Below are 144,179 nucleotides of genomic sequence, written 5' to 3'. Positions count from 1 at the left end.
GTCAGTATTATTGGGGTCAGTAGCTGTCACTATTATTGGGGTCAGCAGCTGTCACTGTTATTGGGGTCAGTAGCTGTCAGTATTATTGGGGTCAGTAGCTGTTACTAAAATTGGGGTCAGTAGCTGTCACTATTATTGGGGTCAGTAGCTGTCACTATTATTGGGGTCAGTATCTGTCACTATTATTGGGATCAGTAGCTGTTACTATTATTGGGGTCAGTAGCTGTCACTATTATTGGGGTCAGTAGCTGTCACTATTATTGGGGTCAGTAGCTGTCACTATTATTGGGGTCAGTAGCTGTCACTATTATTGGGGTCAGTAGCTGTCACTGTTATTGGGGTCAGTAGCTGTCACTATTATTGGGGTCAGTAGCTGTCACTATTATTGGGGTCAGTAGCTGTCACTATTATTGGGGTCAGTAGTTGTCACTATTATTGGGGTCAGTAGCTGTCACTATTATTGGGGTCAGTAGCTGTCACTATTATTGGGGTCAGTAGCTGTCACTATTATTGGGGTCAGTAGCTGTCACTTTTATTGGGGTCAGTAGCTGTCAATATTATTGGGGTCAGTAGCTGTCACTATTATTGGGGTCAGAAGCTGTCACTATTATTGGGGTCAGTAGCTGTCACTATTATTGGGGTCAGTAGCTGTCACTATTATTGGGGACAGTAGCTGTCACTGTTATTGGGGTCAGTAGCTGTCACTATTATTGGGGTCAGTAGCTGTCACTATTATTGGGGTCAGTAGCTGTCACTGTTATTGGGGTCAGTAGCTGTCAGTATTATTGGGGTCAGTAGCTGTCACTATTATTGGGGTCAGTAGCTGTCACTATTATTGGGGTCAGTAGCTGTCACTATTATTGGGGTCAGTAGCTGTCGCTATTATTGGGGTCAGTAGCTGTCACTATTATTGGGGGTAGCAGCTGTCACTATTATTGGGGTCAGAAGCTGTCACTATTATTGGGGTCAGTAGCTGTCACTATTATTGGGGTCAGTAGCTGTCACTATTATTGGGGACAGTAGCTGTCACAGTTATTGGGGTCAGTAGCTGTCACTATTATTGGGGTCAGTAGCTGTCACTATTATTTGGGTCAGTAGCTGTCACTGTTATTGGGGTCAGTAGCTGTCAGTATTATTGGGGTCAGTAGCTGTCACTATTATTGGGGTCAGTAGCTGTCACTATTATTGGGATCAGTAGCTGTTACTATTATTGGGGTCAGTAGCTGTCACTATTATTGGGGTCAGTAGCTGTCACTATTATTGGGGTCAGTAGCTGTCACTATTATTGGGGTCAGTAGCTGTCACTATTATTGGGGTCAGTAGCTGTCACTGTTATTGGGGTCAGTAGCTGTCACTATTATTGGGGTCAGTAGCTGTCACTATTATTGGGGTCAGTAGCTGTCACTATTATTGGGGTCAGTAGTTGTCACTATTATTGGGGTCAGTAGCTGTCACTATTATTGGGGTCAGTAGCTGTCACTATTATTGGGGTCAGTAGCTGTCACTATTATTGGGGTCAGTAGCTGTCACTTTTATTGGGGTCAGTAGCTGTCAATATTATTGGGGTCAGTAGCTGTCACTATTATTGGGGTCAGAAGCTGTCACTATTATTGGGGTCAGTAGCTGTCACTATTATTGGGGTCAGTAGCTGTCACTATTATTGGGGACAGTAGCTGTCACTGTTATTGGGGTCAGTAGCTGTCACTATTATTGGGGTCAGTAGCTGTCACTATTATTGGGGTCAGTAGCTGTCACTGTTATTGGGGTCAGTAGCTCTCAGTATTATTGGGGTCAGTAGCTGTCACTATTATTGGGGTCAGTAGCTGTCACTATTATTGGGGTCAGTAGCTGTCACTATTATTGGGGTCAGTAGCTGTCGCTATTATTGGGGTCAGTAGCTGTCACTATTATTAGGGGTAGCAGCTGTCACTATTATTGGGGTCAGAAGCTGTCACAATTATTGGGGTCAGTAGCTGTCACTATTATTGGGGTCAGTAGCTGTCACTGTTATTGGGGTCAGTAGCTGTCACTATTATTGGGGTCAGTAGCTGTCACTATTATTGGAGTCAGTAGCTGTCACTATTATTGGGGTCAGTAGCTGTCACTATTATTGGGGTCAGTAGCTGTCACTATTATTGGAGTCAGTAGCTGTCACCATTATTGGGGTCAGTAGCTGTCACTATTATTGGGGTCAGTAGCTGTCACTATTATTGGGGTCAGTAGCTGTCACTATTATTGGGGTCAGTAGCTGTCACTATTATTGGAGTCAGTAGCTGTCACTATTATTGGGGTCAGTAGCTGTCAATATTATTGGGGTCAGTAGCTGTCACTATTATTGGGGTCAGAAGATGTCACTATTATTGGGGTCAGTAGCTGTCACTATTATTGGGGTCAGTAGCTGTCACTATAATTGGGGTCAGTAGCTGTCACTATTATTGGGGTCAGTAGCTGTCACTATTATTGGGGTCAGTAGCTGTCACTGTTATTGGGGTCAGTAGCTGTCAGTATTATTGGGGTCAGTAGCTGTCACTATTATTGGGGTCAGCAGCTGTCACTGTTATTGGGGTCAGTAGCTGTCAGTATTATTGGGGTCAGTAGCTGTTACTAAAATTGGGGTCAGTAGCTGTCACTATTATTGGGGTCAGTAGCTGTCACTATTATTGGGGTCAGTATCTGTCACTATTATTGGGATCAGTAGCTGTTACTATTATTGGGGTCAGTAGCTGTCACTATTATTGGGGTCAGTAGCTGTCACTATTATTGGGGTCAGTAGCTGTCACTATTATTGGGGTCAGTAGCTGTCACTATTATTGGGGTCAGTAGCTGTCACTGTTATTGGGGTCAGTAGCTGTCACTATTATTGGGGTCAGTAGCTGTCACTATTATTGGGGTCAGTAGCTGTCACTATTATTGGGGTCAGTAGTTGTCACTATTATTGGGGTCAGTAGCTGTCACTATTATTGGGGTCAGTAGCTGTCACTATTATTGGGGTCAGTAGCTGTCACTATTATTGGGGTCAGTAGCTGTCACTTTTATTGGGGTCAGTAGCTGTCAATATTATTGGGGTCAGTAGCTGTCACTATTATTGGGGTCAGAAGCTGTCACTATTATTGGGGTCAGTAGCTGTCACTATTATTGGGGTCAGTAGCTGTCACTATTATTGGGGACAGTAGCTGTCACTGTTATTGGGGTCAGTAGCTGTCACTATTATTGGGGTCAGTAGCTGTCACTATTATTGGGGTCAGTAGCTGTCACTGTTATTGGGGTCAGTAGCTGTCAGTATTATTGGGGTCAGTAGCTGTCACTATTATTGGGGTCAGTAGCTGTCACTATTATTGGGGTCAGTAGCTGTCACTATTATTGGGGTCAGTAGCTGTCGCTATTATTGGGGTCAGTAGCTGTCACTATTATTGGGGGTAGCAGCTGTCACTATTATTGGGGTCAGAAGCTGTCACTATTATTGGGGTCAGTAGCTGTCACTATTATTGGGGTCAGTAGCTGTCACTATTATTGGGGACAGTAGCTGTCACAGTTATTGGGGTCAGTAGCTGTCACTATTATTGGGGTCAGTAGCTGTCACTATTATTTGGGTCAGTAGCTGTCACTGTTATTGGGGTCAGTAGCTGTCAGTATTATTGGGGTCAGTAGCTGTCACTATTATTGGGGTCAGTAGCTGTCACTATTATTGGGATCAGTAGCTGTTACTATTATTGGGGTCAGTAGCTGTCACTATTATTGGGGTCAGTAGCTGTCACTATTATTGGGGTCAGTAGCTGTCACTATTATTGGGGTCAGTAGCTGTCACTATTATTGGGGTCAGTAGCTGTCACTGTTATTGGGGTCAGTAGCTGTCACTATTATTGGGGTCAGTAGCTGTCACTATTATTGGGGTCAGTAGCTGTCACTATTATTGGGGTCAGTAGTTGTCACTATTATTGGGGTCAGTAGCTGTCACTATTATTGGGGTCAGTAGCTGTCACTATTATTGGGGTCAGTAGCTGTCACTATTATTGGGGTCAGTAGCTGTCACTTTTATTGGGGTCAGTAGCTGTCAATATTATTGGGGTCAGTAGCTGTCACTATTATTGGGGTCAGAAGCTGTCACTATTATTGGGGTCAGTAGCTGTCACTATTATTGGGGTCAGTAGCTGTCACTATTATTGGGGACAGTAGCTGTCACTGTTATTGGGGTCAGTAGCTGTCACTATTATTGGGGTCAGTAGCTGTCACTATTATTGGGGTCAGTAGCTGTCACTGTTATTGGGGTCAGTAGCTCTCAGTATTATTGGGGTCAGTAGCTGTCACTATTATTGGGGTCAGTAGCTGTCACTATTATTGGGGTCAGTAGCTGTCACTATTATTGGGGTCAGTAGCTGTCGCTATTATTGGGGTCAGTAGCTGTCACTATTATTAGGGGTAGCAGCTGTCACTATTATTGGGGTCAGAAGCTGTCACTATTATTGGGGTCAGTAGCTGTCACTATTATTGGGGTCAGTAGCTGTCACTGTTATTGGGGTCAGTAGCTGTCACTATTATTGGGGTCAGTAGCTGTCACTATTATTGGAGTCAGTAGCTGTCACTATTATTGGGGTCAGTAGCTGTCACTATTATTGGGGTCAGTAGCTGTCACTATTATTGGAGTCAGTAGCTGTCACCATTATTGGGGTCAGTAGCTGTCACTATTATTGGGGTCAGTAGCTGTCACTATTATTGGGGTCAGTAGCTGTCACTATTATTGGGGTCAGTAGTTGTCACTATTATTGGAGTCAGTAGCTGTCACTATTATTGGGGTCAGTAGCTGTCAATATTATTGGGGTCAGTAGCTGTCACTATTATTGGGGTCAGAAGCTGTCACTATTATTGGGGTCAGTAGCTGTCACTATTATTGGGGTCAGTAGCTGTCACTATTATTGGGGTCAGTAGCTGTCACTATTATAGGGGTCAGTAGCTGTCACTGTTATTGGGGTCAGTAGCTGTCAGTATTATTGGGGTCAGTAGCTGTCACTATTATTGGGGTCAGTAGCTGTCACTATTATTGGGGTCAGTAGCTGTCACTATTATTGGGGTCAGTAGCTGTCGCTATTATTGGGGTCAGTAGCTGTCACTATTATTGGGGGTTGCAGCTGTCACTATTATTGGGGTCAGTAGCTGTCACTATTATTGGGGTCAGTAGCTGTCACTATTATTGGGGTCAGTAGCTGTCACTGTTATTGGGGTCAGTAGCTGTCACTATTATTGGGGTCAGTAGCTGTCACTATTATTGGAGTCAGTAGCTGTCACTATTATTGGGGTCAGTAGCTGTCACTATTATTGGGGTCAGTAGCTGTCACTATTATTGGAGTCAGTAGCTGTCACCATTATTGGGGTCAGTAGCTGTCACTATTATTGGGGTCAGTAGCTGTCACTATTATTGGGGTCAGTAGCTGTCACTATTATTGGGGTCAGTAGTTGTCACTATTATTGGAGTCAGTAGCTGTCACTATTATTGGGGTCAGTAGCTGTCAATATTATTGGGGTCAGTAGCTGTCACTATTATTGGGGTCAGAAGCTGTCACTATTATTGGGGTCAGTAGCTGTCACTATTATTGGGGTCAGTAGCTGTCACTATAATTGGGGTCAGTAGCTGTCACTATTATTGGGGTCAGTAGCTGTCACTATTATAGGGGTCAGTAGCTGTCACTGTTATTGGGGTCAGTAGCTGTCAGTATTATTGGGGTCAGTAGCTGTCACTATTATTGGGGTCACTAGCTGTCACTGTTATTGGGGTCAGTAGCTGTCAGTATTATTGGGGTCAGTAGCTGTCACTAAAATTGGGGTCAGTAGCTGTCACTATTATTGGGGTCAGTAGCTGTCACTATTATTGGGGTCAGTATCTGTCACTATTATTGGGATCAGTAGCTTTTACTATTATTGGGGTCAGTAGCTGTCACTGTTATTGGGGTCAGTAGTTGTCACTGTTATTGGGGTCAGTAGCTGTCACTATTATTGGGGTCAGTAGCTGTCACTATTATTGGGGTCAGTAGCTGTCAGTATTATTGGGGTCAGTAGCTGTCACTATTATTGGGGTCAGTAGCTGTCACTGTTATTGGGGTCAGTAGCTGTCAGTATTATTGGGGTCAGTAGCTGTCACTAAAATTGGGGTCAGTAGCTGTCACTATTATTGGGGTCAGTAGCTGTCACTATTATTGGGGTCAGTAGCTGTCATTATTATTGGGATCAGTAGCTGTTACTATTATTGGGGTCAGTAGCTGTCACTATTATTGGGGTCAGTAGCTGTCACTATTATTGGGGTCAGTAGCTGTCACTATTATTGGGGTCAGTAGCTGTCACTATTATTGGGGTCAGTAGCTGTCACTGTTATTGGGGTCAGTAGCTGTCACTATTATTCGGATCAGTAGCTGTCACTATTATTGGGGTCAGTACCTGTCACTATTATTAGGGTCAATAGCTGTCACTATTATTGGGGTCAGTAGCTGTCACTATTATTGGGGTCAGTAGCTGTCACTATTATTGGAGTCAGTAGCTGTCACCATTATTGGGGTCAGTAGCTGTCACTATTATTGGGGTCAGTAGCTGTCACTATTATTGGGGTCAGTAGCTGTCACTATTATTGGGGTCAGTAGTTGTCACTATTATTGGAGTCAGTAGCTGTCACTATTATTGGGGTCAGTAGCTGTCAATATTATTGGGGTCAGTAGCTGTCACTATTATTGGGGTCAGAAGCTGTCACTATTATTGGGGTCAGTAGCTGTCACTATTATTGGGGTCAGTAGCTGTCACTATTATTGGGGTCAGTAGCTGTCACTATTATAGGGGTCAGTAGCTGTCACTGTTATTGGGGTCAGTAGCTGTCAGTATTATTGGGGTCAGTAGCTGTCACTATTATTGGGGTCAGTAGCTGTCACTATTATTGGGGTCAGTAGCTGTCACTATTATTGGGGTCAGTAGCTGTCGCTATTATTGGGGTCAGTAGCTGTCACTATTATTGGGGGTAGCAGCTGTCACTATTATTGGGGTCAGTAGCTGTCACTATTATTGGGGTCAGTAGCTGTCACTATTATTGGGGTCAGTAGCTGTCACTGTTATTGGGGTCAGTAGCTGTCACTATTATTGGGGTCAGTAGCTGTCACTATTATTGGAGTCAGTAGCTGTCACTATTATTGGGGTCAGTAGCTGTCACTATTATTGGGGTCAGTAGCTGTCACTATTATTGGAGTCAGTAGCTGTCACCATTATTGGGGTCAGTAGCTGTCACTATTATTGGGGTCAGTAGCTGTCACTATTATTGGGGTCAGTAGCTGTCACTATTATTGGGGTCAGTAGTTGTCACTATTATTGGAGTCAGTAGCTGTCACTATTATTGGGGTCAGTAGCTGTCAATATTATTGGGGTCAGTAGCTGTCACTATTATTGGGGTCAGAAGCTGTCACTATTATTGGGGTCAGTAGCTGTCACTATTATTGGGGTCAGTAGCTGTCACTATAATTGGGGTCAGTAGCTGTCACTATTATTGGGGTCAGTAGCTGTCACTATTATAGGGGTCAGTAGCTGTCACTGTTATTGGGGTCAGTAGCTGTCAGTATTATTGGGGTCAGTAGCTGTCACTATTATTGGGGTCACTAGCTGTCACTGTTATTGGGGTCAGTAGCTGTCAGTATTATTCGGGTCAGTAGCTGTCACTAAAATTGGGGTCAGTAGCTGTCACTATTATTGGGGTCAGTAGCTGTCACTATTATTGGGGTCAGTATCTGTCACTATTATTGGGATCAGTAGCTTTTACTATTATTGGGGTCAGTAGCTGTCACTGTTATTGGGGTCAGTAGTTGTCACTGTTATTGGGGTCAGTAGTTGTCACTATTATTGGGGTCAGTAGCTGTCACTATTATTGGGGTCAGTAGCTGTCAGTATTATTGGGGTCAGTAGCTGTCACTATTATTGGGGTCAGTAGCTGTCACTGTTATTGGGGTCAGTAGCTGTCAGTATTATTGGGGTCAGTAGCTGTCACTAAAATTGGGGTCAGTAGCTGTCACTATTATTGGGGTCAGTAGCTGTCACTATTATTGGGGTCAGTAGCTGTCATTATTATTGGGATCAGTAGCTGTTACTATTATTGGGGTCAGTAGCTGTCACTATTATTGGGGTCAGTAGCTGTCACTATTATTGGGGTCAGTAGCTGTCACTATTATTGGGGTCAGTAGCTGTCACTATTATTGGGGTCAGTAGCTGTCACTGTTATTGGGGTCAGTAGCTGTCACTATTATTGGGATCAGTAGCTGTCACTATTATTGGGGTCAGTACCTGTCACTATTATTAGGGTCAATAGCTGTCACTATTATTGGGGTCAGTAGCTGTCACTATTATTGGGGTCAGTAGCTGTCACTATTATTGGGGTCAGTAGCTGTCACTATTATTGGGGTCAATAGCTGTCACTATTATTGGGGTCAGTAGCTGTCACTTTTATTGGGGTCAGTAGCTGTCACTGTTATTGGGGTCAGTAGCTGTCACTATTATTGGGATCAGTAGCTGTCACTATTATTGGGGTCAGTACCTGTCACTATTATTAGGGTCAATAGCTGTCACTATTATTGGGGTCAGTAGCTGTCACTATTATTGGGGTCAGTAGCTGTCACTATTATTGGGGTCAGTAGCTGTCACTATTATTGGGGTCAATAGCTGTCACTATTATTGGGGTCAGTAGCTGTCACTATTATTGGGGTCAGTAGCTGTCACTGTTATTGGGGTCAGTAGCTGTCACTATTATTGGGATCAGTAGCTGTCACTATTATTGGGGTCAGTACCTGTCACTATTATTAGGGTCAATAGCTGTCACTATTATTGGGGTCAGTAGCTGTCACTATTATTGGGGTCAGTAGCTGTCACTATTATTGGGGTCAGTAGCTGTCACTATTATTGGGGTCAGTAGCTGTCACTATTATTGGGGTCAGTAGCTGTCACTATTATTGGGGTCAGTAGCTGTCACTATTATTGGGCTCAGTAGCTGTCACTGTTATTGGGGTCAGTAGCTGTCACTGTTATTGGGGTCAGTAGCTGTCACTATTATTGGGGTCAGTAGCTGTCACTATTATTGGGGTCAGTAGCTGTTACTATTATTGGGGTCAGTAGCTGTCATTATTATTGGGGTCAGTAGCTGTCACTATTATTGGGGTCAGTAGCTGTCACTATAATTGGGGTCAGTAGCTGTCACTGTTATTGGGGTCAGTAGCTGTCACTGTTATTGGGGTCAGTAGCTGTCACTATTATTGGGGTCAGTAGCTGTCACTATTATTGGGGACAGTAGCTGTTACTATTATTGGGGTCAGTAGCTGTCATTATTATTGGGGTCAGTAGCTGTCACTATTATTGGGGTCAGTAGCTGTCACTATTATTGGGGTCAGTAGCTGTCACTATTATTGGGGTCAGTAGCTGTCACTATTATTGGGGTCAGTAGCTGTCACTATTATTGGGGTCAGTAGCTGTCACTATTATTGGGGTCAGTAGCTGTCACTATTATTGGGGTCAGTAGCTGTCACTATTATTGGGGTCAGTAGCTGTCACTATAATGGTGGCAGTAGCTGTTACCTCTAGAGGATCTGGCTGTTACTGCATGGTGGGCTATGGTTGTCACTTATCAGACCCTCCAATCTACCTACCAACTCTCATCTTTTGAATTGGTTGCTATGGTTACTTCTGGGAAGATATGGAGTCGAAAAATTAGCAGGTATAAAGCATGGAAACATTGCCCATAGCAACCAATCAGATCACTTCTTTCATTTTCAAACCTGTCCTAGAAAAATAAAACCAGGAATCTGATTGGTTGCTATGGACAACACCTCCATGTCTTTTCTATACTATTTCTCTATAAAGCAGGGGGGGAGGGGCACTGTCACATTAACCCCTTCCCGCAAAATGACGTGTCTGGTACTTCGGTATTGCAAGTAACTTACTGCAGTCCTATGTACCAGGCAAGTCAGGACTTTAAACTGTCACTGTGTGAAGCGACACAGTGACGGAATCGGCAACTCAGCTCTAAAGCAGAGTTGCTGGGCAGGAGATGCCGGCATGGGACCAATCAGAATGGTCCAGTGCCGGCAAGTGCTGTGATTTGGCAGTCTGTATTGACTGGCCAATCACAACGCAGACGTATTATTTTACCAGCATCTCCTGCTCTGTGAGGGCTCAACTGTGTCCTGGAGCCTGACAGAGCCAGATGCTGTGTAGATAGAGATAAAAATGACCATAAAGCCGGCGATCAGTCCCCTCACCAGCTGATAAAACACTACAACCACCATCATCTGGTGATCAGTGTCACCAAACCTGTCCTTAGTCCTGTCTTCAGTCCTGTCCTCAGTCCTCTTATCACCTGTACCCAGCTGTATACCCCTAGATTGCCCACTGCCTGAGGTCCTGGTTAGGTAGCAACGACACTTCCCATTTAGAATTTGGTAGGTAGGTAGGGTTTCCACACTTTTAAATACAGCAGGGTCAATGGTGGACGCTTCGCTCCTATTGTTCAGTTGAAATATAAAAAAAACAACGCTCATCAGACCTGTCATCGCCTGTCATCAGACCTGTCATCGCCTCTCATCAGACACGTCATAGCTCATTGTAATATTAGTAAAAACCCCAAATAAACTAAATATTTTCCCTATAGCCAATACACTATGCCCTGTAGGCAGCTGTAATAGTAATGGAGGGAGTGACCCTCTCACCCGGGTTATAAAGCTGGGTGAGAGGATAAAATGCAGAGTAGATGTGTTACCTTAGCAAAAAAAAAATATTTTCATATGTTTTTTAATAAATGTATTTTCTGGGCTGCATTTTATGGAATGGTGGGTGGGTTAGCAGTGGGACCTGCCATTCCACCTCCCTCCAGTGCGGGATTTTCAGGCTGCCAACTTCACAACTAATAATTCTTACTATACCCCTAGATGAATATCATGAGAGGTGTCCGTCACATAGTCACAATTCTCACTATACCCCCAGGTAAATTTCTTGAGGGGTGTACCTTCAAAAATTGGGTTACTTCTGTGGGGTTTATAATATTTTGACACCTCAAATCGTCTGTAATCACGGCACAACATGATAAATACCACCATAGTGGGCCTGAAATATTGCATAGTGCTCCTTATTTCCTGAGCCGAACCATGTGCCTAAACACCAGTTTACATCCACATATGGGGTGTTGCCGTACTCGGTAGAAATTGTGTACAAACTTTTGCCGTGCTATTTCTCCTATTACACCTTAGGAACAAAAATGGAGAAATTTAGATTTTTCATTTTTCATGGACCAAACAACTGTGGGGACAAGTTTTCTAGGCCACTAGATTAATTCCTTTCCTTTATGGGTATAGATTCCAAAATGGCATCATTTTTGGGGGTTTCCACTGTATTGATACTTCAGGGGCCCTGCAAATGCAATATGGCGGCCTAAAAGCATCCCAACAAAATCTGTGCTCCAAAAATCCAAATGGCGCTCCTTCCCTTCTGAGCCCTGCTGTGGGTCCAAACAGCAGTTTATTACCACATATGGGATATTTCCGTAATCAGGAGAAATTGCTTTACAAATATTGTGGTGCTCTTTCTCATTTTCACAGACTAATTCATATAAATTTAGCAAAAAAACCTCTAGAAAAATTCCTTGAGGGGTGTAGTTTCCAGATTGGGGTAACTTTTGGGGTGGTTTCCACTGTTTTGCCACCACAAAAGCTCTGCAAACCTGACATGGTGCCTAAAATATATTCTTAAAAAAAAGGGGCCCAAAATCCACTGGGTGCTCCTTTGCTCCTGAGGCCTCTGCCATTAGCACACTAGGGCCAAATGCTTTACAAATTAATTTTGACCAAAAAAACAATAAATTGTAAATTTCACCTGTTATTCCTGTGAAACGCCTAAAGGGTTAAAACACGTTGTGAATGCTGTTTTGAATACTTTTAGGCGTGCAGTTTTGAAAATGAGGTGTTTTATGGGGGTTTCTAATATATGGACCCCTCATAGCCACTTCAGACTGAACTGGTCCCTGAAAAAATAGCCTTTTGAAATTTTCTTGAAAATGTGAGAAATTGCTGCTAAAGTTCTAAGCCGTGTAACGTCCTAGAAAAACGATGCCAACATAAAGTAGACATATGGGGGATGTGAACTAGTAACTATTTTGTGTGGTATTACTAACTATCTTACAAGCAAATACATTTACATTTTATAGAAAAATCATAATTTTGTAACATTTCTTGTTTTTCACAAATAAATATTGAATTTATCGACCAAACTTTTCCACTAATATAAAGTACAACATGTCCCAAGAAAACAATCTCAGAATCGCTGGGATAGGTAAAAGCATTCCCAAGTTATTACCACATAAAGGGACACATGTCAGATTTGAAAATATCGGTTTGGTTTTTAAGGCCAAAACAAGCTGGGGTTAAAGAGGCTCTGTCACCAGATTTTGCAACCCCTATCTGCTATTGCAGCAGATCGGCGCTACAATGTAGATTACAGTAACGTTTTTATTTTTTAAAAACGAGCATTTTTGGCCAAGTTATGACCATTTTTGTAGTTATGCAAATGAGGCTTGCAAAAGTCCAAGTGGGTGTGTTTAAAAGTAAAAGTCCAAGTGGGCGTGTATTATGTGCGTACATCGGGGCGTTTTTAATACTTTTACTAGCTGGGCTTTCTGACGAGAAGTATCATCCACTTCTCTTCAGAACGCCCAGCTTCTGCCAGATCACGCTGTGACGTCACTCACAGGTCCTGCATCGTGTCAGATGAGCGTGGACACCGGCACCAGAGGCTTCAGTTGATTCTGCAGCAGCATCGGCGTTAGCAGGTAAGTCGATGTAGCTACTTACCTGCAAACGCTGATGCTGCTGCAGAATCAACTGTAGCCTCTGGTGCCGGTGTCCTCGCTCGTCTGACACGATGCAGGACCTGTGAGTGACGACACAGCGTCATCTCTGGAGAACACGGCTGTGTCTCCACTGCCAGAAGCTGGGCGTTCTGAAGAGAAGTGGATGATACTTCTCGTCAGAAAGCCCAGCTAGTAAAAGTATTAAAAACGCCCCGATGTACGCACATAATACACGCCCAGTTGGACTTTTACTTTTAAACACACCCACTTGGACTTTTGCAAGCCTCATTTGCATAAATACAAAAATGGTCATAACTTGGCCAAAAATGCTCGTTTTTTTAAAATAAAAACGTTACTGTAATCTACATTGCAGCGCCGATCTGCTGCAATAGCAGATAGGGGCTGCAAAATCTGGTGACAGAGCCTCTTTAAAGCCGCTTACTTCTGTGTATTAGATCACATGTAAGGGCCTGAGGTAATTCATTTTATGGCTAACAATTACTGATGGATTGGTAGAGCGACATAAGGCTGGTGATCGATGATGAGATATTGCAGAGCAAGGGGCCCATATACTGTTCTTGCATGTGGCCCCCGGCTGTCTACAGCGAGTGCATGGAGTACATTGGGGCCGGTCACATGACGAAGAGTTGTGTCATCATAAAGGAAGACTGTGCGTCTAGACTTCCGGTCCCCACGGCAGAGCCGACAGCCTATGAGAACCAGTCGGAGGCCGGTCCTCATAAGCTTCCTGTCAGTGTGACTCTCATCGTCACACTGACAGTTTATAATACGTTACACTACCTAGGTAGTGTAATGTATTATAGCAGCGATCAGTGCCGCAGGTCTTCAAGTAAAACAAGTAAAAAATAAAGTAATAAAAATGTTTCATAAAAGTGTAAAAACAAGTTATAAAAGTTACAAAAACAAAAATGCTTTTTTTCCTATAATAAGTCTTTTATTATAGGAAAAAAATGAAAATGTTAAAAAAAGTACATATATTTGGTATGACCGCGTTCACAACGACCCAAACTATAATATTATTTTTCCCGCACGGTGAACAGTGCAAAAAATTTTTTTTAAAAACTATGTCAGAATCACAATTTTTTTGGTCATCAACCCTCCAAAAATATAGAATAAAAAGTGATCAAAAAGCCGCATGTCCCCTAAAATAGTACCAATAAAAACTGCAGCCCGTCCCGCAAAAAACAAGCCCTTACACAGCTTTTTTGACTGAAAAATAAAAAAGTTATGGCTCTCAGCATATGGTGACACAAAAAAGAAATAATTTTATCAAAAAGTGATTTTATTGCGCAAATGCCACAAAACATAAAAAAAACGATATACATCTGGTATCGCCGTAATCGTACCGACCCGCAGAATAAACTAAAATGTAATTTATAGCGCAAGGTGAAAAGTGTAAAAAAAAAAAGACAAAAAACATTGTCAGAATTTTTTTTTTTGTCACTTTGCTTGCCAAAAAAATCTAATAAAAAGTGATAAAAAAATCACAGGTACCCTAAAATGGTACCAATGAAAACTACAGATTGTCCCGCAACAAATAAGTCCTCGCACGGCTCCGGTGAAGAAAAAATAAAAAAAGTTCTGTCTCTCAGAATATAGCGACAGAAATTGTGCAGTGTCCAAAAGCTGACAAGATCGGGCGCCATTTATCAGTGCGACATTGGCCACATATCTGCGGATTATTATTTATTTACCAAATTATTATACCCTCTTATTATGTCCTGATGTACTCTGCCCAGCCTACATGTAGCCCCACATTATAAACTGAAATACCAGCAAAACCCCAAACAGAACAGTTACCAAGCATACTCTGCGCTGCAAAACAAAAGCCAAATGGCGCTCCCTCCCTTCTGAGCCCCACAGCGTGCCCAAACACCAGCTTACGTCCACATATATGATATTTTATATCCGGGAGAACCCGCTCAACATTGTATGAGGTATTTGTCTTCAGTGGCACAAACTGGGCACAACACATTGTGCATTAAAATGGCATATCAGTGGAAAATTTTAATTTTCACTTTGAACCATCCGCTGCGCATTAACGCCTTTGCGCACCACGACTTAATAGCATGTCGTCGTGCAGGGGGTTATATATGGAGCGGGCTCATGCGCTGCGCCCGCTCCATATTCTGCAGGTGTCCGCTGTGTATTACAGCTGACATCCGGGACTATGGACCGGAACAGAGATCGAGCTGTTACAGGAGCCTGTAAAAATGATATTGTACTGCAATACATTAGTACTGCAGTGTATTGTACCAGCGACCTAATGATCGCTCGTTCCAGTCCCCTAAAGGGACTTTTGGGAGGTTTCCACTGTTTTGGTACCTCAGGGGCTTTGCAAATGCGACATGACACCGGAAAACCGTTCCAGCTAAATTTGAGCTCCAAAAGCCAAATATTGTTCCTTCCCTTCTGAATCTTGCTGTGGGTCCAAACAGCAGTTTATTACCACATATGGCGTATTGCTGTAATCAGGACAAATTTATTTACAAATTTTGGGGAGATTTTTCTCCTTTATTCATTGTAAAAATTAAACATTTCTATGTTTTTTCATAAAAAAAATAGGTTTTCATTTTCACGGCCTAATTCCACTAAATTCAGCAAAAAAACTGTGGGGTCAAAATGCTAACTATACCCCTAGAAAAATTCCTTGAGGGGTGTAGTGTACAAAATGGGGTCACTTTTGGGGGGTTTCCACCGTTTTACTCCCTCCAGGGCGTTGCAAACGCGACATGGCACTGAAAACCAATCCAGCAAAATCTGCGCTTCAAAATCCAAATGGCGCTCCTTCCCTTCTGAGCTCTGCCGTGGGTCCAAACAGCAGTTTAGTACCACATATGGGGTATTGCTGTAATCGGGAGAAGTAGCTTTATAAGTTTTGGGGTGCTTTTTATTCTTTATTCCTTGCAAATATTATTTTTTTTCATATTTTGTTCAGAAAAAAGTAGATTTTTACTTTCACAGGCAAACTCCAATAAATATAGCAGAAGACCTGTGGGGTCAAGATGCTAACTATACCCCTAGATAAATTCCTTGAGGGGTGCAGTTTCCAAAACCGTGTCACTTTTGGGGGATTTCCACTGTTTTGGCACTACAAGACCTCTTCAAACCCAACATGGTGCCTAAAATATATTCTAAAAAAAGGAGGCCACAAAATCCACTATGTGCTCCTTTGCTTCTGAGGCCGGTGCTTCAGTCCATTATCACACTAGGGCCACATGTGGGATATTTCTAAAAACTGCAGAATCTGGGCAATAAATATTGTGTTGCGTTTCTCTAGTAAAACCTTCTGTATTACAAATAAAATGGTTTACCAATGAATTGCAGCAAAAAAAAAAAAAATTTGTCAATTTCCCCTCTACATTGCTTTAATTCTTGTGAAACGCCTAAAGAGTTAAGAAACTTTCTGAATGCTGTTTTGAATACTTTGAGGGGTGCAGTTTTTAATATGGGGTGATTTATGGGGTCTATCTAGTACATAAGGCCCTCAAAGCCGCTTTAGAACTGAACTGGTCCTTGTAAGAATCGCCTTTTGAAATTTTCTAGAAAATGTGAGAAATTGCTGATAAAGTTCTAAGCCTTGTAACGTAATAGAAAAATAAAATAATGTTCAAAAAACGATGCAAATATAAAGTAGACATATGGAATATGTGAAATTTTAACTATTTTGTGTGGTATTACTATCTCTTTTACAAGCAGATACATTTAAAATTAGAAAAATCATAATTTTTGCCAATTTTCTCAAAATTTTGGTGTTTTTCACAAATAAGCAATGAAATTATTGACCACATTTTTCCACTAATATAAAGTACAATATGTCACGAGAAAACAATCTCAGAATCGCTTGGATAGGCAAAAGCATTCCAGAGTTATTACCACATAAAGTGATACATGTCAGATTTGAAAAAATGGGGCTGGTCCTGAAGGCCAAAATGAGCTCGGTCTTGAAAGGGTTAAAGGGCCAATACATGAGGAATGAAGTAAATCATCATTTTTATAAAAACAATGCAAAAAGCTCACGATTGGCCCCCAATATAAAATAAAAAGAGGGGAAGCAGGATAAGAATGGATAATCTGCGTTGGTCCCGCACTTGACCTTGGGTGACGAAGAAAAGTGCAGAGTGTAAAGTCCTTATACCTACAATGTGGAGATATAGATAAAGCTGCATAAACCAGCCAAAGCCACTGGGGGCAGCAATGTATAAAGGTCAGCAGCGTGGAGTGGAAAGGTATAGATGGGATTGTACGTGATTCACTGGCTCTGGTTGTACGATACAGTTATGGGGGACGTCCAGTTTATATAACACAATCATTAAAAAACCCATTTAAGGCATTGTGATTTATTAGAGGGGAGTTCCTCATTCAGGACCCTCACCCATTAATACCCCGAGCCAGGGGCGTAGCTAAAGGCTCATGGGCCCTGGTGCAAAAATTCAGCTTGGGCCCCCCTACTCCTCCCCAACACCACCAGACCCCTGTGCACGCCAATGCCCAGCTAGCTTACCCGAAAGACCCTATGAATGCCCCCACACTATAATGCCCCCACAGTATAATGCCACCACACAGTATAGTGGCCCCCCATAGCTGCCCCCACACAGTATAATGCTCCCCATAGCAGCCCCCACACAGTATAATGCCCCTTATAGCTGACCACCACAGAATAATGTCCCCATAGTTGGACCCCTACAGTATAATGCGCCCATTGTTGCCCCTCGCACTATAATGCCCTCCAGAGCTGTGTCAACAGTATAATGCCCCTATAGCTGCCCCCACAGTATATTGCCACCCATAGCTGCCACATCAAGTATAATGCCCCCCTACAGTATAAAGCCCCCATAGCTGTCTCATTCAGTATAATGCACCCGCAGCAGCTGCCATATAACCCTCCCCCCTCCAATACCCAGTATAATGCCCCAATAAGTATGTACCTAATAGAAAACTTCTAACATAATTACTTACCTATCCCCGTTCCCACGATGGGTGGAGGATCCTTCTCCTCTGCACTGTGCTGTGAGTGACTTGGCGCAGACAGGCTTAGGGGCCGGGGTGCCGTTTGCGACCCCTATAGCTACACCACTGCCCTCATCTATAAAGAGCGTCTCTCTGGTGGAACCAGCACATCCGTGTATTACATAGAGGGTCAGTATTTTGTTCCCTGGTGGTCTTGGGTAAGGAAAAGGTAAATTGCTGTCTCCTTGGTGGTCTAATAGTTTACCATCCTCCACAGGCTCTAGTGGTGTGTCTGGCCGCTGACGGGAAGCTGAATGCAATATTCACATCGTGATCGAATTCCCTCCCCACACACCATCGATCATACAGATCATGGAATAACATTCGCAACCCCTCAAAAACCTTAAATAAAAGTCAAGCATACAAAATAGTTGGAAGTAAAAGGCTGTGGTGTTTATTATGGGTAACATAAAAATATTAATAAATCTTTATAATCAACTTGAATGAATTAATAAATAAATAATTAAATAAATAATGTCCAATAACGACATAGAGACAAACCACTAACAAACTCCGCGACGGGGATTCTGTCCTTGAACAAGGGAGGGCGGGCGGGAATTCTGTCCTTGAACAAGGGAGGGTGAGGGGGGGAATTCTGTCCTTGAACAAGGGAGGGTGAGCGGGAATTCTGTCCTTGAACAAGGTAGGGTGGGCGGGAATTCTGTCCTTGAACAAGGGAGGGTGGGCGGGAATTCTGTCCTTGAACAAGGGAGGGTGAGCGGGAATTCTGTCCTTGAACAAGGGAGAGTGAGCGGGAATTCTGTACTTGAACAAGGTAGTGTGGGCGGGAATTCTGTCCTTGAACAAGGGAGGGTGGGCGGGAATTCTGTCCTTGAACAAGGGAGGGTGAGCGGGAATTCTGTCCTTGAACAAGGGAGAGTGAGCGGGAATTCTGTACTTGAACAAGGTAGGGTGGGCGGGAATTCCGTCCTTGAACAAGGGAGGGTGAGCGGGAATTCTGTCCTTGAACAAGGGAGAGTGGGCGGGCTACTTCAAACAGCTTCTTCAGACAATCTGCTGATCGGACCAGACATCCTTTTATCCTCCAGCATTTCCCGCCGCTCAGCTCCTCAAACCAATCCCTGGACAGTTGCCAACATCTGCCTGGTCACAAGGTCAAACCTGAGGAAACTTCTAGAACAAGGTAAATACCGTAAAGCCACACCCCAAAGAAGGGGTGTGGGAAGACACCAAAAGACAAAATAGGGGGAAAAGCAGAATATAGGAAAAACAAGGGAACAGAATAATGGAAAAGAAAGAAGAAAAAAGGGTAAAAGGGGGTGCGAAGTGATCCCATGTGTCCCCCACGCTATTCGCTCTAAAGGGGGGGCCTCTCATTAGGTTTAATAATGGGCCGCCAGGCTCCCCTGAGTCCGGACTATCACGTGTACACATTTTGTAGCAAGATTTTTTTATTGATAAAATGTACGTCTTATAGTGTAAAAAATATATTAATATTTTTCATAATTCTGAATTTTGCTACAAAAACATTGAGACGTTCTTATTCCTCCAGGTTCATGAGGACAGATCTATGGAAGACTCAGTGTTATTATTATTATTATTATTATTATTGACAGTAATGAAGACAAAAACAGGTTTCAGGTGGTAGAAAATGACTTTACTAAACCGTTTTATAAGCCAACAAACAAGGACCATGAGGATAGTAATCAGTCCGCTGCTTCTCTCTCCTTGTGGTAAGATGATATTTGGGAGAAAGGTTGGAGGTGGTGGATGTCTCGGCACTTGGTTGTATAACCGGAGCTTCTGCAGTTTGAGATATTCCTGCTCGGCTGTGACGTGCCATTCCACCTCGCTGTAGAGTCCGCTGGTCATAAACAGATCTTGTAGATCTTTCTCCCTGATGTAAGTTGTTTTTTGGAGAAAGGTTGGAGCTGGTAGATTTCGTGGCATTTCCAGAGCCTTTGCAGTTTGAGATGTTCCTGCTCGGCTGTGACTTGCCATTCCACCTCGCTGTAGAGTCCGCTGGTATAAACGGTTCTTGTAACTCTTTCTCCCTGATGTAAGATGATATTTGGGAGAAAGGTTGGAGCTGGTGGATTGGTCGCCATCTCTGGAGTTAAGCAGTTTAGGATGTTCCCAGAGAAGTTCCTGCTCGGCTGTGACGTGCCATTCCACCTCATCTGTAGTGTCCACTGTTTATAAATGGTTCTTCTCGCTCTTGGAGATGGTGAAGCTTTTCCAGGTAATTGTTATAGATAAACTCTAAGAAAAGAAACACATATCCACATTATAAACCCCATGATTGTAGAGATGAATAATAATGTTATTACGAGGTCTGGTATACGAGGTGATAATGAGGTGACGTCTACTGACCTGCATATTCTTATAGTAGCTCAATAGATTCACCAGAATGAGGACCAACATCGACCACTCCATGATCTTTGATGTCATTTCACTGATCTGTGAAAAAATATCAAAATTAATATAGAAAAAATTGCGCAAAACAAGAACTTTCCGCCCCAGCCGAGGTTTTGCCGCATTAATATTTATTACATGGAGTCATGTGACTGACGGCGATGCCAAAATGGACCTGACCCATTGTCATATGACACCATATCCATTACATTGCGGACGTCACGATCACCATGGTGCTGAGAACGAGCCCAAAGATTATAGGTCCAATTGCTTTCCTATAGAACGGCTTCTAGGGGTGCAAATAAAATCTATACAATAATCCAGAATAATCTCATTAATACCGGATTAAAGGAATTTTACATCGACTGGTTTGTACCAGCAGCTCAGCATGTCAATAACTTGATATTATGTATGAGATATACTGTACATACCTTTACACACTGATCTCCAGCACACAGGTGGGTGTATACAGATACCTTATTTCCAATGACTGGTAATTTATTATATAGGAAAATAAAGTTTCTTATGTTTAGTAAGTGTCTTATAGGATTTACTACATATTTATGTGAGATAAATGTTAACATAATACATATATAGCAATGACAGTACCGCTGCTTTCTATTCAGCATCTTCCTGCAAGAAGCTGAACAATGTTACCAGATGACGCTGTGTTACACCAGCATGTCGCCATCTGACGGCAGAGATCAGAAAATGAAGGGAAATGATCACCTCAGGATCTGAAGTTTTCTACATGTGAACCTAAAGATAAGGACGGTTGGATTCCATTCAAATATTATTTAAGAAAGGATACATGAAACCACTAAGGTCACGGCCATTATGCAGGACGCCAGTCTGAAATGGCTGATGAAGTTTCGGCTTTTGGACAATTTGTAGAGGAGTATGGACTGCCAAAGGTTGTAAAGGCTGCCAAACCCGAATGCAATGCAAGCATTAATCCGGTGAGTTATTGGATAATAGTAGGTCTAGAAAACAAGCAGACAGAGGTTAGAGCAAATCTTATGGAACTAATCACTAATTTACCCTCAGAACTTCCCAATAAATCCTAAATAACGTGTTCTGATATAATAACCCCAGAGATATAATGGATCTATAGAGGGGGGTCTCCTGCTTCCCTATTAGAAAGAGCAGAAAGCCACTAACAAAAAATGGCTTCTGCTCTGGGGGGATTGAGGACACACATCTATTACATGGCCGTCCATTCATTCTAATAAGCCATGTAATACCACTTTAGTGTGTGGCCACCCGGTGATAACCGCTGATCATGATCACCAGGGGTTCAGCTGCCGGACCTACAGTAATTAGCTAATTGCCAGCGGGTCCCTATTTAGTGAAGATGGGACAACCCTATCAACGTAAAACATTTATTAACTTACCGAGAATGTAGCCATCATGGCTGTCCCGACGCATGATGACCATCCAATTGCCAGGAGGATCTTTTGAACCAAGGCCTGACGATCCCCAAAGGCTTCAGCATGGAGCATGATGTACTTATAGTGTAGAAACGTCAGGCCCAGAGCTGAAAAAGAGCAAATGTGCCGAATTAATCCTGTACCACGTGTAAAACAACCTAATAACATCTATGAAGCACGGACCAAACGCTAAACCAACAAGAAACCTTCAATAATGGACGGGAACATTTATCTACATCGTCTAATCCGGACAATTATTATCAGTTGAAATTAACAAAACTTTATTTTTATTTTTTAGAAAATTCTGATTACTACTGTAGACTGAGATGGGGCAGGGTGCGACTGATGCCAAGTCTGAGTCATGTCTGACAGTCTGGTTGCTAGGGATACACTACCTAACAACCACAGTCTTGTCCAGCAATGAGTCCCTAGCAACCAGCCTGCATCTCTCACTGACGTAGTAATCACATTTTTGTAAAAAATAAATGTAGGTTTGACCCCAGAGTAATATAATCAGATATAAGACTTTTTATAATAACCCGCCATCCCCCAGAAGTAAGAGCATATTATAATCACTTCCGTGATTGTTACTTACAGGCAATGGCCATTCCTATGAATCCTATTCTAAACAGGATATTTTCGGGAAAGAAATTTCCCGTTTCACTGTAAAAGAAAAAGAAAAACGTTCAATGTTAAATAATATAGAAAAATTGTCAGAATTGTTTCATCTTAATAATCAGCAGTCAGATAATAATCTATAGGACTGAGGAGATGCGTTTCTCTGTCCTCTTGCGGCTCCTCTGGGTAATGGAAGCCATTTTGTTAATTAGATATTTCCTCCTTATTTAAGTAATTACCTTATACATTCCCAAACTATAAAAGTCGTGTAATTCTCCATCTTACCTGATGTACATCAGTGGGGGGGCATGGCTGTTGATAACAGTCAGTGTGTAGCTACCAGAGAGCCAGGCCACACACCAAAAGGCCAAGAAGATGGTGAAGAATCCCAGTCCATTGATTTCCATAATAATGAAAAGTCGCCAATCAATTAGAAAATCGCGCTCTGTGTCAATTCACAGAAAGTAAGACCGCGCAGCTGTCACGTGAATATTTATAACCTCTCATTATCTCTCTGTGACATCATAGCTCCGTGATGTCATCATGATGTCACAGTAAGGTCAGTTCTGCTGCTGTCAAGGGGAATTCCCAACTTCTCAGCTCTCTGAGACATCATAGCTCCGTGATGTCATCATGATGTCACAGTAAGGTCAGTTCTGCTCTGGAGCTGCCATGGTTTAGTATCTGCTATGAACTTATATCTGCTATGGGCTTCGCAGACCCCAAAACACAAGTCATTGATGTAGTGACATTTTAGCGTCTTTTTTCACAGAGGTCAATGTAAGGTCATCTGTTATACTGTGCTAATAAAAAGTATTTACCCCCCTCCATTGATTTTTCCATGTTGTTTTGGGTGACGGCATTGTTTCACAGGGGATTACATTTGGTAAAACAAGACTGACAGGACCAATGATGGCATCACCCCCATATAACACAACCTCTAACATTTATATGAAATAACTGAGACCCAGACCAAGATGTGGGGTAAAGTGGGGGTCGGCCACAGCTTTTATTATTAACAATAAATTTGAGGACGTTGTCCGCTGGTTGGATAAACACATTGCAAGATAAACAGGTCACCCTGGGTGCCAGAACATTGCAGGCGCGATGGACATGCTCCAGTTGTTTCCGGGTGATTTCACGAGCGGTAGAGACAAGATCCTCCTAGAACCGCCGCTGTGACATCTGGAACAGAACAAAATGATCAAAACAGGATGAACATAAAAACTCTGAAACAATTATCAACAAAATGACATTTAAGGCTATGTTCACACGCAAACTCAAAAACGTATGAAAATACGGAGCGGTTTTCAGGCGAAAATAACTCCTGATTTTCAGACTTTTTTTAACAACTCGCGTTTTTCGCGGCGTTCTTTACGGACATTTTTGGAGCTGTTTTTCAATGGAGTCAATGAAAAACGTCTCCACAAACGCCCCAAGAAATGACCTGCACTTCTTTTGACGAGCCGACATTTTACGCGCCGTATTTTGACAGCGACGCGTAAAATAAAGGCTCGTGGGAACAGAACATCGTAATTCCCATTGAAAGCAATGGGCAGATGTTTGTAGGCGTATTAGGGGCGATTTTTCAGGCGGAATTCGAGGCTTAAAACTCCCGAATTACGTCTGAAACCACTGCGTGTGAACATACCCTAACTCCTTAACAAGATGCCACATACATGTACGTGACAGTCGTTAAGGGAAAGTATGGAGCGGGATCACGGGCTGAGCTCGCTCCATACTTAGCGGGTATTCGCTGTGTAATATAGCCAACACCTCACTGCAACGGACAGAATCAAAAATCACTTTGTCTTCCCGTTTAACCCCTTAGATGCCACAGTCAATCACGACCGCAGCATCTAAAGCATTAGAATGAGAGGGGCGACCCCCTCTGACGTGCCCTTGTGCCCCCACGATGCTCTAGCGGGATGCCGATGGTTATCATGGCAGCCCGGGGGCCTAATGAAGGGTCTGCCATCTTTGTTCTCCGGCAGGGCTTCATAGGTGGCTGTAAAAATCATGATATACTGCAATACTTTAGTATTGCAGTGGATCGTGTGAGCAATCCAATGATTGCTGGTTCAAGTCCACTAGGGGGACTTCTAAACTGAATTTTAAAAAGTTAAATAAAGTTTTTTGCAAATATCCCAAAAAATAATATTTAAATTTCTAAAAAATTCCCCCTCTTCCCATTTTTTCTCTAAAGTAATGTTGAACAACATATAAGTTAGAACAACTCATATCGCCGCGTTTGCAAAAGTCCGAACTATGAGGGTATGTTCACACGAGGTCATTAGGTCATTACGTCCGTAATTGACGGACGTATTTCGGCCGCAAGTACCGGACCGAACACAGTGCAATCATGTTTTCAGTACGAGACAGTTGTCCGGCAGCGAGGCAGGGACTCCTAGCGTCATACATAACTATAATGCTAGGAGACCGGCTCCCTGCACTGTGTTCGGTCCGGTACTTGCGGCCAAAATACGTCCGTCAATTACGGACCTAATGACCTCGTATGAACATACCCTTACAATCTAATGTTATCTAACCCACTCGCTGAACAGCTTAAAAAAAACAAAAAAAAATGTTTAAAACACCCAATTTGCTGTTTTTTGGTCACGTTAGTTTCCCCAAAAAATAGAATAAAAACTAGTCAAAAAGACGCACCCCAAAATGGTAACAACAAAAGCTCGCCTCGCAAAAAATAAGCCCTCACATCGCTCAATCAATGGAAACATAAAAAAGTTATGGCTCTCAGATTTTTGCGACGCAAAACTAATTTTTTTTAACAAATAGTTTTCCAAAGTGGTAAAACATGAAAAAATATAAAGTCGATATCACCGTAATCGTATTAATCCGTAGAATAAAGTGAACATGTAGTTATTACTGCACAATAGACGCCGTAAAAACGAAATCCCCCAGAAATGGCGCATTTGCTTTTTTTTTTTTTTTTGCTAATTTCACCCCACAAATAGTAATAAACTAAAATAAAAAAAACTACATTGGTCGTGTCATTAAGGAGTCAAATCAAGAGAGGGAGTGGGGGAGGGAAAGACGCCAAGCTGCAGGGTCCAAAGAGGACGAAGGGCATTACTATCTTATAGGGAGCTCTATAGCCCCCCTACCATGTGATCACTGGCCAATCCCTGTAGATCATGATGATGTGATGCCACCCCCCATTTATTTATGCTAAGGGCTTATTCAGACGAACGGGATATACGTCCGTGCAACGCGCGTGATTTTCACACACAGACCTTCCCCACCGTGCAGACATGTGCGTGATTTTTACGCTGCGAGAGTCCGTTGCGAAAAAGTCACTACATGTCCGTTCTTTGGGCGTTTTTCACGCATCACGCACCCATTGAAGTCAATGCCACACGGAAGCACTTCCGTGCGGACTGCATTTTTCACACAAGACTTGTTAAGTCTATGTAAATGAGTTGAGAAAACTTGGCCAAACAAGCACCAACCAGGAAGTGGATTTTCACTTGTTGGGTGTCACGGCACAGGGTGTGGACCCACTGGGCCGTACCGCGTAGCGGGAAAGCAGCTGGCCAACAAGGTACAAAACAATGTCTATAGTTCTGAACGGGTAGCTGAGGCAAAGTAGACAGTGGCAAGAACACGACTTGGCTTTCACAGCAGGTAACGATAGTACGGGATGCAGGGTATAGGCAGCAGGAACGGGTAACACTGGGAACTAGAAAACACTGGGAGACCTTTAGCAAGACAGACTAGGGTATACAATGCCCAGCTAGCTTGCCCGACAGACCCTATGAATGCCCCCACACTATAATGCCCCCACAGTTTAATGCCACCACACAGTATAGTGGCCCCCCATAGCTGCCCCCACACAGTATAATGCTCCCCATAGCAGCCCCCACACAGTATAATGCCCCTTATAGCTGACCACCACAGAATAATGTCCCCATAGTTGAACCCCTACAGTATAATGCGCCCATTGTTGCCCCTCACACTATAATGCCCCCCAGAGCTGCGCCAACAGTATAATGCCCCTATAGCTGCCCCCACAGTATATTGCCACCCATAGCTGCCACATAAAGTATAATGCCCCCCTACAGCATAAAGCCCCCATAGCTGTCTCATTCAGTATAATGCCCCCTCAGCAGCTGCCATATAACGCCCCCCCCTCCAATACCCAGTATAATGCCCCAATAAGTATGTACCTAATAGAAAACTTATAACATAATTACTTACCTATCCCCGTTCCCACGATGGGTGGAGGATCCTTCTCCTCTGCACTGTGCTGTGAGTGACTCGGCGCAGACAGGCTTAGGGGCCTGGTTGCATTTGCGACCCCTATAGCTACGCCACTGCCCTCATCTATAAAGAGCGTCTCTCTAGTGGAACCAGCACATCCGTGTATTACATAGAGGGTCAGTATTTGGTTCCCTGGTGGTCTTGGGTAAGGAAAATGTAATGACGGGGGTAGGGAAACGGACAAGTTAGCCCTAATCTACCCGCCACTCTGTCCCTGCCTACTTGCAACGACCCGCCCTAGGCGACGGGGTACAACTGGGCGGCGGTCCCTATGCTCAGTAAGTGCAAGAGACAAACAGACAAGGGAACACAAAGCAAAGGGAAATGGGGCAGTTGCCCACGGCAACACCTTGAGCAAAAAGAGTGGTGAACGAGCCGAGTCAAACCAGGAGTGCACGAGGTACCAAACGCAGAGCAGGAGAGTAGTCAGCAAGCCAGGGTCAGTATGGAGCAGGATCAAATAGTCAGAAGCTGTAGCTGGGCCAGGAAACCACACGAGAAGAATCACAAGCAAAGGAGGAACAGGAAAGGCAGGTATAAATAGACAGAGGGCGGGAGCTAGCTCCGTCTGGCCAGGCTGCGATAGGCTCTCCCACTCCTAAGCCTGCCATCCTGAGTGGTGGAAGCTGGAGTCAGTCTCAGAGACATAGACTCAGGTGCAGACTGATTACCTATGGGCGTATACACAGAAGTTGTGCCTGGCAGATCCTTTACAGTACCCCCCCTTTTATGAGGGGCCACCGGACCCTTTCTAAGTGGACCTGGTTTTTTGGGGAAACGAAGGTGGAACCTCCTGACCAATACCCCAGCGTGAACATCCCGGGCGGGTACCCAAGTCCTCTCCTCAGGCCCGTATCCTCTCCAATGGACCAGGTACTGGAGGGAGCCTTGGACTATCTTGCTGTCCACAATCTTGGCCACCTCGAATTCCACCCCCTCAGGGGTGAGAATGGGAACAGGAGGTTTCCTCGAGGGAGCCAAGGACGGGGAGCAGCGTTTAAGGAGGGAGGCATGAAACACGTCATGTATTCGAAAAGATGAGGGCAACTCCAGTCGGAAGGAGACAGGATTGAGGACTTCAATGACCTTATACGGCCCAATAAACCGGGGAGCAAACTTCTTGGACGGGACCTTAAGGCGCAAGTTCCTAGACGATAACCACACCAGATCCCCGACCATAAACAAGGGGTTCGCAGAACGTCTTCTATCAGCCTGAGTTTTTTGTACGCTCTGGGACGCCTCTAGGTTCTTCTGAACCTGGGCCCAGACTGTGCACAGTTCCCGATGAACGACCTCTACCTCGGGATTGTTGGAACTACCAGGTGAGACGGAGGAGAACCGTGGATTAAACCCAAAATTACAGAAAAAGGGGGAGACCCCTGACGAGTTACTGACCCGGTTATTAAGGGAAAATTCGGCGAGGGGAATGAATGAGACCCAATCATATTGACAGTCAGAGATAAAACACCTTAAATATTGTTCTAGAGATTGATTAGTCCTCTCAGTTTTACCATTAGTTTCAGGATGGAAGGCAGAGGAGAAGGACAGATCAATCTCCAACTTTTTACAGAAGGCTCTCCAAAACAATGAAACAAATTGTACCCCTCTGACCGAAACAATATTGACAGGGACCCCATGGAGACGCAGGATGTGTTTGACAAACAAGGTAGCTAACGTCTTGGCATTAGGTAGTTTCTTGAGGGGCACAAATTGGCACATCTTACTGAAGCGGTCTACTACCACCCACACCACCGACTTGCCTTGAGATGGAGGCAAATCGGTGATAAAATCCATGGAGATATGGGTCCAAGGTCTCTGGGGAATGGGCAAAGAACGTAGTAAGCCCGCTGGTCGAGACCTGGGAGTCTTGGACCTAGCACAAACCTCACAAGCGGCGAAGTAGGCCTTAACGTCTTTAGGCCACCAATAGTTTCTGGCAATGAGGTGTTTGGTACCCAGGACGCCTGGATGACCAGATAGTGCGGAGTCATGATTTTCCCTAAGTACCCTTAGCCGGTATTGCAGGGGAACAAACAGCTTGTCCTCAGGAAGGTTCCCGGGAGCTGAACCTTGATCAGCCGCAATTTCAGAGACTAAATCAGAATCAATAGAAGAAATGATTATACCAGGAGGCAAAATTCAAGCAGGATCTTCCTCCGAAGGAGGGCTGGCCACGAAGCTACGCGACAGTGCATCGGCCTTAATATTTTTAGACCCAGCCCTATAGGTAACCAAAAAGTTGAATCTGGTAAAAAATAGTGCCCATCGAGCTTGTCTCGGGTTTAGCCTCCGGGCAGATTCTAGGAAAACCAGATTCTTGTGGTCGGTAAGGACGTTACCTGGTGCCTAGCCCCCTCCAGGAAGTGGCGCCACTCTTCAAATGCCCATTTAATGGCTAAGAGTTTGCGGTTGCCAATATCATAGTTACTCTCAGTGTGCGAAAACTTCCTGGAGAAGTAGGCACAGGGACGGAGATGGGTGAGGGACCTGGTACAAGACAGCCCCCACTCCCACCTCGGATGCGTCAACTTCCACGATAAATGGCTCCATTTGGTTGGGCTGAACCAGCACCGTGGCCGAAATAAAGCACTTCTTAAGGACCTCAAAAGCCTGGACAGCCTCAGGGGGCCAGTGGAGGAGATCAGCACCTTTGCGAGTGAGGTCCGTAAGAGGCTTAGCGATGACCGAGAAGTTAGCAATAAATCTCCTGTAATAATTAGCGAACCCCAAGAAACACTGTAACGCCTTCAGGGAGGCAGGTTGGACCCATTCCGCCACAGCTTGGACCTTGGCGGGGTCCATGCAGAATTCATGAGGAGTGAGGATTTGACCCAAAAATGGTATCTCCTGTACCCCAAACAAACATATTTTGGTTTTCGCAAACAGTTTGTTTTCCCGAAGGACCTGGAGCACCTTCCTGACATGCTCAATGTGGGAGGACCAGTCCTTGGAAAACACCAGTATGTCATCAAGGTACACTACAAGAAATACCCCCAGGTAATCTCTTAAAATCTAACTTATGAAATTCTGGAAGACCGCAGGAGCATTACAAAACCCAAAGGGCATGACGAGGTATTCGAAATGACCTTCGGGCATGTTAAACGCAGTCTTCCACTCATCCCCCTCTTTGATGCGGATAAGGTTATACGCCCACCGTAGATCAAACTTAGAGAACCATTGGGCCCCCTGAACCTGATTAAAGAGACCAGGAATCAAAGGAAGGGGATACTGGTTCCTTACAGTGACCTTATTCAAGTTACGGTAGTCAATGCATGGCCTAAGACCACCATCCTTCTTCCCTACGTAGAAGAAGCCAGCACCTACCGGAGAAGTAGAGGGGCGAATGTAACCCTTGGCCAGGCATCCCTGGATATACTCTCTCATGGCTTCACGTTCGGGACAAGAAAGATTAAATATCCTACCCTTAGGGAGCTTAGCTCCTGGTACCAATTCGATAGCGCAATCGTATTCTCTATGAGGAGGTAACACTTCGCAGGCCTCCTTAGAGAAAACATTAGCAAAGTCCTGAACAAACTCAGGTAGCGTGTTCACCTCCTCAGGGGGAGAAATAGAATTAACAGAAAAACATGACGTCAAGCATTCATTACCCCATTTGGTAAGCTCCCCAGTATTCCAGTCAAACGTGGGATTATGCAACTGCAACCAGGGAAGGCCTAAAACCAAATCGGACGATAATCCCTGCATCAACAGTACAGAGCACTGCTCCAAATGCATGGAGCCAACAAGGAGTTCAAAAACAGGGGTATGCTGTGTAAAATAACCATTAGCAAGAGGAGTGGAGTCGATACCCACTACCGGGACAGGTTTAGGCAAATCAATTAAAGGCATAGCTAGAGATCTGGCAAATTCCACAGACATGATATTAGTAGAAGACCCTGAATCCACGAAGGCACTGCCGGTAGCAGACCTACCACCAAAAGAGACCTGAAAGGGAAGCAAGATTTTATTACGTTTCATATTTACGGGAAATACCTGTGCGCCCAAGTGACCTCCCCGATGATAACTTAGGCGCGGAAGTTTTCCGGCTGCTTATTCTTACGCCTAGGACAGTTGTTCACTTGATGCTTGTCATCTCCACAGTAGAAGCAGAGACCATTCTTCCTGCGGAACTCTCTATGTTGTCGGGGGGACACGGAGGCCCCGAGTTGCATAGGTACCTCCGAGTCTGCCGTGGAAGAGCGAAGCAACGGGACCTCAGGAGGCATCATGGGGGAGTCAGAGGGGAAAACACAAAAACGTTCAAGTTGTCGTTCCCTGAGACGTCGGTCAAGTCGTACCGCTAAAGCCATAACCTGGTCAAGGAAGTCAGAAGAGGGATAGCTAACTAGCAGGTCTTTCAGGGCGTTTGACAGACCCAACCTAAACTGGCACCTTAAGGCAGGGTCATTCCACCGAGAAGCTACGCACCACTTCCTAAAGTCAGAACAATACTCCTCAACAGGTCTCTTACCCTGACGTAAGTTCACCAGCTGACTCTCAGCAAAGGCAGTCCTGTCAGTCTCGTCATAAATGAGTCCGAGAGCAGAAAAGAAACGATCAACGGAGGAAAGTTCAGGGGCGTCAGGAGCCAAGGAGAAGGCCCACTCTTCGGGCCCTTCCTGGAGCCGGGACATAATAATACGCACCCGCTGGCTCTCAGAACCTGAGGAGTGAGGCTTTAAGCGAAAGTAGAGCCTACAACTCTCCCGAAAGGAGAGAAAAGTCCTCCGGCCTGAGAACCGGTCAGGCAACTTGAGGTGGGGTTCAAGAGGTGAGGTGAGGGGCACTACCATGGTAGCGTCAGGCTGGTTGACCCTCTGAGCCAGGGCCTGGACCTGTAGGGAGAGACCCTGCATTTGCTGGGCCAGGGTCTCAAGGGGGTCCATAGTAGTGTCAGGGACCAGGGTAGACTAGGTATATGGGCTTGTGATTATGTAATGACGGGGGTAGGGAAACGGAGAAGTGAGCCCTAATCTACCCGCCACTCTGTCCCTGCCTACTTGCAACGACCCGCCGTAGGCGACGGGGTACAACTGGGCGGCGGTCCCTACGCTCAGTAAGTGCAAGAGACAAACAGACAAGGGAACACAAAGCAAAGGGAAATGGGGCAGTTGCCCACGGCAGCACCGTGAGCAACAAGATTGGTGAACGAGCCGAGTCAAAGCAGGAGTGCACGAGGTACCAAACGCAGAGCAGGAGAGTAGTCAGAAAGCCAGGGTCAGTATGGAGCAGGATCAAATAGTCAGAAGCTGTAGCTGGGCCAGGAAACCACACGAGAAGAATCACAAGCAAAGGAGGAACAGGAAAGGCAGGTATAAATAGACAGAGGGCGGGAGATAGCTCCGTCTGGCCAGGCTGCGATAGGCTCTCCCACTCCTAAGCCTGCCATCCTGAGTGGTGGAAGCTGGAGTCAGTCTCAGAGACATAGACTCGGGTGCAGACTGATTACCTATGGGCGTATACACAGAAGTTGTGCCTGGCAGATCCTTTACAGAAAAGGTAAATTGCTGTCTCCTTGGTGGTCTAATAGTTTACCATCCTCCACAGGCTCTAGTGGTGTGTCTGGCCGCTGACGGGAAGCTGAATGCAATATTCACATCGTGATCGAATTCCCTCCCCACCCACCATCGATCATACAGATCATGGAATAACATTCGCAACCCCTCAAAAACCTTAAATAAAAGTCAAGCGTACAATATAGTTGGAAGTAAAAGGCTGTGGTGTTTATTATGGGTAACATAAAAATATTAATAAATCTTTATAATCAACTTGAATGAATTAATAAATAAATAATTAAATAAATAATGTCCAATAATGAAACGTCCAATAAACAAGCACTAGTCCACACAGCATTAGCTGCTAGACAACCCACTAACAAACTCCGTGACGGGGATTCTGTCCTTGAACAAGGGAGGGTGGGCGGGAATTCTGTCCTTGAACAAGGGAGGGTGGGCGGGAATTCTGTCCTTGAACAACGGAGGGTGGGCGGGAATTCTGTCCTTGAACAAGGGAGGGTGAGCGGGAATTCTGTCCTTGAACAAGGGAGGGTGGGCGGGAATTCTGTCCTTGAACAAGGCGGGGCGGGGCTGCTTCAAACAGCTTCTTCAGACAATCTGCTGATCGGACCAGACATCCTTTTATCCTACAGGATTTCCCGCCGCTCAGCTCCTCAAACCAATCCCTGGACTGTTGCCAACATCTGCCTGGTCACAAGGTCAAACCTGAGGAAACTTCTAGAACAAGGTAAATACCGTAAAGCCACACCCCAAAGAAGGGGTGTGAGAAGACACCAAAAGACAAAATAGGGGGAAAAGCAGAATATAGGAAAAACAAGGGAACAGAATAAGGGAAAAGAAAGAAGAAAAAAGGGTAAAAGGGGATGCGAAGTGATCCCATGTGTCCCCCACGCTATTCGCTCTAAAGGGGGGGCCTCTCATTAGGTTTAATAAGGGGCCGCCAGGCTCCCCTGAGTCCGGACTATCACGTGTACACATTTTGTAGCAAGATTTTTTTATTGATAAAATGTACGTCTTATAGTGTAAAAAATATATTTATATTTTTCATAAATCTGAATTTTGCTACAAAAACATTGAGACGTTCTTATTCCTCCAGGTTCATGAGGACAGATCTATGGAAGACTCAGGATTATTATTATTATTGACAGTAATGAAGACAAAACCAGGTTTCAGGTGGTAGAAAATGACTTTACTAAACCGTTTTATAAGCCAACAAACAAGGACCATGAGAATAGTAAACAGTCCGCTGCTTCTCTCCTTGTGGTAAGATGATATTTGGGAGAAAGGTTGGAGGTGGTGGATGTCTCGGCACTTGGTTGTATAACCGGAGCTTCTGCAGTTTGAGATGTTCCTGCTCGGCTGTGACGTGCCATTCCACCTCGCTGTAGAGTCCGCTGGTTATAAACGGATCTTGTAGATCTTTCTCCCTGATGTAAGTTGTTTTTTGGAGAAAGCTTGGAGCTGGTAGATTTCGTGGCATTTCTAGAGCCTTTGCAGTTTGAGATGTTCCTGCTCGGCTGTGACTTGCTATTCCACCTCGCTGTAGAGTCCGCTGGTTATAAACGGTTCTTGTAGCTCTTTCCCCCTGATGTAAGATGATATTTGGGAGAAAGGTTGGAGCTGGTGGAGTGGTCGCCATCTCTGGAGTTAAGCAGTTTAGGATGTTCCCAGAGAAGTTCCTGCTCGGCTGTGACGTGCCATTCCACCTCATCTGTAGTGTCCATTGTTTATAAATGGTTCTTCTCGCTCTTGGAGATGGTGAAGCTTTTCCAGGTAATTGTTATAGATAAACTCTAAGAAAAGAAACAAATATCCACATTATAAACCCCATGATTGTAGAGATGAATAATAATGTTATTACGAGGTCTGGTATACGAGGAGATAATGAGGTGACGTCTACTGACCTGCATATTCTGATAGTAGCTCAATACATTCACCAGAATGAGGACCAACATCGACCACTCTATGATCTTTGATGTCATTTCACTGATCTGTTAAAAAAATATCAAAATTAATATAGAAAAAATTGCGCAAAACAAGAACTTTCCACCCCAGCCGAGGTTTTGCCGCATTAATGTTTATTACATGGAGTCATGTGACTGACGGCGATGCCAAAATGGACCTGACCCATTGTCATATGACACCATATCCATTACATTGCGGACGTCACGATCACCATGGTGCTGAGAACGAGCACAAAGATTATAGGTCCAATTGTTTTCCTATAGAACGGCTTCTAGGGGTACAAATAAAATCTATACAATAATCCAGAATAATCTCATTAATACCGGATTAAAGGAATTTTACATCGACTGGTTTGTACCAGCAGCTCAGCATGTCAATAACTTGATATTATGTATGAGATATACTGTACATACCTTTACACACTGATCTCCAGCGCACAGGTGGGTGTATACGGATACCTTATTTCCAATGACTGGTAATTTATTATATAGGAAAATAAAGTTTCTTATGTTTAGTAAGTGTCTTATAGGATTTACTACACTTTTATGTAAGATAAATGTTAATATAATACATATATAGCAATGACAGTACCGCTGCTTTCTATTCAGCATCTTCCTGCAAGAAGCTGAACAATGTTACCAGATGACGCTGTGTTACACCAGCATGTCGCCATCTGACGGCAGAGATCAGAAAATAAAGGGAAATGATCACCTCAGGATCTGAAGTTTTCTACATGTGAACCTAAAGACAAGGACGGTTGGATTCCATTCAAATATTATTTAAGAAAGGATACATGAAACCACTAAGGTCACGGCCATTATGCAGGACGCCAGTCTGAAATGGCTGATGAAGTTTCGGCTTTCGGACAATTTGTAGAGGAGTATGGACTGCCAAAGGTTGTAAAGGCTGCCAAACCCGAATGCAATGCAAGCATTAATCCGGTGAGTTATTGGATAATAGTAGGTCTAGAAAACAAGCAGACAGAGGTTAGAGCAAATCTTATGGAACTAATCACTAATTTACCCTCAGAACTTCCCAATAAATCCTAAATAACGTGTTCTGATATAATAACCCCAGAGACATAATGGATATAGAGGGGGGTCTCCTGCTTCCCTATTAGACAGAGCAGAAAGCCACTAACAAAAAATGGCTTCTGCTCTTGGGGGATTGAGGACACACATCTATTACATGGCCGTCCATTCATTCTAATAAGCCATGTAATACCACTTTAGTGTGTGGCCACTCGGTGATAACCGCTGATCATGATCACCAGGGGTTCAGCTGCCGGACCTACAGTAATTAGCTAATTGCCAGCGGGTCCCTATTTAGTGAAGATGGGACAACCCTATCAACGTAAAACATTTATTAACTTACCGAGAATGTAGCCATCATGGCTGTCCCGACGCATGATGACCATCCAATTGCCAGGAGGATCTTTTGAACCAAGGCCTGACGATCCCCAAAGGCTTCAGCATGGAGCATGATGTACTTATAGTGTAGAAACGTCAGGCCCAGAGCTGAAAAAGAGCAAATGAGCCGAATTAATCCTGTACCACGTGTAAAACCACCTAATAACATCTATGAAACGCGGACCAAATGCTAAACCCAACAAGAAACCTTCAATAATGGACGGGAACATTTATCTGCATCGTCTAATCCGGACAATTATTATCAGTTGAAATTAACAAAACTTTATTTTTATTTTTTAGAAAATTCTGATTACTACTGTAGACTGAGATGGGGGCAGGGTGCGACTGATGCCAAGTCTGAGTCACGTCTGACAGTCTGGTTGCTAGGGATACACTACCTAACAACCACAGTCTTGTCCAGCAATGAGTCCCTAGCAACCAGCCTGCATCTCTCACTGACGTAGTAATCACATTTTTGTAAAAAATAAATGTAGGTTTGACCCCAGAGTAATATAATCAGATATAAGACTTTTTATAATAACCCGCCATCCCCCAGAAGTAAGAGCATATTATAATCACTTCCGTGATATTTACTTACAGGCAATGGCCATTCCTATGAATCCTATTCTAAACAGGATATTTTCGGGAAAGAAATTTCCCGTTTCACTGTAAAAGAAAAAGAAAAACGCTCAATGTTAAATAATATAGAAAAATTGTCAGAAATGTTTTATCTTAATAATCAGCAGTCAGATAATAATCTATAGGACTGAGGAGATGCGTTTCTCTGTCCTCTTGCGGCTCCTCTGGGTAATGGAAGCCATTTTGTTAATTAGATATTTCCTCCTTATTTAAGTAATTACCTTATACATTCCCAAACTATAAAAGTCGTGTAATTCTCCATCTTACCTGATGTACATCAGTGGGGGGGCATGGCTGTTGATAACAGTCAGTGTGTAGCTACCAGAGAGCCAGGCCACACACCAAAAGGCCAAGAAGATGGTGAAGAATCCCAGTCCATTGATTTCCATAATAATGAAAAGTCGCCAATCAATTAGAAAATCGCGCTCTGTGTCAATTCACAGAAAGTAAGACCGCGCAGCTGTCAGGGGAATATTTATAACCTCTCATTATCTCTCTGTGACATCATAGCTCTGTGATGTCATCATGATGTCACAGTAAGGTCAGTTCTGCTGCTATCAAGGGGAATTCCCAACTTCTCAGCTCTCTGTGACATCATAGCTCCGTGATGTCATCATGATGTCACAGTAAGGTCAGTTCTGCTCTGGAGCTGCCATGGTTTAGTATCTGCTATGAACTTATATCTGCTATGGGCTTCGCAGACCCCAGAACACAAGTCATTGATGTAGTGACATTTTAGCGTCTTTTTTCACAGAGGTAAATGTAAGGTCATCTGTTATACTGTGCTAATAAAAAGTATTTACCCCCCTCCATTGATTTTTCCATGTTGTTTTGGGTGATGGCATTGTATCACAGGGGATTAAATTAGGTAAAACAAGACTGACAGGACCAATGATGTCATCACGCCCACATAACACAACCTCTAACATTTATATGAAATAACTGAGACCCAGACCAAGATGTGGGGTAAAGTGGGGTCGGCCACAGCTTTTATTATTAACAATAAATTTGAGGACGTTGTCCGCTGGTTGGATAAACACATTGCAAGATAAACATGTCACCCTGGGTGCCAGAACATTGCAGGCGCGATGGACATGCTCCAGTTGTTTCCGGGTGATTTCACGCACAGTAGAGACAAGATCCTCCTAGAACCGCCGCTGTGACATCTGGAACAGAACAAAATGATCAAAACAGGATGAACATAAAAACTCTGAAACAATTATCAACAAAATGACATTTAAGGCTATGTTCACACGCAAACTCAAAAACGTCTGAAAATACGGAGCTGTTTTCAGGCGAAAATAACTCCTGATTTTCAGACTTTTTTTAACAACTCGCGTTTTTCGCGGCGTTCTTTACGGACATTTTTGGAGCTGTTTTTCAATGGAGTCAATGAAAAACGCCTCCACAAACGCCCCAAGAAATGACCTGCACTTCTTTTGACGAGCCGTCATTTTACGCGCCGTATTTTGACAAAGGCTCGTGGGAACAGAACATCGTAATTCCCATTGAAAGCAATGGGCAGATGTTTGTAGACGTATTATGGGTGTTTTTTAATGCGTAATTCGAGGCTTAAAACTCCCGAATTACGTCTGAAACCACTGCGTGTGAACATACCCTAACTCCTTAACAAGATTCCTCATACATGTACGTGGCAGTCGTTAAGGGAAAGTATGGAGCGGGATCACGGGCTGAGCTCGCTCCTTACTTAGCGGGTATTCGCTGTGTAATATGGCCAACACCTCACTGCAACGGACAGAATCAAAAATCACTTTGAGTCTTCCCGTTTAACCCCTTAGATGCCACAGTCAATCCCGACCGCAGCATCTAAAGCATTAGAATGAGAGGGGCGACCCCCACCGACGTGCCCTTGTGCCCCCACGATGCTATAGCGGGATGCCGATGGTTATCATGGCAGCCTGGGGCCCTAATGAAGGGTCTGCCATCTTTGTTCTCCGGCAGGGCTTCATAGGTGGCTGTAAAAATCATGATATACTGTAATACTTTAGTATTGCAGTGGATCGTGTGAGCAATCCAATAATCGCTGGTTCAAGTTGTCGTGGAAGTCCATCGCTCAAAATATATTAGACTGAAATTTATACGAGTCCCAACAGACTCTCAAGGCCAGACTCCATTAGTCAGTATCCTAATTAGGATATTTCACCGATATATATCGAGAGAGGAGAAGAAAACACACAGACTCGCTTATATGTTCAAAATGCTCCTCTGAAGGATTTATTACCAAACTCAAACTGTTAAACTGAAATTCAGAAGGGGTGTCGGCTTGAGGTAAACCAATCAGAGACAATGTAACAGTATTTGTTATTCAGTAAAAAGCATACAATAAAATACATCCCAGATACATCATTATAATTCTTCACACATTATGTTTACAAGTGTCTTATCTCTCTTTTGGACAGAATGTCCTCGTGGAGATGGGGGAGACCTTCCCTCACGCATACTTGCCATCCCCCCATCTCACGCCCTATCCAACTTCACATGGGAACCAAGGTCAAAGATAAAACATACGAAATCAACATTACTTGTATTAAAGGAACAATGACTTTCCTATTCACTACAAAAGAACCAAGATGAGAACTCCAGACAAGATGGGAACTCCAGACAAGATGGCTGCTGCACGAAACTAAATCATTTAAACATTATCATCACTTTCACATATTACATATCTTAGTAATTTGGCCTCCTGCTTGATAATTCACAATGTAATTTCATACAGAGAATATAAGCAAATAAATCATCCACTAGGGGGACTTCTAAACTGAATTTTAAGGCTATGTTCACACGGGGTATTTTGCCGAGTTTTTTGACGCGGAAACCGCGTCGCAAAACTCGGCAAAAACGGCCCGAGAACGCCTCCCATTGATTTCAATGGGAGGCGTCGGCGTGTTTTTCCCGCGAGCAGTAAAACTGCCTCGCGGGAAAAAGAAGCGACATGCCCTATCTTCGGGCGCTTCCGCCTCTGACCTCCCATTGACTTCAATGGGAGGCAGGAGAAAGCGTATTTCTCGCTGTTTTATGCCCGCGGCGCTCAATAGCCGCGGGCGAAAAACGGCGCGATAATCGCCGCGAAAATCGGCGTCCAGGGAGAGGAATATCTGCCTCAAAGTTCCAAACGGAATTTTGAGGCAGATATTCCTCCACCAAAATACTCCGTGTGAACATAGCCTAAAAAGTAAAATAAAGTTTTTTGCAAATATCCCAAAAAATAATATTTACATTTCTAAAAAATTCCCTCTTCCCATTTTTTCCCTAAAGTAATGTTAAACAACATATAAGTTAGTATAATTGCAGACACTGAAGCGCCTAGGGAGAGTGTCAGGGACTGCGAGGGGTTAAAGAAGGATGGAACGTTTAAATAATGCCCAGGACCAGTATTGGTGAACAAGGGGTAAGAGGGGAGTGGTTAAGGAGATATAAGGCTGGGGTTTGGGGCAGAACGCCCTCTTACCTCCAAGCTGCAGCAGGAGAAACATCCTCTGGTGGAGCTGGGAGATTCAGAGCCTTTTTTCCTGTCGTTTCGGCGGACAGTCTTGCACTGATGGTGGAGGATCTTTTGCGGCAGGTGGCACAGCGGGTGGCTTTGGAGGGGCCTGTCTGGCTGGAATCCCTGTTGGCGGATGGGAGAAGGAGTGGATCGGATTGGGGCATTGCTGCTTCTCACCCCCGGTCTCCTCCGGTCCCCTGCCAGCAGGGGTCGAGGCCGGGTGGGGATTGTTCTAGTGAGTGTAGGGTCAGGGGAACGTCTGGTCCGGTTTGCCCTTCTCCTGCCTCATCTAATTTTTCTCCTGTAGGTTCGGTGAGGGAGCGTTCCAGGCGAGGGAGGAAACGTCGTTCTGGAAGACATCGCCGCCACGGCCATCGCAGACGTCGCAGATCGGGTGGCGCGAAGAGGCATGGTCGGCGGTCTTCCTCGTCATCCAGCGAAGGATTCTCCTCCTCGTCAGCGTCATCAGCATCTGCCTCATCGGAGTCGCGGAAGAGGTCTTCGCGGAGATCATCACGGCCGCAGGGACACAGTCGACGCCGGGAGGTGCGGCACTTGTCGGAGGATCGTGAGCAGCTGTCCCAGGTTGTTCCTCCCGCCGGGTCGGTGGAGGAGGTTCAGGCCATGGTTCCAGTGCCGCGGCAAGTGGCTGAAGGACCCTCTGGAGTCGGTGGGACCTCTGGGAGCGGTGAGTCGGCCTGCGGTGACGCATGGCTTAATAAATCTAAGGCATCGGGTACGGATCTGATTTCTGTTTTAAAAGCCGTGGTGGCTGGTTTGAATGTGAACGAGGGAACGTCAGTTCCCTCTGTGCCACCAGGGGGGGCTAGGCTCCCCTCTGAGAGAGAAAATACTTTAGCTAGTCTAAAGTTTCGGGATTCTTTGTTTTGTGGGGTCGCTCCTCTCGGGACTCATTTGTCAGCGGAGATCAAGGACAAAATTATGAGGAATGAATTTGTGGATATTTGGTCCTTGGTCTCTGTGGAGCAGGTGACTGTCGATAAGGAGCGGGTATTTGAGAGAGGTTCAGATAAAAAAGTTAAGGTCGCGAAAACTTTTGGCAACTGGGTACAGTGTTATGCTACACTGGCTCATGTTATTTGCCAGCGCTACTCCGTAAAAGGGGCCGAGTTGTTTGTTTACTTTGACACAATTTTCAGCGCCCACAGGCTGCACGGAGGTGCAGCCTGGTGGCGTTACGATGAAGAATTTAGGCGTCGTTTGGCTGTGTCGCCGGATATTAGTTGGGCGACAAAGGCAACGGATGTTTGGTTGCAGCTCATCTTAGCGCAAGGGAGCAGACAACAACGCCCCTTTCCCAGTGCGGCCGAAGCGCCAGGCCCCGTCCCTGGAGCTGCGGCCGCTAGGCCCACGGGAGCCTGCTGGCTCTACAACGAGGGTCATTGTCGGTTCTTTGCCACGTGCAAATTCCGACATGAATGCTCCATCTGTGGGTGCGCTCATTCGGCGCTCAGGTGTTTCCGGAGAGGTAAGCAGCCGGCCAAGGCACCTCCTTCCGGCGCAGCGGAGAACGCCGGTGGACGTTCTCGAGATGGGCCCATGGTTTGAGCGGTACCACAGGAGACGGGAAGCAGAGGTGCTCACTAGTGGGTTTTCCTATGGTTTTGAGATCCCTTTTGAATATTCTGCAACATTGTCATTGGCTGACAATTTGAAGTCGATCAATGAGAATGTCGGTGTTGCGCGTCTAAAATTGGCAAAGGAAGTTGAGTTGGGGTGGATGGCAGATCCATTTCGCGAGCCGCCGTATCCAAACTTACGAGTTTCCCCCCTTGGCTTAGTTCCAAAGAAGGAGCAGGGGAAGTTTAGGTTGATTCATCACCTTTCCTTTCCCCGCGGTGGATCGGTTAACGACGGGATCTCCAGGGCGGATGCGGCGGTTTCGTATACTTCTTTCGATGTTGCAGTGAGGTTGGTGCAGGCGGCAGGACAGGGCGCGTTTTTAGCTAAGTCTGACATTGAAGCGGCATTTCGGTTGCTGCCGCTTCATCCGGACTGTTTTCACCTGCTGGGTTGCTGTTTGGACGGTGCATTTTATGTTGATATGTGCCTTCCCATGGGTTGTTCCATATCGTGCAGTTATTTTGAAATGTTTGCTTCATTTCTAGAATGGGTAGTTCGCTTGGAGTCTGGGTTTGCTTCGGTCATTTATTATTTGGATGATTTTCTTTTTGTGGGCCCTAGGGACTCTGGGTTGTGCAGCACGTTGCTGCGGGTGTTTCGACAGGTGATGTCTCGTTTTGGTGTACCTATTTCAGAAGAAAAAACTGAGGGCCCGGTAACTGTTTTGTCCTTTTTGGGTATTGAAATAGATACCGTACGGATGATTTTTTGCTTGCCTGATGACAAATTGGCAAGTTTGGTGTCCCAGGTTGACCAGGTCATGGGGTCTAAAAAAGTGACATTAAAGCAGTTACAGTCGTTGTTGGGATTGCTGGTGTTTGCCTGTCGGATAATTCCTATGGGTCGTGTTTTTTCTCGGCGTTTGTCATTAGCCACTAGGGGTATATTGAAATCGGATCATTTCATCCGGGTAACTTCTTGGATGAAAAAGGATTTATTTGTCTGGCATTCGTTTTTGAGTTCATTTAATGGGAGGTCGGTTTGTCAGGACGCTGAGTTGTCTAATATAGATTTGGAATTGTTCACGGATGCAGCTGGGAGTGATGGTTTTGGAGCAATTTTAGGCCGAAGTTGGTGTAGGTCCCCTTGGCCCTCGAATTGGAGGGAGTTAGGTTTTGTACGTAATTTGACGTTATTAGAGTTGTTTCCTATTATAGTTGCTATAGATTTGTGGGGTAGCGTGATGGTGAATAAGCGGATTGTATTCTGGAGAGACAACATGGCGGTTGTGCACGCGGTGAACGGTTTGTCGTCTAGTTCATTGCCGGTATTAGCTTTATTACGATGGTTGGTTTTGAAATGTTTGGAGCTGAATGTGTGGTTTCGGGCGAAACATGTTCCGGGAGTTCATAATGTGATGGCCGATGCTTTGTCTCGTTCACAGATGTCCTGGTTTCGGGAATTGCACGCGGCAGCTTTGGCAGAAGGGGAGTCCCCACCCCTTCACTTATGGGCCCTGGTCGAGGACAACTTATGAGACTGTTGAGAGGTTCTGTGGTGGCAGCGACTTGGAAGAGTCATTGCAGAGCGTGGGATCGGTGGTTGGAGATTGCGGGGGGTAATTTTCCATCACAGGATGGTTGTCACCTTGATATCACCCTTACGAGTTTGGTGCAATTACGTCAGGAGGGTTGCAGTGCGGTCACTGCAGGTAAACATTTAGCAGGGGTGGCCTTTATGTTAAAATTGTGGGGATGTAGAGATGTTACAAAAGAATTTGTCGTTAGGCAGTCTTTGAAAGGGTGGAGAAAAGAGGCGTTTTCCAGGGACACGTGGCGTCCGGTATCCTTTGCGCTCCTGGGTCGGCTTCTATCCGTTTTGTGTGCCGGGATAAATATGAGGTTTCGTTGTTTGGCGCAGCGTTTTCTTTGGCTTTCTTTGCCACATTGCGGGTTAGTGAGCTGGTTCCACCCAGCGTGAACACACGCGGTGGGCTTCTCGGATCTGATTTGGTGGTGTTGGGTGATTCCCTCCGGGTCTGCGTTCGGAGGTCAAAAACAGATACGGCAGGGAGGGGAGCTTGGTTGTCGATTGGGAAGATGGGAGGCCAGGATTGTCTAGTAAGGTTGGTTCAAGAATTTGTGTCTGTCCGGGCGGCCGGGGCTCAATTCTTGATACATCAAGATGGTTCAGCATTGTCGCGCTTTCAATTTGAGGTGGTTTTTAAGGCTGGGCTGAAATACCTGGGGCTGCCACCGGGCGAGTTTGGTACGCATTCGTTTAGGATTGGCGCTGCCACGGATTCAGTGGCTATCATGCGTTTGGGTAGATGGTGTTCGAATAGCTATAAGTCGTATGTGCGACCGGATTTGGTTTTAAAGTGTGATTAATTATGGTGGTCCCTCTGTTAGTTCTTCTTTTTTCCCCCCTTGTGTTGCCCCCCTCCCCTCCCTCTCTTCCCCCCTCCCCTCCTTCCTCGGTTCTTTCCGGGTATCGTGTTATGCTATTCCTGTCTGTATCCTTTCTCTCATTTGACCTGGAATTTAGCTCGACTTCTCTTTTTGTTAGGGTCGCGGCGCCCCCAGGTGTGGATCCTGGGGCACTCATATGTGTATTGGGCGGCGGTCCGAGCAGTACGGAGGCCGTTGAGTCCGAATTTGGGCCTCTCACAGGCCGACGTCCACTGGAGAGGTGTCCAGGGACTACGGTGGGTGCAGTTGCTGCCAGAAGTAGTGGCAGTTCCGAGGCACACTGACGGACCTGTTGTCCTGATCATTAACGCCGGGGGGAATGATATCGGCCAAGTTAAAATGGCCGAGTTGTTATCATTAATTCGGACAGATTTGGCGCGTTTACAGGATCTGTTCGCTCGCTGCGTGGTGGTATGGTCTGAGATAGTGGCGCGGACGGTGTGGCGGGGTGCCAGGAACTTGGCAGCGTTGGAGAGAGTGCGCAGGTTGCTTAATGTGCGGGTGTCGCGGTTCGTTCGCTTGATAGGTGGAGTTGGGCTGCGGCACCAATCCTTGGAAGGGGATAATGCAGATTTGCTGGCGCCGGATGGGGTACACCTCAATGATATTGGGCTCGATATCTTTCTGTTAGATTTGTTGGATGGTGCCGAGAGAGGACTGGCGTTGCTTGGTGGGGGTGGTCGAGGGACTGAGTAGGTTTCTCAGTTCCCCTCCTTGGCGGAAAGTACGGCAAAGAAGACAGAGTTAGCACCCTACATGCCTGATGGAGTACAGGGAGCATCGGCATTTCAGGAGAAGGAGAGAAAAGAAAATATATATATATGTCTTCATGCCGATGGTTGTAAATAATAATAAAGCTGTGGCCACTTCCACATTTCCATAAAGAAGGTGTTGGTGTTTTATTTAAAGAAGGATGGTATAAGGTCCTGGGCAGGTAAGGTGGACAATGGGTCCTTGCAGTCTTGCAGACACTGAAGCGTCTAGGGAGAGTGTCAGGGACTGCGAGGGGTTAAAGAAGGATGGAACGTTTAAATAATGCCCAGGACCAGGATTGGTGAACAAGGGGTAAGAGGGGCCTGGTTAAGGAGATATAAGGCTGGGGTTTGGGGCAGAACGCCCTCTTACCTTCAAGCTGCAGCGGGAGAAACACCCGCCCTCCCTCCCCTTGTGGTGTTGGTTTTGGTTTTAAAAAATTTTCTACGGTTATGTTCTGGTGTTTTTCTGGTTCTTTTGTAGATGTCACAGCTGGCGGAAAGTACGGCAAAGAAGACAGAGTTAGCACCCTACATGCCTGATGGAGTACAGGGAGCATCGGCATTTCAGGAGAAGGAGAGAAAGAAATATATATATGTCTTCATGTCGATGGTTGTAAATAATAATAAAGCTGTGGCCACTTCCACATTTCCATAAAGAAGGTGTTGGTGTTTTATTTAAAGAAGGATGGTATAAGGTCCTGGGCAAATTAGGTGGACAATGGGTCCTTGCAGTCCTGATATCGCCGCGTTTGCAAAAGTCCGAACTATGAGGGTATGTTCACACGAGGTCATTAGGTCATTACGTCCGTAATTGACGGACGTATTTCGGGCGCAAGTACCGGACCGAACACAGTGCGATCATATTTTCAGTGCGAGACAGTTGTCCGGCAGCGAGGCAGGAATTGTATTAATCCGTAGAATAAAGTGAACATGTAGTTATTACTGCACAATAGACGCCGTAAAAACGAAATCCCCCAGAAAATGGTGCATTTGCTGTTTTTTTTTTTGTTGCTAATTTCACCCCACAAATAGTAATAAACTAAAATAAAAAAAACTAAATTGGTCGTGTCATTAAGGAGTCAAATCAAGAGAGGGAGTGGGGGAGGGAAAGACGCCAAGCTGCAGGGTCCAAAGAGGACGAAGGGCATTACTATCTTATAGGGAGCTCTATAGCCCCCCTACCATGTGATCACTGGCCAATCCCTGTAGATCATGATGATGTGATGCCACCCCCCATTTATTTATGCTAAGGGATTATTCCGACGAGCGGGATATACGTCCGTGCAACGCGCGTGATTTTCACGCGCATCACACAGACCTATTGGGGCCGTGCAGACATGTGCGTGATTTTTACGCTGCGTGAGTCCGTTGCGAAAAAGTCACGAGATGTCCGTTCTTTGGGCGTTTTTCACGCATCACGCACCCATTGAAGTAAATGCCACACGGAAGCACTTCCGTGCGGACTGCATTTTTCACGCAAGACTTGTTAAGTCTATGTAAATGAGTTGAGAAAACTTGGCCAAACAAGCACCAACCAGGAAGTGGATTTTCACTTGTTGGGTGTCACGGCACAGGGTGTGGACCCACTGGGCCGTACCGCGTAGCGGGGTAGCAGCTGGCCAACAAGGTACAAAACAATGTCTATAGTTCTGAACGGGTACCTGAGGCAATGTAGACAGTGGCAGGAACACGACTTGGCTTTCACAGCAGGTGACGCCGCGGATGCAGCGGAAGACACGACTTTGCTTTCACAGCAGGTGATGCCGCGGATGCAGTGGAAGACACGACTTGGCTTTCACAGCAGGTGACGCCGCGGATGCAGCGGAAGACACGACTTGGCTTTCACAGCAGGTGACGCCGCGGATGCAGTGGAAGACACGACTTGGCTTTCACAGCAGGTAACGATTGTACGGGATGCAGGGCACAGGCAGCAGGAACGGGTAACACTGGGAACTAGAAAACACTGGGAGACCTTTAGCCAGACAGACTAGGGTATACAATGCCCAGCTAGCTTGCCCAACAGACCCTATGAATGCCCCCACACTATAATGCCCCCACAGTATAATGCCACCACACAGTATAGTGGCCCCCCATAACTGCCCCCACACAGTATAATGCTCCCCATAGCAGCCCCCACACCGTATAATGCCCCTTATAGCTGACCACCACAGAATAATGTTCCCATAGTTGGACCCCTACAGTATAATGCGCCCATTGTTGCCCCTCACACTATAATGCCCCCTAGAGCTGCGCCAACAGTATAATGCCCCTATAGCTGCCCCCACAGTATATTGCCACCCATAGCTGGCCACATAAAGTATAATGCCCCCCTACAGTATAATGCCCCCATCGCTGTCTCATTCAGTATAATGCCCCCTCAGCAGCTGCCATATAACCCCCCCTCCAATACCCAGTATAATGCCCCAATAAGTATGTACCCAATAGAAGACTTATAACATAATTACTTACCTATCCCCGTTCCCACGATGGGTGGAGGATCCTTCTCCTCTGCACTGTGCTGTGAGTGACTCGGCGCAGACAGGCTTAGGGGCCCGGTTGCAGTTGCGACCCCTATAGCTACGCCACAGCCCTCATCTATAAAGAGCGTCTCTCTGGTGGAACCAGCACATCCGTGTATTACATAGAGGGTCAGTATTTGGTTCCCTGGTGGTCTTGGGTAAGGAAAAGGTAAATTGCTGTCTCCTTGGTGGTCTAATAGTTTACCATCCTCCACAGGCTCTAGTGGTGTGTCTGGCCGCTGACGGGAAGCTAAATGCAATATTCACATCGTGATCGAATTCCCTCCCCGCCCACCATCGATCATACAGATCATGGAATAACATTCGCAACCCCTCAAAAACCTTAAAGAGGCTCTGTCACCAGATTTTGCAACCCCTATCTGCTATTGCAGCAGATAGGCGCTGCAATGTAGATTACAGTAACGTTTTTATTTTAAAAAAACGAGCATTTTTGGCCAAGTTATGACCATTTTTGTAGTTATGCAAATGAGGCTTGCAAAAGTCCAAGTGGGTGTGTTTAAAAGTACAAGTCCAAGTGGGCGTGTATTATGTGCGTACATCGGGGCGTTTTTAATACTTTCACTAGCTGGGCGCTCTGATGAGAAGTAACATCCTCTTCTCTTCAGAACGCCCAGCTTGTGACAGTGCAGATCTGTGACGTCACTCACAGGTCCTGCATCGTGACGGCCACATCGGCACCAGAGGCTACAGCTGATTCTGCAGCAGCATCAGCGTTTGCAGGTAAGTCGATCTTACCTGCAAACGCTGATGCTGCTGCAGAATCAGCTGTAGCCTCTGGTGCCGATGTGGCCGTCACGATGCAGGACCTGTGAGTGACGTCACAGGTCTGCACTGTCAGAAGCTGGGCGTTCTGAAGAGAAGAGGATGTTACTTCTCTTCACAGCGCCCAGCTAGTACAAGTATTAAAAACGCCCCGATGTACGCACATAATACACACCCACTTGGACTTGTACTTTTAAACACACCCACTTGGACTTTTGCAAGCCTCATTTGCATAACTACAAAAATGGTCATAACTTGGCCAAAAATGCTCGTTTTTTAAAAATAAAAACGTTACTGTAATCTACATTGCATCGCCGATCTGCTGCAATAGCAGATAGGGGTTGCAAAATCTGGTGACAGAGCCTCTTTAAATAAAAGTCAAGCATACAATATAGTTGGAAGTAAAAGGCTGTGGTGTTCATTATGGGTAACATAAAAATATTAATAAATCTTTATAATCAACTTGAATGAATTAATAAATAAATAATTAAATAAATAATGTCCAATAATGAAACGTCCAATAAACAAGCACTTGTCCACACAGCATTAGCTGCGAGACAACCCACTAACAAACTCCGCGACGGGGATTCTGTCCTTGAACAAGGGAAGGTGGGCGGGAATTCTGTCCTTGAACAACGGAGGGTGGGCGGGAATTCTGTCCTTGAACAAGGGAGGGTGGGCGGGAATTCTGTCCTTGAACAACGGAGGGTGAGCGGGAATTCTGTCCTTGAACAAGGGAGGGTGAGCGGGAATTCTGTCCTTGAACAAGGGAGGGTGGGCGGGAATTCTGTCCTTGAACAAGGGAGGGTGAGCGGGAATTCTGTCCTTGAACAAGGGAGGGTGGGCGGGAATTCTGTCCTTGAACAAGGGAGGTTGGGCGGGAATTCTGTCCTTGAACAAGGGAGGGTGGGCGGGAATTCTGTCCTTAAACAACGGAGGGTGGGCGGGAATTCTGTCCTTGAACAAGGGAGGGTGGGCGGGGCTGCTTCAAACAGCTTCTTCAGACAATCTGCTGATCGGACCAGACATCCTTTTATCCTCCAGGATTTCCCGCCGCTCAGCTCCTCAAACCAATCCCTGGACTGTTGCCAACATCTGCCTGGTCACAAGGTCAAACCTGAGGAAACTTCTAGAACAAGGTAAATACCGTAAAGCCACACCCCAAAGAAGGGGTGTGAGAAGACACCAAAAGACAAAATAGGGGGAAAAGCAGAATATAGGAAAAACAAGGGAACAGAATAAGGGAAAAGAAAGAAGAAAAAAGGGTAAAAGGGGGTGCGAAGTGATCCCATGTGTCCCCCACGCTATTCGCTCTAAAGGGGGGCCTCTCATTAGGTTTAATAAGGGGCCGCCAGGCTCCCCTGAGTCCGGACTATCACGTGTACACATTTTGTAGCAAGATTTTTTTATTGATAAAATGTACGTCTTATAGTGTAAAAAATATAATTATATTTTTCATAAATCTGAATTTTGCTACAAAAACATTGAGACGTTCTTATTCCTCCAGGTTCATGAGGACAGATCTATGGAAGACTCAGGATTATTATTATTATTATTATTGACAGTAATAAAGACAAAAACAGGTTTCAGGTGGTAGAAAATGACTTTACTAAACCGTTTTATAAGCCAACAAACAATGACCATGAGGATAGTAAACAGTCCGCTGCTTCTCTCTCCTTGTGGTAAGATGATATTTGGGAGAAAGGTTGGAGGTGGTGGATGTCTCGGCACTTGGTTGTATAACCGGAGCTTCTGCAGTTTGAGATATTCCTGCTCGGCTGTGACGTGCCATTTATCCTCGCTGTAGAATCCGCTGGTTATAAACGGATCTTGTAGATCTTTCTCCCTGATGTAAGTTGTTTTTTGGAGAAAGCTTGGAGCTGGTAGATTTCGTGGCATTTCTAGAGCCTTTGCAGTTTGAGATGTTCCTGCTCGGCTGTGACGTGCCATTCCACCTCGCTGTAGAGTCCGCTGGTCATAAACGGATCTTGTAGATCTTTCTCCCTGATGTAAGTTGTTTTTTGGAGAAAGGTTGGAGCTGGTAGATTTCGTGGCATTTCCAGAGCCTTTGCAGTTTGAGATGTTCCTGCTCGGCTGTGACTTGTTATTCCACCTCGCTGTAGAGTCCGCTGGTCATAAACGGTTCTTGTAGCTCTTTCTCCCTGATGTAAGATGATATTTGGGAGAAAGGTTGGAGCTGGTGGATTGGTCGCCATCTCTGGAGTTAAGCAGTTTAGGATGTTCCCAGAGAAGTTCCTGCTCGGCTGTGACGTGCCATTCCACCTCATCTGTATTGTCCATTGTTTATAAATGGTTCTTCTCGCTCTTGGAGATGGTGAAGCTTTTCCAGGTAATTGTTATAGATAAACTCTAAGAAAAGAAACACATATCCACATTATAAACCCCATGATTGTAGAGATGAATAATAATGTTATTACGAGGTCAGGTATACGAGGTGATAATGAGGTGACGTCTACTGACCTGCATATTCTGATAATAGCTCAATACATTCACCAGAATGAGGACCAACATCGACCACTCTATGATCTTTGATGTCATTTCACTGATCTGTTAAAAAAATATCAAAATTAATATAGAAAAAATTGCGCAAAACAAGAACTTTCCGCCCCAGCCGAGGTTTTGCCGCATTAATGTTTATTACATGGAGTCATGTGACTGACGGCGATGCCAAAATGGACCTGACCCATTGTCATATGACACCATATCCATTACATTGCGGACGTCACGATCACCATGGTGCTGAGAACGAGCACAAAGATTATAGGTCCAATTGTTTTCCTATAGAACGGCATCTAGGGGTACAAATAAAATCTATACAATAATCCAGAATAATCTCATTAATACCGGATTAAAGGAATTTTACATCGACTGGTTTGTACCAGCAGCTCAGCATGTCAATAACTTGATATTATGTATGAGATATACTGTACATACCTTTACACACTGATCTCCAGCGCACAGGTGGGTGTATACGGATACCTTATTTCCAATGACTGGTAATTTATTATATAGGAAAATAAAGTTTCTTATGTTTAGTAAGTGTCTTATAGGATTTACTACACTTTTATGTAAGATAAATGTTAATATAATACATATATAGCAATGACAGTACCGCTGCTTTCTATTCAGCATCTTCCTGCAAGAAGCTGAACAATGTTACCAGATGACGCTGTGTTACACCAGCATGTCGCCATCTGACGGCAGAGATCAGAAAATGAAGGGAAATGATCACCTCAGGATCTGAAGTTTTCTACATGTGAACCTAAAGACAAGGACGGTTGGATTCCATTCAAATATTATTTAAGAAAGGATACATGAAACCACTAAGGTCACGGCCATTATGCAGGACGCCAGTCTGAAATGGCTGATGAAGTTTCGGCTTTCGGACAATTTGTAGAGTAGTATGGACTGCCAAAGGTTGTAAAGGCTGCCAAACCCGAATGCAATGCAAGCATTAATCCGGTGAGTTATTGGATAATAGTAGGTCTAGAAAACAAGCAGACAGAGGTTAGAGCAAATCTTATGGAACTAATCACTAATTTACCCTCAGAACTTCCCAATAAATCCTAATTAACGTGTTCTGATATAATAACCCCAGAGACATAATGGATATAGAGGGGGGTCTCCTGCTTCCCTATTAGACAGAGCAGAAAGCCACTAACAAAAAATGGCTTCTGCTCTTGGGGGATTGAGGACACACATCTATTACATGGCCGTCCATTCATTCTAATAAGCCATGTAATACCACTTTAGTGTGTGGCCACTCGGTGATAACCGCTGATCATGATCACCAGGGCTTCAGCTGCCGGACCTACAGTAATTAGCTAATTGCCAGCGGGTCCCTATTTAGTGAAGATGGGACAACCCTATTAACGTAAAACATTTATTAACTAACCGAGAATGTAGCTATCATGGCTGTCCCGACGCATGATGACCATCCAATTGCCAGGAGGATCTTTTGAACCAAGGCCTGACGATCCCCAAAGGCTTCAGCATGGAGCATGATGTACTTATAGTGTAGAAACGTCAGGCCCAGAGCTGAAAAAGAGCAAATGAGCCGAATTAATCCTGTACCACGTGTAAAACAACCTAATAACATCTATGAAACGCGGACCAAACGCTAATGCCAAGTCTGAGTCATGTCTGACAGTCTGGTTGCTAGGGATACACTACCTAACAACCACAGTCTTGTACAGCAATGAGTCCCTAGCAACCGGCCTGCATCTCTCACTGACGTAGTAATCACATTTTTGTAAAAAATAAATGTAGGTTTGACCCCAGAGTAATATAATCAGATATAAGACTTTTTATAATAACCCGCCATCCCCCAGAAGTAAGAGCATATTATAATCACTTCCGTGATATTTACTTACAGGCAATGGCCATTCCTATGAATCCTATTCTAAACAGGATATTTTCGGGAAAGAAATTTCCCGTTTCACTGTAAAAGAAAAAGAAAAACGCTCAATGTTAAATAATATAGAAAAATTGTCAGAATTGTTTCATCTTAATAATCAGCAGTCAGATAATAATCTATAGGACTGAGGAGATGCGTTTCTCTGTCCTCTTGCGGCCCCTCTGGGTAATGGAAGCCATTTTGTTAATTAGATAATTTCCTCCTTATTTAAGTAATTACCTTATACATTCCCAAACTATAAAAGTCGTGTAATTCTCCATCTTACCTGATGTACATCAGTGGAGGGGCATGGCTGTTGATAACAGTCAGTGTGTAGCTACCAGAGAGCCAGGCCACACACCAAAAGGCCAAGAAGATGGTGAAGAATCCCAGTCCATTGATTTCCATAATAATGAAAAGTCGCCAATCAATTAGAAAATCGCGCTCTGTGTCAATTCACAGAAAGTAAGACCGCGCAGCTGTCAGGGGAATATTTATAACCTCTCATTATCTCTCTGTGACATCATAGCTCCGTGATGTCATCATGATGTCACAGTAAGGTCAGTTCTGCTCTGGAGCTGCCATGGTTTAGTATCAGCTATGAACTTATATCTGCTATGGGCTTCGCAGACCCCAGAACACAAGTCATTGATGTAGTTACATTTTAGCGTCTTTTTTCACAGAGGTCAATGTAAGGTCATCTGTTATACTGTGCTAATAAAAAGTATTTACCCCCTCCATTGATTTTTCCATGTTGTTTTGGGTGATGGCATTGTATCACAGGGGATTAAATTTGGTAAAACAAGACTGACAGGACCAATGATGGCATCACCCCCATATAACACAACCTCTAAAATTTATATGAAATAACTGAGACCCAGACCAAGATGTGGGGTAAAGTGGGGTCGGCCACAGCTTTTATTATTAATAATAAATTTGAGGACGTTGTCCGCTGGTTGGATAAACACATTGCAAGATAAACATGTCACCCTGGGTGCCAGAACATTGCAGGCGCGATGGGCATGCTCCAGTTGTTTCCGGGTGATTTCACGAACGGTAGAGACAAGATCCTCCAAGAACCGCCGCTGTGACATCTGGAACAGAACAAAATGATCAAAACAGGATGAACATAAAAACTCTGAAACAATTATCAACAAAATGACATTTAAGGCTATGTTCACACGCAAACTCAAAAACGTATGAAAATACGGAGCTGTTTTCAGGCGAAAATAACTCCTGATTTTCAGACTTTTTTTAACAACTCGCGTTTTTCGCGGCGTTCTTTACGGACGTTTTTGGAGCTGTTTTTCAATGGTGTCAATGAAAAACACCTTCACACGTCCCAAGAAATGACCTGCACTTCTTTTGACGAGCCGTCATTTTACGCGCCGTATTTTGACAGCGACGCGTAAAATAAAGGCTCGTGGGAACAGAACATCGTAATTCCCATTGAAAGCAATGGGCAGATGTTTGTAGACATATTATGGGTGTTTTTTAATGCGTAATTCGAGGCTTAAAACTCCCGAATTACGTCTGAAACCACTGCGTGTGAACATACCCTAACTCCTTAACAAGATTCCTCATACATGTACGTGGCAGTCGTTAAGGGAAAGTATGGAGCGGGATCACGGGCTGAGCTCGCTCCATACTTAGCGGGTATTCGCTGTGTAATATAGCCAACACCTCACTGCAACGGACAGAATCAAAAATCACTTTGAGTCTTCCCGTTTAACCCCTTAGATGCCACAGTCAATCACGACCGCAGCATCTAAAGCATTAGTATGAGAGGGGCGACCCCCACCGACGTGCCCTTGTGCCCCCACGATGCTATAGCGGGATGCCGATGGTTATCATGGCAGCCCGGGGGCGTAATGAAGGGTCTGCCATCTTTGTTCTCCGGCAGGGCTTCATAGGTGGCTGTAAAAATCATGATATACTGTAGTACGTTAGTATTGCAGTGGATCGTTTGAGCAATCCAATAATCGCTGGTTCAAGTCCACTAGGGGGACTTCTAAACTGAATTTTAAAAAGGAAAATAAAGTTTTTTACAAGTATCCCAAAAATAATATTTACATTTCTAAAAAATTCCCTCTTCCCATTTTTTCCCTAAAGTAATGTTAAACAACATATAAGTTAGCATAACTGATATCGCCGCGTTTGCAAAAGTCCGAACTATTACAATCTGATGTTATCTAACCCACTCGCTGAACACCGTAAAAAAAACAATAAAAATGTTTAAAACACCCAAATTGCTGTTTTTTGGTCACGTTAGTTTCCCCAAAAAATAGAATAAAACCTAGTCAAAAAGTCGCACCCCAAAATGGTAACAACAAAAGCTCGCCTCGCAAAAAATAAGCCCTCACATCGCTCAATCAACGGAAACATAAAAAAGTTATGGCTCTCAGAATTTGGTGACACAAAACAAATTTTTTTAACAAATAGTTTTACAAAGTGGTAAAACATGAAAAAAATATAAAGTCGATATCACCGTAATCGTATTAATCCGTAGAATAAAGTGAACATGTAGTTATTACTGCACAATAGACGCCGTAAAAACAAAATCCCCCAGAAAATGGCGCATTTGCTTTTTTTTTTTTTTTTGCTAATTTCACCCCACAAATAGTAATAAACGAAAATAAAAAAAAATAAATTGGTCGTGTCATTAAGGAGTCAAATCAAGAGAGGGAGTGGGGGAGGGAAAGACGCCAAGCTGCAGGGTCCAAAGAGGACGAAGGGCATTACTATCTTATAGGGAGCTCTATAGCCCCCCTACCATGTGATCACTGGCCAATCCCTGTAGATCAGGATGATGTGATGCCACCCCCCATTTATTTATTCTTAAAGTGACCCCGCCAGTCAAAGCTCCCAACCGTATGCCCCTGGGGAACTGAGAAGCTGTATACAGTGATCTGCATGTAATATAATTATTAACCCCTTGATGTTGCAACCAATTTTGTCGGTTAAGCTGCAAATAATTTTTTCCGCTTTTGTCTTCCTTCATTGTGACCATTTTGCAGTACATTTAAATTAGCATTTAAAGGAGCACTCCACTTTATTGTTTTATTGCACCCTCCATTTGTACATTGGTGTTTCACTGGAGTGCTGTGTGTAGAAATACTTACCGATCCCCGAATCCTGTCGTTTTCCGGGTCCATTCTGACCTGGTCTAGAATCACTGCTGTTCAGAATTCCTGGAAGTCAATGCATTCCTATGGAGCCTCGTTCTGGCCTCGTTGTGGCCTCGTTCTGGCTCCCATAGGAATGCATTGAGAGCCTGAGTTCCGGTTTATTCAAAAGCACAGTAACTTCAGACAAGTCTGGGGGAAGGTCACGTGAGCGGCGTTGGACCCGAAAAATACAAGATGCGGGGATCGGTAAGTATTTTGCTCACAGCACCCCACTGAAACACCAATGTACAAATGGAGGGTGCAATAAAAAAATAAAGTGGAGTGCTCCAATAATTTATCTTTATTTTTATTGTTTTTTGAAGTTTTTTAAGCCCTTCATCATTCACCATAAATAAGATGTTATTGTTCGCGTCAGAAAACTGTTATAGGAGTCAGTAGCTGTCACTGTTATAGGGGTCAGTAGCTGTCACTATTATTGGGGTCAGTAGCTGTCACTGTTATTGGGGTCAGTAGCTGTCACTATTATTGGGGTCAGTAGCTGTCACTATTATTGGGGTCAGTAGCTGTCACTATTATTGGGGTCAGTAGCTGTCACTATTATTGGGGGTTGCAGCTGTCACTATTATTGGGATCAGTAGCTGTCACTATTATTGGGGTCAGTAGCTGTCACTATTATTGGGGTCAGTAGCTGTCACTATTATTGGGGTCAGTAGCTGTCACTATTATTGGGGTCAGTAGCTGTCACTATTATTGGGGTCAGTAGCTGTCACTATTATTGGGGGTTGCAGCTGTCACTATTATCGGGGTCAGTAGCTGTCACTATTATTGGTGTCAGTAGCTGTCACTATTATTGGGGTCAGTAGCTGTCACTGTTATTGGGGTCAGTAGCTGTCACTGTTATTGGGGTCAGTAGCTGTTACTATTATTGGGGTCAGTAGCTGTCACTATTATTGGAGTCAGTAGCTGTCACTATTATTGGGGTCAGTAGTTGTCACTATTATTGGAGTCAGTAGCTGTCACTATTATTGGGGTCAGTAGCTGTCACTGTTATAGGGGTCAGTAGCTGTCACTGTTATTGGGGTCAGTAGCTGTCACTATTATTGGGATCAGTAGCTGTCACTATTATTGGGGTCAGTAGCTGTCACTATTATTGGGGTCAGTAGCTGTCACTATTATTGGGGTCAGTAGCTGTCACTATTATTGGGGTCAGTAGCTGTCACTATTATTGGGGTCAGTAGCTGTCACTATTATTGGGGTCAGTAGCTGTCACTATTATTGGGGTCAGTAGCTGTCACTATTATTGGGGTCAGTAGCTGTCACTATTATTGGGGTCAGTAGCTGTCACTATTATTGGGGTCAGTAGCTGTCACTATTATCGGGGTCAGTAGCTGTCACTATTATTGGGGTCAGTAGCTGTCACTATTATTGGGGTCAGTAGCTGTCACTATTATTGAGTCAGTAGCTGCCACTATTATTGGGGTCAGTAGCTGTCACTATTATTGGGATCAGTAGCTGTCACTATTATTGGGTTCAAAAGCTGTCACTATTATTGGGGTCAGTAGCTGTCACTATTATTGGGGTCAGTAGCTGTCACTGTTATTGGGGTCAGTAGCTGTCACTATTATTGGGGTCAGTAGCTGTCACTATTATTGGGGTCAGTAGCTGTCACTATTATTGGGGTCAGTAGCTGTCACTATTATTGGGGTCAGTAGCTGTCACTATTATTGGGGTCAGTAGCTGTCACTATTATTGGGGGTTGCAGCTGTCACTATTATCGGGGTCAGTAGCTGTCACTATTATTGGTGTCAGTAGCTGTCACTATTATTGGGGTCAGTAGCTGTCACTGTTATTGGGGTCAGTAGCTGTCACTGTTATTGGGGTCAGTAGCTGTTACTATTATTGGGGTCAGTAGCTGTCACTATTATTGGAGTCAGTAGCTGTCACTATTATTGGGGTCAGTAGTTGTCACTATTATTGGGGTCAGTAGCTGTCACTATTATTGGGGTCAGTAGCTGTCACTGTTATTGGGGTCAGTAGCAGTCACTGTTATTGGGGTCAGTAGCTGTCACTATTATTGGAGTCAGTAGCTGTCACTATTATTGGGGTCAGTAGTTGTCACTATTATTGGGGTCAGTAGCTGTCACTATAATGGTGGCAGTAGCTGTTACCTCTAGAGGATCTGGCTGTTACTGCATGGTGGGCTATGGTTGTCACTTATCAGACCCTCCAATCTACCTACCAACTCTCATCTTTTGAATTGGTTGCTATGGTTACTTCTGGGAAGATGTGGAGTCGAAAAATTAGCAGTTTTCCCCCCATTCTTTTCGGATTGGGGCAGCGACAGAGGCGGTGGCATGGGGATTGGGTGAGGAAGTGGTAAAGCGGATAGGTCGATGGGATTCCCGCCGTTTCCAGCTGTATGTGCGCCCTCAGTTTATATCAGGGGTCTCAAACTCGGCCGGGTAAGTGGGCCGCATATAGAAAAAATGGGAAGTTGACGGGCCGCATTACTTTCAAATTTGATACAATACTAAATTATTGTTAATCAATTAGTTATTTGAACTACTATAACACTATATTACTAGAATAATAATACTACATTACTATAATAATAGCGCTAGGTTTAAAATTTGAGATATTTCTCCACGTGCTTATTTCAACAATCCAACTTTCCAGTTTAAGTGTCGCTAAATGCAGTCCGGCGGCTCAGTTAGCACACATGTCAAGATTGGGCAGCCCCTTTTTAGATAGTGCCGCAGTGCCCTCTGTGGATGCTGCCACAGTGCCCTCTGTGGATGCTGCCGCAGTACCCTCTGTGGATAATGCAACACACAGTGCCCTCTGTAGATAAGGCCACAGTGCCCTCTGTAGATAAAGCCACAGTGCCCTCTGTAGATAAGGCCACAGTGCCCTCTGTAGATAAGGCCACAGTGCCCTCTGTAGATAAGGCCACAGTGCCCTCTGTAGATAAGGCCACAGTGCCCTCTGTAGATAAGGCCACTGTGCCCTCTGTAGATAAGGCCACAGTGCCCTCTGTAGATAATGCAACACACCCCTAGATAATGCCAGTGTCCTCTTCAGATACTGTCACACACCCACTTGTAGATAACGCCACAGTGCCCTCCCTAGAGGCTGCCACAGTGCCCTCTGTAGAGGCTGCCACAGTGTCCTCTGTAGAGGGTGCCCTATGTTGAGGCTGCCACAGTGCCCTCTGTAGAGGCTGCCACAGTGCCCTCTGTAGAGGCTGCCACAGTGCCCTCTGTAGAGGCTGCCCCAGTGCCCTCTGTAGAGGCTGCCACAGTGCCCTCTGTAGAGGCTGCCACAGTGCCCTCTGTAGAGGCTGCCCCAGTGCCCTGTGTAGAGGCTGCCACAGAGCCCTCTGTAGAGGCTGCCCCAGAGCCCTCTGTAGAGGCTGCCCCAGTGCCCTCTGTAGAGGCTGCCTGAGTTCCCTCTGTAGAGGCTGCCCCAGTGCCCTCTGTAGAGGCTGCCCCAGGGCCCTCTGTAGAGGCTGCCCCAGTGATGTCAGGGGCTTGCCCAGAGCTGTAGTCCCAGGCAAAGCGCTAGTAGGCTCTTCCTGGGACTCCAGCTGTGCTCCTGACATCACTGGGACTCCTGCTCTGGGGAAGCCCCTGACATCATTGTCGATGTATGGACAGCGATGTCAGAGGCTTCCCCAGAGTCCCGGAGCAGAGCCGATAATAGCGCTCTGCTCGGGACTCCGCTCTGGGGAAGACCCTGACACACTGTCCATATATGGGCAGCGATGTCAGGGAATTCCACAGAGTCCCGGAGCAGAGCCGACACCAGCGCTCTGCTCGGGACTCCGGCTCTGGGGAAGCCCCAGACATTGCTGTTCATATGTGGACAGCGATGTCAGGGAATTCCACAGAGTCCCGGAGCAGAGCTGACACCAGCGCTCTGCTCGGGACTCCGGCTCTGGGGAAGCCCCAGACATCGCTGTTCATATGTGGACAGCGATGTCAGGGAATTCCACAGAGTCCAGGAGCAGAGCCGACACCAGCGCTCTGCTCCGCTCTGGGCAAGACCCTGACACACTGTCCATATATGGGCAGCGATGTCAGGGAATTCCACAGAGTCCCGGAGCAGAGTCGACACCAGCGCTCTGCTCGGGACTCCGGCTCTGGGGAAGCCCCAGACATCGCTGTTCATATGTGGACAGCGATGTCAGGGAATTCCACAGAGTCCAGGAGCAGAGCCGACACCAGCGCTCTCCTCCGCTCTGGGCAAGACCCTGACACACTGTCCATATATGGGCAGCGATGTCAGGGAATTCCACAGAGTCCCGGAGCAGAGCCGACACCAGCGCACTTCTCGGGACTCCGGCTCTGGGGAAGCCCCAGACATTGCTGTTCATATGTGGACAGCGATGTCAGGGAATTCCACAGAGTCCCGGAGCAGAGCTGACACCAGCGCTCTGCTCGGGACTCCGGCTCTGGGGAAGCCCCAGACATCGCTGTTCATATGTGGACAGCGATGTCAGGGAATTCCACAGAGTCCAGGAGCAGAGCCGACACCAGCGCTCTGCTCGGGACTCAGGCTCTGGGGAAGCCCCAGACATCGCTGTTCATATGTGGACAGCGATGTCAGGGAATTCCACAGAGTCCAGGAGCAGAGCCGACACCAGCGCTCTGCTCCGCTCTGGGCAAGACCCTGACACACTGTCCATATATGGGCAGCGATGTCAGGGAATTCCACATAGTCCCGGAGCAGAGCCGACACCAGCGCTCTTCTCGGGACTCCGGCTCTGGGGAAGCCCCAGACATCGCTGTTCATATGTGGACAGCGATGTCAGGGAATTCCACAGAGTCCCGGAGCAGAGCCGACACCAGCGCTCTGCTCGGGACTCCGGCTCTGGGGAAGCCCCAGACATCGCTGTTCATATGTGGACAGTGATGTCAGGGAATTCCACAGAGTCCAGGAGCAGAGCCGACACCAGCGCTCTGCTCCGCTCTGGGCAAGACCCTGACACACTGTCCATATATGGGCAGCGATGTCAGGGAATACCACAGAGTCCCGGAGCAGAGCCGACACCAGCGCTCTGCTCGGGACTCCGGCTCTGGGGAAGCCCCAGACATCGCTGTTCATATGTGGACAGCGATGTCAGGGAATTCCACAGAGTCCCGGAGCAGAGCCGACACCAGCGCTCTGCTCGGGACTCTGGCTCTGGGGAAGCCCCAGACATCGCTGTTCATATGTGGACAGCGATGTCAGGGAATTCCACAGAGTCCCGGAGCAGAGCCGACACCAGCGCTCTGCTCGGGACTCCGGCTCTGGGGAAGCCCCAGACATCGCTGTTCATATGTGAACAGCGATGTCAGGGAATTCCAGAGTCTCGGAGCAGAGCCTATACTAGCGGCTCTGTGTCCCGCGGGCCGCAGATGACAGCCCCAGGGGCCGCATGCAGCCCGCGGGCCGCGTGCTTGAGACCCCTGGTTTATATGATAGTCCAGTCGTAATCCCTCCTTCTCTACACTCCCTCCTGCTCCCCTCGTCGCTTTTTCTCTCCTCCTCCATGTTTCGCTTGCATCCTTACTCGTTTTGTTAATCAGTGGTTTTATTTTTCAGGACCCGCGGGCCGATTGGTGTGGATCGTCGGGCATTCCTACGTTCATTGGGGGGCGGAGCGGGCGGATGTTCGTCCGGACGGGCGGCAGTTGGGTTTTCGGCGGGAGGATGTAGTCGTGCGGTGGCTTGGGAGTAGGGGGATGCTGTGGAGTCGGGTGTTGCCGGACGTGCATCGGTTTGCACTGATGGACAGGGCCCCGGATGTCTTGGTGTTACATGTCGGGGGTAACGATTTGGGTAGTCGTCCTTTTCGTGAGTTGATCAGGGATATAAAATACGATCTACTCAGGTTATGGTCCGTTTTCCCGCGTATTAAGGTGGTGTGGTCAGAGATTGTCCCGCGGAAGTTTTGGCGGCATGCATGATCGGTGCCGCGGTTAAATAAAGCCAGGGTAAAGGTTAATCGGGCAGTTTCGGGTTTCGTGGTGAGAAACGGGGGGGTCTTCGTGCGTCATATGACTTCGAGGATGGCCAGGGTAATTATTAGCTAGGTGATGGTGTGCACCTGACGGCCGTGGGGATTGACCTGTGGACTCTGCGCCTGCAGGAAGGTATCGAAAAGGCCCTCTTGTTGGGTGGGGGCTTGCATACTTAAAGGTGTCTAAGTATGTTCGTGTGGCGGATTGGGGGTCCTTGGAGTTGGTGGTAAATTACTGTGGGGGGGGGATTCATAGGGGGTATGGTCCCTCCCCAATTTATTATGGTTGGTAGTCTGGTCAATTTGGGCTCCTGCTGGGTGGTGTCCCGAGGAGTGGTCAATTTGGGCTCCCGCTGGGTGGAGTCCCGGGGAGTGGTTGCGGTTGAGGTCAGCCAACTGCAGGTATACCGGTGCCCCTGAGCTAGTAGGGTGATGGCTGGGAGTAAAATACTATGCAGGTGGGCTGTTTCGTGACAGACTTTTGTAGCTCCAAGGACTCCCCTTCCATTGTTATTATTATTTGTAAATTGTTGTTCTTGATGTTTGTTTGTAAATAAAATGGCTGCTGTGGCCAAATTTATCCAACCCAAGTGTCTGAGTCTTATTAGAGGGACAGGGGGTTTGGGAAAAGGTATGGCCATTAATGGGGAAGATGAGTAGATGAAGCCACTTCCCCCCGGTAGGAGTGTACGCACTCTACAGTCCCCTGATCAAGTACAGGCTGGACCCGGCAGAATGCCATAGGGGGAGGCCACCATGATCAGGGATGTAGGAAGGGAAGGAGTTAAGGAGTTAGGGGTGTGGTTAGGAGGGGGCGTATGTGAGTGGGGCGAGGTCAGGTTACTTAAGGGTAGGAGAGAGGAAGGACGCCGCCATCTTTAGTTAACAGCACAGGGAAGCTTGTCCCACCCTCCCTCCCAAAATGTTGTGTTCGTCTGTGTTGGTTATTTTGGTATTTCGCTTTGTTGCTCGTTGTTTTTGTTTTTCCGCAGGTACCAGAGGATGCTGTGGAACAGTTTTGCAATGTCGCAGCAGTTGTATGGCGGATTGGGGGTCCTTGGAGTTGGTGGTAAATTACTGTGGGGGGGGGGATTCATAGGGGGTATGGTCCCTCCCCAATTTATTATGGTTGGTAGTCTGGTCAATTTGGGCTCCTGCTGGGTGGTGTCCCGAGGAGTGGTCAATTTGGGATCCCGCTGGGTGGAGTCCCGGGGAGTGGTTGCGGTTGAGGTCAGCCAACTGCAGGTATAACGGTGCCCCTGAGCCAGTAGGGTGACGGCTGGGAGTAAAATACTATGCAGTTGGGCTGTTTCGTGACAGACTTTTGTAGCTCCAAGGACTCCCCTTCCATTGTTACTATTATTTGTAAATTGTTGTTCTTGATGTTTGTTTGTAAATAAAATGGCTGCTGTGGCCAAATTTATCCAACCCAAGTGTCTGAGTCTTATTAGAGGGACAGGGGGTTTGGGAAAAGGTATGGCCATTAATGGGGAAGGTGAGTAGGTGAAGCCACTTCCCCCCGGTAGGAGTGTACGCACTCTACAGTCCCCTGATCATGGTCCAGTGCCGGCAAGTGCTGTGATTTGGCAGTCTGTATTGACTGGCCAATCACAACGCAGAAGTATTATTTTACCAGCATCTCCTGCTCTGTGAGGGCTCAACTGTGTCCTGGAAACTGACAGAGCCAGATGCTGTGTAGATAGGAATGAAAATGAACATAAAGCCGGCAATCAGTCCCCTCACCAGCTGATAAAACACTACAACCACCATCATCTGGTGATCAGTGTCACCAAACCAGTCCTTAGTCCTGTCCTCAGTCCTGTCCTCAGTCCTCTTATCACCTGTACCCAGCTGTATACCCCTAGATTGCCCACTGCCTGAGGTCCTGGTTAGGTAGCAACGACACTTCTCATTTAGAATTTGGTAGGTAGGTAGGGTTTCCACACTTTCAAATACAGCAGGGTCAATGGTGGACGCTCCGCTCCTATGGTTCAGTTGAAATGTAAAAAAACCAACGCTCATCAGACCTGTCATCGCCTGTCATCAGACCTGTCATCGCCTGTCATCAGACCTGCAATCGCCTGTCATCAGATGTGTCATCGCCTATCATCACCTGTCATCAGACCTGTCATTGCCTGTCATCAGACCTGTCATAGCTAATTGTAATATTAGTAAAAACCCAAAATAAACTAAATATTTTCCCTATAGCCAATACACTATGCCCTGTAGGCAGCTGTAATAGTAATGGAGGGAGTGACCCTCTCACCCGGGTTATAAAGCTGGGTGAGAGGATAAAATGCAGAGTAGATGTGTAACTTTAGCAAAAAAAAATATTTTCATATGTTTTTTAATAAATGTATTTTCTGGGCTGCATTTTATGGAATGGTGGGTGGGTTAGCAGTGGGACCTGCCATTCCACCTCCCTCCAGTGCGGGATTTTCAGGCTGCCAACTTCACAACTAATAATTCTTACTATACCCCTAGATGAATACCATGAGATGTGTCCGTCACATAGTCACAATTCTCACTATACCCCTAGGTAAATTTCTTGAGGGGTGTAGCTTCAAAAATTGGGTTACTTCTGTGGGGTTTATAATATTTTGACACCTCAAATCGTCTGTAATCACGGCACAACATGATAAATACCACCATAGTGGGCCTGAAATATTGCATAGTGCTCCTTATTTCCTGAGCCGAACCGTGTGCCTAAACACCAGTTTACATCCACATATGGGGTGTTGCCGTACTTGGTAGAAATTGTGTACAAACTTTTGCCGTGCTATTTCTCCTATTACACCTTAGGAACAAAAATGGAGAAATTTAGATTTTTCATTTTTCATGGACCAAACAACTGTGGGGACAAGTTTTCTAGGCCACTAGATTAATTCCTTTCTTTTATGGGTATAGATTCCAAAATGGCATCATTTTTTGGGGTTTCCACTGTATTGATACTTCAGGGGCTCTGCAAATGCAATATGGCGGCCTTAAAGCATCCCAACAAAATCTGTGCTCCAAAAATCCAAATGGCGCTCCTTCCCTTCTGAGCCCTGCTGTGGGTCCAAACAGCAGTTTATTACCACATATGGGATATTTCCGTAATCAGGAGAAATTGCTTTACAAATGTTGTGGTGCTCTTTCTCCTTTATTCTTTCCAAAAATTAGAAAATTCAACGTTTTTCTTAGAAAAAAAGTAGATTTTCATTTTCACAGACTAATTCAAATAAATTTAGCTAAAAAACCTCTAGAAAAATTCCTTGAGGGGTGTAGTTTCCAGATTGGTGTAACTTTTGGGGTGGTTTCCACTGTTTTGGCACCACAAAAGCTCTGCAAACCTGACATGGTGCCTAAAATATATTCTTAAAAAAAAGGAGGCCCCAAAATCCACTGGGTGCTCCTTTGCTCCAGAGGCCTCTGCCATTAGCACACTAGGGCCAAATGCTTTACAAATTAATTTTGACCAAAAAAACAATAAATTGTAAATTTCACCTGTTATTCCTGTGAAACGCCTAAAGGGTTAAAACACGTTGTGAATGCTGTTTTGAATACTTTTAGGGGTGCAGTTTTGAAAATGAGGTGTTTTATGGGGGTTTCTAATATATGGACCCCTCATAGCCACTTCAGACTGAACTGGTCCCTGAAAAAATAGCCTTTTGAAATTTTCTTGAAAATGTGAGAAATTGCTGCTAAAGTTCTAAGCCTTGTAACATCCGAGAAAAACGAGGCACACATAAACTAGACATATGGGGGATGTGAACTAGTAACTATTTTGTGTGGTATTACTAATTATCTTACAAGCAAATACATTTACATTTTATAGAAAAATCACAATTTTTGTAAATTTTCTTGTTTTTCACAAATAAATATTGAATTTATCGACCAAACTTTTCCACTAATATAAAGTACAACATGTCCCAAGAAAACAATCTCAGAATCGCTGGGATAGGTAAAAGCATTCCCAAGTTATTTCCACATAAAGGGACACATGTCAGATTTGAAAATATCGGTTTGGTTTTTAAGGCCAAAACAGGCTGGGGTTAAAGCCGCTTACTTCTGTGTATTAGATCGCATGTAAGGGCCTGAGGTAATTCCTTTTATGGCTAACAATTACTGATGGATTGGTAGAGCGACATAAGTCTGGTGATCGATGATGAGATATTGCAGAGCAAGGGGCCCATATACTGTTCTTGCATGTGGCCCCCGGCTGTCTACAGCGAGTGCATGGAGTACATTGGGGCCGGTCACATGACGAAGAGTCGTGTCGTCATAAAGGAAGACTGTGTGTCTAGACTTCCGGTCCCCACGGCAGAGCCGACAGCCTATGAGAACCAGCCGGAGGCCGGTCCTCATAAGCTTCCTGTCAGTGTGACTCTCATCGTCACACTGACAGTTTATAATACGTTACACTACCTAGGTAGTGTAATGTATTATAGCAGCGATCAGTGCCGCAGGTCTTCAAGTAAAACAAGTAAAAAATAAAGTAATAAAAATGTTTCATAAAAGTGTAAAAACAAGTTATAAAAGTTACAAAAACAAAAAATGCTTTTTTTCCTATAATAAGTCTTTTATTATAGGGAAAAAATGAAAATGTTAAAAAAAAGTACATATATTTGGTATGACCGCGTTCACAACGACCCAAACTATAAAACTATAATATTATTTTTTCCGCACGGTGAACAGCGCAAAAAAAATAATTGAAAAACTATGTCAGAATCACAATTTTTTTGGTCATCAACCCTCCAAAAATATAGAATAAAAAGTGATCAAAAAGCCGCATGTACCCTAAAATAGTACCAATAAAAACTGCAGCCCGTCCCGCAAAAAACAAGCCCTTACAAAGCTTTTTTGACTGAAAAATAAAAAAGTTATGGCTCTCAGAATATGGTGACACAAAAAAGAAATAATTTTATCAAAAAGTGATTTTATTGCGCAAATGCCACAAAACATAAAAAAAACGATATACATCTGGTATCGCCGTAATCGTACCGACCCGCAGAATAAACTAAAATGTAATTTATAGCGCAAGGTGAAAAGTGTAAAAAAAAAAGACAAAAAACATTGTCAGAATTTTTTTTTTGTCACTTTGCTTGCCAAAAAAATCTAATAAAAAGTGATAAAAAAATCACATGTACCCTAAAATGGTACCAATGAAAACTACAGATTGTCCCGCAACAAATAAGTCCTCGCACGGCTCCGGTGAAGAAAAAATAAAAAAAGTTCTGTCTCTCAGAATATAGCGACAGAAATTGTGCAGTGTCCAAAAGCTGATAAGATCGGGCGCCATTTATCAGTGCGACATTGGCCACATATCTGCGGATTATTATTTATTTACCAAATTATTATACCCTCTTATTATGTCCTGATGTACTCTGCCCAGCCTACATGTAGCCCCACATTATAAACTGAAATACCAGCAAAACCCCAAACAGAACAGTTACCAAGCATACTCTGCGCTCCAAAAGCCAAATGGCGCTCCCTCCCTTCTGAGCCCCACAGCGTGCCCAAACACCAGCTTACGTCCACATATATGATATTTTATATCCGGGAGAACCCGCTCAACATTGTATGAGGTATTTGTCTTCAGTGGCACAAACTGGGCACAACACATTGTGCATTAAAATGGCATATCAGTGGAAAATTTTAATTTTCACTTTGAACCATCCGCTGCGCATTAACGCCTTTGCGCACCACGACTTAATAGCATGTCGTCGTGCAGGGGGTTATATATGGAGCGGGCTCATGCGCTGCGCCCGCTCCATATTCTGCAGGTGTCCGCTGTGTATTACAGCTGACATCCGGGACTATGGACCGGAACAGAGATCGAGCTGTTACAGGAGCCTGTAAAAATGATATTATACTGCAATACATTAGTACTGCAGTGTATTGTACCAGCGACCTAATGATCGCTCGTTCCAGTCCCCTAAAGGGACTTTTGGGAGGTTTCCACTGTTTTGGTACCTCAGGGGCTTTGCAAATGCGACATGACACCGGAAAACCGTTCCAGCTAAATTTGAGCTCCAAAAGCCAAATATTGTTCCTTCCCTTCTGAATCTTGCTGTGGGTCCAAACAGCAGTTTATTACCACATATGGCGTATTGCTGTAATCAGGACAAATTTATTTACAAATTTTGGGGAGATTTTTCTCCTTTATTCATTGTAAAAATTAAACATTTCTATGTTTTTTCATAAAAAAAATAGGTTTTCATTTTCACGGCCTAATTCCACTAAATTCAGCAAAAAAACTGTGGGGTCAAAATGCTAACTATACCCCTAGAAAAATTCCTTGAGGGGTGTAGTGTACAAAATGGGGTCACTTTTGGGGGGTTTCCACCGTTTTACTCCCTCCAGGGCGTTGCAAACGCGACATGGCACTGAAAACCAATCCAGCAAAATCTGTGCTTCAAAATCCAAATGGCGCTCCTTCCCTTCTGAGCTCTGCCGTGGGTCCAAACAGCAGTTTAGTACCACATATGGGGTATTGCTGTAATCGGGAGAAGTAGCTTTATAAGTTTTGGGGTGCTTTTTATTCTTTATTCCTTGCAAATATTATTTTTTTTCATATTTTGTTCAGAAAAAAGTAGATTTTTACTTTCACAGGCAAACTCCAATAAATATAGCAGAAGACCTGTGGGGTCAAGATGCTAACTATACCCCTAGATAAATTCCTTGAGGGGTGCAGTTTCCAAAACCGTGTCACTTTTGGGGGATTTCCACTGTTTTGGCACTACAAGACCTCTTCAAACCCAACATGGTGCCTAAAATATATTCTAAAAAAAGGAGGCCACAAAATCCACTATGTGCTCCTTTGCTTCTGAGGCCGGTGCTTCAGTCCATTATCACACTAGGGCCACATGTGGGATATTTCTAAAAACTGCAGAATCTGGGCAATAAATATTGTGTTGCGTTTCTCTAGTAAAACCTTCTGTATTACAAATAAAATGGTTTACCAATGAATTGCAGCAAAAAAAAAAAAAATTTGTCAATTTCCCCTCTACATTGCTTTAATTCTTGTGAAACGCCTAAAGAGTTAAGAAACTTTCTGAATGCTGTTTTGAATACTTTGAGGGGTGCAGTTTTTAATATGGGGTGATTTATGGGGTCTATCTAGTACATAAGGCCCTCAAAGCCGCTTTAGAACTGAACTGGTCCTTGTAAGAATCGCCTTTTGAAATTTTCTAGAAAATGTGAGAAATTGCTGATAAAGTTCTAAGCCTTGTAACGTAATAGAAAAATAAAATAATGTTCAAAAAACGATGCAAATATAAAGTAGACATATGGAATATGTGAAATTTTAACTATTTTGTGTGGTATTACTATCTCTTTTACAAGCAGATACATTTAAAATTAGAAAAATCATAATTTTTGCCAATTTTCTCAAAATTTTGGTGTTTTTCACAAATAAGCAATGAAATTATTGACCACATTTTTCCACTAATATAAAGTACAATATGTCACGAGAAAACAATCTCAGAATCGCTTGGATAGGCAAAAGCATTCCAGAGTTATTACCACATAAAGTGATACATGTCAGATTTGAAAAAATGGGGCTGGTCCTGAAGGCCAAAATGAGCTCGGTCTTGAAAGGGTTAAAGGGCCAATACATGAGGAATGAAGTAAATCATCATTTTTATAAAAACAATGCAAAAAGCTCACGATTGGCCCCCAATATAAAATAAAAAGAGGGGAAGCAGGATAAGAATGGATAATCTGCGTTGGTCCCGCACTTGACCTTGGGTGACGAAGAAAAGTGCAGAGTGTAAAGTCCTTATACCTACAATGTGGAGATATAGATAAAGCTGCATAAACCAGCCAAAGCCACTGGGGGCAGCAATGTATAAAGGTCAGCAGCGTGGAGTGGAAAGGTATAGATGGGATTGTACGTGATTCACTGGCTCTGGTTGTACGATACAGTTATGGGGGACGTCCAGTTTATATAACACAATCATTAAAAAACCCATTTAAGGCATTGTGATTTATTAGAGGGGAGTTCCTCATTCAGGACCCTCACCCATTAATACCCCGAGCCAGGGGCGTAGCTAAAGGCTCATGGGCCCTGGTGCAAAAATTCAGCTTGGGCCCCCCTACTCCTCCCCAACACCACCAGACCCCTGTGCACGCCAATGCCCAGCTAGCTTGCCCGAAAGACCCTATGAATGCCCCCACACTATAATGCCCCCACAGTATAATGCCACCACACAGTATAGTGGCCCCCCATAGCTGCCCCCACACAGTATAATGCTCCCCATAGCAGCCCCCACACAGTATAATGCCCCTTATAGCTGACCACCACAGAATAATGTCCCCATAGTTGGACCCCTACAGTATAATGCGCCCATTGTTGCCCCTCGCACTATAATGCCCTCCAGAGCTGTGTCAACAGTATAATGCCCCTATAGCTGCCCCCACAGTATATTGCCACCCATAGCTGCCACATCAAGTATAATGCCCCCCTACAGTATAAAGCCCCCATAGCTGTCTCATTCAGTATAATGCACCCGCAGCAGCTGCCATATAACCCTCCCCCCTCCAATACCCAGTATAATGCCCCAATAAGTATGTACCTAATAGAAAACTTCTAACATAATTACTTACCTATCCCCGTTCCCACGATGGGTGGAGGATCCTTCTCCTCTGCACTGTGCTGTGAGTGACTCGGCGCAGACAGGCTTAGGGGCCGGGGTGCCGTTTGCGACCCCTATAGCTACACCACTGCCCTCATCTATAAAGAGCGTCTCTCTGGTGGAACCAGCACATCCGTGTATTACATAGAGGGTCAGTATTTTGTTCCCTGGTGGTCTTGGGTAAGGAAAAGGTAAATTGCTGTCTCCTTGGTGGTCTAATAGTTTACCATCCTCCACAGGCTCTAGTGGTGTGTCTGGCCGCTGACGGGAAGCTGAATGCAATATTCACATCGTGATCGAATTCCCTCCCCACACACCATCGATCATACAGATCATGGAATAACATTCGCAACCCCTCAAAAACCTTAAATAAAAGTCAAGCATACAAAATAGTTGGAAGTAAAAGGCTGTGGTGTTTATTATGGGTAACATAAAAATATTAATAAATCTTTATAATCAACTTGAATGAATTAATAAATAAATAATTAAATAAATAATGTCCAATAACGACATAGAGACAAACCACTAACAAACTCCGCGACGGGGATTCTGTCCTTGAACAAGGGAGGGCGGGCGGGAATTCTGTCCTTGAACAAGGGAGGGTGAGGGGGGGAATTCTGTCCTTGAACAAGGGAGGGTGAGCGGGAATTCTGTCCTTGAACAAGGTAGGGTGGGCGGGAATTCTGTCCTTGAACAAGGGAGGGTGGGCGGGAATTCTGTCCTTGAACAAGGGAGGGTGAGCGGGAATTCTGTCCTTGAACAAGGGAGAGTGAGCGGGAATTCTGTACTTGAACAAGGTAGGGTGGGCGGGAATTCTGTCCTTGAACAAGGGAGGGTGGGCGGGAATTCTGTCCTTGAACAAGGGAGGGTGAGCGGGAATTCTGTCCTTGAACAAGGGAGAGTGAGCGGGAATTCTGTACTTGAACAAGGTAGGGTGGGCGGGAATTCCGTCCTTGAACAAGGGAGGGTGAGCGGGAATTCTGTCCTTGAACAAGGGAGAGTGGGCGGGCTACTTCAAACAGCTTCTTCAGACAATCTGCTGATCCGACCAGACATCCTTTTATCCTCCAGCATTTCCCGCCGCTCAGCTCCTCAAACCAATCCCTGGACAGTTGCCAACATCTGCCTGGTCACAAGGTCAAACCTGAGGAAACTTCTAGAACAAGGTAAATACCGTAAAGCCACACCCCAAAGAAGGGGTGTGGGAAGACACCAAAAGACAAAATAGGGGGAAAAGCAGAATATAGGAAAAACAAGGGAACAGAATAATGGAAAAGAAAGAAGAAAAAAGGGTAAAAGGGGGTGCGAAGTGATCCCATGTGTCCCCCACGCTATTCGCTCTAAAGGGGGGGCCTCTCATTAGGTTTAATAATGGGCCGCCAGGCTCCCCTGAGTCCGGACTATCACGTGTACACATTTTGTAGCAAGATTTTTTTATTGATAAAATGTACGTCTTATAGTGTAAAAAATATATTAATATTTTTCATAATTCTGAATTTTGCTACAAAAACATTGAGACGTTCTTATTCCTCCAGGTTCATGAGGACAGATCTATGGAAGACTCAGTGTTATTATTATTATTATTATTATTATTATTATTGACAGTAATGAAGACAAAAACAGGTTTCAGGTGGTAGAAAATGACTTTACTAAACCGTTTTATAAGCCAACAAACAAGGACCATGAGGATAGTAATCAGTCCGCTGCTTCTCTCTCCTTGTGGTAAGATGATATTTGGGAGAAAGGTTGGAGGTGGTGGATGTCTCGGCACTTGGTTGTATAACCGGAGCTTCTGCAGTTTGAGATATTCCTGCTCGGCTGTGACGTGCCATTCCACCTCGCTGTAGAGTCCGCTGGTCATAAACGGATCTTGTAGATCTTTCTCCCTGATGTAAGTTGTTTTTTGGAGAAAGGTTGGAGCTGGTAGATTTCGTGGCATTTCCAGAGCCTTTGCAGTTTGAGATGTTCCTGCTCGGCTGTGACTTGCCATTCCACCTCGCTGTAGAGTCCGCTGGTATAAACGGTTCTTGTAACTCTTTCTCCCTGATGTAAGATGATATTTGGGAGAAAGGTTGGAGCTGGTGGATTGGTCGCCATCTCTGGAGTTAAGCAGTTTAGGATGTTCCCAGAGAAGTTCCTGCTCGGCTGTGACGTGCCATTCCACCTCATCTGTAGTGTCCACTGTTTATAAATGGTTCTTCTCGCTCTTGGAGATGGTGAAGCTTTTCCAGGTAATTGTTATAGATAAACTCTAAGAAAAGAAACACATATCCACATTATAAATCCCATGATTGTAGTGATGAATAATAATGTTATTACGAGGTCTGGTATACGAGGTGATAATGAGGTGACGTCTACTGACCTGCATATTCTTATAGTAGCTCAATAGATTCACCAGAATGAGGACCAACATCGACCACTCCATGATCTTTGATGTCATTTCACTGATCTGTGAAAAAATATCAAAATTAATATAGAAAAAATTGCGCAAAACAAGAACTTTCCGCCCCAGCCGAGGTTTTGCCGCATTAATATTTATTACATGGAGTCATGTGACTGACGGCGATGTCAAAATGGACCTGACCCATTGTCATATGACACCATATCCATTACATTGCGGACGTCACGATCACCATGGTGCTGAGAACGAGCCCAAAGATTATAGGTCCAATTGCTTTCCTATAGAACGGCTTCTAGGGGTGCAAATAAAATCTATACAATAATCCAGAATAATCTCATTAATACCGGATTAAAGGAATTTTACATCGACTGGTTTGTACCAGCAGCTCAGCATGTCAATAACTTGATATTATGTATGAGATATACTGTACATACCTTTACACACTGATCTCCAGCACACAGGTGGGTGTATACAGATACCTTATTTCCAATGACTGGTAATTTATTATATAGGAAAATAAAGTTTCTTATGTTTAGTAAGTGTCTTATAGGATTTACTACATATTTATGTGAGATAAATGTTAACATAATACATATATAGCAATGACAGTACCGCTGCTTTCTATTCAGCATCTTCCTGCAAGAAGCTGAACAATGTTACCAGATGACGCTGTGTTACACCAGCATGTCGCCATCTGACGGCAGAGATCAGAAAATGAAGGGAAATGATCACCTCAGGATCTGAAGTTTTCTACATGTGAACCTAAAGACAAGGACGGTTGGATTCCATTCAAATATTATTTAAGAAAGGATACATGAAACCACTAAGGTCACGGCCATTATGCAGGACGCCAGTCTGAAATGGCTGATGAAGTTTCGGCTTTTGGACAATTTGTAGAGGAGTATGGACTGCCAAAGGTTGTAAAGGCTGCCAAACCCGAATGCAATGCAAGCATTAATCCGGTGAGTTATTGGATAATAGTAGGTCTAGAAAACAAGCAGACAGAGGTTAGAGCAAATCTTATGGAACTAATCACTAATTTACCCTCAGAACTTCCCAATAAATCCTAAATAACGTGTTCTGATATAATAACCCCAGAGATATAATGGATCTATAGAGGGGGGTCTCCTGCTTCCCTATTAGAAAGAGCAGAAAGCCACTAACAAAAAATGGCTTCTGCTCTGGGGGGATTGAGGACACACATCTATTACATGGCCGTCCATTCATTCTAATAAGCCATGTAATACCACTTTAGTGTGTGGCCACCCGGTGATAACCGCTGATCATGATCACCAGGGGTTCAGCTGCCGGACCTACAGTAATTAGCTAATTGCCAGCGGGTCCCTATTTAGTGAAGATGGGACAACCCTATCAACGTAAAACATTTATTAACTTACCGAGAATGTAGCCATCATGGCTGTCCCGACGCATGATGACCATCCAATTGCCAGGAGGATCTTTTGAACCAAGGCCTGACGATCCCCAAAGGCTTCAGCATGGAGCATGATGTACTTATAGTGTAGAAACGTCAGGCCCAGAGCTGAAAAAGAGCAAATGTGCCGAATTAATCCTGTACCACGTGTAAAACAACCTAATAACATCTATGAAGCACGGACCAAACGCTAAACCAACAAGAAACCTTCAATAATGGACGGGAACATTTATCTACATCGTCTAATCCGGACAATTATTATCAGTTGAAATTAACAAAACTTTATTTTTATTTTTTAGAAAATTCTGATTACTACTGTAGACTGAGATGGGGCAGGGTGCGACTGATGCCAAGTCTGAGTCATGTCTGACAGTCTGGTTGCTAGGGATACACTACCTAACAACCACAGTCTTGTCCAGCAATGAGTCCCTAGCAACCAGCCTGCATCTCTCACTGACGTAGTAATCACATTTTTGTAAAAAATAAATGTAGGTTTGACCCCAGAGTAATATAATCAGATATAAGACTTTTTATAATAACCCGCCATCCCCCAGAAGTAAGAGCATATTATAATCACTTCCGTGATTGTTACTTACAGGCAATGGCCATTCCTATGAATCCTATTCTAAACAGGATATTTTCGGGAAAGAAATTTCCCGTTTCACTGTAAAAGAAAAAGAAAAACGTTCAATGTTAAATAATATAGAAAAATTGTCAGAATTGTTTCATCTTAATAATCAGCAGTCAGATAATAATCTATAGGACTGAGGAGATGCGTTTCTCTGTCCTCTTGCGGCACCTCTGGGTAATGGAAGCCATTTTGTTAATTAGATATTTCCTCCTTATTTAAGTAATTACCTTATACATTCCCAAACAATAAAAGTCGTGTAATTCTCCATCTTACCTGATGTACATCAGTGGAGGGGCATGGCTGTTGATAACAGTCAGTGTGTAGCTACCAGAGAGCCAGGCCACACACCAAAAGGCCAAGAAGATGGTGAAGAATCCCAGTCCATTGATTTCCATAATAATGAAAAGTCGCCAATCAATTAGAAAATCGCGCTCTGTGTCAATTCACAGAAAGTAAGACCGCGCAGCTGTCACGTGAATATTTATAACCTCTCATTATCTCTCTGTGACATCATAGCTCCGTGATGTCATCATGATGTCACAGTAAGGTCAGTTCTGCTGCTGTCAAGGGGAATTCCCAACTTCTCAGCTCTCTGTGACATCATAGCTCCGTGATGTCATCATGATGTCACAGTAAGGTCAGTTCTGCTCTGGAGCTGCTATGGTTTAGTATCTGCTATGAACTTATATCTGCTATGGGCTTCGCAGACCCCAAAACACAAGTCATTGATGTAGTGACATTTTCGCGTCTTTTTTCACAGAGGTCAATGTAAGGTCATCTGTTATACTGTGCTAATAAAAAGTATTTACCCCCCTCCATTGATTTTTCCATGTTGTTTTGGGTGATGGCATTGTTTCACAGGGGATTACATTTGGTAAAACAAGACTGACAGGACCAATGATGGCATCACCCCCATATAACACAACCTCTAACATTTATATGAAATAACTGAGACCCAGACCAAGATGTGGGGTAAAGTGGGGGTCGGCCACAGCTTTTATTATTAACAATAAATTTGAGGACGTTGTCCGCTGGTTGGATAAACACATTGCAAGATAAACAGGTCACCCTGGGTGCCAGAACATTGCAGGCGCGATGGACATGCTCCAGTTGTTTCCGGGTGATTTCACGAGCGGTAGAGACAAGATCCTCCTAGAACCGCCGCTGTGACATCTGGAACAGAACAAAATGATCAAAACAGGATGAACATAAAAACTCTGAAACAATTATCAACAAAATGACATTTAAGGCTATGTTCACACGCAAACTCAAAAACGTATGAAAATACGGAGCTGTTTTCAGGCGAAAATAACTCCTGATTTTCAGACTTTTTTTAACAACTCGCGTTTTTCGCGGCGTTCTTTACGGACATTTTTGGAGCTGTTTTTCAATGGAGTCAATGAAAAACGCCTCCACAAACGCCCCAAGAAATGACCTGCACTTCTTTTGACGAGCCGACATTTTACGCGCCGTATTTTGACAGCGACGCGTAAAATAAAGGCTCGTGGGAACAGAACATCGTAATTCCCATTGAAAGCAATGGGCAGATGTTTGTAGGCGTATTAGGGGCGATTTTTCAGGCGGAATTCGAGGCTTAAAACTCCCGAATTACGTCTGAAACCACTGCGTGTGAACATACCCTAACTCCTTAACAAGATGCCACATACATGTACGTGACAGTCATTAAGGGAAAGTATGGAGCGGGATCACGGGCTGAGCTCGCTCCATACTTAGCGGGTATTCGCTGTGTAATATAGCCAACACCTCACTGCAACGGACAGAATCAAAAATCACTTTGTCTTCCCGTTTAACCCCTTAGATGCCACAGTCAATCACGACCGCAGCATCTAAAGCATTAGAATGAGAGGGGCGACCCCCTCTGACGTGCCCTTGTGCCCCCACGATGCTCTAGCGGGATGCCGATGGTTATCATGGCAGCCCGGGGGCCTAATGAAGGGTCTGCCATCTTTGTTCTCCGGCAGGGCTTCATAGGTGGCTGTAAAAATCATGATATACTGCAATACTTTAGTATTGCAGTGGATCGTGTGAGCAATCCAATGATTGCTGGTTCAAGTCCACTAGGGGGACTTCTAAACTGAATTTTAAAAAGTTAAATAAAGTTTTTTGCAAATATCCCAAAAAATAATATTTAAATTTCTAAAAAATTCCCCCTCTTCCCATTTTTTCTCTAAAGTAATGTTGAACAACATATAAGTTAGAACAACTCATATCGCCGCGTTTGCAAAAGTCCGAACTATGAGGGTATGTTCACACGAGGTCATTAGGTCATTACGTCCGTAATTGACGGACGTATTTCGGCCGCAAGTACCGGACCGAACACAGTGCAATCATGTTTTCAGTACGAGACAGTTGTCCGGCAGCGAGGCAGGGACTCCTAGCGTCATACATAACTATAATGCTAGGAGACCGGCTCCCTGCACTGTGTTCGGTCCGGTACTTGCGGCCAAAATACGTCCGTCAATTACGGACCTAATGACCTCGTATGAACATACCCTTACAATCTAATGTTATCTAACCCACTCGCTGAACAGCTTAAAAAAAACAAAAAAAAATGTTTAAAACACCCAATTTGCTGTTTTTTGGTCACGTTAGTTTCCCCAAAAAATAGAATAAAAACTAGTCAAAAAGACGCACCCCAAAATGGTAACAACAAAAGCTCGCCTCGCAAAAAATAAGCCCTCACATCGCTCAATCAATGGAAACATAAAAAAGTTATGGCTCTCAGATTTTTGCGACGCAAAACTAATTTTTTTTAACAAATAGTTTTCCAAAGTGGTAAAACATGAAAAAATATAAAGTCGATATCACCGTAATCGTATTAATCCGTAGAATAAAGTGAACATGTAGTTATTACTGCACAATAGACGCCGTAAAAACGAAATCCCCCAGAAATGGCGCATTTGCTTTTTTTTTTTTTTTTGCTAATTTCACCCCACAAATAGTAATAAACTAAAATAAAAAAAACTACATTGGTCGTGTCATTAAGGAGTCAAATCAAGAGAGGGAGTGGGGGAGGGAAAGACGCCAAGCTGCAGGGTCCAAAGAGGACGAAGGGCATTACTATCTTATAGGGAGCTCTATAGCCCCCCTACCATGTGATCACTGGCCAATCCCTGTAGATCATGATGATGTGATGCCACCCCCCATTTATTTATGCTAAGGGCTTATTCAGACGAACGGGATATACGTCCGTGCAACGCGCGTGATTTTCACACACAGACCTTCCCCACCGTGCAGACATGTGCGTGATTTTTACGCTGCGTGAGTCCGTTGCGAAAAAGTCACTACATGTCCGTTCTTTGGGCGTTTTTCACGCATCACGCACCCATTGAAGTCAATGCCACACGGAAGCACTTCCGTGCGGACTGCATTTTTCACACAAGACTTGTTAAGTCTATGTAAATGAGTTGAGAAAACTTGGCCAAACAAGCACCAACCAGGAAGTGGATTTTCACTTGTTGGGTGTCACGGCACAGGGTGTGGACCCACTGGGCCGTACCGCGTAGCGGGAAAGCAGCTGGCCAACAAGGTACAAAACAATGTCTATAGTTCTGAACGGGTAGCTGAGGCAAAGTAGACAGTGGCAAGAACACGACTTGGCTTTCACAGCAGGTAACGATAGTACGGGATGCAGGGTATAGGCAGCAGGAACGGGTAACACTGGGAACTAGAAAACACTGGGAGACCTTTAGCAAGACAGACTAGGGTATACAATGCCCAGCTAGCTTGCCCGACAGACCCTATGAATGCCCCCACACTATAATGCCCCCACAGTTTAATGCCACCACACAGTATAGTGGCCCCCCATAGCTGCCCCCACACAGTATAATGCTCCCCATAGCAGCCCCCACACAGTATAATGCCCCTTATAGCTGACCACCACAGAATAATGTCCCCATAGTTGAACCCCTACAGTATAATGCGCCCATTGTTGCCCCTCACACTATAATGCCCCCCAGAGCTGCGCCAACAGTATAATGCCCCTATAGCTGCCCCCACAGTATATTGCCACCCATAGCTGCCACATAAAGTATAATGCCCCCCTACAGCATAAAGCCCCCATAGCTGTCTCATTCAGTATAATGCCCCCTCAGCAGCTGCCATATAACGCCCCCCCCTCCAATACCCAGTATAATGCCCCAATAAGTATGTACCTAATAGAAAACTTATAACATAATTACTTACCTATCCCCGTTCCCACGATGGGTGGAGGATCCTTCTCCTCTGCACTGTGCTGTGAGTGACTCGGCGCAGACAGGCTTAGGGGCCTGGTTGCATTTGCGACCCCTATAGCTACGCCACTGCCCTCATCTATAAAGAGCGTCTCTCTGGTGGAACCAGCACATCCGTGTATTACATAGAGGGTCAGTATTTGGTTCCCTGGTGGTCTTGGGTAAGGAAAATGTAATGACGGGGGTAGGGAAACAGACAAGTTAGCCCTAATCTACCCGCCACTCTGTCCCTGCCTACTTGCAACGACCCGCCCTAGGCGACGGGGTACAACTGGGCGGCGGTCCCTATGCTCAGTAAGTGCAAGAGACAAACAGACAAGGGAACACAAAGCAAAGGGAAATGGGGCAGTTGCCCACGGCAACACCTTGAGCAAAAAGAGTGGTGAACGAGCCGAGTCAAACCAGGAGTGCACGAGGTACCAAACGCAGAGCAGGAGAGTAGTCAGCAAGCCAGGGTCAGTATGGAGCAGGATCAAATAGTCAGAAGCTGTAGCTGGGCCAGGAAACCACACGAGAAGAATCACAAGCAAAGGAGGAACAGGAAAGGCAGGTATAAATAGACAGAGGGCGGGAGCTAGCTCCGTCTGGCCAGGCTGCGATAGGCTCTCCCACTCCTAAGCCTGCCATCCTGAGTGGTGGAAGCTGGAGTCAGTCTCAGAGACATAGACTCAGGTGCAGACTGATTACCTATGGGCGTATACACAGAAGTTGTGCCTGGCAGATCCTTTACAGTACCCCCCCTTTTATGAGGGGCCACCGGACCCTTTCTAAGTGGACCTGGTTTTTTGGGGAAACGAAGGTGGAACCTCCTGACCAATACCCCAGCGTGAACATCCCGGGCGGGTACCCAAGTCCTCTCCTCAGGCCCGTATCCTCTCCAATGGACTGGAGGGAGCCTTGGACTATCTTGCTGTCCACAATCTTGGCCACCTCGAATTCCACCCCCTCAGGGGTGAGAATGGGAACAGGAGGTTTCCTCGAGGGAGCCAAGGACGGGGAGCAGCGTTTAAGGAGGGAGGCATGAAACACGTCATGTATTCGAAAAGATGAGGGCAACTCCAGTCGGAAGGAGACAGGATTGAGGACTTCAATGACCTTATACGGCCCAATAAACCGGGGAGCAAACTTCTTGGACGGGACCTTAAGGCGCAAGTTCCTAGACGATAACCACACCAGATCCCCGACCATAAACAAGGGGTTCGCAGAACGTCTTCTATCAGCCTGAGTTTTTTGTACGCTCTGGGACGCCTCTAGGTTCTTCTGAACCTGGGCCCAGACTGTGCACAGTTCCCGATGAACGACCTCTACCTCGGGATTGTTGGAACTACCAGGTGAGACGGAGGAGAACCGTGGATTAAACCCAAAATTACAGAAAAAGGGGGAGACCCCTGACGAGTTACTGACCCGGTTATTAAGGGAAAATTTGGCGAGGGGAATGAATGAGACCCAATCATATTGACAGTCAGAGATAAAACACCTTAAATATTGTTCTAGAGATTGATTAGTCCTCTCAGTTTTACCATTAGTTTCAGGATGGAAGGCAGAGGAGAAGGACAGATCAATCTCCAACTTTTTACAGAAGGCTCTCCAAAACAATGAAACAAATTGTACCCCTCTGACCGAAACAATATTGACAGGGACCCCATGGAGACGCAGGATGTGTTTGACAAACAAGGTAGCTAACGTCTTGGCATTAGGTAGTTTCTTGAGGGGCACAAATTGGCACATCTTACTGAAGCGGTCTACTACCACCCACACCACCGACTTGCCTTGAGATGGAGGCAAATCGGTGATAAAATCCATGGAGATATGGGTCCAAGGTCTCTGGGGAATGGGCAAAGAACGTAGTAAGCCCGCTGGTCGAGACCTGGGAGTCTTGGACCTAGCACAAACCTCACAAGCGGCGAAGTAGGCCTTAACGTCTTTAGGCCACCAATAGTTTCTGGCAATGAGGTGTTTGGTACCCAGGACGCCTGGATGACCAGATAGTGCGGAGTCATGATTTTCCCTAAGTACCCTTAGCCGGTATTGCAGGGGAACAAACAGCTTGTCCTCAGGAAGGTTCCCGGGAGCTGAACCTTGATCAGCCGCAATTTCAGAGACTAAATCAGAATCAATAGAAGAAATGATTATACCAGGAGGCAAAATTCAAGCAGGATCTTCCTCCGAAGGAGGGCTGGCCACGAAGCTACGCGACAGTGCATCGGCCTTAATATTTTTAGACCCAGCCCTATAGGTAACCAAAAAGTTGAATCTGGTAAAAAATAGTGCCCATCGAGCTTGTCTCGGGTTTAGCCTCCGGGCAGATTCTAGGAAAACCAGATTCTTGTGGTCGGTAAGGACGTTACCTGGTGCCTAGCCCCCTCCAGGAAGTGGCGCCACTCTTCAAATGCCCATTTAATGGCTAAGAGTTTGCGGTTGCCAATATCATAGTTACTCTCAGTGTGCGAAAACTTCCTGGAGAAGTAGGCACAGGGACGGAGATGGGTGAGGGACCTGGTACAAGACAGCCCCCACTCCCACCTCGGATGCGTCAACTTCCACGATAAATGGCTCCATTTGGTTGGGCTGAACCAGCACCGTGGCCGAAATAAAGCACTTCTTAAGGACCTCAAAAGCCTGGACAGCCTCAGGGGGCCAGTGGAGGAGATCAGCACCTTTGCGAGTGAGGTCCGTAAGAGGCTTAGCGATGACCGAGAAGTTAGCAATAAATCTCCTGTAATAATTAGCGAACCCCAAGAAACACTGTAACGCCTTCAGGGAGGCAGGTTGGACCCATTCCGCCACAGCTTGGACCTTGGCGGGGTCCATGCAGAATTCATGAGGAGTGAGGATTTGACCCAAAAATGGTATCTCCTGTACCCCAAACAAACATATTTTGGTTTTCGCAAACAGTTTGTTTTCCCGAAGGACCTGGAGCACCTTCCTGACATGCTCAATGTGGGAGGACCAGTCCTTGGAAAACACCAGTATGTCATCAAGGTACACTACAAGAAATACCCCCAGGTAATCTCTTAAAATCTAACTTATGAAATTCTGGAAGACCGCAGGAGCATTACAAAACCCAAAGGGCATGACGAGGTATTCGAAATGACCTTCGGGCATGTTAAACGCAGTCTTCCACTCATCCCCCTCTTTGATGCGGATAAGGTTATACGCCCACCGTAGATCAAACTTAGAGAACCATTGGGCCCCCTGAACCTGATTAAAGAGACCAGGAATCAAAGGAAGGGGATACTGGTTCCTTACAGTGACCTTATTCAAGTTACGGTAGTCAATGCATGGCCTAAGACCACCATCCTTCTTCCCTACGTAGAAGAAGCCAGCACCTACCGGAGAAGTAGAGGGGCGAATGTAACCCTTGGCCAGGCATCCCTGGATATACTCTCTCATGGCTTCACGTTCGGGACAAGAAAGATTAAATATCCTACCCTTAGGGAGCTTAGCTCCTGGTACCAATTCGATAGCGCAATCGTATTCTCTATGAGGAGGTAACACTTCGCAGGCCTCCTTAGAGAAAACATTAGCAAAGTCCTGAACAAACTCAGGTAGCGTGTTCACCTCCTCAGGGGGAGAAATAGAATTAACAGAAAAACATGACGTCAAGCATTCATTACCCCATTTGGTAAGCTCCCCAGTATTCCAGTCAAACGTGGGATTATGCAACTGCAACCAGGGAAGGCCTAAAACCAAATCGGACGATAATCCCTGCATCAACAGTACAGAGCACTGCTCCAAATGCATGGAGCCAACAAGGAGTTCAAAAACAGGGGTATGCTGTGTAAAATAACCATTAGCAAGAGGAGTGGAGTCGATACCCACTACCGGGACAGGTTTAGGCAAATCAATTAAAGGCATAGCTAGAGATCTGGCAAATTCCACAGACATGATATTAGTAGAAGACCCTGAATCCACGAAGGCACTGCCGGTAGCAGACCTACCACCAAAAGAGACCTGAAAGGGAAGCAAGATTTTATTACGTTTCATATTTACGGGAAATACCTGTGCGCCCAAGTGACCTCCCCGATGATAACTTAGGCGCGGAAGTTTTCCGGCTGCTTATTCTTACGCCTAGGACAGTTGTTCACTTGATGCTTGTCATCTCCACAGTAGAAGCAGAGACCATTCTTCCTGCGGAACTCTCTATGTTGTCGGGGGGACACGGAGGCCCCGAGTTGCATAGGTACCTCCGAGTCTGCCGTGGAAGAGCGAAGCAACGGGACCTCAGGAGGCATCATGGGGGAGTCAGAGGGGAAAACACAAAAACGTTCAAGTTGTCGTTCCCTGAGACGTCGGTCAAGTCGTACCGCTAAAGCCATAACCTGGTCAAGGAAGTCAGAAGAGGGATAGCTAACTAGCAGGTCTTTCAGGGCGTTCGACAGACCCAACCTAAACTGGCACCTTAAGGCAGGGTCATTCCACCGAGAAGCTACGCACCACTTCCTAAAGTCAGAACAATACTCCTCAACAGGTCTCTTACCCTGACGTAAGTTCACCAGCTGACTCTCAGCAAAGGCAGTCCTGTCAGTCTCGTCATAAATGAGTCCGAGAGCAGAAAAGAAACGATCAACGGAGGAAAGTTCAGGGAAGTCAGGAGCCAAGGAGAAGGCCCACTCTTCGGGCCCTTCCTGGAGCCGGGACATAATAATACGCACCCGCTGGCTCTCAGAACCTGAGGAGTGAGGCTTTAAGCGAAAGTAGAGCCTACAACTCTCCCGAAAGGAGAGAAAAGTCCTCCGGTCCCCTGAGAACCGGTCAGGCAACTTGAGGTGGGGTTCAAGAGGTGAGGTGAGGGGCACTACCATGGTAGCGTCAGGCTGGTTGACCCTCTGAGCCAGGGCCTGGACCTGTAGGGAGAGACCCTGCATTTGCTGGGCCAGGGTCTCAAGGGGGTCCATAGTAGTGTCAGGGACCAGGGTAGACTAGGTATATGGGCTTGTGATTATGTAATGACGGGGGTAGGGAAACGGAGAAGTGAGCCCTAATCTACCCGCCACTCTGTCCCTGCCTACTTGCAACGACCCGCCGTAGGCGACGGGGTACAACTGGGCGGCGGTCCCTACGCTCAGTAAGTGCAAGAGACAAACAGACAAGGGAACACAAAGCAAAGGGAAATGGGGCAGTTGCCCACGGCAGCACCGTGAGCAACAAGATTGGTGAACGAGCCGAGTCAAAGCAGGAGTGCACGAGGTACCAAACGCAGAGCAGGAGAGTAGTCAGAAAGCCAGGGTCAGTATGGAGCAGGATCAAATAGTCAGAAGCTGTAGCTGGGCCAGGAAACCACACGAGAAGAATCACAAGCAAAGGAGGAACAGGAAAGGCAGGTATAAATAGACAGAGGGCGGGAGATAGCTCCGTCTGGCCAGGCTGCGATAGGCTCTCCCACTCCTAAGCCTGCCATCCTGAGTGGTGGAAGCTGGAGTCAGTCTCAGAGACATAGACTCGGGTGCAGACTGATTACCTATGGGCGTATACACAGAAGTTGTGCCTGGCAGATCCTTTACAGAAAAGGTAAATTGCTGTCTCCTTGGTGGTCTAATAGTTTACCATCCTCCACAGGCTCTAGTGGTGTGTCTGGCCGCTGACGGGAAGCTGAATGCAATATTCACATCGTGATCGAATTCCCTCCCCACCCACCATCGATCATACAGATCATGGAATAACATTCGCAACCCCTCAAAAACCTTAAATAAAAGTCAAGCGTACAATATAGTTGGAAGTAAAAGGCTGTGGTGTTTATTATGGGTAACATAAAAATATTAATAAATCTTTATAATCAACTTGAATTAATTAATAAATAAATAATTAAATAAATAATGTCCAATAATGAAACGTCCAATAAACAAGCACTTGTCCACACAGCATTAGCTGCTAGACAACCCACTAACAAACTCCGTGACGGGGATTCTGTCCTTGAACAAGGGAGAGTGGGCGGGAATTCTGTCCTTGAACAAGGGAGGGTGGGCGGGAATTCTGTCCTTGAACAACGGAGGGTGGGCGGGAATTCTGTCCTTGAACAAGGGAGGGTGAGCGGGAATTCTGTCCTTGAACAAGGGAGGGTGGGCGGGAATTCTGTCCTTGAACAAGGCGGGGCGGGGCTGCTTCAAACAGCTTCTTCAGACAATCTGCTGATCGGACCAGACATCCTTTTATCCTACAGGATTTCCCGCCGCTCAGCTCCTCAAACCAATCCCTGGACTGTTGCCAACATCTGCCTGGTCACAAGGTCAAACCTGAGGAAACTTCTAGAACAAGGTAAATACCGTAAAGCCACACCCCAAAGAAGGGGTGTGAGAAGACACCAAAAGACAAAATAGGGGGAAAAGCAGAATATAGGAAAAACAAGGGAACAGAATAAGGGAAAAGAAAGAAGAAAAAAGGGTAAAAGGGGATGCGAAGTGATCCCATGTGTCCCCCACGCTATTCGCTCTAAAGGGGGGGCCTCTCATTAGGTTTAATAAGGGGCCGCCAGGCTCCCCTGAGTCCGGACTATCACGTGTACACATTTTGTAGCAAGATTTTTTTATTGATAAAATGTACGTCTTATAGTGTAAAAAATATATTTATATTTTTCATAAATCTGAATTTTGCTACAAAAACATTGAGACGTTCTTATTCCTCCAGGTTCATGAGGACAGATCTATGGAAGACTCAGGATTATTATTATTATTGACAGTAATGAAGACAAAACCAGGTTTCAGGTGGTAGAAAATGACTTTACTAAACCGTTTTATAAGCCAACAAACAAGGACCATGAGGATAGTAAACAGTCCGCTGCTTCTCTCCTTGTGGTAAGATGATATTTGGGAGAAAGGTTGGAGGTGGTGGATGTCTCGGCACTTGGTTGTATAACCGGAGCTTCTGCAGTTTGAGATGTTCCTGCTCGGCTGTGACGTGCCATTCCACCTCGCTGTAGAGTCCGCTGGTTATAAACGGATCTTGTAGATCTTTCTCCCTGATGTAAGTTGTTTTTTGGAGAAAGCTTGGAGCTGGTAGATTTCGTGGCATTTCTAGAGCCTTTGCAGTTTGAGATGTTCCTGCTCGGCTGTGACTTGCTATTCCACCTCGCTGTAGAGTCCGCTGGTTATAAACGGTTCTTGTAGCTCTTTCCCCCTGATGTAAGATGATATTTGGGAGAAAGGTTGGAGCTGGTGGAGTGGTCGCCATCTCTGGAGTTAAGCAGTTTAGGATGTTCCCAGAGAAGTTCCTGCTCGGCTGTGACGTGCCATTCCACCTCATCTGTAGTGTCCATTGTTTATAAATGGTTCTTCTCGCTCTTGGAGATGGTGAAGCTTTTCCAGGTAATTGTTATAGATAAACTCTAAGAAAAGAAACAAATATCCACATTATAAACCCCATGATTGTAGAGATGAATAATAATGTTATTACGAGGTCTGGTATACGAGGAGATAATGAGGTGACGTCTACTGACCTGCATATTCTGATAGTAGCTCAATACATTCACCAGAATGAGGACCAACATCGACCACTCTATGATCTTTGATGTCATTTCACTGATCTGTTAAAAAAATATCAAAATTAATATAGAAAAAATTGCGCAAAACAAGAACTTTCCACCCCAGCCGAGGTTTTGCCGCATTAATGTTTATTACATGGAGTCATGTGACTGACGGCGATGCCAAAATGGACCTGACCCATTGTCATATGACACCATATCCATTACATTGCGGACGTCACGATCACCATGGTGCTGAGAACGAGCACAAAGATTATAGGTCCAATTGTTTTCCTATAGAACGGCTTCTAGGGGTACAAATAAAATCTATACAATAATCCAGAATAATCTCATTAATACCGGATTAAAGGAATTTTACATCGACTGGTTTGTACCAGCAGCTCAGCATGTCAATAACTTGATATTATGTATGAGATATACTGTACATACCTTTACACACTGATCTCCAGCGCACAGGTGGGTGTATACGGATACCTTATTTCCAATGACTGGTAATTTATTATATAGGAAAATAAAGTTTCTTATGTTTAGTAAGTGTCTTATAGGATTTACTACACTTTTATGTAAGATAAATGTTAATATAATACATATATAGCAATGACAGTACCGCTGCTTTCTATTCAGCATCTTCCTGCAAGAAGCTGAACAATGTTACCAGATGACGCTGTGTTACACCAGCATATCGCCATCTGACGGCAGAGATCAGAAAATGAAGGGAAATGATCACCTCAGGATCTGAAGTTTTCTACATGTGAACCTAAAGACAAGGACGGTTGGATTCCATTCAAATATTATTTAAGAAAGGATACATGAAACCACTAAGGTCACGGCCATTATGCAGGACGCCAGTCTGAAATGGCTGATGAAGTTTCGGCTTTCGGACAATTTGTAGAGGAGTATGGACTGCCAAAGGTTGTAAAGGCTGCCAAACCCGAATGCAATGCAAGCATTAATCCGGTGAGTTATTGGATAATAGTAGGTCTAGAAAACAAGCAGACAGAGGTTAGAGCAAATCTTATGGAACTAATCACTAATTTACCCTCAGAACTTCCCAATAAATCCTAAATAACGTGTTCTGATATAATAACCCCAGAGACATAATGGATATAGAGGGGGGTCTCCTGCTTCCCTATTAGACAGAGCAGAAAGCCACTAACAAAAAATGGCTTCTGCTCTTGGGGGATTGAGGACACACATCTATTACATGGCCGTCCATTCATTCTAATAAGCCATGTAATACCACTTTAGTGTGTGGCCACTCGGTGATAACCGCTGATCATGATCACCAGGGGTTCAGCTGCCGGACCTACAGTAATTAGCTAATTGCCAGCGGGTCCCTATTTAGTGAAGATGGGACAACCCTATCAACGTAAAACATTTATTAACTTACCGAGAATGTAGCCATCATGGCTGTCCCGACGCATGATGACCATCCAATTGCCAGGAGGATCTTTTGAACCAAGGCCTGACGATCCCCAAAGGCTTCAGCATGGAGCATGATGTACTTATAGTGTAGAAACGTCAGGCCCAGAGCTGAAAAAGAGCAAATGAGCCGAATTAATCCTGTACCACGTGTAAAACCACCTAATAACATCTATGAAACGCGGACCAAATGCTAAACCCAACAAGAAACCTTCAATAATGGACGGGAACATTTATCTGCATCGTCTAATCCGGACAATTATTATCAGTTGAAATTAACAAAACTTTATTTTTATTTTTTAGAAAATTCTGATTACTACTGTAGACTGAGATGGGGCCAGGGTGCGACTGATACCAAGTCTGAGTCACGTCTGACAGTCTGGTTGCTAGGGATACACTACCTAACAACCACAGTCTTGTCCAGCAATGAGTCCCTAGCAACCAGCCTGCATCTCTCACTGACGTAGTAATCACATTTTTGTAAAAAATAAATGTAGGTTTGACCCCAGAGTAATATAATCAGATATAAGACTTTTTATAATAACCCGCCATCCCCCAGAAGTAAGAGCATATTATAATCACTTCCGTGATATTTACTTACAGGCAATGGCCATTCCTATGAATCCTATTCTAAACAGGATATTTTCGGGAAAGAAATTTCCCGTTTCACTGTAAAAGAAAAAGAAAAACGCTCAATGTTAAATAATATAGAAAAATTGTCAGAAATGTTTTATCTTAATAATCAGCAGTCAGATAATAATCTATAGGACTGAGGAGATGTGTTTCTCTGTCCTCTTGCGGCTCCTCTGGGTAATGGAAGCCATTTTGTTAATTAGATATTTCCTCCTTATTTAAGTAATTACCTTATACATTCCCAAACTATAAAAGTCGTGTAATTCTCCATCTTACCTGATGTACATCAGTGGGGGGGCATGGCTGTTGATAACAGTCAGTGTGTAGCTACCAGAGAGCCAGGCCACACACCAAAAGGCCAAGAAGATGGTGAAGAATCCCAGTCCATTGATTTCCATAATAATGAAAAGTCGCCAATCAATTAGAAAATCGCGCTCTGTGTCAATTCACAGAAAGTAAGACCGCGCAGCTGTCAGGGGAATATTTATAACCTCTCATTATCTCTCTGTGACATCATAGCTCTGTGATGTCATCATGATGTCACAGTAAGGTCAGTTCTGCTGCTATCAAGGGGAATTCCCAACTTCTCAGCTCTCTGTGACATCATAGCTCCGTGATGTCATCATGATGTCACAGTAAGGTCAGTTCTGCTCTGGAGCTGCCATGGTTTAGTATCTGCTATGAACTTATATCTGCTATGGGCTTCGCAGACCCCAGAACACAAGTCATTGATGTAGTGACATTTTAGCGTCTTTTTTCACAGAGGTAAATGTAAGGTCATCTGTTATACTGTGCTAATAAAAAGTATTTACCCCCCTCCATTGATTTTTCCATGTTGTTTTGGGTGATGGCATTGTATCACAGGGGATTAAATTAGGTAAAACAAGACTGACAGGACCAATGATGTCATCACGCCCACATAACACAACCTCTAACATTTATATGAAATAACTGAGACCCAGACCAAGATGTGGGGTAAAGTGGGGTCGGCCACAGCTTTTATTATTAACAATAAATTTGAGGACGTTGTCCGCTGGTTGGATAAACACATTGCAAGATAAACATGTCACCCTGGGTGCCAGAACATTGCAGGCGCGATGGACATGCTCCAGTTGTTTCCGGGTGATTTCACGCACGGTAGAGACAAGATCCTCCTAGAACCGCCGCTGTGACATCTGGAACAGAACAAAATGATCAAAACAGGATGAACATAAAAACTCTGAAACAATTATCAACAAAATGACATTTAAGGCTATGTTCACACGCAAACTCAAAAACGTCTGAAAATACGGAGATGTTTTCAGGCGAAAATAACTCCTGATTTTCAGACTTTTTTTAACAACTCGCGTTTTTCGCGGCGTTCTTTACGGACATTTTTGGAGCTGTTTTTCAATGGAGTCAATTAAAAACGCCTCCACAAACGCCCCAAGAAATGACCTGCACTTCTTTTGACGAGCCGTCATTTTACGCGCCGTATTTTGACAAAGGCTCGTGGGAACAGAACATCGTAATTCCCATTGAAAGCAATGGGCAGATGTTTGTAGACGTATTATGGGTGTTTTTTAATGCGTAATTCGAGGCTTAAAACTCCCGAATTACGTCTGAAACCACTGCGTGTGAACATACCCTAACTCCTTAACAAGATTCCTCATACATGTACGTGGCAGTCGTTAAGGGAAAGTATGGAGCGGGATCACGGGCTGAGCTCGCTCCATACTTAGCGGGTATTCGCTGTGTAATATGGCCAACACCTCACTGCAACGGACAGAATCAAAAATCACTTTGAGTCTTCCCGTTTAACCCCTTAGATGCCACAGTCAATCCCGACCGCAGCATCTAAAGCATTAGAATGAGAGGGGCGACCCCCACCGACGTGCCCTTGTGCCCCCACGATGCTATAGCGGGATGCCGATGGTTATCATGGCAGCCTGGGGCCCTAATGAAGGGTCTGCCATCTTTGTTCTCCGGCAGGGCTTCATAGGTGGCTGTAAAAATCATGATATACTGTAATACTTTAGTATTGCAGTGGATCGTGTGAGCAATCCAATAATCGCTGGTTCAAGTTGTCGTGGAAGTCCATCGCTCAAAATATATTAGACTGAAATTTATACGAGTCCCAACAGACTCTCAAGGCCAGACTTCATTAGTCAGTATCCTAATTAGGATATTTCACCGATATATATCGAGAGAGGAGAAGAAAACACACAGACTCGCTTATATGTTCAAAATGCTCCTCTGAAGGATTTATTACCAAACTCAAACTGTTAAACTGAAATTCAGAAGGGGTGTCGGCTTGAGGTAAACCAATCAGAGACAATGTAACAGTATTTGTTATTCAGTAAAAAGCATACAATAAAATACATCCCAGATACATCATTATAATTCTTCACACATTATGTTTACAAGTGTCTTATCTCTCTTTTGGACAGAATGTCCTCGTGGAGATGGGGGAGACCTTCCCTCACGCATACTTGCCATCCCCCCATCTCACGCCCTATCCAACTTCACATGGGAACCAAGGTCAAAGATAAAACATACGAAATCAACATTACTTGTATTAAAGGAACAATGACTTTCCTATTCACTACAAAAGAACCAAGATGAGAACTCCAGACAAGATGGGAACTCCAGACAAGATGGCTGCTGCACGAAACTAAATCATTTAAACATTATCATCACTTTCACATATTACATATCTTAGTAATTTGGCCTCCTGCTTGATAATTCACAATGTAATTTCAAACAGAGAATATAAGCAAATAAATCATCCACTAGGGGGACTTCTAAACTGAATTTTAAGGCTATGTTCACACGGGGTATTTTGCCGAGTTTTTTGACGCGGAAACCGCGTCGCAAAACTCTGCAAAAACGGCCCGAGAACGCCTCCCATTGATTTCAATGGGAGGCGTCGGCGTGTTTTTCCCGCGAGCAGTAAAACTGCCTCGCGGGAAAAAGAAGCGACATGCCCTATCTTCGGGCGCTTCCGCCTCTGACCTCCCATTGACTTCAATGGGAGGCAGGAGAAAGCGTATTTCTCGCTGTTTTATGCCTGCGGCGCTCAATAGCCGCGGGCGAAAAACGGCGCGATAATCGCCGCGAAAATCGGCGTCCAGGGAGAGGAATATCTGCCTCAAAGTTCCAAACGGAATTTTGAGGCAGATATTCCTCCCCCAAAATACTCCGTGTGAACATAGCCTAAAAAGTAAAATAAAGTTTTTTGCAAATATCCCAAAAAATAATATTTACATTTCTAAAAAATTCCCTCTTCCCATTTTTTCCCTAAAGTAATGTTAAACAACATATAAGTTAGTATAATTGCAGACACTGAAGCGCCTAGGGAGAGTGTCAGGGACTGCGAGGGGTTAAAGAAGGATGGAACGTTTAAATAATGTCCAGGACCAGTATTGGTGAACAAGGGGTAAGAGGGGAGTGGTTAAGGAGATATAAGGCTGGGGTTTGGGGCAGAACGCCCTCTTACCTCCAAGCTGCAGCAGGAGAAACATCCTCTGGTGGAGCTGGGAGATTCAGAGCCTTTTTTCCTGTCGTTTCGGCGGACAGTCTTGCACTGATGGTGGAGGATCTTTTGCGGCAGGTGGCACAGCGGGTGGCTTTGGAGGGGCCTGTCTGGCTGGAATCCCTGTTGGCGGATGGGAGAAGGAGTGGATCGGATTGGGGCATTGCTGCTTCTCACCCCCGGTCTCCTCCGGTCCCCTGCCAGCAGGGGTCGAGGCCGGGTGGGGATTGTTCTAGTGAGTGTAGGGTCAGGGGAACGTCTGGTCCGGTTTGCCCTTCTCCTGCCTCATCTAATTTTTCTCCTGTAGGTTCGGTGAGGGAGCGTTCCAGGCGAGGGAGGAAACGTCGTTCTGGAAGACATCGCCGCCACGGCAATCGCAGACGTCGCAGATCGGGTGGCGCGAAGAGGCATGGTCGGCGGTCTTCCTCGTCATCCAGCGAAGGATTCTCCTCCTCGTCAGCGTCATCAGCATCTGCCTCATCGGAGTCGCGGAAGAGGTCTTCGCGGAGATCATCACGGCCGCAGGGACACAGTCGACGCCGGGAGGTGCGGCACTTGTCGGAGGATCGTGAGCAGCTGTCCCAGGTTGTTCCTCCCGCCGGGTCGGTGGAGGAGGTTCAGGCCATGGTTCCAGTGCCGCGGCAAGTGGCTGAAGGACCCTCTGGAGTCGGTGGGACCTCTGGGAGCGGTGAGTCGGCCTGCGGTGACGCATGGCTTAATAAATCTAAGGCATCGGGTACGGATCTGATTTCTGTTTTAAAAGCCGTGGTGGCTGGTTTGAATGTGAACGAGGGAACGTCAGTTCCCTCTGTGCCACCAGGGGGGGCTAGGCTCCCCTCTGAGAGAGAAAATACTTTAGCTAGTCTAAAGTTTCGGGATTCTTTGTTTTGTGGGGTCGCTCCTCTCGGGACTCATTTGTCAGCGGAGATCAAGGACAAAATTATGAGGAATGAATTTGTGGATATTTGGTCCTTGGTCTCTGTGGAGCAGGTGACTGTCGATAAGGAGCGGGTATTTGAGAGAGGTTCAGATAAAAAAGTTAAGGTCGCGAAAACTTTTGGCAACTGGGTACAGTGTTATGCTACACTGGCTCATGTTATTTGCCAGCGCTACTCCGTAAAAGGGGCCGAGTTGTTTGTTTACTTTGACACAATTTTCAGCGCCCACAGGCTGCACGGAGGTGCAGCCTGGTGGCGTTACGATGAAGAATTTAGGCGTCGTTTGGCTGTGTCGCCGGATATTAGTTGGGCGACAAAGGCAACGGATGTTTGGTTGCAGCTCATCTTAGCGCAAGGGAGCAGACAACAACGCCCCTTTCCCAGTGCGGCCGAAGCGCCAGGCCCCGTCCCTGGAGCTGCGGCCGCTAGGCCCACGGGAGCCTGCTGGCTCTACAACGAGGGTCATTGTCGGTTCTTTGCCACGTGCAAATTCCGACATGAATGCTCCATCTGTGGGTGCGCTCATTCGGCGCTCAGGTGTTTCCGGAGAGGTAAGCAGCCGGCCAAGGCACCTCCTTGCGGCGCAGCGGAGAACGCCGGTGGACGTTCTCGAGATGGGCCCATGGTTTGAGCGGTACCACAGGAGACGGGAAGCAGAGGTGCTCACTAGTGGGTTTTCCTATGGTTTTGAGATCCCTTTTGAATATTCTGCAACATTGTCATTGGCTGACAATTTGAAGTCGATCAATGAGAATGTCGGTGTTGCGCGTCTAAAATTGGCAAAGGAAGTTGAGTTGGGGTGGATGGCAGATCCATTTCGCGAGCCGCCGTATCCAAACTTACGAGTTTCCCCCCTTGGCTTAGTTCCAAAGAAGGAGCAGGGGAAGTTTAGGTTGATTCATCACCTTTCCTTTCCCCGCGGTGGATCGGTTAACGACGGGATCTCCAGGGCGGATGCGGCGGTTTCGTATACTTCTTTCGATGTTGCAGTGAGGTTGGTGCAGGCGGCAGGACAGGGCGCGTTTTTAGCTAAGTCTGACATTGAAGCGGCATTTCGGTTGCTGCCGCTTCATCCGGACTGTTTTCACCTGCTGGGTTGCTGTTTGGACGGTGCATTTTATGTTGATATGTGCCTTCCCATGGGTTGTTCCATATCGTGCAGTTATTTTGAAATGTTTGCTTCATTTCTAGAATGGGTAGTTCGCTTGGAGTCTGGGTTTGCTTCGGTCATTTATTATTTGGATGATTTTCTTTTTGTGGGCCCTAGGGACTCTGGGTTGTGCAGCACGTTGCTGCGGGTGTTTCGACAGGTGATGTCTCGTTTTGGTGTACCTATTTCAGAAGAAAAAACTGAGGGCCCGGTAACTGTTTTGTCCTTTTTGGGTATTGAAATAGATACCGTACGGATGATTTTTTGCTTGCCTGATGACAAATTGGCAAGTTTGGTGTCCCAGGTTGACCAGGTCATGGGGTCTAAAAAAGTGACATTAAAGCAGTTACAGTCGTTGTTGGGATTGCTGGTGTTTGCCTGTCGGATAATTCCTATGGGTCGTGTTTTTTCTCGGCGTTTGTCATTAGCCACTAGGGGTATATTGAAATCGGATCATTTCATCCGGGTAACTTCTTGGATGAAAAAGGATTTATTTGTCTGGCATTCGTTTTTGAGTTCATTTAATGGGAGGTCGGTTTGTCAGGACGCTGAGTTGTCTAATATAGATTTGGAATTGTTCACGGATGCAGCTGGGAGTGATGGTTTTGGAGCAATTTTAGGCCGAAGTTGGTGTAGGTCCCCTTGGCCCTCGAATTGGAGGGAGTTAGGTTTTGTACGTAATTTGACGTTATTAGAGTTGTTTCCTATTATAGTTGCTATAGATTTGTGGGGTAGCGTGATGGTGAATAAGCGGATTGTATTCTGGAGAGACAACATGGCGGTTGTGCACGCGGTGAACGGTTTGTCGTCTAGTTCATTGCCGGTATTAGCTTTATTACGATGGTTGGTTTTGAAATGTTTGGAGCTGAATCCTTGAATGTGTGGTTTCGGGCGAAACATGTTCCGGGAGTTCATAATGTGATGGCCGATGCTTTGTCTCGTTCACAGATGTCCTGGTTTCGGGAATTGCACGCGGCAGCTTTGGCAGAAGGGGAGTCCCCACCCCTTCACTTATGGGCCCTGGTCGAGGACAACTTATGAGACTGTTGAGAGGTTCTGTGGTGGCAGCGACTTGGAAGAGTCATTGCAGAGCGTGGGATCGGTGGTTGGAGATTGCGGGGGGTAATTTTCCATCACAGGATGGTTGTCACCTTGATATCACCCTTACGAGTTTGGTGCAATTACGTCAGGAGGGTTGCAGTGCGGTCACTGCAGGTAAACATTTAGCAGGGGTGGCCTTTATGTTAAAATTGTGGGGATGTAGAGATGTTACAAAAGAATTTGTCGTTAGGCAGTCTTTGAAAGGGTGGAGAAAAGAGGCGTTTTCCAGGGACACGTGGCGTCCGGTATCCTTTGCGCTCCTGGGTCGGCTTCTATCCGTTTTGTGTGCCGGGATAAATATGAGGTTTCGTTGTTTGGCGCAGCGTTTTCTTTGGCTTTCTTTGCCACATTGCGGGTTAGTGAGCTGGTTCCACCCAGCGTGAACACACGCGGTGGGCTTCTCGGATCTGATTTGGTGGTGTTGGGTGATTCCCTCCGGGTCTGCGTTCGGAGGTCAAAAACAGATACGGCAGGGAGGGGAGCTTGGTTGTCGATTGGGAAGATGGGAGGCCAGGATTGTCTAGTAAGGTTGGTTCAAGAATTTGTGTCTGTCCGGGCGGCCGGGGCTCAATTCTTGATACATCAAGATGGTTCAGCATTGTCGCGCTTTCAATTTGAGGTGGTTTTTAAGGCTGGGCTGAAATACCTGGGGCTGCCACCGGGCGAGTTTGGTACGCATTCGTTTAGGATTGGCGCTGCCACGGATTCAGTGGCTATCATGCGTTTGGGTAGATGGTGTTCGAATAGCTATAAGTCGTATGTGCGACCGGATTTGGTTTTAAAGTGTGATTAATTATGGTGGTCCCTCTGTTAGTTCTTCTTTTTTCCCCCCTTGTGTTGCCCCCCTCCCCTCCCTCTCTTCCCCCCTCCCCTCCTTCCTCGGTTCTTTCCGGGTATCGTGTTATGCTATTCCTGTCTGTATCCTTTCTCTCATTTGACCTGGAATTTAGCTCGACTTCTCTTTTTGTTAGGGTCGCGGCGCCCCCAGGTGTGGATCCTGGGGCACTCATATGTGCATTGGGCGGCGGTCCGAGCAGTACGGAGGCCGTTGAGTCCGAATTTGGGCCTCTCACAGGCCGACGTCCACTGGAGAGGTGTCCGGGGACTACGGTGGGTGCAGTTGCTGCCAGAAGTAGTGGCAGTTCCGAGGCACACTGACGGACCTGTTGTCCTGATCATTAACGCCGGGGGGAATGATATCGGCCAAGTTAAAATGGCCGAGTTGTTATCATTAATTCGGACAGATTTGGCGCGTTTACAGGATCTGTTCGCTCGCTGCGTGGTGGTATGGTCTGAGATAGTGGCGCGGACGGTGTGGCGGGGTGCCAGGAACTTGGCAGCGTTGGAGAGAGTGCGCAGGTTGCTTAATGTGCGGGTGTCGCGGTTCGTTCGCTTGATAGGTGGAGTTGGGCTGCGGCACCAATCCTTGGAAGGGGATAATGCAGATTTGCTGGCGCCGGATGGGGTACACCTCAATGATATTGGGCTCGATATCTTTCTGTTAGATTTGTTGGATGGTGCCGAGAGAGGACTGGCGTTGCTTGGTGGGGGTGGTCGAGGGACTGAGTAGGTTTCTCAGTTCCCCTCCTTGGCGGAAAGTACGGCAAAGAAGACAGAGTTAGCACCCTACATGCCTGATGGAGTACAGGGAGCATCGGCATTTCAGGAGAAGGAGAGAAAAGAAAATATATATATATGTCTTCATGCCGATGGTTGTAAATAATAATAAAGCTGTGGCCACTTCCACATTTCCATAAAGAAGGTGTTGGTGTTTTATTTAAAGAAGGATGGTATAAGGTCCTGGGCAGGTAAGGTGGACAATGGGTCCTTGCAGTCTTGCAGACACTGAAGCGTCTAGGGAGAGTGTCAGGGACTGCGAGGGGTTAAAGAAGGATGGAACGTTTAAATAATGCCCAGGACCAGGATTGGTGAACAAGGGGTAAGAGGGGCCTGGTTAAGGAGATATAAGGCTGGGGTTTGGGGCAGAACGCCCTCTTACCTTCAAGCTGCAGCGGGAGAAACACCCGCCCTCCCTCCCCTTGTGGTGTTGGTTTTGGTTTTAAAAAATTTTCTACGGTTATGTTCTGGTGTTTTTCTGGTTCTTTTGTAGATGTCACAGCTGGCGGAAAGTACGGCAAAGAAGACAGAGTTAGCACCCTACATGCCTGATGGAGTACAGGGAGCATCGGCATTTCAGGAGAAGGAGAGAAAGAAATATATATATGTCTTCATGTCGATGGTTGTAAATAATAATAAAGCTGTGGCCACTTCCACATTTCCATAAAGAAGGTGTTGGTGTTTTATTTAAAGAAGGATGGTATAAGGTCCTGGGCAAATTAGGTGGACAATGGGTCCTTGCAGTCCTGATATCGCCGCGTTTGCAAAAGTCCGAACTATGAGGGTATGTTCACACGAGGTCATTAGGTCATTACGTCCGTAATTGACGGACGTATTTCGGGCGCAAGTACCGGACCGAACACAGTGCGATCATATTTTCAGTGCGAGACAGTTGTCCGGCAGCGAGGCAGGAATTGTATTAATCCGTAGAATAAAGTGAACATGTAGTTATTACTGCACAATAGACGCCGTAAAAACGAAATCCCCCAGAAAATGGTGCATTTGCTGTTTTGTTTTTTTTTGCTAATTTCACCCCACAAATAGTAATAAACTAAAATAAAAAAAACTAAATTGGTCGTGTCATTAAGGAGTCAAATCAAGAGAAGGAGTGGGGGAGGGAAAGACGCCAAGCTGCAGGGTCCAAAGAGGACGAAGGGCATTACTATCTTATAGGGAGCTCTATAGCCACCCTACCATGTGATCACTGGCCAATCCCTGTAGATCATGATGATGTGATGCCACCCCCCATTTATTTATGCTAAGGGATTATTCCGACGAGCGGGATATACGTCCGTGCAACGCGCGTGATTTTCACGCGCATCACACAGACCTATTGGGGCCGTGCAGACATGTGCGTGATTTTTACGCTGCGTGAGTCCGTTGCGAAAAAGTCACGAGATGTCCGTTCTTTGGGCGTTTTTCACGCATCACGCACCCATTGAAGTAAATGCCACACGGAAGCACTTCCGTGCGGACTGCATTTTTCACGCAAGACTTGTTAAGTCTATGTAAATGAGTTGAGAAAACTTGGCCAAACAAGCACCAACCAGGAAGTGGATTTTCACTTGTTGGGTGTCACGGCACAGGGTGTGGACCCACTGGGCCGTACCGCGTAGCGGGGTAGCAGCTGGCCAACAAGGTACAAAACAATGTCTATAGTTCTGAACGGGTACCTGAGGCAATGTAGACAGTGGCAGGAACACGACTTGGCTTTCACAGCAGGTGACGCCGCGGATGCAGCGGAAGACACGACTTTGCTTTCACAGCAGGTGATGCCGCGGATGCAGTGGAAGACACGACTTGGCTTTCACAGCAGGTGACGCCGCGGATGCAGCGGAAGACACGACTTGGCTTTCACAGCAGGTGACGCCGCGGATGCAGTGGAAGACACGACTTGGCTTTCACAGCAGGTAACGATTGTACGGGATGCAGGGCACAGGCAGCAGGAACGGGTAACACTGGGAACTAGAAAACACTGGGAGACCTTTAGCCAGACAGACTAGGGTATACAATGCCCAGCTAGCTTGCCCAACAGACCCTATGAATGCCCCCACACTATAATGCCCCCACAGTATAATGCCACCACACAGTATAGTGGCCCCCCATAACTGCCCCCACACAGTATAATGCTCCCCATAGCAGCCCCCACACCGTATAATGCCCCTTATAGCTGACCACCACAGAATAATGTTCCCATAGTTGGACCCCTACAGTATAATGCGCCCATTGTTGCCCCTCACACTATAATGCCCCCTAGAGCTGCGCCAACAGTATAATGCCCCTATAGCTGCCCCCACAGTATATTGCCACCCATAGCTGGCCACATAAAGTATAATGCCCCCCTACAGTATAATGCCCCCATCGCTGTCTCATTCAGTATAATGCCCCCTCAGCAGCTGCCATATAACCCCCCCTCCAATACCCAGTATAATGCCCCAATAAGTATGTACCCAATAGAAGACTTATAACATAATTACTTACCTATCCCCGTTCCCACGATGGGTGGAGGATCCTTCTCCTCTGCACTGTGCTGTGAGTGACTCGGCGCAGACAGGCTTAGGGGCCCGGTTGCAGTTGCGACCCCTATAGCTACGCCACAGCCCTCATCTATAAAGAGCGTCTCTCTGGTGGAACCAGCACATCCGTGTATTACATAGAGGGTCAGTATTTGGTTCCCTGGTGGTCTTGGGTAAGGAAAAGGTAAATTGCTGTCTCCTTGGTGGTCTAATAGTTTACCATCCTCCACAGGCTCTAGTGGTGTGTCTGGCCGCTGACGGGAAGCTAAATGCAATATTCACATCGTGATCGAATTCCCTCCCCGCCCACCATCGATCATACAGATCATGGAATAACATTCGCAACCCCTCAAAAACCTTAAATAAAAGTCAAGCATACAATATAGTTGGAAGTAAAAGGCTGTGGTGTTCATTATGGGTAACATAAAAATATTAATAAATCTTTATAATCAACTTGAATGAATTAATAAATAAATAATTAAATAAATAATGTCCAATAATGAAACGTCCAATAAACAAGCACTTGTCCACACAGCATTAGCTGCGAGACAACCCACTAACAAACTCCGCGACGGGGATTCTGTCCTTGAACAAGGGAAGGTGGGCGGGAATTCTGTCCTTGAACAACGGAGGGTGGGCGGGAATTCTGTCCTTGAACAAGGGAGGGTGAGCGGGAATTCTGTCCTTGAACAAGGGAGGGTGGGCGGGAATTCTGTCCTTGAACAACGGAGGGTGAGCGGGAATTCTGTCCTTGAACAAGGGAGGGTGAGCGGGAATTCTGTCCTTGAACAAGGGAGGGTGGGCGGGAATTCTGTCCTTGAACAAGGGAGGGTGAGCGGGAATTCTGTCCTTGAACAAGGGAGGGTGGGCGGGAATTCTGTCCTTGAACAAGGGAGGTTGGGCGGGAATTCTGTCCTTGAACAAGGGAGGGTGGGCGGGAATTCTGTCCTTAAACAACGGAGGGTGGGCGGGAATTCTGTCCTTGAACAAGGGAGGGTGGGCGGGGCTGCTTCAAACAGCTTCTTCAGACAATCTGCTGATCGGACCAGACATCCTTTTATCCTCCAGGATTTCCCGCCGCTCAGCTCCTCAAACCAATCCCTGGACTGTTGCCAACATCTGCCTGGTCACAAGGTCAAACCTGAGGAAACTTCTAGAACAAGGTAAATACCGTAAAGCCACACCCCAAAGAAGGGGTGTGAGAAGACACCAAAAGACAAAATAGGGGGAAAAGCAGAATATAGGAAAAACAAGGGAACAGAATAAGGGAAAAGAAAGAAGAAAAAAGGGTAAAAGGGGGTGCGAAGTGATCCCATGTGTCCCCCACGCTATTCGCTCTAAAGGGGGGCCTCTCATTAGGTTTAATAAGGGGCCGCCAGGCTCCCCTGAGTCCGGACTATCACGTGTACACATTTTGTAGCAAGATTTTTTTATTGATAAAATGTACGTCTTATAGTGTAAAAAATATAATTATATTTTTCATAAATCTGAATTTTGCTACAAAAACATTGAGACGTTCTTATTCCTCCAGGTTCATGAGGACAGATCTATGGAAGACTCAGGATTATTATTATTATTGACAGTAATGAAGACAAAAACAGGTTTCAGGTGGTAGAAAATGACTTTACTAAACCGTTTTATAAGCCAACAAACAATGACCATGAGGATAGTAAACAGTCCGCTGCTTCTCTCTCCTTGTGGTAAGATGATATTTGGGAGAAAGGTTGGAGGTGGTGGATGTCTCGGCACTTGGTTGTATAACCGGAGCTTCTGCAGTTTGAGATATTCCTGCTCGGCTGTGACGTGCCATTTATCCTCGCTGTAGAATCCGCTGGTTATAAACGGATCTTGTAGATCTTTCTCCCTGATGTAAGTTGTTTTTTGGAGAAAGCTTGGAGCTGGTAGATTTCGTGGCATTTCTAGAGCCTTTGCAGTTTGAGATGTTCCTGCTCGGCTGTGACGTGCCATTCCACCTCGCTGTAGAGTCCGCTGGTCATAAACGGATCTTGTAGATCTTTCTCCCTGATGTAAGTTGTTTTTTGGAGAAAGGTTGGAGCTGGTAGATTTCGTGGCATTTCCAGAGCCTTTGCAGTTTGAGATGTTCCTGCTCGGCTGTGACTTGTTATTCCACCTCGCTGTAGAGTTCGCTGGTCATAAACGGTTCTTGCAGCTCTTTCTCCCTGATGTAAGATGATATTTGGGAGAAAGGTTGGAGCTGGTGGATTGGTCGCCATCTCTGGAGTTAAGCAGTTTAGGATGTTCCCAGAGAAGTTCCTGCTCGGCTGTGACGTGCCATTCCACCTCATCTGTAGTGTCCATTGTTTATAAATGGTTCTTCTCGCTCTTGGAGATGGTGAAGCTTTTCCAGGTAATTGTTATAGATAAACTCTAAGAAAAGAAACAAATATCCACATTATAAACCCCATGATTGTAGAGATGAATAATAATGTTATTACGAGGTCTGGTATACGAGGTGATAATGAGGTGACGTCTACTGACCTGCATATTCTGATAATAGCTCAATACATTCACCAGAATGAGGACCCACATCGACCACTCTATGATCTTTGATGTCATTTCACTGATCTGTTAAAAAAATATCAAAATTAATATAGAAAAAATTGCGCAAAACAAGAACTTTCCGCCCCAGCCGAGGTTTTGCCGCATTAATGTTTATTACATGGAGTCATGTGACTGACGGCGATGCCAAAATGGACCTGACCCATTGTCATATGACACCATATCCATTACATTGCGGACGTCACGATCACCATGGTGCTGAGAACGAGCACAAAGATTATAGGTCCAATTGTTTTCCTATAGAACGGCATCTAGGGGTACAAATAAAATCTATACAATAATCCAGAATAATCTCATTAATACCGGATTAAAGGAATTTTACATCGACTGGTTTGTACCAGCAGCTCAGCATGTCAATAACTTGATATTATGTATGAGATATACTGTACATACCTTTACACACTGATCTCCAGCGCACAGGTGGGTGTATACGGATACCTTATTTCCAATGACTGGTAATTTATTATATAGGAAAATAAAGTTTCTTATGTTTAGTAAGTGTCTTATAGGATTTACTACACTTTTATGTAAGATAAATGTTAATATAATACATATATAGCAATGACAGTACCGCTGCTTTCTATTCAGCATCTTCCTGCAAGAAGCTGAACAATGTTACCAGATGACGCTGTGTTACACCAGCATGTCGCCATCTGACGGCAGAGATCAGAAAATGAAGGGAAATGATCACCTCAGGATCTGAAGTTTTCTACATGTGAACCTAAAGACAAGGACGGTTGGATTCCATTCAAATATTATTTAAGAAAGGATACATGAAACCACTAAGGTCACGGCCATTATGCAGGACGCCAGTCTGAAATGGCTGATGAAGTTTCGGCTTTCGGACAATTTGTAGAGTAGTATGGACTGCCAAAGGTTGTAAAGGCTGCCAAACCCGAATGCAATGCAAGCATTAATCCGGTGAGTTATTGGATAATAGTAGGTCTAGAAAACAAGCAGACAGAGGTTAGAGCAAATCTTATGGAACTAATCACTAATTTACCCTCAGAACTTCCCAATAAATCCTAATTAACGTGTTCTGATATAATAACCCCAGAGACATAATGGATATAGAGGGGGGTCTCCTGCTTCCCTATTAGACAGAGCAGAAAGCCACTAACAAAAAATGGCTTCTGCTCTTGGGGGATTGAGGACACACATCTATTACATGGCCGTCCATTCATTCTAATAAGCCATGTAATACCACTTTAGTGTGTGGCCACTCGGTGATAACCGCTGATCATGATCACCAGGGCTTCAGCTGCCGGACCTACAGTAATTAGCTAATTGCCAGCGGGTCCCTATTTAGTGAAGATGGGACAACCCTATTAACGTAAAACATTTATTAACTAACCGAGAATGTAGCCATCATGGCTGTCCCGACGCATGATGACCATCCAATTGCCAGGAGGATCTTTTGAACCAAGGCCTGACGATCCCCAAAGGCTTCAGCATGGAGCATGATGTACTTATAGTGTAGAAACGTCAGGCCCAGAGCTGAAAAAGAGCAAATGAGCCGAATTAATCCTGTACCACGTGTAAAACAACCTAATAACATCTATGAAACGCGGACCAAACGCTAAACCAACAAGAAACCTTCAATAATGGACGGGAACATTTATCTGCATCGTCTAATCCGGACAATTATTATCAGTTGAAATTAACAAAACTTTATTTTTATTTTTTAGAAAATTTTGATTACTACTGCAGGCTGAGATGGGGGCAGGGTGCGACTGATACCAAGTCTGAGTCATGTCTGACAGTCTGGTTGCTAGGGATACACTACCTAACAACCACAGTCTTGTCCAGCAATGAGTCCCTAGCAACCGGCCTGCATCTCTCACTGACGTAGTAATCACATTTTTGTAAAAAATAAATGTAGGTTTGACCCCAGAGTAATATAATCAGATATAAGACTTTTTATAATAACCCGCCATCCCCCAGAAGTAAGAGCATATTATAATCACTTCCGTGATATTTACTTACAGGCAATGGCCATTCCTATGAATCCTATTCTAAACAGGATATTTTCGGGAAAGAAATTTCCCGTTTCACTGTAAAAGAAAAAGAAAAACGCTCAATGTTAAATAATATAGAAAAATTGTCAGAAATGTTTTATCTTAATAATCAGCAGTCAGATAATAATCTATAGGACTGAGGAGATGCGTTTCTCTGTCCTCTTGCGGCCCCTCTGGGTAATGGAAGCCATTTTGTTAATTAGATAATTTCCTCCTTATTTAAGTAATTACCTTATACATTCCCAAACTATAAAAGTCGTGTAATTCTCCATCTTACCTGATGTACATCAGTGGAGGGGCATGGCTGTTGATAACAGTCAGTGTGTAGCTACCAGAGAGCCAGGCCACACACCAAAAGGCCAAGAAGATGGTGAAGAATCCCAGTCCATTGATTTCCATAATAATGAAAAGTCGCCAATCAATTAGAAAATCGCGCTCTGTGTCAATTCACAGAAAGTAAGACCGCGCAGCTGTCACGGGAATATTTATAACCTCTCATTATCTCTCTGTGACATCATAGCTCCGTGATGTCATCATGATGTCACAGTAAGGTCAGTTCTGCTCTGGAGCTGCCATGGTTTAGTATCTGCTATGAACTTATATCTGCTATGGGCTTCGCAGACCCCAGAACACAAGTCATTGATGTAGTGACATTTTAGCATCTTTTTTCACAGAGGTCAATGTAAGGTTATCTGTTATACTGTGCTAATAAAAAGTATTTACCCCTCTCCATTGATTTTTCCATGTTGTTTTGGGTGACGGCATTGTATCACAGGGGATTAAATTTGGTAAAACAAGACTGACAGGACCAATGATGGCATCACCCCCATATAACACAACCTCTAACATTTATATGAAATAACTGAGACCCAGACCAAGATGTGGGGTAAAGTGGGGTCGGCCACAGCTTTTATTATTAACAATAAATTTGAGGACGTTGTCCGCTGGTTGGATAAACACATTGCAAGATAAACAGGTCACCCTGGGTGCCAGAACATTGCAGGCGCGATGGGCATGCTCCAGTTGTTTCCGGGTGATTTCACGAGCGGTAGAGACAAGATCCTCCTAGAACCGCCGCTGTGACGTCTGGAACAGAACAAAATGATCAAAACAGGATGAACATAAAAACTCTGAAACAATTATCAACAAAATGACATTTAAGGCTATGTTCACACGCAAACTCAAAAACGTCTGAAAATACGGAGCGGTTTTCAGGCGAAAATAACTCCTGATTTTCAGACTTTTTTTAACAACTCGTGTTTTTCGCGGCGTTCTTTACGGACATTTTTGGAACTGTTTTTCAATGGAGTCAATGAAAAACGCCTCCACACGTCCCAAGAAATGACCTGCACTTCTTTTGACGAGCCGTCATTTTACGCGCCGTATTTTGACAGCGACGCGTAAAATAAAGGCTCGTGGGAACAGAACATCGTAATTCCCATTGAAAGCAATGGCCAGATGTTTGTAGACATATTATGGGTGTTTTTTAATGCGTAATTCGAGGCTTAAAACTCCCGAATTACGTCTGAAACCACTGCGTGTGAACATACCCTAACTCCTTAACAAGATGCCACATACATGTACTTGGCAGTGGTTAAGGGAAAGTATGGAGCGGGATCACGGGCTGAGCTCGCTCCATACTTAGCGGGTATTCGCTGTGTAATATGGCCAACACCTCACTGCAACGGACAGAATCAAAAATCACTTTGAGTCTTCCCGTTTAACCCCTTAGATGCCACAGTCAATCCCGACCGCAGCATCTAAAGCATTAGAATGAGAGGGGCGACCCCCACCGACGTGCCCTTGTGCCCCCACGATGCTATAGCGGGATGCCGATGGTTATCATGGCAGCCCGGGGGCCTAATGAAGGGTCTGCCATCTTTGTTCTCCGGCAGGGCTTCATAGGTGGCTGTAAAAATCATGATATACTGTAATACTTTAGTATTGCAGTGGATCGTGTGAGCAATCCAATAATCGCTGGTTCAAGTTGTCGTGGAAATCCATCGCTCAAAATATATTAGACTGAAATTTATACGAGTCCCAACAGACTCTCAAGGCTAGACTCCATTAGTCAGTATCCTAATTAGAATATTTCACCGATATATATCGAGAGAGGAGAAGAAAACACACAGACTCGCTTATATGTTCAAAATGCTCCTCTGAAGGATTTATTACCAAACTCAAACTGTTAAACTGAAATTCAGAAGGGGTGTCGGCTTGAGGTAAACCAATCAGAGACAATGTAACAGTATTTGTTATTCAGTAAAAAACATACAATAAAATACATCCCAGATACATCATTATAATTCTTCACACATAATGTTTACAAGTGTCTTATCTCTCTTTTGGACAGAATGTCCTCGTGGAGATGGGGGAGACCTTCCCTCACGCATACTTGCCATCCCCCCATCTCACTCCCTATCCAACTTCACATGGGAACCAAGGTCAAAGATAAAACATACGAAATCAACATTACTTGTATTAGGGGGGATTCACACGAGCGTGTATTCGGTCCGTGCGGGCTGCGTGGTTTTCACGCGGCACGCATGGACCAATACAAGTCTATGGGGCAGTACAGACAGTCCGTGCTTTTTGCGCAGCGTTTGTCTGCTGCGCAAAAAGCGCGACAGGTTCAATAACTCTGCGTATTTCGCGCATCACGCACCCATTGAAGTCAATGGGTGCGTGAAAATCACGCGCACCACACGGAAGCACTTCCGTGGGACGAGCGTGATTCGCGCAACAGCAGTGAAAAGGATGAATGAAAACAGAAAAGCACCACGTGCTTTTCTGTTTCCAAGCATCCAAACGGAGTGTCTTTGCGAGGAGCGAACCCCGACAACCGAGGCAAACTTCACCGGGTTCGGCCAAACTCGTTTTGGCCGAACCCGGCAAAAAAATTTCCGGTCCGCGACGTCGGGAGAGATTCACTGTGCATGGTGCTGAAAGAGTTAAACTGTTTCAGCACCATGGACAGTGACTTGCGATCCCAAAATACATGAACCTGTAAAAAAACGAAGTTCTAACTTACCGATTACTCCTGTCTCCTTCCTGCAGTCCGACCTCCCGGGATGACACTTCAGTTCAAGTGACAGCTCCAGCCAATCACAGGCCAAGCACAGGCTGCAGCCAATCACAGGCTGCAGCGGTCACTTGGACTGCCGCGTCATCCAGGGAGGTGGGGCCCGATGTCAAGAGAGGCGCGTCACCAAGGACGCGTCACCAAGGACGCGTCACCAAGGCAACGGCCGGGAAGTTCTCGGTAAGTAGGAACTTTATCTTTTTTTTTTACAGGTTTTTCGCTGTTGTGTTCGGCATTCACTGTCGAGGGTGCTGAAAGAGTTAGCTCTTTCAGCACCTTGGACAGTGACGGGCGTCGACAAGCCTCATCTCTATGATGCCGGCTGCGCGAAAATCACGCAGCCGCGCATCAGACACGCATGACACACGCAGCTGTCAAATGGTTTTTGCGCTCGCAAAACGCCGCGTTGTTTGCGCGCGCAAAAACGCAACGTTCGTGTGAATCTCCCCTTAAAGGAACAATGACTTTCCTATTCACTACAAAAGAACCAAGATGGGAACTCCAGACAAGATGGCTGCTGCACGAAACTAAATCATTTAAACATTATCATCACTTTCACATATTACATATCTTAGTAATTTGGCCTCCTGCTTGATAATTCACAATGTAATTTCATACAGAGAATATAAGCAAATAAATCATCCTTCACAAAGTCCACTAGGGGGACTTCTAAACTGAATTTTAAGGCTATGTTCACACAGGGTATTTTGCCGAGTTTTTTGACGCGGAAACCGCGTCGCAAAACTCGGCAAAAACGGCCCGAGAACGCCTCCCATTGATTTCAATGGGAGGCGTCGGCGTCTTTTTCCCGCGAGCAGTAAAACTGCCTCGCGGGAAAAAGAAGCGTCATGCCCTATCTTCGGGCGCTTCCGCCTCTGACCTCCCATTGACTTCAATGGGAGGCAGGAGAAAGCGTATTTCTCGCTGTTTTATGCCCGCGGCGCTCAATGGCCGCGGGCGAAAAACGGCGCGATAATCGCCGCTAAAATCGGCGTGCAGGGAGAGGAATATCTGCCTCAAAGTTCCAAATGGAATTTTGAGGCAGATATTCCTCCCCCAAAATACTCCGTGTGAACATAGCCTAAAAAGTAAAATAAAGTTTTTTGCAAATATCCCAAAAAATAATATTTACATTTCTAAAAAATTCCCTCTTCCCATTTTTTCCCTAAAGTAATGTTAAACAACATATAAATTAGTATAATTGCAGACACTGAAGCGCCTAGGGAGAGTGTCAGGGACTGCGAGGGGTTAAAGAAGGATGGAACGTTTAAATAATGCCCAGGACCAGGATTGGTGAACAAGGGGTAAGAGGGGAGTGGTTAAGGAGATATAAGGCTGGGGTTTGGGGCAGAACGCCCTCTTACCTCCAAGCTGCAGCGGGAGAAACATCCTCTGGTGGAGCTGGGAGATTCAGAGCCTTTTTTCCTGTCGTTTCGGCGGACAGTCTTGCACTGATGGTGGAGGATCTTTTGCGGCAGGTGGCACAGCGGGTGGCTTAGGAGGGGCCTGCCTGGCTGGAATCCCTGTTGGCGGATGGGAGAAGGAGTGGATCGGATCGGGGCATGGAACAGCCGGGAGCGGCTACCCTAGGTAGGCCGCAGCGTGTTATCCGCCCCCCTGTTCGCTTAAGCTCCAGCCCCGTTCCCGTTCGAGGCGCGGTGACTGCTGCACCGTTGCGCGCTGGTCCCAGTATTTCCCCTAGGCCTATTTCACCCGGCGCTTCGTTGGGCGACATAGTGCCGCCCTCTCCCCCGTCCACGCGTCGCTCTGGCGTCCCTCCCCATAGCGGTAAGAGGGCTGCGGTTAAACCGGCACAGGCACGGTACAACCTACCTCGAGCTGCAGCTGCGGGTACGGATGGGGCAGGCGACTTCCTGGACAGTGGGGTGAGTATGGCGGGTCCAGAAAGCTGGTCCGCCATGGTTGCCTACCACAAGGCATGTTTGTTCGCGGGAACTGGGACTTACTTCCGGTTCCTGCAAGCAGCCAGCACCGACGTCATCGCTCCCCGTTTTGTTCTCTGTTCAGCCGGAAATGGTTGGAGAGAGAACAGAGGCGGGTCTTCCGGGTCGGCGCAGGTCAGCCAGGAAGCAAGATGGCGGCGCCCATGTAAAGAATATGGTGGCGGGCACAAAGAAGCGAGCGGTGAGTACTCAGCCCAGCCCTGGGGCGGGGGCTTCTGCTGCGCCTGCTGCTTCTCACCCCCGGTCTCCTCCGGTCCCCTGCCAGCAGGGGTCGAGGCCGGGTGGGGATTGTTCTAGTGAGTGTAGGGTCAGGGGAACGTCTGGTCCGGTTTGCCCTTCTCCTGCCTCATCTAATTTTTCTCCTGTAGGTTCGGTGAGGGAGCGTTCCAGGCGAGGGAGGAAACGTCGTTCTGGAAGACATCGCCGCCACGGCCATCGCAGACGTCGCAGATCGGGTGGCGCGAAGAGGCATGGTCGGCGGTCTTCCTCGTCATCCAGCGAAGGATTCTCCTCCTCGTCAGCGTCATCAGCATCTGCCTCATCGGAGTCGCGGAAGAGGTCTTCGCGGAGATCATCACGGCCGCAGGGACACAGTCGACGCCGGGAGGTGCGGCACTTGTCGGAGGATCGTGAGCAGCTGTCCCAGGTTGTTCCTCCCGCCGGGTCGGTTTGAGGAGGTTCAGGCCATGGTTCCAGTGCCGCGGCAAGTTGCTGAAGGACCCTCTGGAGTCGGTGGGACCTCTGGGAGCGGTGAGTCGGCCTGCGGTGACGCATGGCTTAATAAATCTAATGCATCGGGTACGGATCTGATTTCTGTTTTAAAAGCCGTGGTGGCTGGTTTGAATGTGAACGAGGGAACGTCAGTTCCCTCTGTGCCACCAGGGGGGGCTAGGCTCCCCTCTGAGAGAGAAAATACTTTAGCTAGTCTAAAGTTTCGGGATTCTTTGTTTTGTGGGGTCGCTCCTCTCGGGACTCATTTGTCAGCGGAGATCAAGGACAAAATTTGGAGGAATGAATTTGTGGATATTTGGTCCTTGGTCTCTGTGGAGCAGGTGACTGTCGATAAGGAGCGGGTATTTGAGAGAGGTTCAGATAAAAAAGTTAAGGTCGCGAAAACTTTTGGCAACTGGGTACAGTGTTATGCTACACTGGCTCATGTTATTTGCCAGCGCTACCCCGTAAAAGGGGCCGAGTTGTTTGTTTACTTTGACACAATTTTCAGCGCCCACAGGCTGCACGGTGGTGCAGCCTGGTGGCGTTACGATGAAGAATTTCGGCGTCGTTTGGCTTTGTCGCCGGATATTAGTTGGGCGACAAAGGCAACGGATGTTTGGTTGCAGCTCATCTTAGCGCAAGGGAGCAGACAACAACGCCCCTTTCCCAGTGTGGCCGAAGCGCCAGGCCCCGTCCCTGGAGCTGCGGCCGCTAGGCCCACGGGAGCCTGCTGGCTCTACAACGAGGGTCATTGTCGGTTCTTTGCCACGTGCAAATTCCGACATGAATGCTCCATCTGTGGGTGCGCTCATTCGGCGCTCAGGTGTTTCCGGAGAGGTAAGCAGCCGGCCAAGGCACCTCCTTCCGGCGCAGCGGAGAACGCCGGTGGACGTTCTCGAGATGGGCCCATGGTTAGAGCGGTACCACAGGAGACGGGAAGCAGAGATGCTCACTAGTGGGTTTTCCTATGGTTTTGAGATCCCTTTTGAATATTCTGCAACATTGTCATTGGCTGACAATTTGAAGTCGATCAATGAGAATGTCGGTGTTGCGCGTCTAAAATTGGCAAAGGAAGTTGAGTTGGGGAGAATGGCAGATCCATTTCGCGAGCCGCCGTATCCAAACTTACGAGTTTCCCCCCTTGGCTTAGTTCCAAAGAAGGAGCAGGGGAAGTTTAGGTTGATTCATCACCTTTCCTTTCCCTGCGGTGGATCGGTTAACGACGGGATCTCCAGGGCGGATGCGGCGGTTTCGTATACTTCTTTCGATGTTGCATTGAGGTTGGTGCAGGCGGCAGGACAGGGCGCGTTTTTAGCTAAGTCTGACATTGAAGCGGCATTTCGGTTGCTGCCGCTTCATCCGGACTGTTTTCACCTGCTGGGTTGCTGTTTGGACGGTGCATTTTATGTTGATATGTGCCTTCCCATGGGTTGTTCCATATCGTGCAGTTATTTTGAAATGTTTGCTTCATTTCTAGAATGGGTAGTTCGCTTGGAGTCTGGGTTTGCTTCGGTCATTCATTATTTGGATGATTTTCTTTTTGTGGGCCCTAGGGGCTCTGCGTTGTGCAGCACGTTGCTGCGGGTGTTTCGACAGGTGATGTCTCGTTTTGGTGTACCTATTTCAGAAGAAAAAACTGAGGGCCCGGTAACTGTTTTGTCCTTTTTGGGTATTGAAATAGATACCGTACGGATGATTTTTTGCTTGCCTGATGACAAATTGGCAAGTTTGGTGTCCCAGGTTGACCAGGTCATGGAGTCTAAAAAAGTGACATTAAAGCAGTTACAGTCGTTGTTGGGATTGCTGGTGTTTGCCTGTCGGATAATTCCTATGGGTCGTGTTTTTTCTCGGCGTTTGTCATTAGCCACTAGGGGTATATTGAAATCGGATCATTTCATCCGGGTAACTTCTTGGATGAAAAAGGATTTGTTTGTCTGGCATTCGTTTTTGAGTTCATTTAATGGGAGGTCGGTTTGTCAGGACGCTGAGTTGTCTAATATAGATTTGGAATTGTTCACGGATGCAGCTGGGAGTGATGGTTTTGGAGCAATTTTAGGCCGAAGTTGGTGTAGGTCCCCTTGGCCCTCGAATTGGAGGGAGTTAGGTTTTGTACGTAATTTGACGTTATTAGACTTGTTTCCTATTATAGTTGCTATAGATTTGTGGGGTAGCGTGATGGTGAATAAGCGGATTGTATTCTGGAGAGACAACATGGCGGTTGTGCACGCGGTGAACGGTTTGTCGTCTAGTTCATTGCCGGTATTAGCTTTATTACGATGGTTGGTTTTGAAATGTTTGGAGCTGAATGTGTGGTTTCGGGCGAAACATGTTCGGGAGTTCATAATGTGATGGCCGATGCTTTGTCTCGTTCACAGATGTCCTGGTTTCGGGAATTGCACGCGGCAGCTTTGGCAGAAGGGGAGTCCCCACCCCTTCACTTATGGGCCCTGGTCGAGGACAACTTATGAGACTGTTGAGGGGTTCTGTGGTGGCAGCGACTTGGAAGAGTCATTGCAGAGCGTGGGATCGGTGGTTGGAGATTGCGGGGGGTAATTTTCCATCACAGGATGGTTGTCACCTTGATATCACCCTTACGAGTTTGGTGCAATTACGTCAGGAGGGTTGCAGTGCGGCCACTGCAGGTAAACATTTAGCAGGGGTGGCCTTTATGTTAAAATTGTGGGGATGTAGAGATGTTACAAAAGAATTTGTCGTTAGGCAGTCTTTGAAAGGGTGGAGAAAAGAGGCGTTTTCCAGGGACACGTGGCGTCCGGTATCCTTTGCGCTCCTGGGTCGGCTTCTATCCGTTTTGTGTTTTGTGTGCCGGGATAAATATGAGGTTTCGTTGTTTGGCGCAGCGTTTTCTTTGGCTTTCTTTGCCGCATTGCGGGTTAGTTTGCTGGTTCCACCCAGCGTGAACACACGCGGTGGGCTTCTCGGATCTGATGTGGTGGTGTTGGGTGATTCCCTCCGGGTCTGCGTTCGGAGGTCAAAAACAGATACGGCAGGGAGGGGAGCTTGGTTGTCGATTGGGAAGATGGGAGGCCAGGATTGTCTAGTAAGGTTGGTTCAAGAATTTGTGTCTGTCCGGGCGGCCGGGGCTCAATTCTTGATACATCAAGATGGTTCAGCATTGTCGCGCTTTCAATTTGAGGCGGTTTTTAAGGCTGGGCAGAAATACCTGGGGCTGCCACCGGGCGAGTTTGGTACGCATTCGTTTAGGATTGGCGCTGCCACGGATTCAGTGGCTATCATGCGTTTGGGTAGATGGTGTTCGAATAGCTATAAGTCGTATGTGCGACCGGATTTGGTTTTAAAGTGTGATTAATTATGGTGGTCCCTCTGTTAGTTCTTCTTTTTTCCCCCCTTGTGTTGCCCCCCTCCCCTCCCTCTCTTCCCCCCTCCCCTCCTTCCTCGGTTCTTTCCGGGTATCGTGTTATGCTATTCCTGTCTGTATCCTTTCTCTCATTTGACCTGGAATTTAGCTCGACTTCTCTTTTTGTTAGGGTCGCGGCGCCCCCAGGTGTGGATCCTGGGGCACTCATATGTGCATTGGGCGGCGGTCCGAGCAGTACGGAGGCCGTTGAGTCCGAATTTGGGCCTCTCACAGGCCGACGTCCACTGGAGAGGTGTCCGGGGACTACGGTGGGTGCAGTTGCTGCCAGAAGTAGTGGCAGTTCCGAGGCACACTGACGGACCTGTTGTCCTGATCATTAACGCCGGGGGGAATGATATCGGCCAAGTTAAAATGGCCGAGTTGTTATCATTAATTCGGACAGATTTGGCGCGTTTACAGGATCTGTTCGCTCGCTGCGTGGTGGTATGGTCTGAGATAGTGGCGCGGACGGTGTGGCGGGGTGCCAGGAACTTGGCAGCGTTGGAGAGAGTGCGCAGGTTGCTTAATGTGCGGGTGTCGCGGTTCGTTCGCTTGATAGGTGGAGTTGGGCTGCGGCACCAATCCTTGGAAGGGGATAATGCAGATTTGCTGGCGCCGGATGGGGTACACCTCAATGATATTGGGCTCGATATCTTTCTGTTAGATTTGTTGGATGGTGCCGAGAGAGGACTGGCGTTGCTTGGTGGGGGTGGTCGGGGGACTGAGTAGGTTTCTCAGTTCCCCTCCTTGGCGGAAAGTACGGCAAAGAAGACAGAGTTAGCACCCTACATGCCTGATGGAGTACAGGGAGCATCGGCATTTCAGGAGAAGGAGAGAAAGAAATATATATATGTCTTCATGCCGATGGTTGTAAATAATAATAAAGCTGTGGCCACTTCCACATTTCCATAAAGAAGGTGTTGGTGTTTTATTTAAAGAAGGATGGTATAAGGTCCTGGGCAGGTAAGGTGGACAATGGGTCCTTGCAGTCTTGCAGACACTGAAGCGCCTAGGGAGAGTGTCAGGGACTGCGAGGGGTTAAAGAAGGATGGAACGTTTAAATAATGCCCAGGACCAGGATTGGTGAACAAGGGGTAAGAGGGGCATGGTTAAGGAGATATAAGGCTGGGGTTTGGGGCAGAACGCCCTCTTAGGGCGGGTTCACACGTGGCGGAATTTCACTGAAATTCCGCTGCGGACACTCCGCAGCGTTAATCCGCAGCGGTGCCGTTTGTCCATTGACTTACACTTTAATTTAGCAGTGTTCGTTTAGACTAAGCGTAAAATTCCGCTGCGGAGCATAGGCTGCGGAGCGGAATTTGGTGTCCGCAGCATGCTCTGTCTGTTGCGGAGCAGTGGCGGACTCATGGCGGAATTTCTCCATTGACTTCAATGGAGAGTCAAAATTCCGCAATGAAGTCCGCAGATCTTATGTGTGCTGCGGAGCGTATTCGTTTTACTACCATGACATTTCTTCATTCTGGCTGGACCTATGTATTTCTAGGTCTACAGCCAGACTGAGGAAGTCAATGGGGCTCCCGTAATGACGGGAGCGTTGCTAGGAGACGTCTGTAAATAGTCACTGTCCAGGGTGCTGAAAGAGTTAAGCGATCGGCAGTAACTGTTTCTGCACCCGGGACAGTGACTACCGATCTCAATATACATGTATCTGTAAAAAAATAGATAAGTTCATACTTACCGAGAACTCCCTGCGTCTGTCTCCAGTCCGGCCTCCCAGGATGACGTTTCAGTGTAAGTGACGGCTGCAGCCAATCACAGGCCAAGCACAGGCTGCAGCGGTCACATGGACTGGCGCGTCATCCAGGGAGGTCGGGCTGGATGCCGAAAGAGGGACGCGTCACCAAGACAACGGGCGGTAAGTATGAATTTCTTTGACTTTCACTAGGGAAAGTGCTGTCCCTTCTCTCTATCCTGCACTGAATAGGGAGAAGGGAAGCACTTTTCCTGCAGTCCGCAGCGGCCAGTCCGCATCAATTTTCTGCACATTTTGTGCAGATCCGCAGCAGAATCTGCAACGCAGATTCTGTGCGGCATTGATGCGGACAGTTGCGGAGGAAATCCGCCACGTGTGGTCATGCCCTTACTTTCAAGCTGCAGCGGGAGAAACACCCGCCATCCCTCCCCTTGTGGTGTTGGTTTTGGTTTTAAAAAATTTTCTACGGTTATATTCTTGTTCTGGCGTTTTTCTGGTTCTTTTGTAGATGTCACAGCTGGCGGAAAGTACGGCAAAGAAGACAGAGTTAGCACCCTACATGCCTGATGGACTACAGGGAGCATCGGCATTTCAGGAGAAGGAGAGAAAGAAATATATATATGTCTTCATGCCGATGGTTGTAAATAATAATAAAGCTGTGGCCACTTCCACATTTCCATAAAGAAGGTGTTGGTGTTTTATTTAAAGAAGGATGGTATAAGGTCCTGGGCAGGTAAGGTGGACAATGGGTCCTTGCAGTCCTGATATCGCCGCGTTTGCAAAAGTCCGAACTATGAGGGTATGTTCACACGAGGTCATTAGGTCATTACGTCCGTAATTGACGGACGTATTTCGGGCGCAATTACCGGACCGAACACAGTGCGATCATATTTTCAGTGCGAGACAGTTGTCCGGCAGCGAGGCAGGAATTGTATTAATCCGTAGAATAAAGTGAACATGTAGTTATTACTGCACAATAGACGCCGTAAAAACGAAATCCCCCAGAAAATGGTGCATTTGCTGTTTTTTTTTTTGTTGCTAATTTCACCCCACAAATAGTAATAAACTAAAATAAAAAAAACTAAATTGGTCGTGTCATTAAGGAGTCAAATCAAGAGAGGGAGTGGGGGAGGGAAAGACGCCAAGCTGCAGGGCCCAAAGAGGACGAAGGGCATTACTATCTTATAGGGAGCTCTATAGCCCCCCTACCATGTGATCACTGGCCAATCCCTGTAGATCATGATGATGTGATGCCACCCCCCATTTATTTATGCTAAGGGATTATTCCGACGAACGGGATATACGTCCGTGCAACGCGCGTGATTTTCACGCGCGTCACACAGACCTATTGGGGCCATGCAGACATGTGCGTGATTTTTACGCTGCGTGAGTCCGTTGCGAAAAAGTCACGAGATGTCCGTTCTTTGGCCGTTTTTCACGGATCACGCACCCATTGAAGTAAATGCCACACGGAAGCACTTCCGTGCGGACTGCATTTTTCACGCAAGACTTGTTAAGTCTATGTAAATGAGTTGAGAAAACTTGGCCAAACAAGCACCAACCAGGAAGTGGATTTTCACTTGTTGGGTGTCACGGCACAGGGTGTGGAGCCACTGGGCCGTACCGCGTAGCGGGAAAGCAGCTGGCCAACAAGGTACAAAACAATGTCTATAGTTCTGAACGGGTAGCTGAGGCAAAGTAGACAGTGGCAGGAACACGACTTGGCTTTCACAGCAGGTGACGCCGCGGATGCAGCGGAAGACACGACTTGGCTTTCACAGCAGGTGACGCCGCGGATGACACGACTTGGCTTTCACAGCAGGTGACGCCGCGGATGCAGCGGAAGACACGACTTGGCTTTCACAGCAGGTGACGCCGCGGATGCAGTGGAAGACACGACTTGGCTTTCACAGCAGGTAACGATAGTACGGGATGCAGGGTACAGGCAGCAGGAACGGGTAACACTGGGAACTAGAAAACACTGGGAGACCTTTAGCAAGACAGACTAGGGTATACAATGCCCAGCTAGCTTGCCCGACAGACCCTATGAATGCCCCCACACTATAATGCCCCCACAGTATAATGCCACCACACAGTATAGTGGCCCCCCATAGCTGCCCCCACACAGTATAATGCTCCCCATAGCAGCCCCCACACCGTATAATGCCCCTTATAGCTGACCACCACAGAATAATGTTCCCATAGTTGGACCCCTACAGTATAATGCGCCCATTGTTGCCCCTCACACTATAATGCCCACCAGAGCTGCGCCAACAGTATAATGCCCCTATAGCTGCCCCCACAGTATATTGCCACCCATAGCTGGCCACATAAAGTATAATGCCCCCCTACAGTATAATGCCCCAATCGCTGTCTCATTCAGTATAATGCCCCCTCAGCAGCTGCCATATAACCCCCATCGATCATACAGATCATGGAATAACATTCGCAACCCCTCAAAAACCTTAAATAAAAGTCAAGCGTACAATATAGTTGGAAGTAAAAGGCTGTGGTGTTTATTATGGGTAACATAAAAATATTAATAAATCTTTATAATCAACTTGAATGAATTAATAAATAAATAATTAAATAAATAATGTCCAATAATGAAACGTCCAATAAACAAGCACTTGTCCACACAGCATTAGCTGCGAGACAACCCACTAACAAACTCCGCGACGGGGATTCTGTCCTTGAACAAGGGAAGGTGGGCGGGAATTCTGTCCTTGAACAACGGAGGGTGGGCAGGAATTCTGTCCTTGAACAAGGGAGGGTGAGCGGGAATTCTGTCCTTGAACAACGGAGGGTGAGCGGGAATTCTGTCCTTGAACAAGGGAGGGTGAGCGGGAATTCTGTCCTTGAACAAGGGAGGGTGGGCGGGAATTCTGTCCTTGAACAAGGGAGGGTGAGCGGGAATTCTGTCCTTGAACAAGGGAGGGTGGGCGGGAATTCTGTCCTTGAACAAGGGAGGTTGGGCGGGAATTCTGTCCTTGAACAAGGGAGGGTGGGCGGGAATTCTGTCCTTAAACAACGGAGGGTGGGCGGGAATTCTGTCCTTGAACAAGGGAGGGTGGGCGGGAATTCTGTCCTTGAACAAGGGAGGGTGAGCGGGAATTCTGTCCTTGAACAAGGGAGGGTGGGCGGGGCTGCTTCAAACAGCTTCTTCAGACAATCTGCTGATCGGACCAGACATCCTTTTATCCTCCAGGATTTCCCGCCGCTCAGCTCCTCAAACCAATCCCTGGACTGTTGCCAACATCTGCCTGGTCACAAGGTCAAACCTGAGGAAACTTCTAGAACAAGGTAAATACCGTAAAGCCACACCCCAAAGAAGGGGTGTGAGAAGACACCAAAAGACAAAATAGGGGGAAAAGCAGAATATAGGAAAAACAAGGGAACAGAATAAGGGAAAAGAAAGAAGAAAAAAGGGTAAAAGGGGGTGCGAAGTGATCCCATGTGTCCCCCACGCTATTCGCTCTAAAGGGGGGCCTCTCATTAGGTTTAATAAGGGGCCGCCAGGCTCCCCTGAGTCCGGACTATCACGTGTACACATTTTGTAGGAAGATTTTTTTATTGATAAAATGTACGTCTTATAGTGTAAAAAATATAATTATATTTTTCATAAATCTGAATTTTGCTACAAAAACATTGAGACGTTCTTATTCCTCCAGGTTCATGAGGACAGATCTATGGAAGACTCAGGATTATTATTATTATTATTGACAGTAATAAAGACAAAAACAGGTTTCAGGTGGTAGAAAATGACTTTACTAAACCGTTTTATAAGCCAACAAACAATGACCATGAGGATAGTAAACAGTCCGCTGCTTCTCTCTCCTTGTGGTAAGATGATATTTGGGAGAAAGGTTGGAGGTGGTGGATGTCTCGGCACTTGGTTGTATAACCGGAGCTTCTGCAGTTTGAGATATTCCTGCTCGGCTGTGACGTGCCATTCCACCTCGCTGTAGAATCCGCTGGTTATAAACGGATCTTGTAGATCTTTCTCCCTGATGTAAGTTGTTTTTTGGAGAAAGGTTGGAGCTGGTAGATTTCGTGGCATTTCTAGAGCCTTTGCAGTTTGAGATGTTCCTGCTCGGCTGTGACGTGCCATTCCACCTCGCTGTAGAGTCCGCTGGTCATAAACGGATCTTGTAGATCTTTCTCCCTGATGTAAGTTGTTTTTTGGAGAAAGGTTGGAGCTGGTAGATTTCGTGGCATTTCCAGAGCCTTTGCAGTTTGAGATGTTCCTGCTCGGCTGTGACTTGTTATTCCACCTCGCTGTAGAGTCCGCTGGTATAAACGGTTCTTGTAGCTCTTTCTCCCTGATGTAAGATGATATTTGGGAGAAAGGTTGGAGCTGGTGGAGTGGTCGCCATCTCTGGAGTTAAGCAGTTTAGGATGTTCCCAGAGAAGTTCCTGCTCGGCTGTGACGTGCCATTCCACCTCATCTGTAGTGTCCATTGTTTATAAATGGTTCTTCTCGCTCTTGGAGATGGTGAAGCTTTTCCAGGTAATTGTTATAGATAAACTCTAAGAAAAGAAACACATATCCACATTATAAACCCCATGATTGTAGAGATGAATAATAATGTTATTACGAGGTCAGGTATACGAGGAGATAATGAGGTGACGTCTACTGACCTGCATATTCTGATAGTAGCTCAATACATTCACCAGAATGAGGACCAACATCGACCACTCTATGATCTTTGATGTCATTTCACTGATCTGTTAAAAAAATATCAAAATTAATATAGAAAAAATTGCGCAAAACAAGAACTTTCCGCCCCAGCCGAGGTTTTGCCGCATTAATGTTTATTACATGGAGTCATGTGACTGACGGCGATGCCAAAATGGACCTGACCCATTGTCATATGACACCATATCCATTACATTGCGGACGTCACGATCACCATGGTGCTGAGAACGAGCACAAAGATTATATGTCCAATTGTTTTCCTATAGAACGGCTTCTAGGGGTACAAATAAAATCTATACAATAATCCAGAATAATCTCATTAATACCGGATTAAAGGAATTTTACATCGACTGGTTTGTACCAGCAGCTCAGCATGTCAATAACTTGATATTATGTATGAGATATACTGTACATACCTTTACACATTGATCTCCAGCACACAGGTGGGTGTATACGGATACCTTATTTCCAATGACTGGTAATTTATTATATAGGAAAATAAAGTTTCTTATGTTTAGTAAGTGTCTTATAGGATTTACTACACTTTTATGTAAGATAAATGTTAATATAATACATATATAGCAATGACAGTACCGCTGCTTTCTATTCAGCATCTTCCTGCAAGAAGCTGAACAATGTTACCAGATGACGCTGTGTTACACCAGCATGTCGCCATCTGACGGCAGAGATCAGAAAATGAAGGGAAATGATCACCTCAGGATATGAAGTTTTCTACATGTGAACCTAAAGACAAGGACGGTTGGATTCCATTCAAATATTATTTAAGAAAGGATACATGAAACCACTAAGGTCACGGCCATTATGCAGGACGCCAGTCTGAAATGGCTGATGAAGTTTCGGCTTTCGGACAATTTGTATAGGAGTATGGACTGCCAAAGGTTGTAAAGGCTGCCAAACCCGAATGCAATGCAAGCATTAATCCGGTGAGTTATTGGATAATAGTAGGTCTAGAAAACAAGCAGACAGAGGTTAGAGCAAATCTTATGGAACTAATCACTAATTTACCCCCAGAACTTCCCAATAAATCCTAATTAACGTGTTCTGATATAATAACCCCGGAGACATAATGGATATAGAGGGGGGTCTCCTGCTTCCCTATTAGACAGAGCAGAAAGCCACTAACAAAAAATGGCTTCTGCTCTTGGGGGATTGAGGACACACATCTATTACATGGCCGTCCATTCATTCTAATAAGCCATGTAGTACCACTTTAGTGTGTGGCCACTCGGTGATAACCGCTGATCATGATCACCAGGGGTTCAGCTGCCGGACCTACAGTAATTAGCTAATTGCCAGCGGGTCCCTATTTAGTGAAGATGGGACAACCCTATCAACGTAAAACATTTATTAACTTACCGAGAATGTAGCCATCATGGCTGTCCCGACGCATGATGACCATCCAATTGCCAGGAGGATCTTTTGAACCAAGGCCTGACGATCCCCAAAGGCTTCAGCATGGAGCATGATGTACTTATAGTGTAGAAACGTCAGGCCCAGAGCTGAAAAAGAGCAAATGAGCCGAATTAATCCTGTACCACGTGTAAAACCACCTAATAACATCTATGAAACGCGGACCAAATGCTAAACCCAACAAGAAACCTTCAATAATAGACGGGAACATTTATCTACATCGTCTAATCCGGACAATTATTATCAGTTGAAATTAACAAAACTTTATTTTTATTTTTTAGAAAATTCTGATTACTACTGCAGACTGAGATGGGGCCAGGGTGCGACTGATGCCAAGTCTGAGTCATGTCTGACAGTCTGGTTGCTAGGGATACACTACCTAACAACCACAGTCTTGTCCAGCAATGAGTCCCCTAGCAACCAGCCTGCATCTCTCACTGACGTAGTAATCACATTTTTGTAAAAAATAAATGTAGGTTTGACCCCAGAGTAATATAATCAGATATAAGACTTTTTATAATAACCCGCCATCCCCCAGAAGTAAGAGCATATTATAATCACTTCCGTGATATTTACTTACAGGCAATGGCCATTCCTATGAATCCTATTCTAAACAGGATATTTTCGGGAAAGAAATTTCCCGTTTCACTGTAAAAGAAAAAGAAAAACGCTCAATGTTAAATAATATAGAAAAATTGTCAGAATTGTTTCATCTTAATAATCAGCAGTCAGATAATAATCTATAGGACTGAGGAGATGCGTTTCTCTGTCCTCTTGCGGCTCCTCTGGGTAATGGAAGCCATTTTGTTAATTAGATATTTCCTCCTTATTTAAGTAATTACCTTATACATTCCCAAACTATAAAAGTCGTGTAATTCTCCATCTTACCTGATGTACATCAGTGGGGGGGCATGGCTGTTGATAACAGTCAGGGTGTAGCTACCAGAGAGCCAGGCCACACACCAAAAGGCCAAGAAGATGGTGAAGAATCCCAGTCCATTGATTTCCATAATAATGAAAAGTCGCCAATCAATTAGAAAATCGCGCTCTGTGTCAATTCACAGAAAGTAAGACCGTGCAGCTGTCAGGGGAATATTTATAACCTCTCATCATCTCTCTGTGACATCATAGCTCCGTGATGTCATCATGATGTCACAGTAAGGTCAGTTCTGCTGCTGTCAAGGGGAATTCCCAACTTCTCAGCTCTCTGTGACATCATAGCTCCGTGATGTCATCATGATGTCACAGTAAGGTCAGTTCTGCTCTGGAGCTGCCATGGTTTAGTATCTGCTATGAACTTATATCTGCTATGGGCTTCGCAGACCCCAGAACACAAGTCATTGATGTAGTGACATTTTAGCGTCTTTTTTCACAGAGGTCAATGTAAGGTCATCTGTTATACTGTGCTAATAAAAAGTATTTACCCCCCTCCATTGATTTTTACATGTTGTTTTGGGTGATGGCATTGTATCACAGGGGATTACATTTGGTAAAACAAGACTGACAGGACCAATGATGACATCACCCCCACATAACACAACCTCTAACATTTATATGAAATAACTGAGACCCAGACCAAGATGTGGGGTAAAGTGGGGGTCGGCCACAGCTTTTATTATTAACAATAAATTTGAGGACGTTGTCCGCTGGTTGGATAAACACATTGCAAGATAAACAGGTCACCCTGGGTGCCAGAACATTGCAGGCGCGATGGGCATGCTCCAGTTGTTTCCGGGTGATTTCACGAACGGTAGAGACAAGATCCTCCTAGAACCGCCGCTGTGACGTCTGGAACAGAACAAAATGATCAAAACAGGATGAACATAAAAACTCTGAAACAATTATCAACAAAATGACATTTAAGGCTATGTTCACACGCAAACTCAAAAACGTCTGAAAATACGGAGCGGTTTTCAGGCGAAAATAACTCCTGATTTTCAGACTTTTTTTAACAACTCGCGTTTTTCGCGGCGTTCTTTACGGACGTTTTTGGAGCTGTTTTTCAATGGAGTCAATGAAAAACACCTTCACAAACGCCCCAAGAAATGACCTGCACTTCTTTTGACGAGCCGTCATTTTACGCGCCGTATTTTGACAGCGACGCGTAAAATAAAGGCTTGTGGGAACAGAACATCGTAATTCCCATTGAAAGCAATGGGCAGATGTTTGTAGGCGTATTATGGGTGTTTTTTAATGCGTAATTCGAGGCTTAAAACTCCCGAATTACGTCTGAAACCACTGCGTGTGAACATACCCTAACTCCTTAACAAGATGCCACATACATGTACGTGGCAGTCGTTAAGGGGAAGTATGGAGCGGGATCACGGGCTGAGCTCGCTCCATACTTAGCGGGTATTCGCTGTGTAATATAGCCAACACCTCACTGCAACGGACAGAATCAAAAATCACTTTGAGTCTTCCCGTTTAACCCCTTAGATACCACAGTCAATCACGACCGCAGCATCTAAAGCATTAGAATGAGAGGGGCGACCCCCATTGACGTGCCCTTGTGCCCCCACGATGCTATAGCGGGATGCCGATGGTTATCATGGCAGCCCGGGGGCCTAATGAAGGGTCTGCCATCTTTGTTCTCCGGCAGGGCTTCATAGGTGGCTGTAAAAATCATGATATACTGCAATACGTTAGTATTGCAGTGGATCGTGTGAGCAATCCAATAATCGCTGGTTCAAGTCCACTCGGGGGACTTCTAAACTGAATTTTAAAAAGTAAAATAAGACCACAGTTCGCTTCGTCCCAGACAAGTAATCTTTAAGCTGTTGGATTACAATGACAAGGTGGCACTCATGAAAGCTTTCCGCAGCAGATCGCGTCCTTTGGAAATAATGGGCATGAAAGTGCTACTTTTTGAGGATTTCTCTGCGGAGGTTGCAAAACGAAGGCAGGCTTTCAGCAAGATCTGCACCGCGCTGTTCCAAGCGAAAATACGCTTTAACCTGCAGTACCCAGCCATCTTACGGGTGTTTCAAGAGAACGGGCGGAACAAGGTTTTCACCACGCCACAGGAAGCAGTGGACGCACTTACAGAGCTTTGCAGGCACAGACCCCAGCAAGAAGAGGAGCGTCACAGTCCAGCATACAGTCCAAATCGCAAGTCAAGAGAAGCCAAACGGAACCGACAAAATATGGAGCGAACCTGGGCAGAAGCTTTAATGCCCACACCAGGAAGATCCCGGGGGGGTCGAGCCGGAAATGGAGGGGACTCTCCGAAGCCGCAGAGTCGAATGCGGGACCGCACCCGATCTACGTCTCCTGATTGACGGACGAAGTTCTTTTCAGCACCATTTTATTTAAGCTGATGTGATGATGATTTTGTGGACGCTGTAGACCAATTGCAGATTCCGACCGGCTACAGATAAGTTTGCAGATAATTTGAACGTTTTGAGGGCGATATTTGGCGGTTTTATACGGCACTCTGTACCGGTCAACAGCTGACCTAATGTTATAATGTTACAATGTTGAAATTTATGCATTTTTGATATTTCCCTGCATTCTCGCTACAGGAGATTAGTGAGTGAGTTAGATCAGGTTCTGAGATTTTTCCTTGTGGGCGAGATCGACCGGGAATGATACAATGCCTCCCCCACGCAAGGGATTCGTTATATCTGCCACAGATGGCATACTGGGGGAAGTTGCGGTAGGAGATCTGGGAAAAGGAGGCATGGAAACCTAGAGGCGAAACAAGATTTATGTGGATATGTGAGGATATAATCCAAACGGACTCTAGGGTGTTAAACCGACGATATGAGAATGTATAAATGTGTGCACAGGTGACAAAGGGGTAAGAGGTGGTAAGGGCAGGTGCTGCTTCCTCATTGAAGGAGACATATATGCAGGTCTGGGGGGGAGGGGGAGGGAGGGGCGTGATTTGACACAACAGAAAAAAGTGAAGTCACTTACACCAGTGGGTATTAAGGGGCTGATAACCCTTGCCGTAGGTGATTTTATGGTTTTGTTAGATAAGGGCCGGATGGCCTTGACATGGAGTTTGGTTCTGGTTTATAAGCCGGGTTTTGGTTATGTTATTAATGTTTATACATGGCTCTTGGAAAAAGGCGGATCTGACTCCCCGAACCTATCACGACTTTTAGGCACTTTAGCTCATTTTATGCACGGCCCAATAACATGAAAATAGTCTCTTGGAACGTTAAAGGGCTGAGATCCCCACAGAAACGGACCAAACTTTTGCGACACATGAAACGATTGCACCCAGATGTGGCCCTATTACAGGAAACTCACCTTACCGAGCCAGAGTTTAAGTATTTGCAAAAATTCTGGGTGGGTCAGGTTTTTGGCTCGTCGGCAAGGGAGGGTAAGGCGGGAGTTATAATTTTGGTACATAAAAATTTAGCGTTTACGCTGGTGTCCCAGGAACGGGATGACGAGGGCCGTTGGATCCATCTAGTGATGGAACATGCAGGGGAAACTATCAGTATTCATAATGTGTATGGCCCAAATACGGTTAACACAGGTTTTTTTGGTCATTTGGAAACCCAACTCCAGCAGGATCGCACTAGGTTTTTGATTCTGGGGGGAGACCTTAACACTGTGAGGTCTTCAAAGGCAGATAGGAGCGCAGGGACTAGTTCGCAGAGAAATAGAGATAAGATCTTGCCCGACTTTTTAAGACACACGGCCCTAATAGATGCGTGGAGGAGTCTACACCCAGATGCGCGGGAATATACACATTTCTCCCATGTTCATCAGTCATGGTCGCGTATTGATTACTTGCTAGTTAATGACGCATTATCGCGACGATTACGTGAAGCGGCGATTGAAGATCTAGTTATTTCGGACCATGCCCAGGTTACCATTACCTTGGCCGACACAGTAGCTAGAGGAACGGATTTTATCTGGAGGTTTCCCGCCTTTCTGGCAAAGGATGAGGGCTTTATACAGAACCTTAAGGGGTGGTGGATGGAATTTGATGGGCATAATGTATCGCATCGTTCAGAACCATCATTGTATTGGCGTACAGCTAAAGTGGTAATAAGGGGGAAAGTTATGCAATTTATGTCTAATCTTAAACGCAAGACGACCGAAGGATACAAGGCAGCGAGCGACAGATTACGGCGTGCATACACAGCATTTCTACACTCTCCATCACCGCCATTGGGGGAGAAATGGAGGGAAGCCAAGCGACAGTTTGATCAGTGGTTAGACAAAAGAGAGAGTATTTACCGGTCCCAATTTGATGCCGATCTAATGCGTTTCGGCAATAAAGCGGGCAAATTATTAGCGCGATTAGCGAAGGGGAGGTATGCACCGTCACACATTTCCACACTTAACGAATCTAATGGAACTTCTACCTCAGACCCCAAAAAAATCAACACCATATTAAGTAAATACTACCAAGCCCTTTACTCAGAAACTCCCATAGATCTCCAAAAAGGGAGGGAATTTTTGGAGAAGGTGAAGCTGCCAGGGCTCACTCAGGAGCAGAACGGTCACTTGAGCGCAGAGATTACATTAGAGGAAGTTCGGAGCGCCATTAAGACCTTATCTAACGGAAAGGCCCCGGGTCCGGATGGATTCACAGGAGAGTTTTTTAAATCTCTGAGAGAAGAAATCAGCCCTACCTTGGTGGCATACTATAATATTTTACTAAGGACGGGTGCTTTACCAGCAGAGGCCAAAGTAGCGCATATAAAGGTGTTACCCAAGAAGGGGAAGAATCCTCTTGACCCGGGGTCGTACCGTCCCATTTCACTGATAGACCAAGATCAGAAATTGCTCACAAAAATTTTGACCAATCGGCTGGCTATTTATCTACCCACACTGGTGGGAAAATCACAAGTAGGATTTGTAAAGGGCAGGGCAGCATTGACGAATCTACGCAAAGTGTTGACGGTGCTAGAAACAGTCGGGCACGATCCCCAGCCAGGTACCAGCCGGCACTATTAGCGTTAGACGCAGAGAAAGCCTTTGATAACATACAATGGGAATGGCTGGGGATGGTGCTGGACAAAATGAACGTTCAGGGAGACTTCCGGGTCTTCCTGAAGGGTGTCTACAATAACCCGCAGGCACGGGTTCACTCCTCAGGGTTCCTGTCGGATCCCTTCCAATTACATAAAGGAACACGACAGGGTTGTCCCCTGTCGCCCCTGTTATTCAATCTCGCATTGGGACCTATGGCTAGATTTCTGGAGAAATCGGATATGTTCAGAGGCATTCAAGTAGGGTCTCGGGCAGTGAAGTTAGCCCTGTTCGCTGATGACGTTATACTTTTTATGTCAAATCCTCAAGAGCATTTAAGGACAGTTTTTCAATTTTTGCAGGAATTTGGGCAATGCTCGGGATATAAAGTCAACCTAGCTAAAAGCGAACTGCTGGAGTTGGGCAGGCCATTGCCTAAGACCTTTTGGCAATCCTTGGGGTGTGGGATATCCCCGGTTGAACATTGCATTACTTATCTGGGTATCAGAATAGGGAGGGTGCCGGACACCCTGTATGGCCTAAATTATCCCCCGTTAATTAAAAAAATACAAGCGGAACTCACTAGATGGGGCCAATTGCCGTTGTCTCTCCTGGGAAGGTGCCACCTGATTAAGATGGTTAGTTTCCCCAGATTGCTATACCCCTTTCAAACAATCCCTCTCTTATTGAAGCATGTGGATGTCTCTAAACTTTTGGCCTCATTCACTAAATTTATATGGGCAGGAAAAAGGCCTCGCATAGCACTTACCAAGCTTATGATGGGCAAACAAGAAGGGGGTGTGAACTTTCTGAATGTCAGGGGTTATAACGTGGCCTGTCTCTTTCGTCATGTAGTAGATTGGCTTCACGAAACTAGTAATTATTCCAACTTAGATCTGGAGGGGGAGTATGCCTCACCCTGGAACCTGAAAGCTTTGTTACATTGTAGAGTTGCTTCTCTTCCGTGCCGTCTCAAAACCTCCATTGTATTGAGAGATACAGTCCTAGCTTGGAAAGTGGTACGTAAGCAGTTTGGGTTACCTCACCTGGTATCGAAATATATGGCGTTGAGCGGACACCCGGAATTTTTACCGGGAGTAGGCAAGAGGGACGGATTTGCCTCATGGGGGAGGGTAGGAATTCACAACGCAGGGGATCTTATGCACATAGAGGAAAGGAGGTGGTTAACTGGGGAGGAAATCACCACTAAACTCAGACCCATAGCAGGTAGGGTCAATTTTTTACAAATACTTCAGGTACGAGCATTTTCACACCTCCAGGCTCAGGGATTTGAGTATGGAAGCTACCTCGCACACTTTAGATGAGGTCATAGGTCCAACAACTGGGCGAGCGACCATTTCAGGGTTGTATAGAGCACTGAGAGATGGTTTTGTTCGTCCGTAATCAAGGATTAGTTTCAAAAACTGGGAACGGTGGACCCAAGATCCAGGTATAGGAGAGATCATACTGGGGGGTTGGGAGATGGTACGGAAGAGTGTTATAAATGAGAGCTGGAGGGAAACCTATTTTAAGTTGATGCATGCAGCTATATATGGCTTTAATATTTTGCCTTCACAATCCTTCCTGTCCCAAGTGCAATACACCACTGACGAATTTGTGGCATGGAGTGTTGGGGGGCGTACATACGATACGATTTTGGGGGATGGTACAAAAATATATTGAGGATCATTGGAAAGCGAACCTCCCAATGACGCCTCAAGCGCTACTATTCCATCAGGCGCGGCCGCCGGAGGAAGAGGGTGCTCGAGGAGTGAGATCACCTCCAGTGCTGGTGCACACGATTTTACTGGTAGCCTTGAGATGCCTGCTGAGTAAATGGTTGGAGGCAGACATGCCGGGGATAGAACTGATTGTGTCACGGCTGAAACAGTTATTAGTTCTTGAGAGGGTGGAGGTGGAAAGGCGGAAGGAAACGGGAACCAAGAAGCTATTTGATAAGTGGCAAATATTCAAAGAATCGCAGTGCACAGCAGCCGAAATAGCGGAAATTGTTAAGCCTTTCCAGCACACAAAGTGGTATTATACGCAGCTCTTGGCAGGCACTTTAGGGGGGTTGCAACTTTGAACTAGTTGGGGGATAAATGATAAGTAGAAACTCATTGATGACCTAAGTCGTGTCGGGGTTGGGGGAAGTCATGTTTTCGGTCCATATGAAGATCGACACTTATGCCATGTTTATATGTTATGTTATGTTGAATTTAATTCAAAGTTAATTCAATGACAGCTGAGTGCTGCGCACTCATGATGTAACTTTTACGTGGAATGTTTGTAAGAAAATGTGAAAACTGACAATAAAAAGGATATTTAAAAAATAAGTAAAATAAAGTTTTTTACAAATATCCCCAAAAATAATATTTACATTTCTAAAAAATTCCCTCTGCCCATTTTTTCTGTAGAGTAATGTTAAACAACATATAAGTTAGCATAACTGATATCGCCGCGTTTGCAAAAGTCCGAACTATTACAATCTGATGTTATCTAAGCCACTCGCTGAACACCGTAAAAAAAAACAATAAAAATGTTTAAAACACCCAAATTGCTGTTTTTTGGTCACGTTAGTTTCCCCAAAAAGTAGAATAAAAACTAGTCAAAAAGTCGCACCCCAAAATGGTAACAACAAAAGCTCGCCTCACAAAAAATAAGCCCTCACATCGCTCAATCAACGGAAACATAAAAAAGTTATGGCTCTCAGATTTTGGTGACACAAAACAAATTTTTTTAACAAATAGTTTTACAAAGTGGTAAAACATGAAAAAATATAAAGTCGATATCGCCGTAATCGTATTAATCCGTAGAATAAAGTGAACATGTAGTTATTACTGCACGATAGACGCCGTAAAAGCGAAATCCCCCAGAAAATGGCGCATTTGCTTTTTTTTTTTTTTTGCTAATTTCACCCCACAAATAGTAATAAACTAAAATAAAAAATTCTAAATTGGTCGTGTCATTAAGGAGTCAAATCAAAAGAGGGAGTGGGGGAGGGAAAGACGCCAAGCTGCAGGGTCCAAAGAGGACGAAGGGCATTACTATCTTATAGGGAGCTCTATAGCCCCCCTACCATGTGATCACCGGCCAATCCCTGTAGATCAGGATGATGTGATGCCACCCCCCATTTATTTATTCTTAAAGTGACCCCCAGGTCAAAGCTCCCAACCGCATGCCCCTGGGGAACTGAAAAGCTCTATACAGTGATCTGCATGTAATATAATTATTAACCCCTTGATGTTGCAACCAATTTTGTCGGTTAAGCTGCAAATAATTTTTTCCGCTTTTGTCTCCCTTCATTGTGACCATTTTGCAGTACATTTAAATTAGCATTTAAAGGAGCACTCCACTTTATTGTTTTATTGCACCCTCCATTTGTACATTGGTGTTTCACTGGAGTGCTGTGTGTAGAAATACTTACCGATCCCCGAATCCTGTCGTTTTCCGGGTCCATTCTGACCTGGTCTAGAATCACTGCTGTTCAGAATTCCTGGAAGTCAATGCATTCCTATGGAGCCTCGTTCTGGCCTCGTTGTGGCCTCGTTCTGGCTCCCATAGGAATGCATTGAGAGCCTGAGTTCCGGTTTATTCAAAAGCACAGTAACTTCAGACAAGTCTGGGGGAAGGTCACGTGAGCGGCGTTGGACCCGAAAAATACAAGATACGGGGATCGGTAAGTATTTTGCTCACAGCACCCCACTGAAACACCAATGTACAAAAGGAGGGTGCAATAAAAAAATAAAGCGGAGTGCTCCAATAATTTATCTTTATTTTTATTGTTTTTTTAAGTTTTTGAAGCCCTTCATCATTCACCATAAATAATATGTTATTGTTCGCGTCAGAAAACTGTTATAGGAGTCAGTAGCTGTCACTATTATTGGGGTCAGTAGCTGTCACTATTATTGGGGTCAGTAGCTGCCACTATTATTGGAGTCAGTAGCTGTCACTATTATTGGGGTCAGTAGCTGTCTCTATTATTGGTGTCAGTAGCTGTCACTATTATTGGGGTCAGTAGCTGTCACTATTATTGGGGTCAGTAGCTGTCACTGTTATTGGGGTCAGTAGCTGTCACTATTATTGGGGTCAGTAGCTGTCACTATTATTGGGGTCAGTAGCTGTCACTATTATTGGGGTCAGTAGCTGTCACTGTTATTGGGGTCAGTAGCTGTCACTATTATTGGGGTCAGTAGCTGTCACTGTTATTGGGGTCAGTAGCTGTCACTGTTATTGGGGTCAGTAGCTGTCACTGTTATTGGGGTCAGTAGCTGTCACTGTTATTGGGGTCAGTAGCTGTCACTATTATTGGGGTCAGTAGTTGTCAGTATTATTGGGGTCAGTAGCTGTCACTATAATTGGGGTCAGTAGCTGTCACTGTTATTGGGGTCAGTAGTTGTCACTATTATTGGGGTCAGTAGCTGTCACTATTATTGGGGTCAGTAGCTGTCACTATTATTGGGGTCAGTAGTTGTCACTATTATTGGGGTCAGTAGCTGTCACTATTATTGGGGTCAGTAGCTGTCACTATTATTGGGGTCAGTAGCTGTCACTATTATTGGGGTCAGTAGCTGTCACTATTATTGGGGTCAGTAGTTGTCACTATTATTGGGGTCAGTAGCTGTCACTATTATTGGGGTCAGTAGCTGTCACTTTTATTGGGGTCAGTAGCTGTCAATATTATTGGGGTCAGTAGCTGTCACTATTATTGGGGTCAGAAGCTGTCACTATTATTGGGGTCAGTAGCTGTCACTATTATTGGGGTCAGTAGCTGTCACTATTATTGGGGTCAGTAGCTGTCACTATTATTGGGGTCAGTAGCTGTCACTATTATTGGGGTCAGAAGCTGTCACTATTATTGGGGTCAGTAGCTGTCACTATTATTGGGGTCAGTAGCTGTCACTATTATTGGGGTCAGTAGCTGTCACTGTTATTGGGGTCAGTAGCTGTCACTATTATTGGGGTCAGTAGCTGTCACTATTATTGGGGTCAGTAGCTGTCACTGTTATTGGGGTCAGTAGCTGTCACTATTATTGGGGTCAGTAGCTGTCACTATTATTGGGGTCAGTAGCTGTCACTATTATTGGGGTCAGTAGCTGTCACTATTATTGGGGTCAGTAGCTGTCACTATTATTGGGGTCAGTAGCTGTCACTATTATTGGGGTCAGTAGCTGTCACTATTATTGGGGTCAGTAGCTGTCACTTTTATTGGGGTCAGTAGCTGTCAATATTATTGGGGTCAGTAGTTGTCACTATTATTGGGGTCAGTAGCTGTCACTATTATTGGGGTCAGTAGCTGTCACTATTATTGGGGTCAGTAGCTGTCACTATAATTGGGGTCAGTAGCTGTCACTATTATTGGGGTCAGTAGCTGTCACTATTATTGGGGTCAGTAGTTGTCACTATTATTGGGGTCAGTAGCTGTCACTATTATTGGGGTCAGTAGCTGTCACTATTATTGGGGTCAGTAGCTGTCACTTTTATTGGGGTCAGTAGCTGTCAATATTATTGGGGTCAGTAGCTGTCACTATTATTGGGGTCAGAAGCTGTCACTATTATTGGGGTCAGAAGCTGTCACTATTATTGGGGTCAGTAGCTGTCACTATTATTGGGGTCAGTAGCTGTCACTATTATTGGGGTCAGTAGCTGTCACTATTATTGGGGTCAGTAGCTGTCACTATTATTGGGGTCAGAAGCTGTCACTATTATTGGGGTCAGTAGCTGTCACTATTATTGGGGTCAGTAGCTGTCACTATTATTGGGGTCAGTAGCTGTCACTGTTATTGGGGTCAGTAGCTGTCACTATTATTGGGGTCAGTAGCTGTCACTATTATTGGGGTCAGTAGCTGTCACTGTTATTGGGGTCAGTAGCTGTCACTATTATTGGGGTCAGTAGCTGTCACTATTATTGGGGTCAGTAGCTGTCACTATTATTGGGGTCAGTAGCTGTCACTATTATTGGGGTCAGTAGCTGTCACTATTATTGGGGTCAGTAGCTGTCACTATTATTGGGGTCAGTAGCTGTCACTATTATTGGGGTCAGTAGCTGTCACTTTTATTGGGGTCAGTAGCTGTCAATATTATTGGGGTCAGTAGTTGTCACTATTATTGGGGTCAGTAGCTGTCACTATTATTGGGGTCAGTAGCTGTCACTATTATTGGGGTCAGTAGCTGTCACTATAATTGGGGTCAGTAGCTGTCACTATTATTGGGGTCAGTAGCTGTCACTATTATTGGGGTCAGTAGTTGTCACTATTATTGGGGTCAGTAGCTGTCACTATTATTGGGGTCAGTAGCTGTCACTATTATTGGGGTCAGTAGCTGTCACTTTTATTGGGGTCAGTAGCTGTCAATATTATTGGGGTCAGTAGCTGTCACTATTATTGGGGTCAGAAGCTGTCACTATTATTGGGGTCAGTAGCTGTCACTATTATTGGGGTCAGTAGCTGTCACTATTATTGGGGTCAGTAGCTGTCACTGTTATTGGGGTCAGTAGCTGTCACTATTATTGGGGTCAGTAGCTGTCACTATTATTGGGGTCAGTAGCTGTCACTGTTATTGGGGTCAGTAACTGTCACTATTATTGGGGTCAGTAGCTGTCACTATTATTGGGGTCAGTAGCTGTCACTATTATTGGGGTCAGTAGTTGTCACTATTATTGGGGTCAGTAGCTGTCACTATTATTGGGGTCAGTAGCTGTCACTATTATTGGGGTCAGTAGCTGTCACTATTATTGGGGTCAGTAGCTGTCACTGTTATTGGGGTCAGTAGCTGTCAGTATTATTGGGGTCAGTAGCTGTCGCTATTATTGGGGTCAGTAGCTGTCACTATTATTGGGGTCAGTAGCTGTCAGTATTATTGGGGTCAGTAGCTGTCGCTATTATTGGGGTCAGTAGCTGTCACTGTTATTGGGGTCAGTAGATGTCACTATTATTGGGGTCAGTAGCTGTCACTATTATTGGGGTCAGTAGCTGTCGCTATTATTGGGGTCAGTAGCTGTCACTGTTATTGGGGTCAGTAGCTGTCACTATTATTGGGGTCAGTAGCTGTCTCTATTATTGGGGTCAGTAGCTGTCACTATTATTGGGGGTAGCAGCTGTCACTATTATTGGGGTCAGTAGCTGTCACTATTATTGGGGTCAGTAGCTGTCACTATTATTGGGGTCAGTAGCTGTCACTGTTATTGGGGTCAGTATCTGTCACTATTATTGGGGTCAGTAGCTGTCACTATTATTGGAGTCAGTAGCTGTCACTATTATTGGGGTCAGTAGCTGTCACTATTATTGGGGTCAGTAGCTGTCACTATTATTGGAGTCAGTAGCTGTCACCATTATTGGGGTCAGTAGCTGTCACTATTATTGGGGTCAGTAGCTGTCACTATTATTGGGGTCAGTAGCTGTCACTATTATTGGGGTCAGTAGCTGTCACTATTATTGGAGTCAGTAGCTGTCACTATTATTGGGGTCAGTAGCTGTCAATATTATTGGGGTCAGTAGCTGTCACTATTATTGGGGTCAGAAGCTGTCACTATTATTGGGGTCAGTAGCTGTCACTATTATTGGGGTCAGTAGCTGTCACTATAATTGGGGTCAGTAGCTGTCACTATTATTGGGGTCAGTAGCTGTCACTATTATTGGGGTCAGTAGCTGTCACTGTTATTGGGGTCAGTAGCTGTCAGTATTATTGGGGTCAGTAGCTGTCACTATTATTGGGGTCAGCAGCTGTCACTGTTATTGGGGTCAGTAGCTGTCAGTATTATTGGGGTCAGTAGCTGTCACTAAAATTGGGGTCAGTAGCTGTCACTATTATTGGGGTCAGTAGCTGTCACTATTATTGGGGTCAGTATCTGTCACTATTATTGGGATCAGTAGCTGTTACTATTATTGGGGTCAGTAGCTGTCACTATTATTGGGGTCAGTAGCTGTCACTATTATTGGGGTCAGTAGCTGTCACTATTATTGGGGTCAGTAGCTGTCACTATTATTGGGGTCAGTAGCTGTCACTGTTATTGGGGTCAGTAGCTGTCACTATTATTGGGGTCAGTAGCTGTCACTATTATTGGGGTCAGTAGCTGTCACTATTATTGGGGTCAGTAGTTGTCACTATTATTGGGGTCAGTAGCTGTCACTATTATTGGGGTCAGTAGCTGTCACTATTATTGGGGTCAGTAGCTGTCACTATTATTGGGGTCAGTAGCTGTCACTTTTATTGGGGTCAGTAGCTGTCAATATTATTGGGGTCAGTAGCTGTCACTATTATTGGGGTCAGAAGCTGTCACTATTATTGGGGTCAGTAGCTGTCACTATTATTGGGGTCAGTAGCTGTCACTATTATTGGGGACAGTAGCTGTCACTGTTATTGGGGTCAGTAGCTGTCACTATTATTGGGGTCAGTAGCTGTCACTATTATTGGGGTCAGTAGCTGTCACTGTTATTGGGGTCAGTAGCTGTCAGTATTATTGGGGTCAGTAGCTGTCACTATTATTGGGGTCAGTAGCTGTCACTATTATTGGGGTCAGTAGCTGTCACTATTATTGGGGTCAGTAGCTGTCGCTATTATTGGGGTCAGTAGCTGTCACTATTATTGGGGGTAGCAGCTGTCACTATTATTGGGGTCAGAAGCTGTCACTATTATTGGGGTCAGTAGCTGTCACTATTATTGGGGTCAGTAGCTGTCACTATTATTGGGGACAGTAGCTGTCACTGTTATTGGGGTCAGTAGCTGTCACTATTATTGGGGTCAGTAGCTGTCACTATTATTGGGGTCAGTAGCTGTCACTGTTATTGGGGTCAGTAGCTGTCAGTATTATTGGGGTCAGTAGCTGTCACTATTATTGGGGTCAGTAGCTGTCACTATTATTGGGATCAGTAGCTGTTACTATTATTGGGGTCAGTAGCTGTCACTATTATTGGGGTCAGTAGCTGTCACTATTATTGGGGTCAGTAGCTGTCACTATTTTTGGGGTCAGTAGCTGTCACTATTATTGGGGTCAGTAGCTGTCACTGTTATTGGGGTCAGTAGCTGTCACTATTATTGGGGTCAGTAGCTGTCACTATTATTGGGGTCAGTAGCTGTCACTATTATTGGGGTCAGTAGTTGTCACTATTATTGGGGTCAGTAGCTGTCACTATTATTGGGGTCAGTAGCTGTCACTATTATTGGGGTCAGTAGCTGTCACTATTATTGGGGTCAGTAGCTGTCACTTTTATTGGGGTCAGTAGCTGTCAATATTATTGGGGTCAGTAGCTGTCACTATTATTGGGGTCAGAAGCTGTCACTATTATTGGGGTCAGTAGCTGTCACTATTATTGGGGTCAGTAGCTGTCACTGTTATTGGGGTCAGTAGCTGTCACTATTATTGGGGTCAGTAGCTGTCACTATTATTGGGGTCAGTAGCTGTCACTGTTATTGGGGTCAGTAGCTCTCAGTATTATTGGGGTCAGTAGCTGTCACTGTTATTGGGGTCAGTAGCTGTCACTATTATTGGGGTCAGTAGCTGTCACTATTATTGGGGTCAGTAGCTGTCACTGTTATTGGGGTCAGTAGCTCTCAGTATTATTGGGGTCAGTAGCTGTCACTATTATTGGGGTCAGTAGCTGTCACTATTATTGGGGTCAGTAGCTGTCACTATTATTGGGGTCAGTAGCTGTCGCTATTATTGGGGTCAGTAGCTGTCACTATTATTGGGGGTAGCAGCTGTCACTATTATTGGGGTCAGAAGCTGTCACTATTATTGGGGTCAGTAGCTGTCACTATTATTGGGGTCAGTAGCTGTCACTGTTATTGGGGTCAGTAGCTGTCACTATTATTGGGGTCAGTAGCTGTCACTATTATTGGAGTCAGTAGCTGTCACTATTATTGGGGTCAGTAGCTGTCACTATTATTGGGGTCAGTAGCTGTCACTATTATTGGAGTCAGTAGCTGTCACCATTATTGGGGTCAGTAGCTGTCACTATTATTGGGGTCAGAAGCTGTCACTATTATTGGGGTCAGTAGCTGTCACTATAATTGGGGTCAGTAGCTGTCACTATTATTGGGGTCAGTAGCTGTCACTATTATAGGGGTCAGTAGCTGTCACTGTTATTGGGGTCAGTAGCTGTCAGTATTATTGGGGTCAGTAGCTGTCACTATTATTGGGGTCAGTAGCTGTCACTATTATTGGGGTCAGTAGCTGTCACTATTATTGGGGTCAGTAGCTGTCGCTATTATTGGGGTCAGTAGCTGTCACTATTATTGGGGGTAGCAGCTGTCACTATTATTGGGGTCAGTAGCTGTCACTATTATTGGGGTCAGTAGCTGTCACTATTATTGGGGTCAGTAGCTGTCACTGTTATTGGGGTCAGTAGCTGTCACTATTATTGGGGTCAGTAGCTGTCACTATTATTGGAGTCAGTAGCTGTCACTATTATTGGGGTCAGTAGCTGTCACTATTATTGGGGTCAGTAGCTGTCACTATTATTGGAGTCAGTAGCTGTCACCATTATTGGGGTCAGTAGCTGTCACTATTATTGGGGTCAGTAGCTGTCACTATTATTGGGGTCAGTAGCTGTCACTATTATTGGGGTCAGTAGCTGTCACTATTATTGGGGTCAGTAGCTGTCACTTTTATTGGGGTCAGTAGCTGTCAATATTATTGGGGTCAGTAGCTGTCACTATTATTGGGGTCAGAAGCTGTCACTATTATTGGGGTCAGTAGCTGTCACTATTATTGGGGTCAGTAGCTGTCACTATTATTGGGGACAGTAGCTGTCACTGTTATTGGGGTCAGTAGCTGTCACTATTATTGGGGTCAGTAGCTGTCACTATTATTGGGGTCAGTAGCTGTCACTGTTATTGGGGTCAGTAGCTCTCAGTATTATTGGGGTCAGTAGCTGTCACTATTATTGGGGTCAGTAGCTGTCACTATTATTGGGGTCAGTAGCTGTCACTATTATTGGGGTCAGTAGCTGTCGCTATTATTGGGGTCAGTAGCTGTCACTATTATTGGGGGTAGCAGCTGTCACTATTATTGGGGTCAGAAGCTGTCACTATTATTGGGGTCAGTAGCTGTCACTATTATTGGGGTCAGTAGCTGTCACTGTTATTGGGGTCAGTAGCTGTCACTATTATTGGGGTCAGTAGCTGTCACTATTATTGGGGTCAGTAGCTGTCACTATTATTGGAGTCAGTAGCTGTCACCATTATTGGGGTCAGTAGCTGTCACTATTATTGGGGTCAGTAGCTGTCACTATTATTGGGGTCAGTAGCTGTCACTATTATTGGGGTCAGTAGTTGTCACTATTATTGGAGTCAGTAGCTGTCACTATTATTGGGGTCAGTAGCTGTCAATATTATTGGGGTCAGTAGCTGTCACTATTATTGGGGTCAGAAGCTGTCACTATTATTGGGGTCAGTAGCTGTCACTATTATTGGGGTCAGTAGCTGTCACTATAATTGGGGTCAGTAGCTGTCACTATTATTGGGGTCACTAGCTGTCACTATTATAGGGGTCAGTAGCTGTCACTGTTATTGGGGTCAGTAGCTGTCAGTATTATTGGGGTCAGTAGCTGTCACTATTATTGGGGTCACTAGCTGTCACTGTTATTGGGGTCAGTAGCTGTCAGTATTATTGGGGTCAGTAGCTGTCACTAAAATTGGGGTCAGTAGCTGTCACTATTATTGGGGTCAGTAGCTGTCACTATTATTGGGGTCAGTATCTGTCACTATTATTGGGATCAGTAGCTTTTGCTATTATTGGGGTCAGTAGCTGTCACTGTTATTGGGGTCAATAGTTGTCACTGTTATTGGGGTCAGTAGCTGTCACTATTATTGGGGTCAGTAGCTGTCACTATTATTGGGGTCAGTAGCTGTCAGTATTATTGGGGTCAGTAGCTGTCACTATTATTGGGGTCAGTAGCTGTCACTGTTATTGGGGTCAGTAGCTGTCAGTATTATTGGGGTCAGTAGCTGTCACTAAAATTGGGGTCAGTAGCTGTCACTATTATTGGGGTCAGTAGCTGTCACTATTATTGGGGTCAGTAGCTGTCATTATTATTGGGATCAGTAGCTGTTACTATTATTGGGGTCAGTAGCTGTCACTATTATTGGGGTCAGTAGCTGTCACTATTATTGGGGTCAGTAGCTGTCACTATTATTGGGGTCAGTAGCTGTCACTATTATTGGGGTCAGTAGCTGTCACTGTTATTGGGGTCAGTAGCTGTCACTATTATTGGGATCAGTAGCTGTCACTATTATTGGGGTCAGTACCTGTCACTATTATTAGGGTCAATAGCTGTCACTATTATTGGGGTCAGTAGCTGTCACTATTATTGGGGTCAGTAGCTGTCACTATTATTGGGGTCAGTAGCTGTCACTATTATTGGGGTCAATAGCTGTCACTATTATTGGGGCCAGTAGCTGTCACTATTATTGGGGTCAGTAGCTGTCACTGTTATTGGGGTCAGTAGCTGTCACTGTTATTGGGGTCAGTAGCTGTCACTATTATTGGGGTCAGTAGCTGTCACTATTATTGGGGTCAGTAGCTGTTACTATTATTGGGGTCAGTAGCTGTCATTATTATTGGGGTCAGTAGCTGTCACTATTATTGGGGTCAGTAGCTGTCACTATAATTGGGGTCAGTAGCTGTCACTGTTATTGGGGTCAGTAGCTGTCACTGTTATTGGGGTCAGTAGCTGTCACTATTATTGGGGTCAGTAGCTGTCACTATTATTGGGGTCAGTAGCTGTCACTATTATTGGGGTCAGTAGCTGTCACTATTATTGGGGTCAGTAGCTGTCACTATTATTGGGGTCAGTAGCTGTCACTGTTATTGGGGTCAGTAGCAGTCACTGTTATTGGGGTCAGTAGCTGTCACTATTATTGGGGTCAGTAGCTGTCACTATTATTGGGGTCAGTAGCTGTCACTATTATTGGGGTCAGTAGCTGTCACTATAATGGTGGCAGTAGCTGTTACCTCTAGAGGATCTGGCTGTTACTGCATGGTGGGCTATGGTTGTCACTTATCAGACCCTCCAATCTACCTACCAACTCTCATCTTTTGAATTGGTTGCTATGGTTACTTCTGGGAAGATATGGAGTCGAAAAATTAGCAGGTATAAAGCATGGAAACATTGCCCATAGCAACCAATCAGATCACTTCTTTCATTTTCAAACCTGTCCTAGAAAAATAAAACCAGGAATCTGATTGGTTGCTATGGACAACACCTCCATGTCTTTTCTATACTATTTCTCTATAAAGCAGGGGGGGAGGGGCACTGTCACATTAACCCCTTCCCGCAAAATGACGTGTCTGGTACTTCGGTATTGCAAGTAACTTACTGCAGTCCTATGTACCAGGCAAGTCAGGACTTTAAACTGTCACTGTGTGAAGCGACACAGTGACGGAACCGGCAACTCAGCTCTAAAGCAGAGTTGCTGGGCAGGAGATGCCGGCATGGGACCAATCAGAATGGTCCAGTGCCGGCAAGTGCTGTGATTTGGCAGTCTGTATTGACTGGCCAATCACAACGCAGACGTATTATTTTACCAGCATCTCCTGCTCTGTGAGGGCTCAACTGTGTCCTGGAGCCTGACAGAGCCAGATGCTGTGTAGATAGAGATAAAAATGACCATAAAGCCGGCGATCAGTCCCCTCACCAGCTGATAAAACACTACAACCACCATCATCTGGTGATCAGTGTCACCAAACCTGTCCTTAGTCCTGTCTTCAGTCCTGTCCTCAGTCCTCTTATCACCTGTACCCAGCTGTATACCCCTAGATTGCCCACTGCCTGAGGTCCTGGTTAGGTAGCAACGACACTTCCCATTTAGAATTTGGTAGGTAGGTAGGGTTTCCACACTTTTAAATACAGCAGGGTCAATGGTGGACGCTTCGCTCCTATTGTTCAGTTGAAATATAAAAAAAACAACGCTCATCAGACCTGTCATCGCCTGTCATCAGACCCGTCATAGCTCATTGTAATATTAGTAAAAACCCCAAATAAACTAAATATTTTCCCTATACCCAATACACTATGCCCTGTAGGCAGCTGTAATAGTAATGGAGGGAGTGACCCTCTCACCCGGGTTATAAAGCTGGGTGAGAGGATAAAATGCAGAGTAGATGTGTTACCTTAGCAAAAAAAAAATATTTTCATATGTTTTTTAATAAATGTATTTTCTGGGCTGCATTTTATGGAATGGTGGGTGGGTTAGCAGTGGGACCTGCCATTCCACCTCCCTCCAGTGCGGGATTTTCAGGCTGCCAACTTCACAACTAATAATTCTTACTATACCCCTAGATGAATATCATGAGAGGTGTCCGTCACATAGTCACAATTCTCACTATACCCCCAGGTAAATTTCTTGAGGGGTGTACCTTCAAAAATTGGGTTACTTCTGTGGGGTTTATAATATTTTGACACCTCAAATCGTCTGTAATCACGGCACAACATGATAAATACCACCATAGTGGGCCTGAAATATTGCATAGTGCTCCTTATTTCCTGAGCCGAACCATGTGCCTAAACACCAGTTTACATCCACATATGGGGTGTTGCCGTACTCGGTAGAAATTGTGTACAAACTTTTGCCATGCTATTTCTCCTATTACACCTTAGGAACAAAAATGGAGAAATTTAGATTTTTCATTTTTCATGGACCAAACAACTGTGGGGACAAGTTTTCTAGGCCACTAGATTAATTCCTTTCCTTTATGGGTATAGATTCCAAAATGGCATCATTTTTGGGGGTTTCCACTGTATTGATACTTCAGGGGCCCTGCAAATGCAATATGGCGGCCTAAAAGCATCCCAACAAAATCTGTGCTCCAAAAATCCAAATGGCGCTCCTTCCCTTCTGAGCCCTGCTGTGGGTCCAAACAGCAGTTTATTACCACATATGGGATATTTCCGTAATCAGGAGAAATTGCTTTACAAATATTGTGGTGCTCTTTCTCATTTTCACAGACTAATTCATATAAATTTAGCAAAAAAACCTCTAGAAAAATTCCTTGAGGGGTGTAGTTTCCAGATTGGGGTAACTTTTGGGGTGGTTTCCACTGTTTTGGCACCACAAAAGCTCTGCAAACCTGACATGGTGCCTAAAATATATTCTTAAAAAAAAGGGGCCCAAAATCCACTGGGTGCTCCTTTGCTCCTGAGGCCTCTGCCATTAGCACACTAGGGCCAAATGCTTTACAAATTAATTTTGACCAAAAAAACAATAAATTGTAAATTTCACCTGTTATTCCTGTGAAACGCCTAAAGGGTTAAAACACGTTGTGAATGCTGTTTTGAATACTTTTAGGCGTGCAGTTTTGAAAATGAGGTGTTTTATGGGGGTTTCTAATATATGGACCCCTCATAGCCACTTCAGACTAAACTGGTCCCTGTAAAAATAGCCTTTTGAAATTTTCTTGAAAATGTGAGAAATTGCTGCTAAAGTTCTAAGCCGTGTAACGTCCTAGAAAAACGATGCCAACATAAAGTAGACATATGGGGGATGTGAACTAGTAACTATTTTGTGTGGTATTACTAACTATCTTACAAGCAAATACATTTACATTTTATAGAAAAATCATAATTTTGTAACATTTCTTGTTTTTCACAAATAAATATTGAATTTATCGACCAAACTTTTCCACTAATATAAAGTACAACATGTCCCAAGAAAACAATCTCAGAATCGCTGGGATAGGTAAAAGCATTCCCAAGTTATTACCACATAAAGGGACACATGTCAGATTTGAAAATATCGGTTTGGTTTTTAAGGCCAAAACAAGCTGGGGTTAAAGAGGCTCTGTCACCAGATTTTGCAACCCCTATCTGCTATTGCAGCAGATCGGCGCTGCAATGTAGATTACAGGAACGTTTTTATTTTTTAAAAACGAGCATTTTTGGCCAAGTTATGACCATTTTTGTAGTTATGCAAATGAGGCTTGCAAAAGTCCAAGTGGGTGTGTTTAAAAGTAAAAGTCCAAGTGGGCGTGTATTATGTGCGTACATCGGGGCGTTTTTAATACTTTTACTAGCTGGGCTTTCTGACGAGAAGTATCATCCACTTCTCTTCAGAACGCCCAGCTTCTGCCAGATCACGCTGTGACGTCACTCACAGGTCCTGCATCGTGTCAGATGAGCGTGGACACCGGCACCAGAGGCTTCAGTTGATTCTGCAGCAGCATCGGCGTTAGCAGGTAAGTCGATGTAGCTACTTACCTGCAAACGCTGATGCTGCTGCAGAATCAACTGTAGCCTCTGGTGCCGGTGTCCTCGCTCGTCTGACACGATGCAGGACCTGTGAGTGACGACACAGCGTGATCTCTGGAGAACACGGCTGTGTCTCCACTGCCAGAAGCTGGGCGTTCTGAAGAGAAGTGGATGATACTTCTCGTCAGAAAGCCCAGCTAGTAAAAGTATTAAAAACGCCCCGATGTACGCACATAATACACGCCCAGTTGGACTTTTACTTTTAAACACACCCACTTGGACTTTTGCAAGCCTCATTTGCATAAATACAAAAATGGTCATAACTTGGCCAAAAATGCTCGTTTTTTTAAAATAAAAACGTTACTGTAATCTACATTGCAGCGCCGATCTGCTGCAATAGCAGATAGGGGCTGCAAAATCTGGTGACAGAGCCTCTTTAAAGCCGCTTACTTCTGTGTATTAGATCACATGTAAGGGCCTGAGGTAATTCATTTTATGGCTAACAATTACTGATGGATTGGTAGAGCGACATAAGTCTGGTGATCGATGATGAGATATTGCAGAGCAAGGGGCCCATATACTGTTCTTGCATGTGGCCCCCGGCTGTCTACAGCGAGTGCATGGAGTACATTGGGGCCGGTCACATGACGAAGAGTTGTGTCATCATAAAGGAAGACTGTGCGTCTAGACTTCCGGTCCCCACGGCAGAGCCGACAGCCTATGAGAACCAGTCGGAGGCCGGTCCTCATAAGCTTCCTGTCAGTGTGACTCTCATCGTCACACTGACAGTTTATAATACGTTACACTACCTAGGTAGTGTAATGTATTATAGCAGCGATCAGTGCCGCAGGTCTTCAAGTAAAACAAGTAAAAAATAAAGTAATAAAAATGTTTCATAAAAGTGTAAAAACAAGTTATAAAAGTTACAAAAACAAAAATGCTTTTTTTCCTATAATAAGTCTTTTATTATAGGAAAAAAATGAAAATGTTAAAAAAAGTACATATATTTGGTATGACCGCGTTCACAACGACCCAAACTATAATATTATTTTTCCCGCACGGTGAACAGTGCAAAAAATTTTTTTTAAAAACCATGTCAGAATCACAATTTTTTTGGTCATCAACCCTCCAAAAATATAGAATAAAAAGTGATCAAAAAGCCGCATGTCCCCTAAAATAGTACCAATAAAAACTGCAGCCCGTCCCGCAAAAAACAAGCCCTTACACAGCTTTTTTGACTGAAAAATAAAAAAGTTATGGCTCTCAGCATATGGTGACACAAAAAAGAAATAATTTTATCAAAAAGTGATTTTATTGCGCAAATGCCACAAAACATAAAAAAAACGATATACATCTGGTATCGCCGTAATCGTATCGACCCGCAGAATAAACTAAAATGTCATTTATAGCGCACGGTGAAAAGTGTAAAAAAAAAAAGACAAAAAACTTTGTCAGAATTTATTTTTTTGTCACTTTGCTTGCCAAAAAAATCTAATAAAAAGTGA

This window comes from Rhinoderma darwinii, chromosome 10 (assembly GCF_050947455.1).
Source record: "Rhinoderma darwinii isolate aRhiDar2 chromosome 10, aRhiDar2.hap1, whole genome shotgun sequence".
In the NCBI taxonomy this organism is placed as follows: domain Eukaryota; kingdom Metazoa; phylum Chordata; class Amphibia; order Anura; family Rhinodermatidae; genus Rhinoderma; species Rhinoderma darwinii.
Note: the sequence above shows the minus strand (reverse complement) of the source record.